At 39.2% G+C, this 121,896-nt stretch overlaps 1 protein-coding gene and 1 non-coding gene across 5 annotated transcripts; both read left to right on the top strand.

Moving 5' to 3' along the window:
• The first annotated feature begins 14,491 nt into the window (after window positions 1–14,491).
• On the top strand, window positions 14,492–121,467 carry Pias1 (protein inhibitor of activated STAT 1). 4 transcript variants are annotated; one of them, XM_020166505.2, is made up of 14 exons: window positions 14,492–14,567; window positions 43,105–43,549; window positions 81,909–81,993; window positions 82,317–82,364; window positions 85,010–85,100; window positions 85,722–85,856; window positions 92,917–93,022; window positions 103,352–103,425; window positions 106,942–107,102; window positions 108,694–108,824; window positions 109,562–109,742; window positions 113,518–113,660; window positions 115,057–115,094; window positions 117,664–121,467. In XM_020166505.2, exons 1-14 carry the CDS (start codon window positions 14,544–14,546, stop codon window positions 117,955–117,957), a joined length of 1,956 nt encoding a protein of 651 aa, XP_020022094.2. In that variant the 5' UTR covers window positions 14,492–14,543; the 3' UTR covers window positions 117,958–121,467. The 4 variants fall into 4 exon arrangements, with proteins under 4 accessions (XP_020022094.2, XP_073918125.1, XP_073918126.1 ...); XM_074062024.1 differs by lacking the exon at window positions 117,664–121,467 and adding an exon at window positions 115,673–117,657; XM_074062025.1 differs by lacking the exon at window positions 14,492–14,567 and adding an exon at window positions 15,282–15,418.
• On the top strand, window positions 107,453–107,559 carry LOC141419370 (U6 spliceosomal RNA). Its single transcript, XR_012444145.1, has one exon. It is a non-coding gene; the product is annotated as a U6 spliceosomal RNA (small nuclear RNA).
• Window positions 121,468–121,896: the final 429 nt, after the last annotated feature.

Here is a 121,896-nt window from a genome sequence, read left to right on the forward strand (position 1 = left end):
CTCGGCCTCCCAATAGCTGGACTAGAGGCACAGCCAAGACACCCAGTGTGGGTCTAGTTTGAAGTCCAGGTGGGGCTTCTCAATTTTCATGGTCCTGGGAACAGATGACCACATTCTGATCACACCTCCAAAGAAATGTAATTTACTTTAAAACGGAATAAAATTGTCTAACTCTTGAGAACAAGTTCCTTCCATTAAGCCTCACTCAGGAAAGCAAGTTACAATTGGGTTGTTCCCTCATTCTTCCTCTGTTTTGTTTTTCTGTTTGAGATGGGGGTCTCACTACGTAGCCCAGGCTAGCATCTTGCTGTCTCAGTCTCCAGAATGCTGGGATTACAGATGTGTGCCACCCTGACCAGTCTTCTTTATTTGCTAGTCCATTCTGTAATTTCTACTGAAGACTGAAAATCACGGTTAGTGGTGTGTTTTGCAAAAAGACAAACCCAGAAGTGTTAAAAATAATTGGATTTTATTGAAAATAAAAGCTTTGGATGTTAGCCAGGTGTAGTGGCATACATCTATAATCCCAGAATTTGAGGGATTGAGTTGAGGCAGCAGCATTGCCCAGCATGGGCTACATAGCCTGTCTCAAAAAAAAATTGCCCTTTGTTTCTATTCAAAATAAGAATGCACTGGGGAGCTGGTGGAGTGGCTCAAGTGATAGAGCACCTGCTGAGCAAGCATGAGGCCCTGAGTTCAAACCCCAGCACTACCCAAAAAAAAGGAAAAAAGAAAGAAAATGCACTGGGATGCAGGTGTCACTCAGTGCTGGAGTGACTGCCTATCATGTGCAAGGCTCTGGGTTCCATCTCCAGCACCAAAAAATTAAGAATGACAATAAAATCAGGCTGGGCAGGCTGAGGCCACACAGTGAGACCCTGTCTCAGAAAGAAAAAAATGAAATGAAGTGATTCAATTTAGCTCAATAAAATAATGGATATGCTTGAATTTTTGATAACCTGCTGTGTTGAAGAGAGGAATGTAAGACAAGACGGAGGGTGGTAAGTTCACTCACTCATTCCCTCGCTCCCTTGCTCACCTGACATTCCCTGGACTCCTGAGTGCGGCAGGTACAGTGGACGGACAGACAGATGCGAACTCTGACCTCCAAGCTTCCTGTTGGTATGTGTCAGCATCGAGTTCACAGACAAACGAGCAAAATAACTATAAGCTTATAAGCACAATGATAAATGTGAACACGAGAAACATGAATGACAGAACAATTTGTTGGTCAGGATCCATGGTTTTGTCTTGTTTTGTTTGTTTTCTGACACAGGGTTTGACTATAACCAGGTTGACTTTGAACTCACCTCAGCCTCCTTCCTGAGAGCTGGGATTACAGGTGTGAAGCACCATGACCAGCCTAGAAGTCTCTCTCTCTCTCTTTTTTTTTTTTTTTTTTGGTGGGGGTTTGAACTCAGGGTTTCTGGCTTACAAAGCAGGTGCTCTACCACTTGAGCCCCTCCTCCAGTCCACTTTGCTCTGGTTATTTTGGAGATGGGGTCTCATGAACTATTTGCCCTGGCTGGCCTGGAACCGCAATCCTCCCAATCTCAGCCCCCCAAGTAGCTGGGATTACGGTGTGAGCCACTGGTGCCGGCTGCAAGATAGAATTCTTGATCAGAAGGAAGCAAACCTACTAAAGCTTAAGGCGGGAAGAGGATAATTGGGAGTTCCTAGGCTCAAATTGCGGAGGCTGGAAGAGGACTAGGAGTGTGATCTATAACCCAAGAGACCAGAGGGTCTGAGTAGGTGTTGCTGCAGGAAGCTGTCCTTGCCAGTCTCTGTCCTTGTGTCCATGTCCCAAGGGAGAACCAGGGGCCAGCAGTGAGGTTTTGCTTGTGCAGCTTGGTACCTGGAAGCTGTTCTTCAATGCCTGGCTTTCAGGCTGGCTGGCCAGCTCCGGCCACTTCCCTCCTAGCACAAGTCACACAAGGGGACTTCCCTCAGTGAGGCCTGCTGTAATGGAGGTGCCAAAGGGTGACTACAGGGGAAGAAACTCCACCAGGCACTGTCTTCAATAAGGAGGCAACCAGAAAACTCATACTTACACTAAACCAAGCCTTTCTTTCTTCCTCTCAAATTTGTCACACTGTGGTTTTAATTAGTGTTTCCCTGACAACTAATGAAGTCAAGCGTCTCTTCAAATATCTCTAAGACATTGAAGGGATTTTTGTGAGTGTGGGCAGCTTGGGGATTGAACTCGGGACCTCGAGCTTGCTAGGCAGGCGCTTTACCACTGAGCCACACCCCTGTCACACATGGCATTTGGAATGTGCTCTTTAATGCTGTACTTGAATTGTCAAGTTTGCGGTACATTTCTCTGTTGGTTAGTCTACTTTTTGTTCTGCTAAACTGACTTGAAGGAATTTTCTAACTTTCTGGCATGGATTCTGGACGAGTCCTTTGGTTGGATGTGTGCATTGCCAGCACCTTATACACTACCATCCAGCCTTTTCTCTTAGAACTCAGAAAAGTTTATAATTTCAGTGAACTCCATCTTTTCTTTCTCTCTCTCTTTCCTTTCTTTCTCTCTTTCTTTCTGTAGTAGGGTTTGAACTCAAGGCCTCAAGCTTTAGAGGCAGGTGCTCTACCACTTGAACCACTCTACCAGCACTTTTTTTGAGATAGGCTCTTGCTTTCTGCTTGGGCTAGCCTCAAGCCCCAATCCTCCCAATCTCAGCCTCCCAAGTAGCTAAGATCGCAGGCATGAGCCACCACACCTGACAATGATTTCTTTTATGGCTGGCACTTTTACATCCTAGCTAAGAATCTCTGCCTGCCTCAAGGTCACAAAGATTATCTTCTGTGTTAATTTATGAAGATTTATTTAATTTGTTTCTTTTATATTGGATGTTTAGATCTGTAACTCATCTGGAATTTCTCTCTGTGTATGACTTGAGGTGGAGTCTAAGGTTCATTTTTCTAACTGATGTCAGTTGGCCTGCATGTCTTATTGAGGAGATGACAATGTCCCTGAGGGACCGGTCTGTGTCAATCTGGGCTGGGATCAGTGTTTAGTCACTCTTGGTTTGTGACAGGCCTTCTTGTCCTCTAGTTGGTGCCTCCTGCGAGGCTGCTTCTGCTATTCTTATTCGTGGTACTTCTATAAACGCTGGAATCCATGTATGCATGAGTTTCTATAGCAAATCTACTAGGATTCAGATTGCAATTACATTAAATATACTGATCAATTTGGGGAGAACTGATGTCTTTTCCACACTGAAGTGTTGTATCTATGAGTAAGGTACAACCTTTCTAGTTACTTAGGTCTTTCGAATTTTAGCAAACATTTCTTAATTTAATAATCCTCAAGCTTATTTTATTATGGTGCTGTGGGTACACGGTGACATTTACCAAAGTTCTTACAATATATCATAGTTGAATTCACCCCTCCACTATTCTCCTTTACCCACTGTTCCCCTACTCCTGGAATGGTTTCAACAGACCTCATTTTTCCATTTACATCCGTGTAAAGTCTAGCTAGTTTTTTATTAATTATTTATTTTGGTGGGACTGGGGTTTGCTGTCAGGACTTTGTTCTTGCAAAGCAGGTGCTCTACACATACCTCCTCAAGCTTTTTTTTCTTTTTTCTGATAGATTTGTTTCAATATATTTTTGTTATTTTTTAAAATATTATAACTGGCATCTTTTATTTGTTTTGCTCTGTTTTATTGAGACAGGGGCTCCCTATGGAACCCAGGTTCCTCTTGCTCCCAAGTGCTGGGATTATAGACATGTACCACCATGGCCGGTTATAATTGCCATCTTTCTCTGAAATAGTTTTCTATTTACTTTTTGCTGATATATGCAAATATCATCGATTTTTACTAGCTCACCCTGCATCCAGTGACTCACTTATTCTAGTATCTAATAGTTTTCTAAGAGTTCCTTTAGATTTTTCTCTGCACACAATCATATTGCCTGTGAATGGCAGTTTTATTTCCCTCTTTTTAATCCTGATTTTTTTTGAGGGGTGGGACTGGGGTTTGAGCTCAGGGCTTTGTGCTTGCAAAGCAAGTCCTCTGCCATGTGAGCACTCCAGCCCATTTTGCCCTGGCTATTTTGGAGATGGGGTCTTTCAAACTATTTGCCCCAGCTGGCCTCAAACCGTGATGCTCCCAATCTCAGCCTCCTGAGTAGCTAGGATTACAGGCATGAGCCAGTGGCACCCAGCTCTGATATCTTCTTTTTCTTACTTTGTTACGCTAGGTAACATTTCCAGCCCAAAACCCCCACACAGCCCTGTTTTATACACCCCATGCTGGCCTCAAATTTATCATCCTTCTGCCTCTGCCTCCCAACTGCTGGGATTATAGGCATGCACCATCCATCATGCCCAGCTCTCAGTACACTCCTGAATAGCAGTGGTAACAGTGGGCATCTTTTCCCACTGTCAAAAAGAATGCTTTCAATATTACCATTAGCTATAATGTTTTCTTAGTTTTTTGGTAAAATAATTGTAATCCTATAGAGAAGGTCCCTCTATTCCTAGTTTGCTGAGAGTTGGTATCATAAATACATGTTATTTTGTCTATTTGCTTATTTTTATTATTATTACTTTGTTGGCAGCACTAGAGTCTGAACTCAAGGCCTCTTGCTTGCTAGGCAGGTGTTCTACCACTTGAGCCGCACCTCAGCTCTTAAATTGTTATTAAATGCTTTTTCTACATCCATCAACGTAATCAAATGGCCTCTTCAATCTCTCTCTCTCTCTCTCCCTCTCTCTCTCTCATTTTCTTGAAATGTGGTCCTGTTTGGTTGTTCAGGTGGTCTTGAACTCCTCTGAATTCTGAGTCTATGGACATGCATTCTGGGCCCAGCATGGCCTTGAACTCATGAACCCAGGATCCTCCTGCTCTGCCTCCTGATGTCGGGATTACAGATGAGTACCACCATGCCTGCTTATTTTCTCTATTTTACATTTGCTCTCAACTTTATTTCTTCTCCCATGCTCATTGCTTGTTTACCACCAGTTTATTTGATCTGGATTTGCCATGCCCCTAAGACTTTCCTGGGAGGAATTAAATAACATTATTTTGGGCTGAGCTTCTGCACTAAGCTCTATAGACCAGAGAAAACCAGAATAGAGTCACTAATGCAGGGTGCCACGGAATCAACCTGAACTCTGAAATGGGCCCGTTTTCCAAAACTCAGGAGATTCACGATGACCAATTAGAAGGGGCCAGTTTACCTAGCCAGCATAAGGAAGTCCCCTCTATGGGGATGAAAGAGAAGTTTATATTTTTATATTTTTTCTTTCTTTCTTTTTTCTTTTTTTTGCAGCACTGGAGTTTGAACTCAAGGCCTATATCTTGTTGGGTATTTTCAAGACAGGGTCTCACAAACTATTTGCCTGGGCTGGATTTGAACTGAAATCCTCCTGACTTCAGCCCCCTGAGTAGCTGGGATTACAGGCATGAGCCACCGGTGCCTGGCTATAGTTTTCTTTCTTATAACATCCTTGTCAGGCTTTCTATAAGGCAAGTAATGTTAGGATGATTGATGCAGTTTTTGTGAAGCATTTTCTAAACCTTTAAGTGAAAGGTTGCTCAATCTGTGAGTCACTACCAAAAGCCAGTTGGACTTTTAAACTATATTGACATAGGGAGACGGATCATTGATTTTTAGCCTTTTTCTTTTTCTAACATGGGAATTATATGGTGTACATTTCTTTCTAAGCACTTCTTTATCTATACCCACAGGTTTATTTTCCTTTTCTTTTTCTTTTTTGGTGTAACTGGAGTTTGAACTCAGGGCTTCACACTTGTAAAGCAGGTGCTCTACGTCTCGATCCACACCTCCAGTCCATTTTGTTCTGGTTATTTTGGAGATGGATCTTGTGAACTATTTGCTCAGCTTGACCTCAAATCCTGATCCTCCTGATCTCAGCCTAGCATTACAGATGTGAGCCACCAGTACCCAGCCTGGGATTTCTTTGTTGGGAGGTTTTAATGATTCAATCCCCTTTCTTGTAATAGATTTATCTGGATTTTCTTTCTTTTTTTGTTTGTTTGTTTGTTTGTTATTTGACCCAGGATCTCACTAAATAGCCCAGGTGAACTCTCCATCCTCCTGCTTCTACCTCCCTAGTGTGGGGATTACAGGTGTGCATGACCATGCCTGGCTCAGAGTCTATATTCTTTCTTTATTATTATTATTACTACTACTACTACTATTATTATTATTATTTGGCTGTAGTGGGGTTTAAACTCAAGTCCTCATGCTTGGTAGACCGATGCTCTACCAGTTAAGACATACCACCAGGCCTCTATATTTATAAGGCAGCTTGGTAGATTGTGTGTTTGTAGAAATTTGTGTGTTTTTAGAAATCCATTCATTTCATCTAGGTTATCCAATTTGTTGAAGAAAAGATGTTCATGGTGTTCGAATCCTTTCTATTTCTGTGAAGCTGGTAATAATATCACTCTTTAATTTCTGATTATAGTAACATGAGTCTTTTTTCTCTTAGTCAATTTTGCCAAAGACTTGTCAGTTTTGTTCATCTTTTCAAGAAGCCAACTTTGGCTTCACTGATGTTTCTCCTTTCTGTTTCATTTATTCCTGCTCCAATGTTTTATATTTCCTTTCTTTTGCCATCTTTGGGTTTAGTTTGTTCTTCTTTTTCTAGATCCTTAAGGTATAAAACTAGGTTATTGGTTGAGTTCTTTCTTCTTTTTTTGAATGTAGACTTCACAGCTGTAAATTCCCCCTGAGCTTGGTCGGCTGTGGTGTGTTGTATTTTTGTTTACATTTCTCTCAAATTTTCTAATTTCCTTTGTGGTTTCTTCTTTGATCTATTGGTTGTTTAAAATCAGCATACAAAACCAGTAGCTTTTCTATATACCAATAATGAGCATGCTGAGAAAATCAGGAAAGCAATGCCATTCACAATAGACTCAAAGTAAAAAAAAACCCACTTAGGAATACACTTTCTAAGAAGGGGAAAGAACTCTACAATGAAAGTTATAAAACACTGAAGAAAGAAACCAATGAAGATACCAGAAGACAGAAAGACCTCTCATGCTCATGCATTGGCAGAATTAATATTGTGAAAGTGGGTATATTATCCAAAGAAATCTGTAGATTCAATCTGATCATCAAAATTCCAATGCACTCTTCACAGAAATAGAAAAATCAATCCTAAAATTTATATGGAGACACAAAGGACCCTAAATAGCAAAAGAAATGTCAGACAAAAAGAGCAAGGCTGGAGGTGTCAGAGTACCTGATTTCAACTTTCACTACACAGCCCCAGTAACAAGACCAGTCTGCTAAAGGCACAAAAACAGATGCACAGACCAACGGCAGCGAATAGGGGACCCAGATACAAGCTTACACAGTGACAACCACTGGATTCTTCACAAAGGCACAGAAACATGTTGGAGAGGAGACAGTCTCCATAACAAATGGTGCTGGGGACCTGGAAATCCACATATGCAGATGGAAACTAAAGCCCTATCTACAAAAATCATTTTGAAATGTATCGAAAATCTTACTGTAAGTCCCAAACATGGAAATCAGTATAGGAAAACACTTCATTATATAGATGTGGTCAGTGACTGTCCGGATAGGACTCCAACAGCGCAGAAATAACAGCCAGAATTAACTAATGCAAAATGTATCCCATTTAACACCTTCTGCATAGCACAGGGAACAATTACCAGAATAAGGAGCTGGCCTACTATGTGGGAGAACATCTTCACTGGCTGTTCATCTGATAAGGGATTAATATCAGAATATATAAAGAGCACCAAAAATTAAACAGCAAAAGAACAATCCAATAGATAAAGGGGCAAAGGAATTGAACAGACAGTTCTCAAAAGAAGAAGTACAAATGGCCATAAATACATGAAGGACTGTTCCACAACCTGGGCCATACAGGAAGTGCAAATCAGATCAAAAGGATGCTGAGATGCCATTTTACCCCAGTCAGATGCTATCATCAAGAAAACGACAGCAACCAATGCTGGCCAGGATGTGTGTGTGTGCATGTATGTATGTGTGTGTGCGTGTGTGTGTATATATGTGTGTCTATGTGTCTGTACACTGTGGGTGGGAAAGTAACTCAGTGCAACCACTACAGAAATCAGTATGGTGAGTCCTCAAACAACTATGATCCTATTACACCCTTGGGCATAAACCAGAAAGAGTGTGAGGCAGCACACAACAGACATCTCCCTTCACATGTTTGTAGCAGCACTAGTCAAACAGCCCAGTTGTGGAGTCAGCCCACCAACAGATGAATGAATAAAAACCATGTGGCATATGTATACAATGGAGTATTACTCAGTCATAAAGTGTGAAATTATGCTGCTTGCTGTAAAATGGATGGAACTGGAGATCATCATATTGAGTGAGATAAGCAAGATTCAGAAAGGGACATATCACACTTTTTTTTTCTCATATGCAGTATCTAGAGCTAAAAACCCACCAAGGAGGTGAACATAAAAGCGGACTGCTGTGGCAGGGAGCCCAGAGGGAGGCAGGAGGAGGAAAAGAGAGGCTGCCATGGGAGAGCATGACCCAATACCTTGGATGAACATGACAAATGAACCCACTTCAAATGCGCAAGCAAGTTCTAAAGGGAGAGGGTGCAGGGGATAAGAGAGAGCAATAGAGAGTTGAATTTCATCAGAGTACAATATATGTATGTATGAAAATATCAAAATGAAACCACTCACTTTGAACAATTAATCTATGCTAATGAAAATACTGTTCTTTTTTTGGTGGGACTGAAGGTTGACTCCAGGCTTCACACTTGCAAAGCAGGTGCTCTACTGCTTGAGCTGCATCTCCAGTCTATTTTGCCCTGGTTATTTTGGAGATGAGGGTCTCACGAACTATTTGCCTGGGCTGGCCTTGAACCTTAGTCCTCACTATTTCAGCCTCCCATGAGGGTGAAATAGTGCATTACAGCCTTGAGCCACTGGCACCTGGTAATGAAAATGTTTTTTTTTAAACAAAAACAAAAACGTGTGGTTTAGTTGTGATGGTGCAAGCCTGAAATTCCAGCTACTCAAAAAGTGCAGGCAGGAGGATCTTGAGTTCAAGGGCAGTCAGGCAAAGGGAGTAAGAACCTGCCTCAAAAAGAAAAATAAAAACAAAAGCACTAGGAGCTGTAACTCAAATGCTAGAGCATTTGCCTGGCATAGGCAAGGCCCTGGGTTCAATCCCCAGAACAACAAAAACAGAAGAAGAAAAATGTGTCATCTAAATTCCACTTTCATTCCATTGTGCTTGTAAAGATGCTTTATGTGAGTTCTGTATTTCTGCAAGAACTAAAACATCCTGAAGAAGACTCAAAGTGAACTTGCTTCAGATATTTTGGGACTGTCATTAGGTGCCTATATGTTTCTATTTGATATACAACATTTTTCAACTAATTGGGCAGTTTTTTTTTTTTTTTGCAGTACCATGGTTTGAACTCAGGTCCTCATGCTTAATAGGCAAGTTTCTCTGTCACTTGGGTCACACCTCCAGTCCTGTTTATGCTTTAGTTATTTTTCAGGTAGGGTCTCACATTTTGCTTGAGTGGCCTGAACCACAATCCTCCTACCTAAATCTTCCCTCATAGCCGGGAAAACAGGCACTCACCACTGTAACCAGTTTATTGTCTGATATGGGGTCATGCTACCTTTTGCCTGGGCTGGCCTAAAACCTCGATCCTCATGATTTCTACCTCCTGTGAAGCTGGGATTATAGGCATGCCCACTGTACAAAACCTATTATAATTGTACAGTTCAGTGGTGTTATTTTTTTCTTTTGAGTGTACCAAGGTTTGAACTCAGGACCTTGCGCTTGCTAGGCAGATGCTGTACCAACTGAGCCGCAGCCCCAGGTGTTATATCTTGACGATTTTATGGTCTGCACGCTTGTGTCTCCTCCCTTTCTCAACTCGTGTGCTGAGGTTCTTGCCCTCAATGTGATGACATTCAGAGGTAGAGCCTTTGCCAGGAAAATCCTCATGAATGTATTAGTGCTCTTATAAAAGAGATAGCACTCACATGACATTTCTGCCTTTGAGGACACAGCAAAAATATGGCCTGGAAGCAGGCCCTCAGCAGGCACCAAATCTTCCAGTACTTGCATTATGGATTTCTAGCTTCAAAAACTGTAAAAAAAAAGTTTTCATTATTTATGTCACCCAGAGTATGGTAATTTGCTATGGCAGACATGTGTGACATGGATTGAAATGTTTTTCAGCACGTGATGTCTTTGTCATCTCCTCTAAAGCTTCCCACAGTCTCTCGGTGTTGATGTCATGTACGGCTACAGCACAGTATCGGAGCCAGGACGACTTTAGTGAGCTCACCCTCTCCTGTCACCTCTAACCCCTGACAAAAACTGCTTTGTAATTATACTATTTCATGAATGTTAAATCAATAAAATCATGCAATATGGATCCTTTGGGTATTTTTTTTCCCACTCAAGATAATTTCCTTCAGGTTCATTTAAGTCCTTATGTAAATTCCTCTTTTTGAGACAAGGCCTCACTATGTAGCTCGGGCTAGCCTTTGAACTTCAGATCTTCCTTCCTTGGCTTCCTGAGTGCTGGGATTTAGTAACTTAGCCATCAAAGGAGATTGGGGTAACTTCCATTGTGGGGAACTTATAAGTAAACTTCTAGGGACATTTTAATACAATCTTCTATGTACAAACAGTTCTCTCTTTCTCTGGGAAAAATTCCCTATGGTACAATTGTAAGCCTTAGAGTTTAGTACATTTTCATTTTTCAAAGTAACTACCAAACTATTCTCCAAGTGGTTGTATTATTTCTATCAACAATGTGACATCCAAACCTAAAAAGACCTCATTCAACTTAAAACCATAGAGTTACTTCTTCATTTTCTTTAATTTCATAGTTTCAGCTCATATGTAGGCCTAGGATTCATTTTGAATTAATTTTTTGTGTATTGGGTGAGGGCCTGAAAGACATTTTTTTGTAGGCTTGGGGACTAACCCAGGCCTCACATATGCTAGTTAAGTGTCCACTGAGCTGCATTCCTAGTCTCCTTAATATTTTGTTTTAATTTTGAAACAGGGTCTTACTGTGTTGCTCAAGCTGGCCCAAACTTGCAATCTCTCTGCCTCAGACTCCAGAGTGTTCAGCATCACAAATGTTCACCACCAGGGCAAAAATGTCTTAAATCTTTTAAAATCAGAAGAAAAAAAATGAGCATAATCAGCTTGGATTGCATTTGTCTTTATACCAGCACAGCTGTAAAATATAATTTTTAATTATTTTAATGAAAACACTGCCTCTGCTGTACTTTCTGACACCAAATACAGCACCTCTGTATTTCTCTGACATCAACTGTGATCTACAATTCAATTCAATTCTGAAAGCAATTCTGGGTAGTTCAGCAGATACCACAGTTCAAGGCTCAGCCCCACTAGACTGTTTCCATTTAGATAACAGTCACAAATCCCTGAGGCCACCCACACTTCTGACTGACAACTATAAATTCAAGGGCGCGTGGGCTGGGGTTCTCACTCAGTGGTAGAGCACCTGCAGAACACTTGCCTAACATTCAAGGCTCCAGGTACAATCCTCTGCACCCTATACAAATACATGCACACATACATGCACGTTCCTACAGTTTCCTCCTCGGGATTGATAATTCACTAAAACAACTCACGTACCTCAGGAAAATACTTATTTATGCTTATGAGCTTATTACAAAGGATACAACCCAGGAACAGTTATGGAGAGAAGGATCAGAGCTTCTCTGTCCTGTCCTCTCACGCTCTTCCTCAGTACCTCCACATGGCCACAACCCAGAACCCCTTTGATCTCGCATTGAAGTTTTTTTTTTTTTTTCTGGAGGGTCTGGGTTTGAATTTAGGACTTCACACTTGCAAAAGAAGGCACGCTACCACTTGAACCATATCTACAGTCCATTTTGTTATAGTTATTTTGGATATGGGGGAGGGTCTCTCAAACTATTTGCGCTGGCCTCGAGCCTCCATCCTCTCCATCTCAGCCTCCAAGGTAGCTGGGATTACAGGCATGAGCCTCCAGTGCCTGGCTTCATTGAAGAGTTTTAATAACCCATTTCCCAGCTTTCTCTTGTCCCTGGAAGCCTGGTGTGGATGAGGCTAAAAGTACATAACTACCCTCCACTCTTTATGAACCAGCCACCATCCTGAAGTTATCTCAGGGCTCCACCTGACTCACTCATTAGCATAAACCCGGGTGTAATCAAATGGGGCTCATTAAGAATAACAGAAGAAATCCTTATCTGGAAATTGCAAGGGTTTTAGGCACTTAATTTTAGGAACCAGGGAAAGAAGCCAAATTTTGTTTTGTTTTGTTATTTGGACTCAAAATCTCACGTGCCTCAGCTTCCTGAGTGCTGGGATTATAGGTGTGTATCAGCACACCTAGCTCCAAATATGTCAGTTTGAACTCAGAGCCTACACCTTGAACCACTCCACCAGCCCAATTTTTTTGTATTGGGGTTTTTTGGGATATGGTCTTGAGAACTATTTTCCCAGGCTGGCTTTGAACTGCGTTCCTCCTGATCTCTGCCTCTTGAGTAGCTAGGATATAGGCGTGAGCCACTGGCACCCGGCTCCAAATATAATTTTTTATTATACTATAGGTCTCAAAGGGCTGGAGGTTACAAAAGTTGTTAGTTAGGTGGTCTTCCCAGGTGTGAAGCTCTGACAGTTTGGGAGAGGGTGATGCTAATGAAAACACAGCAAAATGGACTGGCTTGGGGGAATTTACAGTTATAACTAGTTGGACTGCCTGATGGGTTGAATGTGGGAAGTGAATGCAGGAGAGGAAGTGGGATTTTGAGCTCAAAGAACTGAATGGATAATGGTGCCAACCAAAGAGAATATTGGGAAAGGAGCGAGACTGGGATAAAATCTCCGGCATGATGAGTTTCAGATGACTGAGACATGATGTGGAGATATTAAGTAGCCAATCGTATCTGTGAATCTTTAGAGTCAAGGACTAAATGATAGATATCACTGGGAGATACTAAAGTAGAACAAGGACTCAGCCCTAGCTACTCCAGCTTTTAAAGATTTCACCAGAGAGAAACAGTCAGCCACGGGTATGGAAAAGGAGGTCGGTGAGGGACCAGGAATGTCAGGACAGTGTGATGTGGGTGAAAGTTTAGGGGAAACGGGTTTCAAGATGTGGATTTTTAGATAAGAGAACTGGAGCCAGCTTTGGAGCCTGGAGGTGATCAGCAATGTTAAGTAATGTCCCAGCTGGATCTGGACAGGTGACTTCGAAGTTCTCGCTGGTGGGAACGAGTACTGTGGAAAGATGAAAAATAGTGAGAATTTATGCAGTGAAGAGCACAGAGAAATAGGGCAGTTGTGAGAGACAGTTTTGGAGTCGAGAGGTTTATTTTAGGTCAGAGGAATTTTAGTATGTTTATATGCTGATGAGTGTAATCCAATAGAGAAGGAAAAACTAATTATGTTGTAGGAGTAAAACCTTCAGGAATGTGGGAGTGAGAGGAATCTTGGTCACTAGGCCAGGACTGCAGGGCCTGGCCTTGGTAGACAGGGACACTTCATTGTGTTACTATGCAGATAAGAGTGGTTTGATGGTGAGAAGATAGGGGAGTTCATGTCTGGTGCGTTTCATTTTTTTCCATGAGGTATGAGTCAAAGTTCACCAGTAAAAAGTGGGGATTAGGCAGGAAGTGTAGGAGCCTTTTAGTAGAAAGGAAATGTATGAAATAATCTTTTATCAAGTATCAGCGTAGGAAGGAGGTCCTTCCAGGATTAAAGTGCCTCTCCCAAGCCTTTTCTCCTCTCACTGGACCTTTTGCTCCTTTCATCATCATTTGCAGTTGCATCTTTATTAGTTCACGTGTCTGTTCCAAATTAAAGACGGCACAGGAGGGCAAGGACCTTATTTTCCAATGCACAGAGCCAGCAAATAGTCACTAAATAAGTACTTGTTGAAACAAAGTTAATGAATGGACGCCTTCAGAATTTCGTCCTGGGCCACCCCTGATAAGCAGTAACTGTTTGGACAAGCCACTTCCTCTCTGAGCCCTCATTTCGGAATATGTATCCTGGGAACTAGCACCCCGTTCTTCCCCCTCCCCACGTTATCTCGAGGAGGATCTGAGCCAATAACCCTAGAAACGCTCCATCAAGCAGTCCTTAAAGGGAACGGGCTATGATTTGCAACCCGCCGGTGGCCGCGCAGGTGGCTGGTGATGGGGTGACGCGAAGGAGAGTCCAGCGGCCCGCGGGGGGCGGGGCGATCCAGCCCCCTTCAGTCCCCGCCCCTCCGGAGGCGCTGGCCGGCGAGCGCGGGGACGCGGTGGCCGAGGGGGAGTAACTGTCAAACCTCGCCGCTTGGCGCCACTATTTAAATGGTACGTGCCTGCCTCGCAGCTGTGCGTGCTTGGGGCGGGGCTGCGAGCGCTTGCAGCGGGGCGGGGCTGGAGGCGGGGCAGGAAGGCGGAGGGGCTGGAAGGGGCGGGGTCATCGGGCTGGAGGGGCGGGGCCAGCGCGCCCCCCCGGCGGGGCTCACTGCGCTTGCGCTGACAGACGCAAGATGGCGGACAGTGCGGAACTAAAGGTAAAGCGCAGCTCGAATTCACTTCTAATATTCGGCCGCGGAGACGGCGCTGCTGGTGCCGGGGGGGATGGGTCCGATCCTGGGGGGCCGCTCGGGCCTGGCTCCATCCGGCCCTGGAGTTGTGGGGAGGAGAGGCGTCCCCGGCCGCAGCTGAGGGGGCCTGGCTGCGGCGGGCCGCGGGCCCCGGTGCCTCGGGGGCGCTGACGGGTCGTCCCCGGCGTGTTATTGTTGTGGACGCCTCTGGCGGGGGTGGCGGGGGAAAGCCAGAGCGAGTCGGGAGCCGGGGGCCGCCGCTGTCCCCGAGGCCCCGGCCCCTCACCGTGCAGCCGCTCCCCGCCCCCCATGGGGAGCCGGGCTGGGGGCAGGGAGCTCCGAGGGGGAATTGGGAAGCGCCCCGCCGCCGCTTCCTCTTCCTCCCTGCCGTCCCGGGCTGCTGTCAGCGCTCGGCTCCGACCCCCGGGAACTTGGCTGCGGCCGCCCCGCCCCTCCCGGCGCCCCCGCCCCGACTCCGCTCTGCCTGCCGCCCGCCGCCCGCCTGTCAGGGGGCCCGGGCGCCCGGGGAGGGAGCGCGGGGCCGGGCCGGGCAGAAGCTCCGGCAAAGTTTAGCGAGCCCCGAGTCGGCGTCGGGGCTCGCCGAGGGGCGGCAGGGGGTTCTGCCCAGGCGGGACTGCGCTGACCCTCCCGACTCGGGGACCCCGCGGGGAGCAGCCCCTCGGAGACGGCGCGTTTGGCTTGGGGGCCGCGGCGGGCGCTGGGGTGCTGCCGCCTCCCTCCTGCGCGGCGGTGTGGACCGCGACAGGAGCCTGGGGGTCTCTGCACACACCATGATGGCGATGCTCTAGCTGATGGAGGTGAATGGTTCGTGTTTATATCCCCCCGTTGCCTTTTGTTTGTGGGGACATCTTGCTGGCCATGTTGATTTGAACGACATTCTCCCCCCGCACCCCACTCCAACCCCCGGCAGATAGAACGCTCCTCCGTTCCTCTCAACTGTACGGATTACTCACGCCTCGCGAAATCCGATGAAAGGGTGCCCCCTCCCCGCCTCCCTCCACCCCAGTCTTTACCTGCCATGGCTTCTTTGCCCAAGCAGATGTACCACCACACGGCAGCTGGGGGCGGGGGAGCCCTTAGGATTGGATAGTGACAAATGGGGCTCCGCTTGGATAATTTTGGTTTAGGAGAAGCAGTTCTTAACTAACGCACATTACTGCGAGGCTCTGTACGCGGTAACCCCTTCTCTACGGCTTCCTGTGTGTGAGCCAAACAGCTGGTTAGATCCCAACCCAGAGAGCTGACATCCCTGTCAGACCGGAGAAGAGACTGGGGTTTCAGTTGTAAATCTTTGGGGAGGTTTATACCTTCTTTTTTATAATTAATAAAATTATTTAAATTTCTTTCTCCGTCCTATTGAAACAGCTGCTAGAATAAGCAAACAGCAGGTTTGTTTCTGGAGAGTTTTTCTGTGGAAAAGTCCCCCTTTTTCCTAATAACTCTGGCGTGTTACCAGTCTAAGTTTTGTGTATTAAGGTGTGAGCTTTGACTGTCATTCTTTCTAAAATTCTAATTACTAATTTAAGGCAGAGAAGACTTGGAATGCGTAATTTCTTTCATCACGCTTTCAAACCATTGACCGAAATGAGAAAGCCTCAGGAATTTCAGTATTTGGAGATAATTAAAAAGTATACAACTAAGATACATTGTTTTCTATAGTTTCTTAAGATAGAGTCACTGTGTTACTGTGCTCTTTACTGTGTAATATTTATTTTGTTAGGACTCCATTTGAATGATCAGTTCTATTACATATCCACCATAGAGTAGAGCTCCGAAAAGCTTGTGGTGCTCTAACAATATACTCTTGGTGCTGTCCAAAGAGACTAGTGTGGAAAGCACATGCTGGGAGGTTTCCTTCTTTGTTCTTTCTCATTTTAAGAAAGTGCCTTTGGGGATAGATGAGATCTCTGGTGTGAGACTTGCAGGTAAAGTTCTTTGAACAAATGAGCCAGTATCTCACAAACACCGAACACTTGAGGAAAACATTATTTTTCTAAAATTGTCTCTCTCTCTCTCCTCGCTCCAAAATGTACTTGAGCTTTTCCAGAGGAGTTGTTTTCCACTTTTGTGTTCCTGTTGTATAATTTTTCAAGTTACACTGTTTTGACGTGTTGGCATGTTATCGTGTGTGCCTGAGACTTTTGGAGATGTGATAAATTACTTAGCTGGTGATAGCTGCGTTAAAATTTTTGCTAATACTTCACTGTGGTTAGATGCCTTCTTTTTTGGGGAGAGGGGGAGGTGATCTCAGGAACGCCTACCATGGTTATTTCAGAATGTGCATATATAACTTTGTGCAGTAAAGTTTGGAAGACACTCCTTTTGGAAATGTTTTCTCGGGGCTTTTTGCGTGTGATTTTTTTTCCTCCCATTTTGGAGGTAAACAGCATACATCCTAATAAGGTAGGAAATATCAGAGTAAGAGTTAAGAAAAACCTAGATTTTGAAAATACAGTACTTCCAACTGCAAAACTTTTTCATTGTCCTCGTTCACAGCCCAACATTTATTTTGTTGTGGATTGTACTCGTAATTATTTTCTTCATGGTCCTTTTAATGACTCCTTTTACATTTATAGTGATTTTGCAAAGATCAGATGGGAAAAACAGATCTCTATCCTCTGTAGGAATAGTGCATGCTGTAACATTCAAGATATTGCCAATAAAAATTAGATTGTGAGTCATACATATCAAAATGAGTTCTCTGTGCTCATTTGTTTATGAAAAGTTTAATTTTTCATTAGGGGAATACTCGTAAATGACATTTGTGAGAATGTGGAGGGTGAATATTTTATTGTCTTTAGGAACTTAAAAAGCAAGAGGGTGTGATGGCCAGATGATCTTGGAGTTAATACTCCGACAGCTTCATGTAGTTCCCCTTGAAGTACTTTTTTCTTTCCTTTTTATTGAGACAGGGTCTCCCTGGCTAGCCCAGGTTGGCCTGGAACTGGCAATCCCCTTGCCACAGGCTCCAGAGTACCGGGATTGCAGGCACGTGTCACCACACTCGGTTTCCAAATTATTTTTTTCTTCACAAATGTTTTTTGCATTAAAACTTAAACCAAGCTGTATGGCTGTTTTAACTCTAAAGGAGGAACAGTGGAAGGAAGAAGTTCATTATCATTTTAGTGGAGTAAATAATGAAATTCATTCAGAAGAAAAGTCATATTTTTCAAAGTATCTGCTGTATTGGCTTGTCAATAAATTCAGTTGTCATATTCTGCAAATTTATTTTCAAGAAATAACCACTTAGTTGTGATCTTTGTGGTGTAATTTGCTTCTATTTCAGATAGAGGCAAGTAAATCTGACAGTTTATTCATGGATTGATTTTAATCTCTACAACTTGCTTTTGTCAAGTACCACGTCTAGATGGCTTTTGTTTTATGTCACTCTTTTTGTGAATGGTATTTAAAAACAATTTCTCAAACACTTTAGATTTTAAGTACTTCATGTAGTTTTGAAATGTTGCCTTCTTTTCCTGTGTTTTCTTCTGGGTGATTGCATTGTCTTCTTTTCAGAGTGTCTTGTGATCCTGTTGGTTGCAGTAGTACCTAGTGGACAGTCCACGCTGATTAACCTTGGGTTCTCCTGGTTAATCAACATGCTGCTCCAGGGTTCTTGTGGAGGCTTTGGAGTTCAGTGTAATTTTTACCTTTTCTTGCTGGTGACTAGGGATAAGTGCATAAAGTGCTCGTCGTTGTTGAAGTGGGAACTGGGAGGAAGAATCCAAGTCAGGATCTTAAGATGAAATGTACCCTTTAAAAACAAAAATGTGGTTCATTACTTCCTAGAATCGATTGTACTGTTTTCTGAAGTATCAGTTCTGACGTTAAACATCTTGTTTTTTGAATGTTTGAATAATAATTTTAGTTATATAGTACTTTTCAGTTCATACCGTATCATGTGATCTCACTTGATCTTTCTAACAGTTCTTTCAGGTAGAAAAGTGATAACTCTCTTCTATAGATAAAAGAAGACTGTAAAGGGTTAGTGACTAAGCTTAAGGTCTTACAAATAAAAGTGCCAGGGATTTGAACCTAAGTCTGTGGTTTCAAAACTCTTATTGCAGGTCTACTTAAAGGTGCCACGGCAGTCCTGGAGTCCTCTAGGGTGCCTGGCTCACGAAGAATTTTAGTTGTTGCTAATACTTGCCCTTTTGCTCTGTGCCATGGTATTTTGGATATTTCTTAGGCTTTTTGCAAACTTTCATGCAAAAAGTTTGGAGTTTTGTTAGCTGGAATCATACGTGTTTGTTTTTGCAAGTACCATTTTGCTTGGGAAAATTTCAGAGAATACTGAAAAGTAAGCAGAAAAATAAACAGCACCTGTAATTCCAGCTCTCAGAAGTATTATGGTTAACAGCTGGGTATTTATCCATTTAGGCTCCTCTCTGTGACTATACGTGTATGCACATTCATCACAAAAGAGATCACAATATTTTTATTTGTAGCCTGTTATTTTCATGGCTATCTTACCAGCTTAGTAAATATAGTCTAGTTTACATTGTATTTTACTCAAGAAGTCCCTATCATTAGCTTTTTGCTTGTTTTTTTTTTTTTTTTTTGGCAGTACTGGGGTTTGAACTCAGGGCTTCATGCTTGCAAGGTAGGTGCTCTTCCACTCGAGCCACACTCTGCCAGCCTGTTTTGTGTTGGGTGTTTTTGCAAAGATAAGGTCTTGAACTATTTACCCCGGCTGGCTTCAAAGTGCATTCCTCAGTAGCTAGGATTATGGGTGTGAGCCACCAGTGCCCAGCGCATTTTCTTTTTGTGGTGATACTGAGTATTGAACCCAGGGCCTGGACAAACAGCTTTATGTCGAAATTTGCAAATATTTTATTTTAACTAAATATATTAATATGACAGACCTTTTTTTGTGCATTAGAGAACAATACAAGTGGTTTCTAATTCATGTATTTTAAGTGAAGTAAATTAGTAACTCTTGGTTTATTCATTGTTTCATCTTCTTTGTTTCTGTTTCTATAATGTGTCAGATTATTAAATGATGGTAAGGATAGATTTTACAAAATGTAAGCAAATGTTACTTATGAATCAGAACATTTGATAAAATATGAAATGATTATGAAGTAGTGTGTTTAATGTGTTTCAAGTATGTTTGATTTTGGAAATCATAGTAATCAAATATTGAAAATTTTGTGCCTTATTTAGATGCTTATCAGGTTTTTTTTGTTGTTTTTGGTGGGTGGGACAGGGGTTTGAACTCAGGGCTGCGCACTTGCAAAGCAGGTGCTGTACTGCTTGAATCACACCTCCACTCTGCTTATCAGTTTTAAACTAACACTTTAAAACTATTGGACAGAGGCTGGTGGAGTGGCTCAAGTGGTAGAGCACCTGCTTAGCAAGTGTTAGGCCCTGAGTTCAAGCCCCAGTACCGCCCTTGCTCCCCTCCCCCCAAAAAAACCCACTACCAAACATTGTAGAGAAAGTAGAAGTGAGAATTTGTTCTCATTTTTTTAATCTCAAGGCAGAGTTGCCATGGTATTGAATTGGTAGGTAACATTGTTTTGAGGAGCTTGTTATAGAAAGGTTTACATAGGCAGTGAAAACATTTTTCTTATTTTAAGAAGGAACTTTTATGGGTTAAGCCAATTAATAAATGCATATATAAATTAAGAATACTTTTATTATTTTTAGACAGGGTCTTTATGTAGCTCAGCCTGGCCGCAGACTCATTATCCTCCTGCTCAGCCTTTGGAGTGCTGGGATTATAGGTGCGCACTACTACCATCGTGTCCGGCAAGAATACTGTTTGAATAAGATCTGAAAAAGTACTGTACTGTGGAGGGAACAGTTGAAATTAAGAGTGTGAAATTGATCATATTCTAAATTTGATTTGGTCTCCACCTAAATCTGCATTATTTAACAAGTCTATTTTTTTGAAATAGGCAGTAGAGAAGTTTTAAAGTACTTAGTTGTCCCTTACTGTCAATTTCAGAAGTACAGATACCCATGACTTAACAATTTTTGACATAGGATGGTGAGAAAGTGATGACAGTCAGTCAAACTTTGAATTTTGGCCTTTCAGACCAGGCTGGCAGTATGTGGTGCTGGCATGGGCAGAGGTAGCAGGCTGTGGCTCCTTGATGACCATTCAGCCACGTGACAGACAGAAAGGGTGGACACCTGGTGCCCCTCAGTGTATGGTGCTGCTGAGCTATGGTGTTTGGTGGCTTGGGTGTAGTAAGTGCATTTCTGACTAGTTCCACCTTAGGATGGACTCATTAGGACATAATTGTAAGTCAAGGAGCATCTTAAATACTAATTGCTATTGTGCTTTTGCCATTTCTACTGTTACATGTTTATGATTGTAGTTCCCCTTCTATGTTAAAAATTGCACAACTCCTGTTGCTTTTGATTCCCTCAAGCTTTTTGTTTGTTTGTTTTTGTTTTTGTTCTTTTGGTGGTACTGGGGTTTGAAGTCAGGGCCTTGAGCCTGCAAGGCAGTCTACTGCTAGAGTCCTGCCCCCAACTCTTGATTCCCTCCTCTACTGGTCTCAGTGCTGTCACGTGCAAAGATAATTGCTCAGAACCTTTTCCTCAGAGTTTTCTGTTAAATCTTTATTCTTTGCCAGGAACTTCTAAAATTCATCAAAATGAGGAAACCATCTTTTTTCTCTGTTTTTTCTTAATTAGCAAATAAAATAAACCTTTTGAGCATGAACTAGTATCTGAAATATCAGTAACTCTTACCAAGCTATTCAAACATTCCTACTTTTGAAAACTTGATTACTTCCTTTTTTTGTCTGCTGTTCTCTGCTTTTAAATTTCTCCTTTTTGATTGCCAGGTGAATTTCACCAAAACACTTCTTTTATCTTGTCATTCCTGTCTGTAAAAACTTTCAGTGGCTTTCCATCAAAAACAGAATAGTCTTAGCTTTCAGTCTGGTATTCAAGCTTTTCTGTAGTTTGACCCCAGTCTACTTTGTGTGTGTATGTTTTGTCTCCTTAGCTGGACAGAAAAATTCCTTAAAGCCAACAGTTGTTAGTTTGCTTCTTTTTGTTGGTTAGTATTCTGTTTTTACACCAATCCATTCTCTTCCATCCCTACCCTCTGGGTGCAACAGGTGCTAATATGTATTTATCAAATGAACAAATGATGTTCAACATTTATTTCAGTCAGGGACCGGGCTGATGCTCATGTCTGTATGACAGCCTAAATTGGAAATGTTCTTAGGCAGGATCATATCTTTTTTCTGTGTTTTAGCTGCTTTGTAGATTGACTTGAATAACATTAAATCCAGGATAATTTATGAAGGATTTTTTTTTCTTTTTTTTTGAGATAGCGTCTCACTATGCAGCCCAAGTTGGCCTAGCTCCTCCTGCCTCAGCCAATCAAGTGCTGGGATTACAGGTATGCACTTTCTCTGGCTTGGTCCTTTTTTAAGTGAATGGGGGATGTATAACAGCTTTATTGATATAATTCACATGCACTTTCTCCATTTAAAGTGTACAATTAAATGAGTTTTTGTGTGTTCACAGAGTTGTACAGCCATTACTGCAATCAGTTCTAGAATTTTTCTCACTCAAAACCAAACTGCATCTTTTACACCATCTCCCCACCTTCTTCCCCCAGCCCTAGGGAACTGCTGATCTATTTTTTTGTCTCTGTACACTTCCCTAGTTGGGATAGTTCATATAAATGGAATCATATAGGTGGCCTTTTATGTCTGGCCTTCCATTTCAGTTTTTCTCTATATGGGCATTTAAATACGTATGTCTGTATATTTGCAATATGTTTTGTGTGTGTGTGTGTGTGTGTGTGTGTGTATACATATATATATCAGAACAACAAAATTGGACACATAAAAGGAACTCTGTACATAAATATTTTTTCTGACAACATAAGTACAATCATACTATACATAATATCATGTCATTTACTTTGTTTTACTCAACAGCATATATTGTCCAAAAATGAAATCGTTTAATTTTTCTTAACACTGTAATATTTCATACCTATGTTTGTAGAGATCTGTTTCTTGAATTTATTGATACATTTTAAAGTTCTTAAGGGGGTTAACATGTGCAAAGCCCTGGGTTCAATCCCTGACATGGCAAAGAAAGAAAAAATTCTTGTTTTGCTGGTTTTGCTAGACTAGGCTGTATGTGTGTGTGCGTGTGCCTGGAATCAAACCCAGAAACCCAGATGCCTTGTGTCTGCTAAGCATGAGTTCCACCTCCACCATGAACTGTATCCCTAACACTACCATATTATATTGTATGTAACCTCTGCTGTATTAATGGTGGAGTTTCACTAAAAAAATAGATATACATAGCAGGTAGGGTTGTTTGACTTGAGGAGAAATGGAATGTGGGCTCCTTCTGGGATTGTGGCAGCACATAGCTAAAGCATTTTCGTATTTGGGTTTCTGAATGTGAGCAAGACTGTTTTTAGTTTCATTGCATGGTGCTTAAAATAGAACTTAATATGCTATCTTGTGCTTTATGTTGAATTTTAAAACTTTTTCTTAAAATAAATCATGCAGGTCTAATCTTAAAGACCAGAAAGATTTCAGAGTAAATATTTAGTTATTTCTTTTTTTTTTTTATTTCAAAGCATCTCTCCAAAGGATATTTATTAATCCTTTCCATTTCTAGGGTATTTTATTTATAATTTTATTTTTTCTTTTTAGTTGACACATAATAATTAACCTATTTATGGGGTGGGTTTTTCTCATTTTAAAGTCATCACTCTGGTCTCTAGGCTTCTGTAAGTTACCCAAGAAAGGGAATGGAAAGGTGCTGTCAGATTTAGGTGGTGGCATAGAATTGTATGAGTAGTTGTGATCTCCATCACCAGATTCTTGGAATTAAAGAAATAAAAATTAAAAAATGAAAACTGGTTATTTAGCTCAGTAGTAGAGCATTGGCCTAGAGTGTTCAAGACCCTTACTTCCATCCTTGGCATTGCAAAGAAAAAAGAAAAGAGCTACTTACACATAGTGTCCTTGATGAAGCAATGAAGCTCAAGTAAATTGTAAAATATGTTGTGTGATAAAGTGAAAGGTACCTGTGACATTCTTTTATTCATACCAAATCTGACAGTTTACTCAGAGAAAAGACTTGTGTAGTCGTTTGAGTTGCAAACTTAAACTAATCTTTGGTTTTTCTGGAGAATAGGGGCTTGCTTTTTGACCAGGCCAGCCTCCTGCTTTATGCTTTTTTTGGGTACTGGGGTTTGAACTTAGGGCCTTCACCTTGAGCCACTCCACCAGCCCTTTTTTGTGAAGGGTTTTTTGGTATAGGATATTATGAGCTTTTTGCCTGCACTGGCTTCAAACCTTGATCCTCCTGATTTCTGCCTCTCCTGATTTCATGCTCAGATTCAGGCATGAGCCACCGGCATCCTGTTTGATTACACTTCTTGTTAGCACTGGGATAATAGAAGCCGGCATGGAACCACTATCCTTTCCATCTTGACCTCCTGAGTAATTTGACGTGATAAGCCTACCTTGCTCAACTTTTTTTTTCTTTCTTTCTTTTTTGAGGCAGGGTCTTCCTTTATAGCCCAGGATGGCCTAGAACTTACTGTGTGACACAGGCTTGCCTTGAACTTGAAATCCTTCTGACTCCACCTTACAAGTTCTGGGATTATAGAGGTATGCACCACCACACCTGGCAACAAGCTGCTTCTTTGATAAAATACCATTTTTACTTGAAATAATTGCTGGCAAAGTGTGGTTAGACACTGGGTGTTTACCATGCATTTTCTTGAAAATAAAGTGAGCCAGTCACTGCAAGGAAAACAATGACAGTATTCCTTGCTAACGATAAAGTTTAACCTTTCAAGTGGAAATAGAATTTTGGGAAACTTGTATTTGCCACTATAAGTTTGACACAGTTTCCCAGTACTTACTTGACTTTTATAAGATCAGTGTGGTATTAATGAACATTTTATGTTGAAGGTGTATTAGAGAAATGCATCAAAATGTATGGTTTGGAACAACTGTGGAACTTAGTGAGCTCATATTTTCCAAAACCAATGCATGATGTTGTAAAATCATGCTCTGGTAAAACGACCCATTGGAAATGGGTGTTAGACTAATGAATTTCAACAAGTAGGAAATGTTCTTTGATAGGATTTCAGATTCCATACTGGAGCAGCCTTTAAGAAATTGCCATTTGTTGAGTTTTGGTGAAGGATCAAAGAACATCAAAAGTTGAAAAGGCTAAAATTGAATATTTTAATAAAAATACTGCATTTTTTTCTCAACCATATAGCTGAGCGAGACTGGATTTTCTTCGTACCCTTCAGCCAGAACGACCTAATGCAGCAGATTGAATGTGGAGGTGGCTGTGAGAGTCAGACCATTCATTAAGCTAGACATTACAGAGATTTGCAAAAATGTAAAACAATGGCATTCTTCCACTTATGTTTTTGAAATTAGTTTTCCTAAAATGGTGTCTAGTGAATGTTAGGAAGTAATGGATTTGTTATTATTTATTAATTTATTTTTGTGCTGGGGATTTAACCTAGGCCCTTGTGCATTACTATTTTTAAATGACAAATCAATAAATTCTTTTCTGTTTTGCCAGGTATGATGACACACACCCATAATCCTAGCACCCTGTAGTCAGGAGGATCACAAGTTTAATGGCAGACTGGGCTAATAGTGAGACCCTCTTCACAAGTAGTCTCCAAATTTTCTGTTTTAATTTCTTATTTTCCAGCACTGAGGCTTGAACTTAGGACTTCATACTTGCTAGGCAGATGCTCCACCACTTGAGACACTCATCCCTGTTTGTTGTGTATTTTTGAGACTATTTGTCTAGGCTTGGCTTTGAACTGATCTTCCTGATACCTGCCTCCTGAGTAGCTGGGATTATAGGTGTGATTGAGCCATGGTGCCCGGCTTGCTTTAATTTCTAATATGATGCAGTCTTTTTTTTTTCTTCTTCTTTCCCTTTTGGGCAGAGCTGAGGATCAAATCCAGGGTGTCCTGCAGGGTAGGTAAGGAGTCTACTACTGAGTTGTACCTCCAGTTCTAGTAGTACCGTCAATAGATTCAGTCAAAAGGTGTTTGGGGACCTTCCACTTTCTAGAGTATACAAGAGTCCTAAGAGCAGAAACTTTGGAAACCTGAACGTTTTTTAAAATACAAAATTTGCAGGTTGGGGATATAGCTCATTGGTTCAGTGTTTGCCTAGCACAAATGAGGTCCTGGATTTGATGAACGTACTGCAAAAAAAAAAAAAAAACAAACAACAACAACTAAAGCCAACTTACAGTATAAAACCTTGTAACTTTAAATAGTACCTCCCTTTCATTTTCTCATCCATCGTATTTTTTATAATTTAAAAGGAAAAACTAGTTTTCTCTCCAGTACAGCGATCTGTTAACAAGGCAAGTGTGCTAAGCAGCAGCTGCTGAATTAAATCCTGCTTCTCGTAGTAATAGTTTGCACTGCCCTGAGTGAATGTGCTTAAAGTACTTTTAATCAGTAATGTTATGGGAAGTATGTTTTTTGTTTTTCAAGGTTATGTTTCAACCCTGATTGCTTTTTTCTGTGATCATGGATGAGAATTGATGGATAAATGAAACTCCATGAAGATGTCCCAGCTACTTGTGGCCAGTAATTTCCTCTCTAGCAGAGCTTAGTGCTTAGCAAATATCTCAGATTGATCTGCAGTTCACACATTTTGTGTTTTCTTTTCTTTTGGATTATTAAAGCTGAATAACTTTACCATATACATTGTTTCTATGCAAATAATGCTGCTAATAACAAATTAGTTTTACCTAACATTCTTTCCATTGAGCATAGCAAGGTGATTAGACAAACTTTTATAATAGTTGCCACATAATACCAAGAAGTAACTTTGTAAAGCAGTCTGAATTTAAGGGTTATTAATTTTACCTGTTCATCCTTCCTCATTATTCTGAGCTATTTCTGGGACTACCTGAATTCATGAGTAAAGACTAATAGCAATTGTAAAATTCATGTTCTTTTCCCTAAGTATGATTCAATTAGATGTGAAATACTAAACTTTCTTTAGAAGGTCTTTCACCATAAAGATGTGATTTTGAAATGGCATATTAGAATAACTTTTGGAGCAGAAATACTCCTTTTCCGGTCTTGACACCGGGGGGAAATGCACTTGAAGAATAGAGACCAGAGTTTTTCACATATCACTCTAAAAAAGCACAGACAGAAATTAAGCCAGGCGCCAATATCTCATGTCTGTAAACCCAGTTACTCAGGAGGCAGAGATTAGGAGGATCTTGGTTTGAAACCAGCCCTGGGCAGATAGTTCTTGAGATCCTCCCTCAACAATAACAATAACTAACACACAAAAAAAGAACTGGTGGAGTGGCTCAAGGTATAGGCCCTGAGTTCAAACCCCAGTACTGCAACAACAACAACAACAAAAAGAATTAAAAAGCACTCATTTCTTGTTTTTTTTTTTTGTACTGAGGGTTGAACCTCTAGCTTGCTCCATGCCCCCAGCCCTGTTGTAGGAGTTTGATGATTAGCTGCCTGGAAAATTTAGTGGGATGCTTGTGCCCATTGAAATCAATGATTATGGACACGTAGTAATATCTGCTCTCCTGAGTGCAGGCATGCTATTCTCCTGCAAAGTAGGTACCAGTTGAATATGCCAGGCATAGCGGGACAAGAGAATTTTGCAAAGGAATTTTTTTTTTGTGTGATCTACTTTGGAATCTTGCTAAACTTGAACCTGAAGCTGGTGATGGAGAGAGTGATAACATTGACGTAGGTTTTTCTGAAGTTCAGGTGTTACTTTGAAGCAAGTGAGGACAGGAGATTATAGTTGGAAATGGCATGTTTGAATAACTGATTGTGGAGGAGGTGCGGGTTCTGGGGGAAGGGTCCCAGAAGTGGCCATGGTTTGGGTAGCTGAGAATGAAGGGTAGTGATGAGGAGTTGAGTTGGGGTCTGGATGACAGAGGAAGGTGCTGAAACCTTCACTCAATGACTGGGACATCCTAGAGTTGCAGTGTCCAATCTTGTAGTCACTAATCATATGGCTTTTTGGGCATTTGAAATGTGGCTACTCCTAATTGAAATTTGCTGAAGAATAAACTATACACTGGATTTTGAAGACACAATATGAAAAAAAGAAAGGAAAAATATCTCATTAATAGTTGTTTTATGGCCAGCTACTCTGAAGGCTCATGCTTTGAGACTAGCCCAGGCAACAAGTTAGCCAAGCGAATCCTGATCAATAAGCTGGGCGTGGTGGTGAGCAACTGTAATTCCAGCTACACAGAAGGCATATGTAAGGAGCATCAAAGTCCGAGGCTGGCCCCTGGCAAAAGCGTGAGACCTACCCGAAATGTAACTACGACTACGTTGGGGAAGTGTGACTTAAGTGGGTAGAGCACCTGACTAACAAGAGGGAGGCCCTAAGTTTCAACACCAGTAACTGCCCTCCCCCAAAAAAACCCAGACAAATAATTGTTTTATGTTGATCAGATATTGAAATGCTCATATTTCAGGTTTACTGGGTACTTCAGTAAAACATATTACTAAAATTAATTTTATCTGCTTTTTTTTTTTGGTGCTGGGAATTGAACCAAGGGCCTTGAGCATGCTAGGCAAGCACTCTACCACTGAGTTACACCTCCAGCCCTTTTTAGTTTTAAAGTGTGACAAGTAGAAAATTTAAAATTACATATGTGGCTCATACTTGCAGCTTGTATTTCTTTTGGATAGCATTTTTCTATAGATGTTACCACTGATAAGGAGTTATGGGTATTAGGAGAGAAGACAACTGTTGGAGTCTGTAGAGCCTGGTATAAGACTCCTTTGGGAGGGCCAGAGGCATGGCTCAAGTGGTAGAACACCTGCCTAGCAAATGGGAAGCCCTGAGTTCAAACCCCAGTGCTACAAAAGAAGAAGAGGAGGAGGAGGAAGAAAGTGGAAAATCATCATCCTTTGGGAGAGGGACTGGACTTTTCTTAGACTTCTTTTTTTTTTCCTTTTGAGACAGGGTCTCACTATGCATCCTTGGCTTCCTGTGTGCTGGTGCTACAGGTTCACATCAGTGAGCCTGGCTCTTACGCCTTCTTTCATTGAGCTCCTGCTGCTTTTTCTTCTGCTGTTCTTGTGCTAGAATTAATTTCCTGTGCTTCAGCCCATCTGTCCTTCCCTTCCTTCCCTCTAACCCATGGCTAACCTTAGGGAGCTGACCTCATTCTTGTGGAGCAGAGAAATGTATAAACATTTATAATAGCCGAATAAACAATAGCCTTGTAAATGTAAATGACTAGCAGTGTACTCAGAAGAAAAGCGGTCCCTTCTGGCAAAGCTTATTTTAAAATGAGCCTTGAGAGTGAAGACATGAAACTTGGTGATCACCAGGAAGGTGTTTTCAACAGAGGGAGCATAGAGGAGGTATGTATGGAGCACATAGTAGATCCTGTGCACAGATGTGTATAGAGAACCATGAGGGCTCAGGAAGTTGGCGTCAGATTGGTATCAGAACTTTGTTTATTGAAACTTTGAGAATATGGATGCAGTGGTGCACGTCTGTAATCCCAGCACTCAAGATGCTGAGGCAGGAGAATCATTTGAACTTAGGAGTCCAAGACCAGGTTGGGCTATGTAAGATAAACAGATAAAACAACAAAAACCTGTGAGAGTCTGAAACTATGCTAAGTGCTTTAAAGTAAAAGACAATTCCATAGGAACAGGGAGTAGGAAGACCTGACCTGGTTTGTGTATTCAGGGAGGCTTTCCTACTTCTGAACCACCTGAACTACAAACTTCTCTATTCCAGTCCCGTCGAGTTTTTCTCAATGCTGTGCCTCCCTTTTCTTCCCACCTAGGCTGTTTGAGATCAGCTCTGTGTTGGTGTCAATGCAGCATGTTATAAATTGGTCTCTTATGCCTTCATTTTCCCTTTCATCTTATTTATTCTTCAGTAAATTGATTTTTAATTGTATGTCTATCTCTTTCCTGACCCTGGTTCCTACAATTTAAAGTGTTTTTGTAACTTCCCTTTTTTTTTTTTTTTTTAAGGTGTGGAGTGGGGGAGGTGTTGAACCTCAAGGGCTTCACAGTTCCTGGGCAGGTGCTCTACACTTGAACCACATGCTCAGCCCATTGCTTTAGTTAGCTTGAGGCTAGCCTCAGATTGTGGTCCTCCTATCTGTGGCCTGCTGCGTAATCAGGACCACAGTTATGAGCCATGATACCTAACATATTTGTTGAGATGGGGTCTCACTGACTTTTTGTCCAGGCTAGCTTAGAGCCTTGATCCTCCCAATCTCCACCTCCAGGATAACTGGGATTACAGGCATGAACCATGGTACCTGCCTTAATTTCTTGATCTTTGGACAAACTTTAAAAGAAAAAATTGTGGCTCAAGAGTGGCTCAAGTGCTAAAAGCGCCTGCCTAAGCAAACGTGAGGCCCTGAGTTCAAACCCCAGTGCCACCAAAAAGAGAAGAAAAAAGCAATTGTTAAAGCGTTTTTATTAGCATATGATAATTGTACAGGGGGTTTTGTTGTGACTTTGTCACATGTGTACCGCATTTGGTTCATCTGCTTCCCCCATTATTCTTCTCTCTCCCCCTTCTTAAATGAGTTTGACAGGTTTCAATGTTCCGTATTCATACTTGTGTAGAAAATACATAGACCATATTCATCCTCCTTTACCCTCTTCATTTACTACCCTCCTGGCTCCTGATAGTGCCCTCCCCTTCACACAAATGACCTATTCTACATTCCTGTCCTTCATTGTTTAAGTGTTCATTGTTCAGTGGGGTTTTGCTTTGGTATTTTACTTGTAAATATATTGCACTTTAGTCTTAACTCCCTCTTTTTAAAAACTATTTATACCATGGACCCCTTTTTCTTTTTTGGTGATGGTACTGTGGTTTGAACTTAGGGCCTTGTGCTTGTGAGGCAAGTGCTCTTCCACTTGAGCCACAAACCCAGCCCTGTACAAATTTTTTTAACTTAGTCTTCCAGACTAAAAAAATTATTGTTTGGGTACCAGGTACCAAGATTGGATGCTAGTTTATTTAATAGGCACTGGGTATATTTTTATATTGATCTTATTTGTGGCAGTTAACATGTATTTCTTACAGGTTTGCACTACCAGTATGGTTTCATAATAATGAAGGTAGGTACCAGACTGTGATTACTCATGTTATTGGCAGTGAACAAGATGCAGTCTATGTAGTTTGATTGAGAATGCACAGGCTTCTCTGATTTCACATAGGAGTTGTATAGGGAGAGGTAGGAAGGTACATTTGCTAATGTTGGGTGGCCAGAGGCAAGTATTTCAAAGGTGATAAGATGTAAGTTGAAAATGGAATGAGCGGAGTTTGCTAGTAAAAGGAACGGAGAGAGGAAAAAGTCCTGGAGGGTGGGTTACTGGTTAAGGGAAAGGTGGCAGTGTCACAGTGGGTTTCCTCAGGGCCAGAAGTAGTGGGCAGTAGTGGCCACTGAACAGCTTAAGCATGATGAGACTTGTATGTTGGGAAAATCACTGACAATGGAGGAAAATGATTTGGAGAGGATATTATTGGAGCTGAAAAAATCCTTAAAGACGTCTGGGAGAAGAGATGACGATAATGTAATTCAAGGGATTTGGACACTTTAAGTGGTAGAATTGACAGCACTTGGTAAATGAATATGGCAGTGAGGGAGGGGGTTCTGGCTTGGAAAATGGGTTAGGTGAATGGAAGGGTTGAGAGAAAGTTGATGTATTAAGTTTGGACATATTGCATCGAGTACTCTGGAACATAAAGCAGAGGTGTTTAATAGATATGTATTTGAAGTTCAAGACACAAAAGCTGGGCTGGAAAATAAAGCTTTGGAAATTATGATTAGAGATGGTATTTTGAAGTCATGTAAAGGAATGAGTTCACCTAGGAAGACTGGTTTGCATGAAAGTGAGGTCAAGAATTCAGGGGAACTCTCACAGATCAGGTCTGGAATAAGTTTTTAAAAAGCTTTTTAGACATCGTCTGTGAGATGTTGGTATTTTCAAGAGTTCTCCTTTCCTTACACTTATATATAATGGCTTCTTTTAAATTATGCAAGTATATGGATCCTTCTCTGTCTAAATCTGTTTGGCTTGTGAGCTTGGGTAGTCTGGAGTAGTTCAGTAATCTGAGTATTTTGGAAATGCATATAAGATTCGTAGTTGAAGGATCGAGATTATAGCTCAGTGGTAGAGCACTTGCCTCACATGCCCTGTGTTCCATCTCCAGCACTATGTAACAAACTAGATCGCTAGCGGAGAATCCTTCCAGAAATTGAGAGGAGGTATTGAGGTTAATCATCAGCTACATAGCATTTTTACTGGCTGCAGTAATATGGCCATGACATCTTGAGATTTGGTAATGATAATTCACGTTTTATACTATGTGTTTTGTCACCCTCATAGTAGTTCTAAAATGTCTATATGATTTATCATCTAAATGGGTACATTTAGGAGTAGAATGGGGATTCCTTAAATAAAACAGGCATAGAATGGAGCTTCTGGAAAATTGAAGATTGTATCATTTTTTTGAGACAGTGTGTCCCTATGTAGCCCATGCTGGAATTGAACTTGAAATCCTCCTGCCTCGGGCTTCTGATTGCTGGGATTACAGGTGTACACCACTATATCTGCCTGAAAATTATTTTATGAAGTGCTAAGACATGAGATGATAGTAGAGTGAACATTGATAATGAAAAAATAATTTTGTGACCAAGTACATTTGTACAACGTTAGATTAGCAAAACATTTCTTTCTGCTGGATTTCTTGGAGTCTTTAATGTGTTAATATATTTGAGAAGGGAAGGCATGATTAGGAACCATTGAATGTTGAATTTTCTGAACTTGTTTTGCCATAGTCTATTTCTCTAGATGCCTATTACCACTATCAACTCAGTTTGAAAAATGCTAATTTATAGTATTCTATCATTTACTTTTATTCTTAATTTGAAACCCAGATGGATCTTCTTCGTTAAAATTCCTCCATCCCCCATTGAACCCAGGGTCTTACACATGCTAGACAAGTGTACTACTCTTGATCTATATCTCCAGCCCATAAATTTTATTTTGGAATTTTGGTTGGTGACGTGTAGGTCACTCATATTAAAATAAGAAAACTTTAAAATTTGAAAACACAACCTTGAAGCCTGATGTGGTGATGCATGTCTGTAATCCCAGCACTCTGGAGGTAGAGCCAGGAGCACCGTAAGTTCCAGGCCAGCCTAGGCTACATTGTGAGACCTTGTCTCAAAAACAAGAGAAGCAAAAAAAGAACAAGTTTCCCACCATTGCTTGTTTTGATTGGTTATAATACTGACATTTATTTCACTTTTATTTTTTGGTGGGACTGGGTTGTGAATTCAGGACTTCTTGCTTGCAAAACATGTGCTTTATACTTGAGCCACACCTCCAGTCTTAATTCACTTTCTTTTCTTTTTTTTCTGGTGGTACTGGGATTTGAACTCACTTGCTAAGCATGCATTCTACTACTTGAGCCACTCTACCAGCCCTTATTTCACTTTCTAATGACAACAAAAGATAAAAGTTTTTTCTTTTACTATAACCATAGATCATTTCTTTCTTTTGTTGGCTAATTTATGAGTTGTCCTTTAGACATAACAGTTAAACATTTTTTTCTGTATTTGTGCTTTTTTGTTTTTTTAAATTATTCTGTAGCTTGAGTGTTCTTTGATTTCTGGTTGTTTGGTTTTCTTTCTTTTTAGGTTATTTTTTAGATAGGGTCTCAAGTTTTTTGCCTGGGGCCTACGTGAATCTTGATCCACTTACCAGCAGCCTTTATGTTTCTGGGACCCCAGGTGCGTGCTGCCGTGCCCTGCATGTTCGTTGAGATGGAGCCCATGAACTTTTTGCCTGGTTGGCCTCAATCTTTCTGATACTTTCGATCTCCACTTGACAAATAATTGGGATTACAGATATGAACCACCATGCCCATCCTTGCTTTTCTTTTTGTTTGGTCAATGTTCTGGATATATTAGAATGGATGCTAAAAGGCGTATATGGCTTTTGGCCACAGACTTTTGTGGGTAGACTAGCATCCTTCCCTTCCATGATTTATATAATATGTTTTCATGGACATCACTTTGAAATGTAATTTTATCTACATTAATGGAATTTCTGAAAAGAGACTAAGACCATTTTCTTAAACTTGCTTTCACAACCATAAGTAGTTTTGCATGTAAATACTAATCATAATGAACTGTTGTGAAGATAATGATCTAAGTTATGTGGTAGGTTAGCAATTTTACTTTAGTAGAGGAAGGATGCTTTTGTTGTGAAATTGGTTCTCCTCTATAGCTAATAATCAAATGAAAGTGTTTCATTCTGTGTAGAAAAGGAAGGGGAGTTATGCATTGAATTTCTGACGGGATTTAAAAAAAATAGGTAGCTGTCAATTGTAGATTAACTTTTTCCTGTGACCTATTTTTAAAAAATATTTGTGTAGTTTGTGAGGAATTATCCCCAGAGCTTGTAAACATTGATGTACATCATTTTTGTTGGGGTTTGTGTCTGTGTGGTGTTGGGGACCCAACCTAGGGCCTCACACATGGTAAACATGCCCTTTACCACTGAGTCACATCCCAACCCTGTGTACATCTTTTTAAAAATTAGCATTTCTCTGAAATTTATGCATCTGAATTGAAACATTACTTTAATAAATTTTCTTGAGCTTTCTGGGCAATGTTCATTGAGTAATGACTTTAAGAGTAGGGAATCCTGGTAGGGTATAGGGATAGTCAGCTGAATCACAAGTCCTTGTAACCTTGAGCTTTATTTTTGCTCTGAGGAGAAGCTCTTGGGAAGTACTATTGCCAGAGGACTGTATGGTTATCACTCTGTTAGGTCCCACATTTTAAAGGATGACTTGAGCAAATAGTAATGAAGCAAAACTCAAATTTTGAGGTACCTGGGTTTGAGTTCAGGGTTTCTTGTTTGCTATGCAGGTATTCTGTCATATGAGCCATACCCCCATCCTTAAAACTCAGATTTTGGTGGTGACACAAAACTGGGAAGTATGTGTTAGATGACAGAATCAAGAGAAATTAGTTAATTGTCTTCATCTCTTGGAGACTTAAGTTACTAAATGTCACGAAATATTCTTAGTATGGAGGACGTAGAGATAAATGCATGTCCTTGAAAGATGTAGTCTGTGGGAGGACCACATTGTGTGATACGTACACAGTAGAGAGCTAGAGGGCACGTTTTTTTCAAAAGGGTTTTGAAAGGTCAGAGTGATAAATGGAGGAAAATGAAGTTTAGTAGCACTAAAGTCTGCCTTTAAAAGAAAAATGTATTAGAAGATGAGGTGGCTATTAAGTACTTCATGTAGTAAGTATTGAATAGAAGTTTTAGTTAACATAAAGTTTAACACATGTTATAAGCCCCTCCCTGCTAAAACAGGGGTTACACACACAGCTGGGGGCTTGGCTCAAGTGTTAGTGCACCTGCCTAACAAGCAAGAGGCCCAGAATTTAAACCTAAGCACTGCTGAATGAATGAATACTATTTGGGGCTGGGGATCTAGCTTAAGTGGTAGTGTGCCTGCCTAGCAAGTGCAAGGCCCTGAGTTCAAACCCCAGTACCATTAAAAAAAAAAAAGCATAATACACACCACACCCTCCCCTTTCCAAATAAAATAAATAAACCTAAAACTGTGGATGTCTTATTAGATTGATTGGTAAAAAACATCAGGTTCATAGGAGGAGTAATAAGTAATGCTGCTGTGTATCCAGGACTACTCAAATGATGTTTGGATTATTTCATTGGCCCCTGAGTACTACAGACTAAGGAGCACTCAGGATGATGATCAAGATTTGGATGGGTCTAGCTACTTGAAGGAAAAGAGCCCTCTTAGTACATTTAAGAATCGACTAGAGCTGGGCTCTAGGGGCTTACACCTGTAATCCTAGCTACCTGGAAGACTGAGATGGGAGGGGTGTGCAGTTCTAGGTCAGCCCAAGTAAATAGTTCTTGAGACCCCCATCTCCAAAATAATCAGAGCAAAATGGACTGGATTTGTGGCTCAAGGGATAGAGTGTCTGCTTTGTAAGGCACAAAGGCCTGAGTTCAAAACCCAACCCCCATCCCCCCTACCCCCAAAAAAAGAATAGACTAGACTGGTATACTGTGGGTGCAACTTAAAGGAAAATTTTGACTTACAGAGCTTTTTACCAGTGTGGGCTGTTTTAAAAGATTGTGAACTCTTAGCAGTGTTTTAGTAGAGGCTGGAAGACTACAAGTCAGAAAGTACAGTAAAACTTAATATATTAAATGGAGGGTTGTGCAAGAAAATGTTTAAAATTATATTTTATGTTATGATACTATGTTCCTGCTATTTCAAATTTTTTTCCCCCAGAACTGGGGCTCAGGGTCTACACTTGCCAAGCACTATACCACTGGAAACGCCCCCTCCACCCCTACCACAGTCGCTATTTCCTAAAACATTTTAAAATTGTCTAATAATGTCTGCATTGTCAATACACTTGTATCATTGTGTGGACTTTAGGTCTGACTTTTGAGTCTGAGCACTATGACTTGCCAACTGTGTAACCTTCTTACCTTTCTTGGAGATAATAATTCCTGTTTGTTAAAAGGTTTAGTGTTTTTCTGTTTCATCCCTCCTGTTGGTGGTTACTTAATAACTTCCTCAACAACTGTTTTTATCACATTTTACTGCCCCCACCATGTGCATTTATTTATTCTACTGGCTGCTTGCTTTGGGTAGTCTGAATTCCTTAGCTATTATTTTGTGTACACCGCATCACCCATTCCCTGTGTCTGTTCCAGGGTAAGTAACACATATTCTGTCCTGGACAAGCTTTGTGATCAGACACTTAATATTGCTTAGCAGTTATGAGCTCTGGAGTCAGTCAGGTTTGAGCCCTGTCTTCATCATTTATTTACTATTTGACCTCAGATTTACTATCCCTTTTCTTATACATAATGATGGGAATAATAATAGTCTGTCTTGTGGGTTGAGGGTTAAATAAGGTAATCATGTTCACTAGAACCTCTGTAATAGGCACCTTATAATAGCTTGTACCATTATGTTTTTTTCTTTTTGCAGTACTGGGGCTTGGACTCAGAGCTTCATGCTTGCTAGATAGGAACTCTACCACTTTAGCCACTCTGTCAGCCCTGTTTTGTGTTGGGTATTTTCAAGCCTGGAGAACTATTTGAGATCCTCCCTATCTCTGCTCCTGAGTAGCTAGGGTTACAAGCATGAGTTTTAGGGTTTTAAACTCTTAAAATTTAAAGCAAATTAAACTTTTTAAAATTATAGAAACATTGTATCCAGATTTTAAGATGCTCTGAAGTAGAGTAGTTATTTTTAGTATCTAGGTTATCCAGGAGAAGGAGGAGCATATGTTTCCACATTTTGTGAGGTGTGGTACTACATAAATGGGGGTGATGCTTAAATCATCTGTCAAAAACTGAAGCCAGGCTGCACCATTTCAGCAGTGTTAAGATTATGCTTTGCTTAAAGAAGAATGAAATCTCCACTTTTGTGCAGTCACAATATTTGTCACTTTGTGGGAGCTCAGTATAATTATGATGGAAAGAAACCAGGAGAGGAGGAAGCTGATCAGCTTGAGGGGCAGGTTACTGTCCAGTTGTCTTATGTGAGACATAAATAAAAGATGAGCGATTGGGTGGAAGAAGATTGTGGAAAAGAATTTAACCAGCCTGATTTACTGCTTTGAGTAGAAACTGTCTAACTAGGTTTTCTGGTTGAACTAGGCATTGTTGACATTACTAATCTACCAACTGCTTATTAACTATTTCTAATGGGAGAGATTAGAAATGAACCAGAATTTAGTCTTATTAAATAAATAATCATTGAAAATAATGAATGTTTTTGTTATACTGTGAAGGCTTCGGTGTGTACAGTTACAGAATTTTTGGTTATTCGTTTATAGTTGCAGATAGAAAGTAAAAGACCAAATGAACATGACATTTTAATTTTATTTATTTATTGTTTGGTGGGTCAAGCTCTCTATCACTTGAACTATGCCCCCCGCCCTTTTTTGCTTTAGTTTGTGTTTTATAGAGCCTTGGACTTTTTGCCTCAGACTAGCCTAGGAGAGTTGAGTGATCCTCCTACCCATATCTCCCAGGTAGGTAGCTGGGATTATGCACATGCAATACCACATTCAGCTTATTTTTTTGAGGTAGGGGCTCACTTTTTACCAGAGCTGGACTCAAACTGTGATCCTCCTGTCTCAGCTGTCCAAGTAGCTGGGATTAGAGGTCTGAGCCACCACACCCAGCCCTGAAATACTACATTTTTAAATGTCTGTTTTGTGTATCTTTAAAATTCATTCTGGTTTATAATTGGTTGCAAAGAGATTACCAGCTAAAGACTCCTAATGTAGAGTCTGCTGTATGACTAGTCATGTAGAGCACTGTAGCAGCTGGGTGGATGAGAATAAGTATGCTGTATAACTAGAAGTACACAGTTCTTATCATAATGTGGACGGGACCTTTAACATCGTGAGATCATAGCTAACAGGACTCTGTGTGCAGGTTGGTAGTGTTTGAATATTGTTTGCTCATCTTTCTCAGAATGTGGTCCCTGCCTATGGAGTTGGGATAGTGTTCCAGCACGTGTGTGTTTGTAATGTTTTGTGTGTCTGAAAAGGGGATTGAGGGAAATATTTCTTCTTGAATGGTAGGAGCATCCCCCTTTGCCCCCACTCTTCCCTACTCTTTTTTTCTGTTTTTCTTCTGGCAGTACTGGGATTTGAATTTAGGGCTTCACACTTGGTAGGAGGGTGCTCTACCACTCAAGCCACTCCATGAACCCTTTTTGTGTTGGGTATTTTTGAGATAGGGTCTTGATTTTTTTTTTTTTTTTGACCAGGCTGATCTCAAACCACAGTCCTCCTGAATAGCTAGGATCACAGGCATGAGCCACCTGTGCTTGGCTCCACCCTACTCTTCCCTAAGAACACTCAGAGAATTCTTTTTGGAAGGACAGTATTTAAGTAATAGGCATAGAAGAAAGAAAACAGAAAAATACCATAGGAAGATTATTGTCAGAAAATGTCCCAGAACTTAAGGACGTGCAACTGAAAATTTAAAAGGCTCAGCAATTATTAATTCATACAAAAACCCAATCCCAAGGCATAACACTGTAAAATCTCAGAACACCTAAAGAGAAAAATTATACAAGCTTCCAGAAGGGAATATACAAGTGTGTATGAACGTTAGAGATCAGAATAATGCCAGGCTTCTTAACACCAAAACTGGAAACCAGAAGACAATGAGGAAACATGATTTCCTCTCTAGCATTCTGTGCTGAGCCAATCTCCATGATGTAGTTTGGGAAATGAAGCTTTGAAAAGGTAATGCAGGGAATTAATGCCCCTTTCTTAGAAAGCTACTGGAGGAAATGCCCCACAAAAAGAGAACAAAGAAATAGGAAGAAGTGAGATAAAGAAACAGGGTATCCAGTTTAGGTGACAGGCAGGAAAATCCCAAGATAAGTTAAAGGGAAACTCCATGAACATCATCGTACACCAAGTCTATAGATTTAAATAGAACAGTTCAAATTGGAACATGATGGGGTGGGGAGGTTACTGGAAGTATATCATTAAGAATTACTAGTTGGGCATGGTGGCTCACATCTGTAATCCTAGCTACTCAGGCAGAAATCGGGAAGATCATGGCTTGAAGCCAGCTCCAGGCAAATAGTTTGTGAGACCTTATCTCGAAAATACCCAACACAAAATAGGGCTGACTCAAGTGGTAGAGTGCCTGCCTAGCAAGCTGGGGGTGGGGGTGTGGAGGGGGAGGACAGAAGGAGGAAGAGAGGGAGAAAAAGAAGAGAAAGAGAAAAAGAAATTACTGCAATCCCAGAACTCCTGAGGATCTCAAGTTCAAGGCCAGCCCAGGCTACATAAGGAGTTCTAATTCAGTCTGAGCTGCATAGCAAGACCCTGTCCAAACAAAGCAAAACAACAACAAAGGAGAAGGAAGATAATGAAAGAAAGAAAAAAAAATTAAAACAAACTTACTTGATGTATTTGAATATATTGAAAAGACAATTCAATTTTTAGCAGATTTTGCAGACAAATTGTCAGTGGGTATGTAGGAAACTAAGCAGATGGAAAAGTGGTGCGGTTATAAGGAAAGCAAAGTTACAGAAAAAGGAGCAATAATCATGTACTTTTGGTTCAGCTGTGAATATTATTTACAGCCATTGTATTAACATAAGCACCGACAATTGACTCAATCACAAATTGACAAATTGAGTCAAATCACAAATTGACAAATTGAGTCAATTGAGTGGGAAGATGGGAGGAAAGTGATGTAACAGAGCTAGAATTATTGTCTCTTTTAATGGGGGTGAGTAGACACCCAAAGGAAAATTAAGCATCTGTGCAGACCATAGTGAAAAACTCAGAAGAAATAACTAAGACATAAAGTGGTTAACTCAGGGATTCCAGAATTGGGGGTGTGGTAAGGGACTGCTGTTTTCTTGTAAAACTATTTGGCTTTTTAATCTGTGTGCATGTCTGTGTGGTTTAAAAAAAATTTTGAGGATGTACAGTCAGCAAAAGCTGTGAAATTGCTTTCTGCAATTTAATAATTTCTAATAGTAATAGTGGCTGATATTATCCTTGTTGCAAATGTTCATTTGTGGTAGTGCTAAGAAATGGAGATTTTAAAACACATCGCAGATTAAAATATATTTCATTTCAACCTCTCAAAATTGTTTAAGTGGTTGTTTTTCCCATTTTGTCAACACTTTTACATTGTGAATTGACTGCTCCACACCTGCAGCTGTTCAGGTGAATGATGCTTTGGATGTCTTGGTGTTCTCTGCCCTTCTTTCAGTTTTTAAAACACTGTGTGCTCATTATGTTCCTTCAGAGTATGCAGCAGTGTATGCAACAGAGTGCTGCTCCAGTAATGGCAGTACTACCACCTGATCTTTCATTGTTTGATTAGATGGTTGAGTCCAGACACATCTTAGCCACTAACTTTTCTAAAAGCCAAAATGTTGAAGCTTGAGATGCATACGTTAAATAGATTAACCTCCAAATTGATTTTTTGTTTCCTCTAAATGTCAGTGTTAAAGTGTGAAAGTATATTTGGAGTAGAAAAGTTGACGTGTTTTTCCATAAAAACAACAACAATACATACTTTGCTGCCTTTAAATCTTGTACTTACAGAGTAAGGACAAAAGTTATAATCACTGAATTGCTGTTTCTGATAATGGAGTGAAATTGAAATGAAAACAGTTGTCTCTAACATTTGTACAGGGATTACCGCCCCTGCCCCCCACGCCCGTTAAACAAGTACCTTTGACCAGTGCTATCTTGAATTTTGTTTTAACCTTTAATTCTTAAAGTTTCAAGTTATTTCTTTAGGAACAGAAGCTTGCTATGTATGTATGTATGTATGTATGTATTTATTTATTTATATATATTTATTTATGACAGCTATCTCTCTGTATAGGGAGCTTTTGAACGCCATCCTTCTGTAATCCCAGCCTGCCAAGTTCTGCAGTCTGCACTTGGCAGGCTGGAATTACAGACATGGCCATCACATCCAGCTGAAGCTTATTTATTAATAGTGTCTTTCTCTTTGAATTCCCTATTTCCTTTTAAATAAACAATAAAAAGTTTTAAAACTGTTGTGTAGATTTTTAGGACATTTTGGTGAGTAGGCAGAAAATGATATTCTGCTGACCTTACAGTTAGTAATTATTTACAATCTCTGATAACATCTAAAAAGAGAAACATTTTTAGATTTTGGGGAAGATTTTGGTTTTTTGATTGTTCACTTTGGGGCTTTTGAGACAGGGTCTCACTGTGTAGCCTGACTGGCTTTGCTCTCACCAGCTTCCAGAGTGCTTGCATTGGAGGCATGGCTGCCATGCCCAGCAGAATTGGCTTCTAAAGTTTTATCTTTCTCTGCCTCTGTAGAGCATACAAGTTTGGCATTTGTTTGGATAATTTATTGCTGAAGATTCCACTTCCATCCCTTTCTCCTGGCATGCCTTTCTTACTCGTTGTTAAGACATTAGATGAGTTTCTACTGTTGGCAGGCCCTAATTCTAGATGCTAAGGATAATATAGCCACAGGCTCTAAAGAACTTTAGCTTAGGCAACAGAAAGTGATAATATTATAGCAGGATTAGTGCTAAAATAAATGTGTGAAAAATAGCCAGTAAAAATAGTTCTGTCAAGCTGGCCTACTGGGCAAGGAGCTGGTCAGGAGCTGGACCTTGAGGGAACAAAAGTTCTCCAGGCCAGAGAGGCAGCAAGAAGACTACCAGCTATATTACTGTAAAACTCATTGCATGCACTTTTCTTCTTGCTGTTTTAGTTTTAGTTTTACCACTTGCAAGGAACTTGTAAAGGACTCGTCGGGGAGGAAGTGTGTGGTGAGTTAGGGAAGGTGGCATAGCTGTTCGTGTTGGTATTTGGAATGAGGTGAGGGAACAGGGAGCTAATGTGTCTGCCATCGTAGTCCTCCCGCTCTGCCATCGTAGTCCTCCCGCTCTGGTGTGATAGTGAGGTCTGTAGGATTTGCCATTAGTAGCTGTGTGATCCAGGGCAGGTCTTCTTTGGTTTCCATTTTCCACTGATTTAAATGGGAAGACTGGATTAGATGGCCATTTCCTGTTGTTTGCCTCTTAGGTGGAAGGGAAGGAGAAACAGTGACCAAACAAAGTTGCGAGCACAGGTTAAAAGATTTCTTTACTGCAGCTTCAGATATTAATGGTGTGTAGGTTGAATTTCTGAACTTTTTGTCTCGACTTTCAACTGGAGTGAAAGTAAACAACATATGTCCAACATTGTGCTTTCCAAATGGATTATGGAAAGAACTTGAGCTTTAGAATCTGACATAGTAGGGTTTGAATCCTCACTTAGGCCTTAGGTAAGTTATTTAACCTTTGTGAACTGGTCTTATGTAAAGCAGAAAGGAAAATACCTTGTGAGAGTTGTGAAGATTAAGTGACAACCCATGTGAAAATGCCAAATGTAGTATGTGGTCCAAAAAAGGCGCAATTAAGTCCCACAGATTACAGAGTTAGTATAAAATGTAATGCTTACAATGTTACTGATATCTTGCCTACATCTGGTATTTGAGGTGGGTGGTTTGTTTAAATTTTTCCCAAGAAAATAGAAATGTTCTTGAGGATACATTGTTATCTTTTGCCATCCACATAGCACAGGCTTCTGCAGACCTCAGTACCCCTTAGGACGGGTTTATCAGAACAGTGAAATGAAGTGAGATATGGCACTGCATAGTGTGTGCTTTATCTTAAGTCTTTCATAATCCTGGGTGGAAGTCAGTAAATTGATGAACATTAATTTTAAAATCTTTTATTTAAAGGATTAAGTTTTAAGAGTGAAATAATTAGGATTGTAAATGAGCTGGCCTTGAAGCAAACCATAGGGAAAGGGATTATAAGTATTGTTCAGCATTGTAATTTTTTGATACTAATGTTTTACATTTATTTTTTCTCTAAGCAAATGGTTATGAGCCTTAGAGTTTCTGAACTCCAAGTACTGTTGGGCTACGCTGGGAGAAATAAGCACGGACGCAAACACGAACTTCTCACAAAAGCCCTGCACTTGCTAAAGGCTGGCTGTAGTCCTGCTGTACAAATGAAAATTAAAGAACTCTATAGACGGCGTTTCCCCCAGAAAATTATGACGCCTGCGGACTTGTCCATCCCCAACGTACACTCGAGTCCTATGCCAGCAACTTTGTCTCCATCTACCATTCCACAACTGGCCTATGACAGTCACCCTGCATCACCACCGTTACTTCCTGTTTCTCTTCTGGGACCTAAACATGACCTGGAACTCCCACACCTTACATCAGCTCTTCACCCAGTCCATCCGGATATAAAACTTCAAAAACTACCATTTTATGACTTGTTGGACGAACTGATAAAGCCCACTAGTCTAGGTAAGATTATTCTGTAAGTAAGTTTGTTACTTTCATTGGATGAATTTTTACTTATTTTAGACTTTCAGTTTGACTCCTCATATTTATTACTTATGATCCATTTTACATCAGGTAGTCTTGTCCAGATGATACTGAGGTTTCAATTTTAGATGAGATCAAGTACATAAAAGAAAAGGTGGTACAGTGATAGTATCTTTTAACTTTTCCCTTCAGTGTAACCCTAGGTATGGATAGTTATTGACATGATAAATATTAAAGATTTCAAGAGCATGGAACTTAGAGTAACATTTAAATTTGTTGATTAATATTTTATAATAACCCTTATAAATTAAAAAAATTAAGATCAAATAAATTACTGCCAGTCTCTGAATTCAGTTCCTATTTTTGGGGTTGATGACATCTATAACAAAAGACTGACTAGTTTTGATTACTTGACTCTGAGAATGGTTTTAATTATCATAAAAGGAGATTTGAGCTTTGATGTATTTAAATTTTAGCTGATTTTTTTTCAGTATATGGATATGTGTGCTTTATAGACACACATGATGATGATAAAATATGAATGCTTGAAATTTCAGTTACTGTGTTTCCTGTCCTATGATTAGTTTATCTAACATGAAAGTCAATGAATTAATTTTATGTATTTTAATTACTAAAATGCCACCTTTTTTTACTAAATGTAGAATAACGAAGACTTTGTTGTGACCTTTGGTATAGTATGTTTGAACTATCAGGCTTGCAAATGCTGGTTTGCTGCTGTCCATCAGTGGCTGTCAAATGGGCTGGTAAGCTGACTCTAGCCTTTGGCCTGTTTTCATGGCTCTGAGCTGAGAAAAGTTCTTTTATATTCCTGACGGGTTGTGAGCAAAACAAAACAGAAACAAAGAATGTATAACAGAGACCATGTGTTGCCTGCAAGGCCTAAATATTTACTATCTGGCTCTTACAGAAAAAGTTTGTGAATTCCTGTTACAAATCATTAGGCATTTCAGTTTTGGGCATTGGTCAGTGTTGAGAGCATGTTTTTGAGAATTTTTGGAGAACATTTTTAGAACATGTGCTGAAATTCTGTCTTTGAACCAGGAAATGTTTGTTTTTAATTGTATTTAACAGAATAAATAAAGATATAGTAGTCATTTTCAAACAAAAGTTTGAAGTAAAGTAAAATTTACCTTTTTTTTGATGTTATTGGGGTTTGAACTCAGGGTCTCTGCTTGCAAAGCAGGCTCTCTACTGCTTGAGCCACATCTACAGTCCATTTTGCTCTGGTAATTTTGGAGAGGGGTCCCTTGCTAACTATTTGCCCAGACTGGCCTCAAACTGTGATCCTCCCAATCTCAGCCTCCTGTGTAGCTAGAATTACAGGCATGAGCTACCAGCACTTGGCACATTATTTTATTCTTAAAATGGCTATAAGAAGAAAAGATAACACTTTCTGAGAACTACCTAATGCTTAGAAAATGCTTATAAAATATTCTAAAACATGAACTTGCCAAAGTGTCTTCCTCATTAGTATGTGTGCACATGTAGCAAATTGTGTCTCTAGTGTCACACAATGCTGTGACAGGCCTTTTCTTTTTCCTCAGTAATCTAAGCATCTTGTCTTCCATTTTAAATTAAAGGCCATGTCTCTGTACAAAGTCTCTGTGCACATGTGTGTATGTGCATAGTCTAGCTTATTTCTTATTAAAAACTCTGTTATCCATGATTTAAACGAGTCTTTTATTAAAAGACTATTTTTTTTCCAAGTTTTTCACTCAAAGCCAGGCTGCAATAGAGGCCATCTGAAATTTGAAAGGAGAAAGTATTGATGGCTTATATTTTCTTTGACTTCCAGCTTACAGATTTTCTTCTGGTCAAAATAATTAACTTACTGTGTTTTCGTTTTCACCAGTATAAATTTCAAGTGTTGGTGTGACTAGATGATGTGTAGTACATATATAAATTTTATTAGGGAGAATAGAAATGCAAACTGGACACACATTGTGGTTTTATTAGAGAATATTTAGGTAATTTTAAATTAAACTTATTAAAGTACTTTGCTTGAATATATGTTCGGTTTTTAGTTCTAATTGTTTATACCAATTGTCTTTTTTCCTCTTGTACTTAGAAGGTTTTTTTCATTTTTATTAGCATGTGTTCATTGTATAGGGGGATTCATTGTGCCCATTCCCAATAGGCTTACACCATATACTATACATTGGTTAGATTGCCCTTACCATTTCCCTTCTCCTGCACAAATTGTCTTCATTATGGGCATTGAAGTTTAACTTAATACATCATCATTTATACCTTATGAACTTTTTTTTTTGCGGTATTGGGATTTGAACTCAGGGCCTGTGCCTTAAGCCACTCCACCAGTGCGCCCCCCCCCTTATTGTTTTTTTTTTTGTAGATAGAGTCTTGTGAACTTTTTGCCCACAATCCTTCTGATCTCTGCCTCCTGAGTAGCCAGGATTACAGGTGTGAGCCACCAGCACCCGGCTAAAAAATGTATTTATTCATTTATTTATTTTGTAAGGTTGGGGTTTGAACTCAGGGCTTTCTTTGCATTTGTAACCTTATGAACTTTGTAATGTGTGATAGTGATGGATGAATACATCTGACTTTTCTCTAAAGCGATATTAGATCAGATAGCTCAGATGAAATTGTGTTATTAGGGCAGGGCGTCTAGTTCAGTGGGAGAATGCATACTTAGCATGTGTAAAGTCCTGCACACACACACACACACTGAAAATGCTGGTAAAGCTGGAAATGGTTTATGATGTCTTTCTATGGTATTTTTCCCCTGGTGACATTTTGGTGCTGGGGATTGAACTCAGAGCGTGGCACATGTTAATGCTAGTTGAGTGCTCTGCCACTAAGATACAGCTCCAGTATTTTTAAAGGGTGGGCAACAGATTTTAAGTAATTTTCCCATCTCTATTCTTCATCTGAAAACTTTAGTTTTAATAGGTGTTTTGTTTGATTTTTAAAACAATGTCATAAAAGTTTGCCCATTCTGATAAACCCTCACATTTATAAAATTTACTGGGTTGACATACTCAAATATTTCCTGTGAGATTTACTCAGTTGAGTTTTCCTTCTGTGACCAATCCTGTTATTTGCAGATTCTGCATATGTGAGTTTGCCTTTTGCTGTCTGTAATTTATTTGTAAGTTCAAAACAACATGCACATCACTTTGACTCGTGGGCATGTGCAAAGTGGTGAAAACTTTGACTTGTCTGATAAGCATGTTTCTATCTGTGGTCTAGCAAGGGGACATTGCCTTCTTGTTTACAGCTCTAATACTGCAAACTAGAGTTTTCTTTGTGGTGTATCTAGTGCTGCTTTATTTTGGGGCATGTATTTTTGTGCTCTTTTTTTCATTTTCTTGTGGTTGATTTTGCTGCTTAAAAATGGCCCCCAAGCGTAGTGCTGAATTGCTGTCTAAAATTTTGAGAACAAGAAGTCTTGATATGCCTTTCTCAGAAGATGTGCATGTTAGATCCGCGTTGCTCAGGCATGAATTCAGTGTTGTTAACCATGAGTTGGATGTTAATGAGTCAGCAGTACATATTAAATAAGGTGTCTTTAAGCAGAAGCACACATGAAACAAGGTCACGAATGGATTACCTGATGAAGATGTTCTGACCAGGGCACACAGGAACCTAACCCTATGCCTCCCTAACAGCAATGCTTCAGGACTTACTAGAGCAGTGCTTGAGTGACTCTGTAGATGGTAATGGCTGCACGCGACACAAGCTGACTAAATGTGCAGGTTGATTTCATTATCAGTGTTCATGAAGAGTTCCATGATTTGTAGTATGTATTCACACAGAATTTCAAAATAAATAGGTGATACAAAATTGCAGGGTGGTATGTAATTAGATTTCCAGTTTCTTTCTCATTGTCACCACAGGAATAAAATAATGACAAACATTCTGATTATGCATGGAAAGATGTCACTAGAAGGTGATTTGTGGAAGTCTATTAACTGAATAAATGTAGGAGAATTCAAGTGAATGTGAATAGTACTTGTTGAAGAAAGATTCTGAGTAATCTGTGGTTCAGGATGAGCACATTTTGAGGCTCCGTTTTCAATAGATTCTTCACCAATATTAGAGGACTGTTTCATTAAATGAAATGGCTACATTCGTCATAGAATTTACTTTCCTGAATGGTTATTTTCACCAGTAGCTCATTTTCTTTGAATCTAGGAAAACCATGTTTTCTGAAAAAGGAAATAGCTTCCAGCAGTCTCTTTTTTTCATACATACAGACATTTCAAATCAAGCTCTAATTGAGCTTAGTTCTGGCCTACAGCTGTTTTGCTGGTTGCAACTATCACTTGAGTTCAGAATGTGACGGGTAAATTTAATTTTTAATTTTTCCTTCCATTGTTGACATAAACACTAGATTTAGCACCCTTTTTAATTTTTTTTTTTATTTTTTGCAGTGCTGGGTTTTGAACTTGGGGCCACACACTTACAAGGCAGGCACTCTACCACTTGAACCATTCTGCCAGCCCTGATTTAAGCAAATGTTCAAAGTGTTCAGAGGGTGGACGTGTTGGTGCATGCTGTAAAAACACTTTTGTACATTTGAACTTTTTATTTGAGACATGTAGCCTAGACTGACTGGAACTCAAGGTCCTCCTGCTCCAGCCTTCTGAGTACTGGATTACAGGCAAGCACTACCACACCTGACTTCAATGTTTTTATGTATGGTTTGTTAAGTAAAATTGGACAATAATTTTGATAACCCCTTATTTGATTAGATTGTTCTCTGCTTTTTTTTGGCGGGGGGCAGTATTAGAGATTGAACTCAGGGCCAGTGCTCTACCACTTTAGCCAGGTTCCCAGCCCTTTTTGCTTTTAGTTTGTTTTTAGATAAGGTATTGCACTTTTGCCTGGGTTGACCTTGGACCCCAGTACTCCTACGTCTGCACCACATGACTGACCATTTTTTGAGTGTTAATTTCTGATGTTCTAATTCACTGTTCTAGTTGGTCACTGAGAGATGTGAGACATCCCTGTGCTGTGATCTGAGTATTTGTGTCTCCCCGAAATCCATATGGTTAAACCTAATCCCTAGTGCAATAGTATTAAGAGGTGAAGCCTTTTGAGGGGGTTTAGATCATGAGGCCAGAGCCCTCATGAGTGGAATTAATGCCCCATAAGATGCCCAGCAGAGCTTGTTTACCCTTACCACCATGTGAGGACCAGTGAAAGGCACAAACCAAGAGGAGTGGCGCCTCACTAGACACCCAGGTTTGCTGGTGCCGTGGTCTTGGGCTTTCTGGCTTCCAGAACTGTGAGCAATAAATTTCTGTTGTTTATAAATTACCCAGTTTAAGGTATTTTGTTATAGCAGCCTAAATCTCCTGATACACTCTTGGTCAGTCCAGTTGGAACCAGTAGTTTATTGGTAAGTATGATGAATAGTGAAAGATGGTACATGATATCTTAAACATCTAAGTTTGTAATTACAAATGACATACACAGGTCTGAGAATAAACACGTGTGGTTCTTGGTAGGCGTGCAAAGTGGTGTAAGCAGAAGTGTGCAAAGTGGTAGAGGTGTTCAGGCCACAAGCAGTCAGCTGCTAGGGCATTCTCAGCATGCTTCACAGAGGAGGGAGAGCATCTGGCAGGTTGCTAAGACAGCTTCTACTGAATTCCTTTTCCGCTGTTCTTATTTAACTCTCTGAGGACAGTAAAATGAGAAATGCTTTTTTGTTTCCTTACCTGAGAATATTAAGGACTTTCTTTTGGGGGAGAACAACATGGGTCAATATTATGGTTTGTTTTCTTTTTTTCAGATGTGTACTTTCATCCTTTTTTTTTTTTTAACTCTGAGATTATGAGGGAAGGATTGAGTGAAGTAGGGAAGTGAGCAAATTATATATATAAAATGTGTGTATATATGTATCTGTATTAGATAGATGGATAAATATAACAGTGGGGTCAAACCCAAGGCCTTGCACATTCCAGGCAAATGCTATAATGATAATGAATAATACCTGCCACACCAACAAGTTATATACGTGGGGTTTTTGAAACAGGTTTTACCATGTAACTCAAGCTTGTCCCACACTCACAGTCCTCCTGCTTTAGCCTCTGAAGTGCTGGCATTATAGTGTGCTGTGCTATGCCCAGCTGTATTTTTATCATGCAGTTTACATTTAAATTCTTTTTTAAAACTCATTTCAGCTTTTTTTTTTTTAACTTTCATTTTTGTGGTACTTGGAACTGAACGCAGAGCCTTTTGTACATGCTAGGCAAGCACTCTACCACTGTGCGACACATGCAGCCCTACTACTTTTGTATATGTGTGTGTACGACTGGGGTGTGAACTCAGAGCTTTGCACTTGAAAGCAGGTGCTCCACCGCTTGAGACACTCCTCTAGTCCATTTTGCTTTGGTTATTTTGGAGATGGGTGTCTTTTTTTTTTTTTTTCTTTCAAGTTTTAATAAGGATTTATTTTAGAATAACAGCATATAGACAAGGGGTAGAGAAGAAAAACAGAGAAACATTTCCTGTCCCCATGCAGGAAATGGGAGTAGAGACATCGAGATAGGGGTCTTGCCAACTATTTGCCTGGGCTGGTGTGAACTGAAATCCTTCCAATCTCAGTTTTCCAAGTAGCTAGGATTACAGGTCTGACCCATTGACACCTGACCAGTCCTTTTCTTATTGAGAACAGGGACAGTGAATGATGAGCATAAAGTCTCAAGTTTTTCAAATAAATAAATATATACACACATACATCGAAGCCTGGTGGAGTGGCCCTGAGTTCAAGCACTAGTACTGCATGCATAAATAAATAAATAAACAAATAAATAAATAAATAAAGGTGGTTTCTTTTCCATTAAACACCAAGAAATCTTTTTTTCCTGAGCTTTGTTATAGGCAGCTCTCACTTGATATGGAACCGCGTACCAAACCTAGGTGTGCTATGTTTACAGTCTCAGTATTTTAGAAAGCTAGATTGTTGTCCTTTCCTTCTTTTTTTTTATTTTTGGTCTTTATGTTTTCTGGTTTTTGTTGTTGAGTTGGTGTTCGTGTTTTGTTTTGGTTTTTTTCTGACGTGGGGATGGAACTCAGCCTTGTGCATACTGGGTTGGCTGCTCTACCACTGACACCCCTCCCCCTCCATTGATCTTTTAAAGTAGAATATTTAGATTAAATATTAGATTAAATATGAAGCAACGATTTTAGACTTGAGAAGATAGATGAATACTTTAAGAAAATTTGAATTAAAAATCTGCACATGTGCTCTGTGTGTGTGTGTGTGTGTGTGTGTGTGTACTTGGGTTTTGCTTTAGGAAAAAAGGGCAGCAGATGCTTCCTCAATAGTTAAAAACGTTCCATCTTGTTTTATTTTGTGTAGTGCAGCTACATCTTAATAACATTGTTACTACTGTTTTCTGCCAAGGGCTCTCTGGCATGGGATTATGTTTCACAATTTCCTATTCCTCTCATTTTTGATAATTGGGTTTTCCTTCTTCTGCACGCCAAATCGCCAGTGCCTGGAGATCAGGTGATGTGAAATCAAGGATGTAGGCTCTCATAACATGTGAAAGGGCATGTAAAGGCTTTCTGACTGCTCTGCTCTTAGAGGAGCTGCCTTTAGACAGCCCCACACCAGCTGTGCTCTTCTGAACTTGACTTCTGGAAATCACAAGCACTAATATGTCCGTAGGCAGTCCTTCCCCAGAAACTGCTTCCTAATTGGCAGCATTGGTTTCTGACCTTCAAAACAAAATCATGAGAGTTACCCTCTAAGTCTTATATATTTTGTAGGCAGTATTGTCTTTTTATCTGGTGCTTTTAATTAATATTTTTGTTATTGTTTGTATAGTCCAAAAGCCCTGAGGCATCCAGATGTCTGCACTTGAATGTCATCTTGGGAACTAAGAGTGACAGACGTTTTTGTTGTTGGAAATGAATCTTGACAGAATTAGTTTAAAAACCTATCTATATAGTTGTAAATATGAAATAAAAAATTGAATTGAGAGATAAATGAATCAAGTATTTAGGATCTGAAGGAAGTAAGTACAGTTTAACAACAAAATCCAACACTTAAGATCTTTGTTTTTGGTGGTTTTCTTTTTTTGCTGGGGAGGGAGTTGATGAGATAGTGTCTCAATATATACCCTAGGCTGGCCTTGAACTCATGCAAGGTAGGCAAACACTCAACCACTGAGCTCCATCCCCAACCCCTGGCCTCAAACTCTTGATCCTTCTGAGTGCTGGTATTACAGGTATGTGCCACCATGCCAGGCAGCATTTTAAGATCTTATTGGGATGGAATGTGAAGTTCAAATATCTAACATACAGTGTTTGAAATGCCACGTTTCAGAATTTGCTGCTAGGGTTTACAGCCTCCATTGGCTCAGCCTCCTGAGCACAAGTTGGGTGGAAGCAAGAGTTGCAGTGCATCCAGCCAGAGGACTTAGGCCTGTCAGAGGGTGCAGCAGAAGGAGAGCCTAATGTGGGCAATATGTGCTTAATATTAAAATGTCTTTTTAAAAGACATTTTACCGATAGAAGTTTGGCAATGGGAAGGTAGTCTTAAGCCATTCTGTTTCTTGAGCAGATTTTGAGTGCCGACAGTGCCTACAGATGACCCCATAGTTTTGGTGGAGATTAGTTATTCTAATACTCTGGCACGATTCCTGGCTAAACTTGTTAAAGCTGGGTTGTCAGTAAGCATTTGTGCCAAAGAAGGCAGTATTCAGTGCACAAGAAACAGCATGTTAGGTGTAGTGATAGTGTTTATTAAAATAGATTTTTTTAAAAGACTGAGTTGAAAAAACATTTATTTTATCTACTTGTCCATTCATGGTAGTCTGTAATCCCAAACATTTCATTTAAAGGTTTATTTTGAAGCTATAGTTTTGAATAAAAGTTTTATTTTCTTAAATTCCATTTAATTTTAGAATTAACATGAGTTTATTACATGAGAAATCACTTATCCACAATATAAACACTCTTTTTGTTCTTTTACCCTCCTCTCCATATAAACTTTAAACATGCAGTTAGCAATTTATGTTTTCGAACAATTTAAGAAATTAAAATGGAAATGATGGATATAGTTGATTACATAAATATTTATGCATCAGGTTTTTTTAAAACTCAAGTGTAAAGATAAGTATCAAATGGAAAAAATTGAATAGTTTTATTATAGTTTTGAATTAGCATACATAATAATAGGGGTTCCTTGTGGTAATTTCATTCATGCATACAGCGTTACCATTGTCAGCATTTGGTAGGTTTCATTATGCTTTTTGAGCTTGGCTTACCTCGTCCAACATGATGATCTCCATTTCCATCCATTCTCCTCTAAATGGCATTATTTCATTTTTTCTTTGGAAGGGAGGGAAGAAGGGATCAAAAATCTTTTTTAAAGCATGTTTTCAGGCTGGAAATGTGGCTCAAATGATAGAGTACTTGCCTAGTATGTACAAGGTCTGGGTTCAAACCCAAGAACAACCCCCCTAACAAAGCATGTTTTCATTTTTATGTAAATATTGTCAGAGAAGTGGAATCTTCTCTATCCCTTACTCCCAGGAGATTTGTGACTGTTTAAACTACATATATATAAAAGTATGTATTTTTTACTTTAAAGAATTCATTCAAATGATACTTACTGAGTACTCTCTTGTGTCAACTAGTTGGGAAAGAATAAAACATAATTATTTAAGGATAGTTCATGACCTAGTGGACCAAAGAAACCATATATTAGTTCATCTTAGGGCAAAGTAAACTAAAAGGCACAGTGTAGTAGTAAAAATTAAAGGAATTCTATCAGAGAACATCAGTTTAACATTTTTATTTTCCAAGTGGTTGAATTAGAATTGCCTGGTGTACTTAGTAAAAGTTGAGATATGGAATACTCCGAAATCTTCTGAATCACATTTAACATCAGAATATATTGCACATACATCCTGTATAGGCTTTATTTCTTTGAACTCCTACAGAATGTATCTTAGTATAATCATAAACTTATGTCTTCTCCTTTCCATGAACATATAGATCATGTTTGTTTTCTGCTGTTATACCCGTGAATATCCTTATATATAATACTACTTGTTTTGGTATTCATGTAGCTCTTCAAATCCAAAGGATATTCATACTTAGTTTGTAGTGTCTTTCCTTACATAAAAGTTAAAAACAAGTTGCCAAATCTGTTATTAAAATCCAAGCAGTTGCTTCACTGAGATACAGTTCACTCAGTTAAAGTATACAATGCAACCTGTTTTCTTTATTTCCCACCCCCAGTCAATGGTTTTTAGCGTTACACACCTATCACCATTCTTTTAAAAAATTTTGGTTTTTTTGTTTTTTTGTTTTTTTTTTTCAGACAAGATCTCACTGTAGCCCAGGTTGGCCTCAAACTCTCAATCCTCCTGCTTCTACCTCCTGAGTGTTAGGATTAAAGGCATTCCACCATACCGACATTTTTTAGTGCACCCTTTTAATGGGTTTTATCATAACATTTTTGTACATGTATACAATGAACTTTAATCATATTTACACCCTATTACCTTCTTATCCCATCTGCTTCTGGTGCCCTTTTCCTTCCCAAATAGTTCCTCTTTTACTACTTCTTTTTAAATTTAGATTCCTTATATGAGAAAAAATATGCTTTTTTTTGTCTTTCTGAGTCTGGCTTACTTTGCTTAACGTGATCATCTCCAGTTCCATCCATTTTGTTCAGCAAATGACATAATTTTGTTCTTCTTTGTAACTGAGTAATAGACCATTATGTATATATATACCACATATTCTATCCATTCATCTGTTGAGGAGCACCTAGGCTGATTCCATAACTTGACTGTTATGAGTAGTGTAGTTATAAATACTGGTGTGATTACCTTCAGAACACTCTGGGTCCACCATCATCAGTCTCCCTAGACCTACCTTCCCGATCCTCTGGAACTACTAATATCATTTCTGTCTCTATAAATTTGCCTATTCTGGATGCTTCATATAAATAGAATCGTATAATATGTTCCCTTCTGTGACTGGTTTCTTTCACTTAGAATAATGTTTTTGAGGTTCATCCATGTTGTAGCATGTGTGAGAGCCTCATTCCTTGTTACTGCTAAATACTCTGTTGTAGGTATATACCATATTTTATTTGTCCAGTCATCAGCTGATGGGCATTTAAATTTCTACTTTTTGGCTAATGTGCATAATCATATGCAAGTTTTTGTGTTGGTATATTTCCAGTTCTCTTGATTATGTATGTAGGAGCAGAATTGCTGGTTCGTATGATAACTCTGATTAACCTTTGAAGAATTGTCAGGCTGTTTTTCAAGCAGTAGCCCAGTTTGCATTTCTAGTAGTAATATATGCGGATGGCATATATTCTATGCTTTTTAAAAGATAGCCATCCCGGTATGCATGTGTGGCGCATGTCTCTCTTAGAAATAGCACGTAGCTGGCTCTGTAGAAGCTCAGTCTTATATTGGCTTATAGTTAGGGGCTGCATTGTATGGAAAGTCATTACTGGGTGTTTAAAAGCCTAACATCATGTTCAGCATGGCAAGACACGACATGAGAACAAAACATCTCGAGAGGAACAGACAGAAAGACTGACAAGGAAAACCATATTTTCTTTTCTGTCCTGCTTTTCTGGGCAAACAATCAGGATGGCTGGCAGTATTTTTGGTTATTTGGCACCATAGGAGAAAGATGGTTCAGAGCAAGTAGCTGTATCTGAGAAACCCACTCTACTAGAGTGTTTTTTTCTTGGTCAGCTCCAGTGAATGAATCTTGCTGTTGGTGTCTCTGCTCCTGAACCTACAGGTTTTCTGTTTAAAGGTGGGAGTCCTGAACAGTTAATTTGTGCATGCTTCCCCTACCCTGGTCCTCAGAAGGGAATTCCATTTCTTCTTGGGAGAATGTGAACATATTAGTTTGTGAGATTGAGTTCTCTTAAGCTGTATATTTCAGAAGTATAAATCAATATTTATCCAAATGGCTAGAATTTTTAGTTCATCTGTTGTGAATATAAAATCAGTTATGGGCAAATATTAAATGTCTAATATTTACACTTGATATTTATAACCTTTGGAGCCTTTCTTGGGCTTGTGAATTTAGGCCGCCACTCAATTTTAATACTTAATCTCTATCCTTTATTTTAAAAAGAAAGGATAATGCCAGGCTGGAGTCCCTGGGCAGGAGGATCACAGTTTCAAGGCCAGCCTGGGCAAAGTTAGCAAGACCCCATCTCAAACACAAGGTAATAACAAAAGGGCTGGGGGCTCAAGTAGTGGAGCAGAAGTATGAGGTCCTCAATACTGCTCCCCTCCAATAAAAAGAAAGGGAAAAAAAAAAAAGAGGGGCTGGAGGAATGGGTCAAGCAGTAGAGTACCTGTTTAGCAAACATGAAGTCCTGAGTTCAAACCCCAGTACTGGTAAATAACAATAAATAAACAAACAAACCAACAGGAGAATACTGTGGAATGTATTTGAATATTACTATTAAACTGTATCTAAATGCAAGTACACAACTAACAGTGATGTATGATGAAAGATGTTCAACATTTATAAACAGGAAAAAAAGTAATGGTAAATACTAGAAGAAAAACCATAAAACCTAAAGTTGAATTACAGGTACATGCCTGTAATTCCAGCTACTCTGGAGGCTGAAACAGGGGGATTACAAGTTTGAGGCTAGGCTGAGCAACACAGCAAGACCCTGTCTCAAAATAAAATATAAAGTCAGGTACAGTGGCTCAAGCCTGTAATCGTAGCTACTAGGGAGGTGGAAACATGGAGCATTGTGGTTCAAGGCTAGCCCAGGCAAAAAATTCACAAAACACTATCTCAACCAGTGGCTGGGTGTGGTGGCCTGCTCCTGTCATCCCAACTAGGCAGGGAAGCATAAATAGGAGAATTTTGGCCCAGGCTAGCCAGGACATAAAGTGAGATCTTAACTAAAAAAAAAAAAAAAAACCAAAGAAAAAGGATTTGGTGAGTAAGTCAAGTAGTAGAGCACAGGCCTAGCAAACACAAGGCCCTGAGTTCAACCCTCAGCACTACCAATAAAATAAAATAATAAAATATAAAAAGAAGTCTGGAGATGTAGCTCACTGGTGGCTAGTATGTGTAAGACCCTGGGTTCAATCCCCAGTGCTATAAAAACAAAGACAAAAACCTAAATATACAGTTTATTTCAGTCCTAGTATTAAGTAGATAATGAAATATGATTTTAAGTAATTTTCTTTTCAAGTCTGGAATTGTATAGGCAGAAACTACCAACTCGTTACTTATTTATTGTTGCTATTTTTGAGGCATTAGGGATCAAACACAAAACCTCACACATGCTAGGTAAGCAGTCAATCACTGCGCTGTATACTCTTTATTTATCCAAATACTGTACTCTGTTTTGAGACAGGGTCTCATTATGTAGCCCTGGCTGTGATCCTGCTTTGGCCTTCCAAGTGCTAGAATTACAGTATGCACCACCATGCCCAGCCAACTACTGTATTTTTATACAAGAGCTCTTGTATAAGAAAACTACTAGAAAATCAGTACTGGAGAACTATTAGAACTAATGAAAGTTTACCCAAAACTAGCCTGAAAGTCAATCCATTAATTACATAACCAAGTAAGGTGCTTGATGCAGAGCTAATGAGCATCATCATGGCCTTATCTTGACCCTTCAGTTCCCTTGCCTATTGTACCCACTACCTGACTCCTTTCAGTGGCAACATACCAAAAAGGAGTCTTACGTGCTTGCTGTCTTGATATGCCTCATCTATTCCTCTTGGAAGTCTGCTTGGGTCAACTGTTTGATCCAGTCATCCACTAAAAACTATGTATAACAAGATCAGTGGTGCCAAACTCCATGATGATCCCTTCCCAGGTCTCAGTTGATCTATTAGTATTTGACACAGTGAGTTAGGTTCTCCTATTTATAGTGCTTTCTCACTTGACTCCAGGACATGACACTTTTGATGTCCCTCCTATCTCTTAGCCATTTCTTCCTAGACTCTTGCGTGTTCTTTCTGTTCTCTGTCTGCACTTCCTTCGTAGTTCCATCTAGTCTCAAAGCTTTAAATAAAAATTAAACAATAGCCAGCACTGATTACTCACACTTGTAATCCTTGCTACTCAGGAGGCAGAGATCAGGAGGGTGGTGATTTGAAGCCATCCAGGGCAAATAGTTCTCAAGACCCTATCTCGAAAAAACCCTTCACAGAAAAGGGCTGACTTAAGTGTCTCAAGTGGTAGAGTGCCTGCCTAACAAATATGAGGCCGTGAGAGCAAACCCCTGTGCTGCTAAAAAAAAAATAAATTAATAAACATTAGTGACCAAAACTATATCTCTAGCCAAAACCCCTCCTATGAGTTCTAGAGTTTCATTCAGCTGCTTACTTTGTATCATTGTTCAAGTTTGTATCTCAAATTTAATATGTCTAATACTGAACTTTTCTTCCAAAATGAATTCTAGCCTTTCAGGTTTTTTGGTTTTTTGTTTTTGTTTTCCCTTCTCAGTGAAAGGTCTCTCCATTTTATTTTATTTTGCTGGTAATTGAACCCAGGGCCTTTCTCATGGTAGAAAAGCACTCTACCTCTGATGTATACCCTCAGTTTTGTCCTTTTTGTTGCTTGAATCAAAAATTATATTGTCATCCCTGCACTCTTCCTTTTGGTTATGTCTGAAATCTTGTTAGGACATCCTCTTGGCTGTACTTTTTTTTTTTGGGGGGGGGGTGGTGGTACTGGGATTTGAACTCAGGGCCTCAAGATTGCTAGACAGGCACTCTACCACTTGAGCCACTCCATCAGTCCTTTTTGTATGTGTGTGTTGGGTACTTTTGAGATAAGGTCCTGAGAACTATTTGTCTAGGTCAACCACAAACTGTGATCCCCCATGTCTGCCTCCTGGGTAGTTAGGAGTACAGGCATGAGTCACTGGTGCCCTGCTTTGGCTGTACTTTTAAATATCTCCAGAACCTGACAACTTCTCATGACTTTTACTGCTACTGCCCTGACCTGAACTAACATTACCTCTAAGCTGGATTACTGTAGTCATCTATGCTTCTAGCTTTACCTCTTTCCAATATTCTCAAATTTGCAGACAGACTGATTCTTTTAAAAGACTTTATAAACTGGCCCTCCCATTATCTCTCAGGGCTTGCACCTGCAAAGCAGGCACTCTGCTACTTGAGCCATGCCTCCAGTCCATTTTGCTCTATTTATTTTGGAGATGGGGGTCTCATGAACTATCTGCCTGGGTTGGCCTTAAACCACAGTCCTCCCAGATCTCGGCCTCCCAAGTATCTAGAATTGCTTGTTGTTTTGAGTGGGATGTTGCTATGTAGCCCACACAGGCCTTGAACTCATGATCCTGCTGCTTCAGTCTCCTGTATAGCATGGCTTACAGGTATGCAGCACTGTACCTGATTCTTGCTTCTTTGTTGTTACCATCTATACCTGTGCTTTTGTGAACTTGGCTCTGACTACACTGGCTTCTGATCATTTCTTGAATGCACTGCCCTTGTTTGCAGTGTGTGTTTTCCTTGCGTGGAATATTCTTTCCACAGATAATCTCATGGCTGTTTCCTTTACCTCCCTCTAGTCAAGGTATTAATATTTGTGATGAGACAGCTTATCCTACCACCCTATTCTCCCTCATTCCTTCAAGTCGCCATTACCCTGCCCTACTTTTTCTGTAACATTGATCACTTTCTAACATCTCTTAGAATGTAAATACCTTAAGGACAGTGATTTTCGTGCCTTGTTTATTGGTTTGTCCCAAGTGACTAGAATTATATTTTACCCATATCAGGTGCTCAATATTTGTTGAATGTATATTTGTCAAACAAATCTGTTTCATGTCCTCTACTTTGTGGCTCTCTCTCCTTGATGTTGATCCCATTTTTAAGCATTATGTGGTTCCCAGCAGTTCCTGGAATCCTTCCAGATTCAAATCTACCAGAAAAGAAGAAAACTCCTTGTCCCAGCATTCCCTGGGAAAAGTCTTGAAGTTCACTATGATTGAGCAACATTAAGTGCCAAGTTCAGCCCTTAACCAGTCAGCTGTGGCCAGGAGAATGCAGTACACTTTCTTTTTTTTTTTTTTCATTTTTCTTTTATTATTCATATGTGCATACAAGGCTTGGTTCATTTTGCAGTACACTTTCTGACCTAGCCTTTGATCATATATTCTGACTCTGAATCTGAAGATAAAGCCACAGACACAACTGTCTGTTGGGGGTGGGGGGATAGAAGCTGTTAAGTAAGGATTCATGAAATGTTTGCTGGCTTATATACCAGTGTTGGACAAAATGTGACCCTTTAGATACTAGCTCTAGGGGATATGGGTCAGTGCTCTTTGACCATGCCCTTTAAGTATAGAAACTTAAATTCAACCAAGATTTTAATATGATAATGTACTTCATGAATTTCTAAGTAGAAGATGAAACTGCTTCCCAAAATTCCTTCAACATGGAACACTTTTGTCTCTAGAATATCTCAAGGTAGATTGTCATAGACCCCATTATGAGGAAAATATTGGTATATTTGCTAAGGACTAGTTAGAAAATTGAAGAAAAATCTCATGCAAGAATATAAAAGGAAACAAAACAAACATTTTTTCAGATGTACATCTGTTTGATGAAAAAACTTTATAGGGGTCTGGGGAAATAGCTCAGGTCCTGGGTTTGATCCCTAGAATTGAAGAAAAAAAATTATAGGTCCCAAAGACTAATACATAGAAAGATAGTCTTTTGAAAGATGTTTTTCTCTATTTATTGTAGTTGTAATTTAAAATCTGGTTTGGGAGGTGAAAGGAAGAGGAGACCAATTTTGTCAATCAATTCTGAAGTTTCTTTGTGTTACAGGCTGTTTTGATTTTAAGGGTGAATAATATCTCAGGTTTCATAAGGAAAGTTTATTTTAAGGATATGTAAGGATTAAAACCAAAAGGAGAAAGTTGTAGTCATGTGCTTTCTCTTCTCTGGTACTTTTGTGTCTGTTTTTGTAAGCATCTGTTCTGTTTGTTTCTGGTTACCAGCTCTCAGATATCTTTTTTGAGGGACAGGATCTCACCATGTTGCCCAAGTTAGTGTGGAACTCCTGGGCTTAAGCAGTCCTCCTGCCTCAGCCTCCTTGCGTAGCTGCGTGCACATGCCTCTATGTCTGGGTAGAGAGATCTTTGATCTACCCATTCCATTTCTAAGGTTTTTTTTAACATGCAAAGGCATGCACACACACATAAAACCAGGGAGGGTAAGGGTTTATCAAGGCATTGCTTCTGGAAAGACAAAATGAAAATAACCTAAGTGCCTGCCGATGGGAGAATGATTAAGTTTATGGTGAATCTATATAGAAAACAACCCTCCAGATGAAGACATAGGCATTTTTGTGGACATGGAAAGATCTCTATCATGTGTTTTAAGTGAGAGAAATACTCAGTGCAATTTTGTGAGGAACAGTGCATGTTACACTCATGGTAGCCTGTATGCACATATACATACATAAGTATGTGTGTATAGGAAAATGCCTGAAGGAATGTGCACCAAAATGTTTTTCAATTGCTGCATCAAGTAGCAGAATTTTAGATTAAAAAAAAAAAAGCTTTGATGGCTTGTATTAACAACAAAAAAGAAAATGGAAAAAAATTTGCAAAAGAGAAAAATTAACACCCCAATTATAGTTTATTTCCTTTTCCTGGTTTTTATTTTTTTAATTGGTCATTAACCTTGGTTCATATCTAGCTGGCTTGGTCTAACTCAGTCCTGTTTTTTCACCCCTCTGGACTTAAAGTAGCCTGATAGTCTGCCCAGGGTGAAAGAATAGATGGGCCAGGTAAAATATCTACCATACTTTTTAGCTCCAAAGTGGCCTGAGAACCTGTATAGCCTCATTTACTTAGTCCACAAGGATGCTAGCTATTAACTCCATAAGCTGATCTGAGAAATAATATAAAGATAAAATAAACAGGACAGGTAGTGTTACACTCCAGAGGAAAGTGATGATGGACATCCAGGTAAACTTACTAAGAATGATTCATTAGGAACCTGCAGTTAGGGTGTGATAAAATGAAATTGAAGGGTTTCATACAGCTGAAGTGCAGTAGTATTACATATTGCAGTTGTGTCCTACTTCTGTATGAGTAAAATACATATGAGTAAATTCATATGTAACTTTTGTCATACCCCAGGAATTGAGCCAGATGTTACTATGAAATATATATCATCATGGAAATTCAAAAATTTAGTAATGGGATATCAGGACTTATGTACAGTATGCATATATAGTGTTACAAATTGGCTTTGCATAAGATAGGTAAAACAAAAATTTATAGAAGCAGTTCATACTCTGGAGAATTTTAAAAATAGAAAGTACAAAGAAATCAGTTTTAAGGCCTGCTTTGATTTTTCAGTGTTTTGCACTTCAGGTTTTTATCTTGTCTTTTTTCTCATTAATATTTTATGACTGTATTCCCTTGTTACTAAATATTTTTTCCTAAAAAAAAAAATTCCCATTTTAAAGATAAAGTAGTTGGTCAGAGCAGTGTGAGTTTGTTAATGATGTAGTCTGTACATGTGTTTTACTGGAAGGAACAGATCTTCTGCAGTCTTCTGTCCTAAAGATAGTTGGAAGCCTAAGGACGAAGCTGTATCATTCAGTTATGTTCTTAAAAATTACCTAGTTGTCAGGTTTTGGTTTGAGTAAACCAGAGGTCATTAAAGACTCCAAGGCTGCCATTTGGAGATAGATACTTTGGTTTCGCTTTCCCCAAGACAGCAAGAAATATTCCATAACTGAAAGATGGTCATTTTAGCTTCTCTTTCTGCTGGTGAGGTAGAATACCTAGTGTTTTTAGAGCCACTTGGGTTAGCTCATCTATCATCAAGAGTCTCAATAACCTTGTTTATTCTGGGTATCTAGGTTTTACCTTCCACTGCTGTGAATTTATGTAGTTGCAACAAGATTCCTCTTTCTTGTTTTTTGATCTAGTTCATCTTTCTGTGAAACAATATGGTAAAAAAAAAAAAAAAAGGTGGGGGTGGAGGGGTGAAATCTCTAAAACCCTAACCTTCTCCTTGCATTTTCTGTAGTTCCAATTATATCTTTTGCTTATTGTGAGCGGTGTGGTTTTTTTTTCTTCATAGAGATGAAACTTTGATCATTTATACTTACGAGGAAGTATTGAAAATCTCCGATAAGTGTAATAAACCCCTGGTATTCATGAGAAATACTCCCATGATCATTTTAAGGACTTTGATTATAAACACCACTAAAACCTCTCACCTTCCACTAATATGTCACATAGGAAAGGTGAAAGTTTGAGTGACTTCTGTTTTTATTCTTAATAAGAGCCCTGACGTAAGTACAGAGCAGTTCAGGTCATAGCAGGAGGCTGAGGTGTAGTTAAGGGACACTTACCACACAGCCTGTAGTTAACTCCTGTCTTAGCAAGATTTCAGTTACTGTATAGAACTTTGGGGCCTGCAGACTTGGTGACAATGACTCAAAACACTATGGCGATTAAGTTACAACCCTAAGACATTAATCTAATTTCCTGTTTTAGTTATGAAAACAATTAAAGATCTCATAATAGTGACTTCATATTAGTGACTTTAATAAATTATTTGTACCTAAACCTGCTGCAGCCTGGCCTCTGCACCTACCATGCCGTTCTCAGCTCCAGCCCAGACCACCTGTGCCTGTCTAGTTTTTAAACACAGTCCTCAGATCTTATCTCAACTGACCCCTGCAGCATTCAGCACTGTCCACACTACTTTGAAAGTCTCTCCTCCTGTGGCATCAGTGGCACCATTTCCCTGGGCTTTGCTTTCTGTATTTTCCAGATATTTCTTCTTGACTCCAGCCTTAAATTTTGGTGGTAGTTCACCAGGGTTCTGTTGCCCATTCCCTTGCCCATGCTCTTCTTTGCCATTTTGCCTCAGCCACTGTTTTGTAAAATAGTCTTAGTAAATATGCTTGACACACCCTAAAAACTGCATGGTTTTTGTTATTAGCACTTAACTGTGCAAAATAATGGGTTTCATTGTGACATTTCCATACATGCATATGACATACTTGGATCATGTTCAACTCCCGTTACCCTCTAACCTCTTCCCCTCCCCACCTGCACATATTTAAAGTCTGTAATTGGATACATTTTGACATTTTATGAGACCCTCACCTCTATTATAATACCCTGCCCCAACATTGTCCTGCTACTGGCTTCATTCCCCACCACTCCCTACATTGGGTGTGCCCTCTGCATGATAGACTCGTATGTCTCGTAAAATTGTGTGTGATGATACTGTTAGAGTATCCTCTCTGGGTGGTGGGGGGTTTGGCTTCTTTTCAGTCCACATTGTTACTTTGACATCTATCTGTGCTGTATTGTGAGAATTCACTCCTTTTTATTGCTCACTGGCATGTTGCTACACGGACAGACTGTTGTTTGTTTACATACTCACCCATTGATGAGACATTTCCACTGCTCCATAACTGGTGCCAGTTTATGCTCTTAAAATTAATGCTGCCATAACAATTCAGGCCCAGACCTTTGTACAACTATATGCTTACACTTTTTCTTAGGTATACTGCTTAGGAATGGAATAAGTGGATCATATAATCAGTACAGTTTTAACTTTTTAAGCAACTGACAGCCTGTTTTTAAACATTTTTAAGTTTAATTTGATTGATTGATTGATTGATCGAGAAGGGTCTTACTATGTAGCCGGGGCAGGCCTTGAACTCATGATCCTCCTGCCTCAGAGTGCTGGAACTACAGGCATGTACCACCATACCCAGATTCAACATTTTATATTCCTGAAAGTAGCCTATGAGTGTTCCAGTTGCTTTGCATCCTTGTCAGTAGTTAGAACTGTCCTCTTTTCATTCTAGACACTGTAATATATATGCAGCGGCATTGCAGATTGGCTTCCATTTGCATTTCCACAAACTGAGGATGTTGAACATCTGTCTTGATGCATTCTACTTATGCTGTCCACGTATCTACTTTGCTGAAATGTCTGTTCAGATCTTTTGCCCATTCACGTTATTTTAGAGTGTTTGCTTTCTACTTAGTGACTTGTAAGCCCTCTGCATGCATTCTGGATACAAACCTTTTAATGGATATGTGATTCACAGGTACTTTCTTCTAGTCTGTGACTTTTCATTCTTTCAACAGGGCATAAGTTCCTAAGTCTAGTTCATCAGTTGGGAAAAAAAATAAAAAGGGATTATTCTTTTGGTATTATATCTTAAGAAATCTTTGCCTAACCTAAGGTCACAGAGATTTTCTTTCACATACTCTTCTATATGTCGTTTTAGGTTTTACATTTAGGTTTCTGACCTATTTTATTATTTTCTATGTTGTGGCTAAAATATATATGACATAAATATAAATTGCCACCCCGCTCTTCCCTCCTTTTCTTCCACCTTGTATATAGGCAAATTTTCTACCTCTGAGCTATCATTCCCATTTTACTTTAAAAAAATTTTTTTAAAAATTTATATGTGCATATAAGGCTTGGGTCATTTCTCCCCCCTTCCCCCACCCCCTCCCTTACCACCCACTCCGCCCCCTCTCTCTCCCCCCCACCCGCTCAATACCCAGCAGAAACTATTTTGCCCTTATCTCTAATTTTGTTGAAGAGACAGTATAAGCAATAATAGGAAGGAACAAGTGTTTTTGCTGGTTGAGATAAGGATAGCTATACAGGGAGTTGACTCACATTGATTTCCTATGCCTGTATGTTACCTTCTAGGTTAATTCTTTTTGATCTAACCTTTTCTCTAGCTCCTGGTCCCCTTTTCCTATTGGCCTCAAGGCTTTTAAGGTATCTGCTTTAGTTTCTCTGCGTTACAGGCAACAAATGCTAGCTAATTTTTTAGGTGTCTTACCTATTCTCACCCCTCCCTTGTGTGCTCTCACTTTTATCATGTGCTCAAAGTCCAATCCCCTTGTTGTGTTTGCCCTTGATCTAATGTCCACATATGAGGGAGAACATACAATTTTTGATCTTTTGGGCCAGGCTAACGTCACTCAGAATGATGTTCTCCAATTCCATCCATTTACCAGTGAACGATAACATTTCGTTCTTCTTCATAGCTGCTTTATTATTCCATTGTGTATAGATACCACATTTTCTTAATCTATTCGTCAGTGGTGGGGCATCTTGGCTGTTTCCATAACTTGGCTGTTGTGAATAGTGCCGCAATAAACATGGGTGTGCAGGTGCCTCTGGAGTAACCTGTGTCACAGTCTTTTGGGTATATCCCCAAGAGTGGTATTGCTGGATCAAATGGTAGATCAATGTTTAGCTTTTTAAGTAGCCTCCAAATTTTTTTCCAGAGTGGTTGTATTAGATTACATTCCCACCAACAATGTAAGAGTGTTCCTTTTTCCCCGAATCCTCGCCAACACCTGTTGTTCGTGGTGTTGCTAATAATGGCTATTCTAAGAAGGGTAAGGTGGAATCTTAGTGTGGTTTTAATTTGCATTTCCTTTATTGCTAGAGATGGTGAGCATTTTTTCATGTCTTTTTTGGCCATTTGAATTTCTTCTTTTGAGAAAGTTCTGTTTAGTTCACTTGCCCATTTCTTTATTGGTTCATTAGTTTTGGGAGAATTTAGTTTTTTAGGTTCCCTATATATTCTGGTTATCAGTCCTTTGTCTGATGTGTAGCTGGCAAATATTTTCTCCCACTCTGTGGGTGTTCTCTTCAGTTTGGTCTCTAGACCATTTCTTTTGATGAACAGAAGCTTTTTAGTTTTATGAGGTACCATTTATCTATGCTATCTCTTAGTTGCTGTGCTGCTGGGGTTTCCTTGAGAAAGTTCTTGCCTATACCTACTAACTCCAAAGTATTTCCTACTCTTTCCTGTATCAACTTTAGAGTTTGTGATCTGATATTAAGATCCTTGATCCATTTTGAGTTAATCTTGGTAGAGGGTGATATACATGGATCTGGTTTCAGTTTTTTGCAGACTGCTAACCAGTTTTCCCAGCAGTTTTTGTTAAAGAGGCTGCTATTTCTCCATCGTATATTTTTAGCTCCTTTGTCAAAGACAAGTTGGTTATAGTTGTGTGGCTTCATATCTGAGTCCTCTGTTCTGTTCCACTGGTCTTCATGTCTGTGTTTGTGCCAGTACCATGCTGTTTTTATTGTTATTGCTTTGTAATATAGTTTGAAGTCAGGTATTGTGATACCTCCAGCATTGTTCTTTTGACTGAGTATTGCCTTGGCTATTCGTGGCCTCTTGTGTTTCCATATAAATTTAACGGTAGATTTTTCAATCTCTCTAATGAATGTCATTGGAATTTTGATGGGAATTGCATTAAACATGTAGATTACTTTTGGGAGTATAGACATTTTTACTATGTTGATTCTACCAATCCATGAGCATGGGAGATCTCTCCACTTTATAGTCTTCCTCAATCTCTTTCTTCAGAAGTGTATAGTTTTCCTTGTAGAGGTCATTCACATCTTTTGTTAGGCTTACACCTAGGTATTTGATTTTTTTTTGAGGCTATTGTAAATGGAATTGTTTTCATATGTTCTTTCTCAGTTTGTTCATTATTAGTGTATAGAAATGCTAATGATTTTTCTATGTTGATTTTATATCCTGCTACCTTTCTACAGCTATTGATGGTGTCTAGGAGCTTTTGAGTAGAGTTTTTTGGGTCTTTAAGGTATAGGATCATATCGTCTGCAAATAGGGATATTTTGACAGTTTCTTTACCTATTTGTATTCCTTTTATTCCTTCTTCTTGCCTAATTGTTCTGGCTAGGAATTCCAGTAACTATGTTGAATAGGAGTGGAGATAGTGGGCATCCTTGTCTTGTTCCTGATTTTAGAGGGAATGGTTTCAGTTTTTTACCGTTAAGTATAATGCTGGCTGTAGGTTTGTCATATATAGCTTTTATACTGTTGAGGGACTTTCCTTCTATTCCTAGTTTTCTTAGAGCTTTTATCATGAAATGGTGTTGGATCTTATCAAAGGCTTTTTCTGCATCTATTGAGATGATCAAGTGGTTTTTGTCTTTGCTTCTGTTAATATGGTTTATTACATTTTTTGGTTTTCGTATGTTGAACCACCCCTGCATTCCTGGGATGAAGCCTACTTGGTCGTGGTGAATAATCTTTTTGATGTGTTGTTGAATTTGGTTTGCCATTATTTTATTGAGGAGTTTTGCATCAATGTTCATTATGTACTTGACTCTTAAATGGTGGTGTTCCCAGGAGTTCTTTTCTTTTTGGGCTTAGGAGAGTCCCAGGTGTTTGCGTACACTGTCATAACATCACCTGCTCTCTCCACAAAAGAGTTCCTAACTGGGTATCTGCACCTTTTCCTGAGCTCCACATTTGAATTTCCTTATAGCCATCTCTAAGTAAGTGGAAAGAAGCAATAATGAAGTGACTTGGAGTGAATAGACCTAGAGGACTGCTGCTCAAGAACTATAAAAGAAAAGGTGAGCTCTGGAACATGGACAAGTTGCTAGAAAACAGGATGCTCAGGAGAAGAACCAAATGGGGAGATGGTCAAGTGGGAGTGGCAGCTGGCTTCATGGCACTTTCACCAAACAGGCAAAACCTCCCTACATCTGGCACTTGCAGGCAGGCAAAACAGCTGTGAATGCTGTGGTGGACTAGCAAGAGAAATTAACTCCCAAGGGAGTTGGCCCTAGAATGACTTGTCAGCTGGAAGGGAGGAGGACAAGGGAGTTCCAGTGGCAGCTGTCAGATAGTGTAGAACCGTGCCAAGCCAAATGAGGACTGTAAGCCTTCCCTGTACTGATTAAAAATGCAGTCCTAGAGCCTCTTAAGCTGCTACCAGCAAGTTACAGTGAAAAATCCCTGCATGGTGCTTCCAGAGCATTTTATAAATCCTGTTTCTTTTCATTATTTAATTTTAAAATTTTAGTTAATTTTATAGAAAAAATTTGTACAACTAGCTTAATTTGAATGCCACACCAATTGAAAACATTTTGATTCTGGAGTGATGAGATTAAGATTATGCTTATTATACCCAAATATTCTTTTGGAAGAGTAATAGTCACTGTTTTTCAAAAGTCGGCAGTGTGGTAGCTGCACTGGCTCTTTCACTTGTTTCTGATTAAATGAATGAGAATGAGCCAACCAGAGGAATCCAAAGAAATTAGAGTTTTGTTTTCATTCTTGGGAAAAATCTTTGAAGATTGAAAAGCCCAGAAACTTTTTTATAACATGAAAGTTAATTTTTTTTCTACAACTGCATGTGTGAATCTCAGAGCTTTTTAACATACAAAATTCTAAGATAGACTTCTATTTCCCTAAAAACAATATTAAGAGTCTTCTGTTTTAGGGGAATGTTTAGATATTAAAGTTAAGCTGCTGTTTAATCTCCTTTTTCTTATCTGTAAGTCTTGACATATATCATTCATCTATTAGAAAAGTCATTTTAAAGTTAGTAAATTAATAAATACAACATGGTTGAAACTGAAAAGCAGCTTGTAGGAAATATCTTGTCCTGCAGCACTATGGGATGTGTCCCATAGTTAAATAATGTAGAGCAGTCTGTGCTGTGGGAACCAGTTTGCTGAGAAACTCACGTGAACTTGCAGGAATCATACCACTTGAATGTGTCCTGCAATTGTTTTCTTTGTATTTTGGTGGTATTGGGGTTTGAATTCAGGGCTTATGTTTACTAAACAGACCACTCCGCTAGCCCAGTATATTCTGTAATATCTGTAACAAGAAACTTGGCTAATTTGTGTCTTCAGTGAGTTGATTAATAAAACAGACTTACTGTCACCAACATTACGCTTCACTGAAGATAATGATACTGACCTGTGTTTGTACCATGTCTGTACATAGTTTTGAGCAAAACAGTAGATAAAGATGTAAACATAGTGCAAGACAGTTTTTGTCCAGTAAAATTAGGTGTACAGTCATGTGCTGCAGAATGATGTATGGTCAGTGATGAGTCACACACAGAGTGGCAGTCCATAAGATTACATCCACTACTCTCATTCAGCCTTCTCGTTTGTGTAAGCGAAACACCTACATCGTCTAACTACACATTTCTTAAGATGGATTCTTAAGTACACGTGCACATGGGTATAGAAAAAGGGCTGAGAAATTATGTGCCAATGCCACATGTCTCTGTTTCTGTAACTATCTGACTTCTTATAATTGTGGGAAGTTATTTCCATTTTGAAATGAAAAAAATAATAAGAGAATTTGAGTTGGGTTATTATAGGCTCGCCCCACCACACCCAGCTGCTCTTATGCTCTTCAGCTGGTGATAGGTATACCATGTGCGGAAGCAAAACATTTCCTGTGAAGGAAGGCAGAAATTAGGAAGATCCCTGCTTTGTCCAGTGTACACAAAGAGAGTTTTTTCTTCTGTCCATTTCCTTCAGGTGAGACATTTGCTATTTCTTAGTATTTTTTTTTAAATTCAGAATTATAGTGTAAAGGGTCAAGAAGGTTTGTATAAGAAACCAGAACACATTCTCATATCTCTCTTTTTAGGGGTAATTATTTTGACCTCTTGTTTTTTGTTGTTGTCATTGTCAATATATAAATAATATGCTTATACTGCAAGTCCTTGCCATTGCAGTTTAAGTAATTATATGGTGCTTTCCCACTGCAGAAAATTAAAGATTTTACTTACATCTCTTTGCTTCTTTGAATTATGTTGTCCTTTTGTTGAAGTCATCATATTACTACCTTACTATAACTGTGTATGTGCTATTTGTAGCTAAGTTGTAAACTTTTTCCCGTGTTTTGAATATTTTTTACTTTCCTGTTTTTAATAATGATCATTTTCTTTTTTTTTTCCCCTATTGTGGACTCAGCTCTCATTCACTCCCAAACTTTTACGTCAATCTCCTCATAAGACAGATGTGTAAATTCATATGCATAATATAGTCCTGTCAACTTCTTCTTTGAGAATTCTCCCTCAGACCTTCTGAACTGACATTCAGGTAAACCTATGCCATAGCTCTCAGCCCAAGGTGCTTTTTGTTGTCCTCTTGTTGTTCTTTGCTACTTGCCTGTGCTAAATTCCTATTTCCTGTGCCTTTGTCCTGTTCTTCCTTAGTTTTCTCCCTCTTGCTGTATGTAACATGTCCCCTAATAGTTCATAGAGAAGATCTGCTTGGAAGGTAAATTTTTTTTGAGATTTTGTGTGTCTGGAAATGTTTTATTCTAATTTCATACTTTACATGATAGTTTGGCTGGATATAGAATTCAAGGTGAAATAATTTTTTTAGACTCTTGAAGGCATTGAGGTGCCCATTGCCACCTTCTTACATTGTTGAGAACTGTCAAGCTACACTGGTTTCTGATCTTTCTCTGTAACCTATTCCTTTCCTACATCTCCCCAGAAAATGAAATTTTATTGTCATTTAGGTGAATTTCAGTAATTATACTGGGAATCCAGTGATAACCTGGAAACTTGCTTTTGGGAAACATTCATGAATTGTTTTATTATTTCCTTCTTTTCACTTTTTCTATTTTTTTTTCTCCTTGGAATTCTCATTCCCAGAATGTCCGTCTAGCTGCTTATGAATTTCTGCCTTGTCTTTTTTTCTTTCTTCCTTGATTTAATTTCTAGACAAGGTCCTTAAGTTTATTTTCTAGCCTGGCTGTTGAGCTTTCCTTTTTTTGCTACCATACTTTGATGCTCCTAGAACTATTTTGTATCTCTAGCTGCACTCTAGCTGTGTCTTTTTTTTTTAGCTGTACCTGGTTGTTTCATAGTTCCATTCTCTTATTACTGTGCATATTGATAGCTTTTTCAGAGCCATTGAAAGATTTTCTGATCGCTGTATAATGTGTCATCTCTCAATGACTTGTTTCCCCTTATTATTATTTTGGTCTCTAATTCCACACTACAGGCCTTCCTCTGATAATTGGTCAGGATGCCCACCACCCCCACCCATGCTGGAGATGGAACCAAGGGCCTTACACACATTAGGCAAGCCCTGTAGTCCTGAGCTACACCCCTAGTGTTGTGTCTTTTAGCCATCAGGGTTCCAGTTTTAGTGTTTTCTTGTGCGTTTTGTTTGTTGGCAGTACTAGGGATTGAACTCAGGGCTTTCTGTATTCTACCACTTGAGCCACTCCGCCAGCCACCAGTTTTAAATCTGAGTTCCTTTTTTGAGCAGTTCTAACATACTGCGCAGGATGAAAGAGGTGCAGTTGTCCCAATGTGGAAATCTGATTACTTTGCAACAGGTTTTCAAGGACTTCTCCTTATTTTGGTGGTGCCATTGCTCCACTCCCAGAGGCAGTGCATTGTGAATTGGACCAGGTCTTGTGTTGCAGTCTCTTCACTGCTCTTCTGATGGACACTTGCACTCCAGTTTCCATGCTCAGGCTGCTTTCCTGCCCCTTGTCTCCATGTTAGCAGGGTGGTTCTTGTAAAGCACAAAAGTTAAGCAAGGAAACAAAAACCCTTTACTAATCTTTTATTAGAATTTTGAGCGAGCACTCTTTACAGAACTGATTATTTTTTCCTTTTTTTTTTTTTCGTTTTTGGTCTTTTGTTAGGCAGTTCAGCTTATCAATTTAGATGGGAATTCCCAACTATGGCAGCACATTTAGAGAGATCTATTTGGAAAACTTTTAAGAAAGACTTGACTCTTACAATTAGTGAGGCTGGTTGCATTTAGGTTAGGAGCTGTTCAGTTTTTATTAGGTTCTGTATGTTACTCTTTTTTATTGCCAGACTTGAGAATCCTGATCTGGATAAAACTTTCAGAAGACTTCAGAAAAGGCCACAGATTCTAAAAATTTTACTTTCATCATCTGTTAAAACATTCTAAATTTTGATTAAAACATATTCCAAATTCTACTAGAAATAATAGCTTTAATTTTTATTGGCATAAAATTAATTGTAAAGGGGTTTCATTGTGACAATTATATGTATGCATATGTACTTTGATCACATACACCCCTATTCTCATTCTTAACCCTTTTGTTCTTCCCATGTCCAGAAATAATACCTTTTAAACAGTATTATGATTAAGAATGAATTTTTCTTAAGGGTCTGATATTATTTGCTTTCCATCAAACAAAAACATAATAACCAAAGTGAAATCTCTTTTGGAAGTGAGAAATAGATAATAATGTAAAATTTTAATTAGTGTTATAGAGGAAAAACTTGGGAAATAGTCATGGAATGAATGTATAGTTTATAAGTATATACTTAGTAAGAAAGATCAATAATGAAAAACTAAAATATAAATAGTATTTGTTCCTCCCAGAAAACTGAATGCAAGGATAAATAGCAGTGACCAGTGGTAAATACAGGAAAAAAAAAAAAAACTTTCAATATGTAGTATATATTATGTCACATGTATTTGTGGAATTCTGTAGTTTTTAAAAATTTTGTGGTGCTTGGGATTAAACCCAAGGCCTTGCACATGCTAAGCAAGCAGTCTACCACTGAGCTACATCTCCAGCCCTTGTATCTTATAAATATTAGAGAATACGGTTATTTCCAAGTGTTGAAATGTTTATTCAGGTATATATACTTGGCCATAGAAATAATATATAATATAAAACAGAGATTTAAAACCTGAAGTTCAAAAGTAGATTGTGAAAACAGGGTACTGTGTATGAAAAACCAGAGGGAAGACCACTGAATGCTTTTATCATCTAAAGGAGGTGAGGGCCCAAGAAAGGAGTTTAAAAGTTCAAAAAAATAACAGAAGGAACAATAAAGATAAAAATAAAGTTATGTGCATACAGTGAATAATTTGTAGTCATTGAAATGGATTAGAGAATATACACGTACACACACATATATACATACATATGTTGAAATGAAAAGATGTCCTGGAAATTCAGAATCTTTTTAAATTTAAACTAAATTTTTGTTGCGTTTTTACTTTTTTACCAGTACTGGGTTTGAACTCTGGGCCTCACACTTGCTAGGCAGGTGATCTACCACTTGAGTCACTCCACCAGCCCTGTTTTGTGTGTGTGTGTGTGTGTCTGGCGTTTTTGAGATAGGGTCTCGTGAACTATTTGCTTGGGCTGGTCTCAAACCGCGATCCTCCTGATCTCTGCCTCCCAAGTAGCTAGGATTACTGATATGAGCCACTGGCACCCAGCTAAAATTTATTTTTTAACTGATAGATAAAAGCAAAACTTGTACACATTTATGGAATTCCATGCATTGTATAGTGTTTAAACCAGACTAAATTAACCTGTTTTCTCAAACTTTTTCTTCTTCTTTTTTTTTTTTGTTTGTGGACTGGGTTTGAATTCAGGGGTTTGTGCTTGCAAAGCAGATGCTCTACTGCTTGAGCCACACCTCCAGCCCATTTTGTTCTGCTTATTTTTAGAAATGGGGTCCCATGAACTGTTTGTCCAGGCTGGCCTCAAACCACAATCCTCCCAGTCTCAGCCTTCCAAGTAACTAGTATTACAGGTGTGAGCCACTGGCGCCTGGCTCATTTGCCATGTCTTTATGATGAAAACACTCAAGATCTTTTCTTATAGCTTTTTGAAATGTACAGGACATTACTGTTATCTATAGTCACCCTATTTTGCAATAGTGCACCAAACGTCTTGCTCCATCTAACTGTAACTTGGTCCTCATTGATCAACCTCTCTCAGTCCCTCCTTTTCTTCTCCTCTTTTAGCTTCTGATAACCACCAAAAAAGTAAATATGAATCAAGTAGAAGGAACATATGTATATAAATGTTACTGGAGAAATAGTAGCACAATTTGTACTAAGCAATTTCAGAAACTTCAGTGACATTTCTAAATATATTAAATACTTCAGGCAGTTTTTCCTAAATGTGTATGTTATGAAAAATACTATAAAAACTGAATATACTGATAAATAACTTGAGAATGTTATCAAAGAACTGCTCTTATTTTATTTGTTCACGGATTTATTTCGTGGCTGTGATTTGAATCCAGGCCCTCCAAATTGCTAGGCAAGTGCTCTACCACTAAGCTATATCCCCAGCCTCAGACTACTCTTTAAAAAGAAGGAGAAAAAAAGAAAAAGTAGGGTACCTGCTTAGCAAGAGTGAGGCCCTGAGTTCAACCCCCAGAACCCCTCAAGAAAACCTCTTTGTGGGTTTGATATGCTGGTAAGTTCCTTAAAATTTCTTTCAGAAGCAGGTCATTTTTCTGCAGTACGTAGTGTTTTTTAGATAATTACTAAAAAAGCAAGTAAGCAGGCCAAAGGGAAAAACAAAGAAATAAAGCTAGCATTAACAGCAGCAACAGCAGGTGTGGCTCAAGTAGTAGAGCACCTGCCTGGCAAGCTCAGGGCCCTGAGTTCAAGTCCCAGCACCGACCACCAAAAAACCAAAAGTACTATCATTCAGTTTCATTTTTGAATATAGTTGTGTCCCTTTAAATATTGACCAGTAGAATTTAGCATAATATTGAATGAATAAGGCTTATTCTAAAAATTTCTAAGTGCTTCTGTACTGGAGATTTATTAATAGGATTTAATAATAAGCTAGCATTTATTGATTGCTTATGATGAGGTATGCAATGTTCTATGTGTTTTTGTTTTAATTTATTTAATTACCAATGTGGAACAAGTGCTATGCCAGTGAACTGCACCCCAGCCCTCAGTAAGGTCCTTAGTAGTGGCTGCGCCTTGTTGTCCTCACTGGGTAAACTCCCTGGCACACATATTTGAAAGCAGCTTTTCAAGTGATTGTTAAGAGCTACAGTAGTTAAAGGAATATCAAAGTTTAGGGCAAAACAAGCATGCCTGGAGCAGTATGCCTACAGATACTGTTTTGGAAGCTCTGCTTATACAATCAGACATGAGTTAGAGGGGTAAATGAAATGCTAGAAAGAAAGTGGAATTTTGGGAAGTTTTACTCAAACCATTTCACTGTTTTAAGTTCAGGTTGAGTGAAAGAATAGCGCTTAGAAAACAAAAGTCAGTAATAAGCAGTTTGAATAACAACCAACGTGTGATCCCATTCAAAATACCATAAATGTAGAAAAAGCTACAAATACTCAATTTGCTCAACTTTATCTTTTGAATTTGATTTGAAAGTGAAAATTAATTATAAAACCATATTAAGTATACACACTCAAAACTCACTTTCCTCCCTATTCCCCATTCCATTCTCTGCCTCCCACAGGTAGCCATTTTTAATTTCCTGTTTATTCTTTTTCATTTTTCTCAAATCAGTAGCTTTGTATATTATTTCCTCTTTTACACAGATGGTAGTATATTGTATTTTTTTTATCATGTCTTTGTCACGTTAATGATACATCTTGAAGAGATCACTCCCATATCAAGAAACACAAAACATCTTCACTCTTTTTGGGGTTGTAGAGTATCCCATTATATCATTATTTAGACATCTTCTGTTAATAGATATTTTGCCTAAGAAAAATACTGTTGGGAAATGATACTATTCCATATGAGGGGATGAAGCCTTGAGGATATGATACATGATCCTAGGCAGTGTCCTAGGATAGGAAGACTAAAGACATGAAGATACACACTCTTCAAATAATTTACAGGCTTGTTGTAGTTCTTGAAATACCATCGGGCTTTAAAAACCATAGCAAATTTGCAAATTCATCTAGATGAATATTCAAGGTCATGTAAAAGTTTTGAAAAAAAGAATGGATATAGAAAAACCTAATCATAAGATAGTAAAACATAATGAAGCCATAGCAATTTAAAAACAGCATACGAGTACCAGAATAAAAAAAGATCAGAGGCAGTCATCAGTGGAGATATCTGTAATTCTATCACTCAGGAGGCTGAGGCAGAAGGATCACCAGTTCAAGGCCAGCTGCGAACAGAGCAAGACCCTGTCTCAAAAGAAACACAAACAGTCCTGCTACTTGTGAGGCAGAGATTGGGAGGATTGCATTCAAAGCCAGTCCAGCAAAAGGTTAGCAAGACCCCATCTCAATCAATAACTGGTCATGGTGGCCTATGCCAAGATCGCAGCTACTCAGGCGGTGTGGGTAGGAGGACTGAGGTCTGAGGTGAGTTCCAGGCAAAAACTCGAAACCTTACCTGAAAAATAACTAAAGCAAAAAGGGATGGAGGCCTAGCTCAAGTGGTAGACACAGGCCCTGAGTTCAAACCTCAGTACCTGAAAAACAGTGGAAAACTAGCCCAGAAACAAAACAAGGATATAAGGATCTAATGGTTGCTTTTTTGAGCACTTATTTGATTTTTAAAATATCATATACTAAAATAAGTTTCAGATGGATAAAATAATTTTATAGAAACACCAAAGAATTTAACTGTGTACTCACTGAATTTAAGAAGAGGATTAACTAAGTTTAGGCTTAGTAGAAGAATTCACAAAGAAGATGGTTGACAGAGCAGGCAACATAAAAATTTAACTCTTTTTTTGGCCAGTACTGGGGTTTGAACTCAGAACCTCGTGCTTACTAGGCAGACACCCTGATAGCCCTGTTTTGTATTGGGTACTTTCAAGCTAGGATCTTGTGAACTATTTGCCCAGGCTGGCTTTGAACCATTATCTTCCTGATCTCTACTTCCTGAGTAACTGGATTTCAGGTGTGAGCCACAGACACCCAGCTTAACTTTTTTCTTGTTTTTTTGTGTTGTTCAGGCTGACCTCTAACTTGCTATGTAGCCCAATTCTCTTGCCTCTGTCTCCAGAGTGTTAGGATTATAGAGGTGTACCACCATGCCTGGTAAAAACTTAACTTTTAAACCAGACAAAAATGAAGAAAAAAAATAGAATAGCAAATTTCCAAGGGCTTTAATAGTCTCATGTATGAAGTCCTTACGCAAACATAAGTAGGCATAGAACAAGATTTGGTAATTGACTAAACAGAAAGTTTTAACAATAACTAACATGGGAAGTTTTTAAATGCAAATCAAGCTACCAAGATCCATCTGTTAAATTAGCAACAAATCATGCTGGCCAGAGTAAGGTGCAATTACTGGATGCATAAATTGCTTATGGTAACTCTTGTGGTATTGATAAAAATCAGCATACTTTTTGACTGTGAAATTTCACAGCTGGGAAATGATTTAAAGAAAGCAACCAGCCCTACTTGCTCTCCAAAAACAAACCCAGAAATCCAAACATGTTCACAGAGTCGTCTCAAGGAAAAATTAGAACTAACCTAAATAAAAGATTGTCAGGGAAGTAATTAAATTGTTCTTATGCCTGCTGCTGGAACACAGTACAGCGATTAAAATATGGTAATAAATACTGCATTTGAAAAATATATGGGTAATTTTTTTTTTTTTTAAAAACAAGTTTTCATGGACTGGAGGAATGGCTCAAGCAGTAAAAGAGTCTGCCTAGCAAGTGTGAGGGCCTGAATTCAAATCCCAGTGCCACCCCTAAAAAAATCAAAAAACAAGCTTTCAGGATTGGGGATATAGCTCAGTTGTAGAAGGTTTGCCTAGTATGTTCAAGTCCATGGGTTAGATCTGTAGAAAAATTTGAAAAACAACTCTCAGTTTATGTATGCAAATTTGATGTAATGATGCCTGGAAGGAAATACATAAAAATAGCAATAGTTATGATGAAGGAATGATAAATAATTCTTTTTCTGTTTTCTGTGGCACAGTGTCGTACTAGGCTGCATTGGTAGAAGTAGAGTACCACTGTTGGTCAGGCTGATAGACCAGTGCTATGAGAAGAGCCAGGGCTTTGGAAATGGGAGGCATGTAGATCTGAGCTCCAGTTCTGGTTCTTCTGTTTACAGTGTGAATGACAAGTTAGTGCTTACTCTGAACCTCATTTTTGTCATCTAAAAGGGGCTTTTATACCTTTTCTTCAGGATTCTTGGGTGAATTAGCAATATTAGGTGGTAGCTGTTGTAAACATATGTTTGCAACATAATACTCTGTTCACATCACATCTGGAATAATATATCATCACTGAGTGGAGGATAATGTCATTTGTTCTGGAGATGTAGGGACAGCCAGCACAGAAGGGCAGTATAGATTTTGAACAGATAATATATGCTACAACAGAGTGTGTCTAATTCTTGCTGTTGCTTTAATGTGAATGTGACAGACAACCTGGGCTATGTGTAGAGGAGGAAGGTGAGATTTGAGCCTGAAATTTCATCTGAGATACCATGGGGGTAAGAGTTGATGGAAAGGGAGGGGCACATCAGTGCTCTTTAGCTATTTAAAAGATGGCTGTTACTGGATATGAGATCAGACTAGTGCTGTGTGACACCAGCACGTGGATATTTTGATTCAGTATAGGGGAATAGGAGGAAATGGAACAGAAAATGTTACTTTACTTATATTCCTCAAAATAGAGAGAGAGAAGATAGAAGAGAGGAGAGAGAGAAGAAAGAGAAAAAGATTGATTGAGCGAGATTGAGATTTAAATATTGAAGGAAACAGATTCAAAGTGGATTATTACATAAGGCATGGCAAATAAGTGGCCAACCACTTTGGAAGCCAGGCCTGTGTAATCTTATCTCTTTCCTGTTAGGCTGCAAGCTTTGTTACAATTCATCTGTTCATCATCAGCCATCTTTTGCTTGACAAACTAATGGCAATTTTCTTCCATCTCTAATAGAACTCAAGAAGAGAATAAATGGAAAGGTTGAAGGAAAAGTTGGATTCTAGAACAGTGGTGGGCAAATTTATTTGATCACATACACCTCTTAGCAAAATATGTGAGCGTGCACCATCTGTGAAAAAGTGTCAAGCTGGGGGTAGTGATGCATGCCTATAATCCCAGCACTCAAGAGAATGAGACGTGAATATCACTAGTTGGAGACCAGCCTGGGTTGTATACAAGAACCCTGTCAATAAATAAGTAAATAGTATCAACTTCTTCTTTCAGATAACATTGAGGTTCAGGGAGGTTGCCATTATACTAACATCATATGTATTATAAAACGTAGGAAAAATAGGAGTTTCACATGGTGAAGATTTTACATAAAATTTTAATTTGTTTTGTTAAATTAGATTATATGTAAAATCCCAACTATATAAAGCTTCTGTTTTTCATATATACTTTTCTTGTATCTAAGAGTTGTCTTTTGCGCCCACATAGGTGCAAACCACGAACACTGTAGTTACTATTTTGTTTGGTCTTGTAAGACCCCTTTCAGTATGATTCTGTTTTGCCTTAATCTGAAAGGGCTGTTGATAGCTTAATTTACTTCTAAGGAGTTATTTTCATCCATTCATTTTCCAGTGCTATGGATGAACACAGGGCCTGCTTCGTGCTAGGCACACATTCTCCTACCAAGCTACATGCATTCAAACCCCAGTGCCACCAAATGTAAATAAATAAATCCTACCAAGCTACATTCCCAGCCCTATCTAAAACCCAAACCGCAAAGTTTGCACTGGCATTGTTAGCATCAGTTAAGTCTGAAACTACACGGTAAAGTGGCAGTCAAACCCAAAGCATGCCAATCTGTATGGAAAAGGAGATAGAGGTAAGTGTTATTATTATCATAAACCTCATTTCTGTGTGTACCACAAGAAAAAAAATCTCATTATTTTAACCATAATCTTGTCGTTCTAAATCTGTGTGTGTGTGAAACTTAATGTAGTCGTATATTCTAAAATGAACCTGAAATTTTGCCGAGAGAATAATATGAATTTTTGTAGTTGAGAAATTATTTTAGCATTGTTTTCAAGTGGAGCCAAAGATTTTAATTGGGCTTAGCCTGCTAGAGTAATATCTATAGAGAAGTATCCTCTAAGAAGTAAAGGAGAGCTAGTGGAGTGGCCCAAGTGGTAGGGCACCTGCCTAGCACATGTGAAGCTAAAGGAACTAGTCATTGACACTGCTGACGGAGGGAAGCTTTGCTTCTCTGCATTGCCAGGTTTGGCCATTGCCAGATTTGTGCTTTAAAATTAAGATAATATTTATAGTAAGCGACTATTCCTTGGTGATAGATGCTTTAGAAAAAGCCTTTTCACAGCACATAAAGTAGAAATGCAAATCTAGCTTTTAAAAGACACTTTTGTATCATGTTAAGATTTTAGATCAGTGCTCTTTTCTGCTTGTTTTTGTCATGATGATGCATTTGTACAGATTTTCATGACATACCACAGTTTGGGTGATAGTTGTAAAGGAAGTGCTGCATGCAAGAGGAAACATCAGGCTGAGTGGGTGATTGAGCTCAACTGCCAGCTGCGTAATTAGCACATGCCTCAAGGAGCCCACAGGCCAGGAACTCCTTATAATAACTCTGAGTGATGCTTTTGTTGTAGAAAATCACCTTGGAAAAGTACAATTTAAATACTGAAGCTTTTGTATTCCTTTACTCGTTCAACAAATAGTCAGTCCATGCTTCTTTGTGCCAAGCACTGAGGATGCATTTTACTTACGTATGGATACATGTATACACACTTGTATTCATACATATACATGTATATACAACAGTATAGTTTAGGAATCCCTGCTCTAGACTGACCTGTGCTTGCTCTTTTTTCCCACCTCTCTCCCCATGCCATGACTTCTCCTTATTCTTTTCCTTCCCATTTTATAACTTGTTTCTTCTTTGGGATGATGACAGCAAGCAATTGTAAAGTCAGGTCAACATCCAAGAATAGGAGAAACTGTTACTGTATAAAACTTGCATGGTAGCCAAGCTCCATTGTGCACAGGATTTAGGAGTTTGAGGCCAGCCTGGGCTATATAGACCCTGTCTCAATTAAAAAAAAAAAAAGGAAAGAAAAGAAAAGTTGCATGGTTAAACAGGAGATGATAAAAGTCTTTGTTTGCTGTGAAGACCAAATGCCATCTTACCCATGCAGATCTCCAGGCAGGTTGTTTGTTACTTAGCTCAGAAACCATGTGCATGGAAGTGGGTTTATATAATTGCATTTTAAATAAAATTAGTATGCTTTTATAGAAGTGTGCCTTTTGGATGCAAACAATTTTGTGATTTAAGTAATTTTTTATTAATTTTGGTTTGTTTATGTATTACCTGAGTTTGAGTACTAATGTTTTATTTATGGAATTAGACACTTCTGTACCTTTCTGTTTGTTTTATCAAATATGGTATATTTCTTATTTTTCAGTGCTTTGTGTTATTACCAAAACTATAGAATAAGCCAGGCACCAGTGACTTTCACCTGTAATCCTAGCTACTTGGGAGGGTGAGATGGGGAGAATTGCAGTCGAGGCCAACCTGGGCAAATAGTTTGAGAGACCCCCATCTCCAAAATAACCAGAGCAAATGGACTAGAGGTGTAGATAGAGCGATAGCATGCCTGCTTTACAAGTTCAAAGCCCCGAGTTGAAACCCTAGTCCCACCAAAAAAAACCCAAAAAAAAAAAAACCCTCTAGAATATATTCCAGTTAATTCAGATGTGTGTTTACTAGTTACTAATTGATTACTTCTGTATCAATTAATGTAAAGGTAATTGAAAATATAACTCTTGTCTTCTTTAGCATCAGACAACAGTCAGCGCTTTCGAGAAACCTGTTTTGCATTTGCATTGACACCACAACAAGTGCAGCAGATCAGTAGTTCCATGTAAGTTTGTCTTCAATTATAAATTGCAGTTTGGTGACTAAGTCCAGTAAGGTCTTCTTAGATCTTTAGAACAACCTAGTTGGGGATATAGCACATGCCTACCATGTGCAAGGCCCTGGGTTTGACCTCTGGTACCACCACCACAACAAAAAGATACTGTGTGAATTAATATTAGTGTCATCCAAGTATTATTATTAAAAATATTGTTGTGGCATTTAGTTTTAAAACAGTGAAATCTTTGATAACTTGGAAAACTTTTGATGTAGCATTGCCTTTATGTACATATTTTAAAATAATTGTAATTCTTATTCTGTCTATTTTAGGGATATTTCTGGGACCAAATGTGACTTCACAGTACAGGTCCAGTTAAGGTACAGTGTTAACTACAGTATTCAAAGTTTATGATATTCCCTAAAGACTAATTTTAAAATCTACCTTATTTTCTTTTTTTTTGAAATTTTAACAAAGATTTATTTCAGTGTAATAGGATACAGTATGGAGAAAAGGGCAAGGGAGAAAAAGAAACATTTTCTGTTCCCCACACAGGAAATGGGAGCAAAGACTTGGTCTACCTGATTTTCAGTAAATTCACAGAAAATACTTGGTTTAGCATTCTATTATGAGATTTCCTAATTCTATCCAATTTAGATGTTACCACAACAGGTCATGTACTGTGCACTTAACATGTCTCTACCTTGACTGCCCACGGCTGGCTGAGAAGCTCCAGTTAATGGTGTCTTTGAATGTGCTTGTTAGCTCTTTAGACATGAATATCAACTGTTGTGAGAGGAGGAACCTTATCTTCCTAAGGCAGACTACTATAAATAAGGAACCCGTACTTAAGTGTAGTATCTCATGGACTAACAAGCACCACATTTGCTTTGTCCTGTATTTTAGATCATTAATTTAAATACGCTCTAACTTAGAGCCCATATGAAACATGTCTTGGAAGTTTTCAAAGAGGAACAGAAAATTTTCCAACATGAGTTCAAAGCTGCCGCTTCACTTTCTTCTCTTAGCTCATTCATTTCTTTCTAGGGTAGCTAAGAAATCTTATGTTAGTGTCTCACTCAAGCTTATATAAACCAATTTTATGTTGGTCTTACTATTCAGTGACTATCCATGTACAAACTACATGTTATATACTGTTCTTGTTGGAATAGGAGGTAGAAGAGAAAAATAAAACACAATTGTTTTCCTCAGTAAGCTGTTTTTCCTGTATCGTGGTAAAGATAATCTAGTATCAGTAATAAGGTACTAAGTTGTGTATACAAGCTGTATGTCCAGTAGTAAGGCAGAAAAGAGGTTAATCTAAAGCACCTGCTCAGCCCTTTGTAGAACAATGTGGAAACCTCTGTGCAGGCTTGAAACAGTGAGATGAGAGCAGTGAGAACTTACTCACGTTCACACCTTGAAACAGTGTGGCAGACTCTGGCCTCAGTGACTGCTTGTCATCTAAGGACTTTATCCTCTGTTTAGGCAGACTGATACTAGGTATCAAAGGGTAGGGTTTCCTACCCTCTGAGAAACTGTTGAAAGCTATGGATTGTTACCCCATAAAAATGAACATGTATTTCTACTCCTAAAATTTTACATAGCAAACTTACTTCATTTTGAGGAACACCCCAACACACAGATTTTATGGCTGCCATCTCAAACAACAGATGTTGAGAGAAGATGTTTGCACATGATGTATTTTTCACGGAATTCAGAGATAGGACTTTCCCTACCATATAATCCAAAGGTGCTGTCAGCATTCTGTGAAAGCAGATTGAATCTCAGGTGTATATTGGCCAAAGGAAGTAATAAAGAATAGATACCTTTGATAGCAGATCATTTCTCCATCTGTGTAAGAGTGAAGAGAGAATTTGCAAATTACGTAGATATCCTTGGTTTTCCCAAACGATTATGCATTGATTTTAGAAATAAATATTTTCATGGGCTTTTAAAATAGTGTTCTAAGTTTATGTAGATATGACACAGTAATGTTGTTACTCCACATCTTTAGTTCTCAAAGAACAAAGGAGTACACTGGCTTCCTGGACAGAGTGTGGTCCCAGAGATGGCAGTTTCAGTATTTCTGCTGAGAGTCAACAAAGGGCTTCAGAGGCAGATTTCCTAAATACTGTATGATGTATTTTCCTCTTGTGATTTATAATGCATATGTGCTTATTTAAAGCTCTGAGAAGTGTTTATTAAGAAAACTTAATTTAATTGTTTTGATTCGGAATTTCTTAAATTTATTCAACTACAGATCCTTTTATTTTCTTTTAACACCTGGTTCCTTTCAACATTCAAGGAATCTAGTGCTCCTCAAAGCATTCTTAAATAAATAGTTAAAATCATTATGAAGACAACTACAGGTTGATAGTCATGATTTTTAATTCAGATAATTGACAGAATTATTCACAGTTGACATTCGAACAACTCAGGTGGGATGTGGAGTTAGGAAGCCAACCCTTCTGCCCAATCAAACATCCACATACAAAAGTCAGGCATGGTGGTCACCTGTGGCTGGGTTGGGCAAAACAAATGAGACCTTTTCCAAAAACGTAAAGCAAAAAAAGGCTGGGGGCATGGCTTGGCAAGCGTGAGGCCCCAAGTTCAAACCCCAGTACCACCAAAAAAAAAAAAAAAAAAAAGCGCAACTTTAACTCCCCAGAACTTAACTGCTCATAGTCATTGACCAGAAGCCTTACTGATAACTTAAACAGTCATCATTTCTAGGTTGTCTGGTTTATATTCCAATTTGTTCAAATTGTCACAAATCTCCGATAATATACACACACATATACCACAAATACACATATGAGTGGACCCACACACTTCAAACCCATGTTCAAGAGTCAACTGTATTTCATGCCTGGTTGCATATACTTATTAGTTATATGAATTACTCCTTTCATAGTTTTCCTTTTGTTGTTTTTAAGTTGATCCTCTTCTAAGTTAGTTGAGCAAAAATACTAATGAAGTTATCTTTTAATACAGGAAACTAAACTTGACCTTTATTGTGTAGGTTTTGTTTATCAGAAACCAGCTGTCCACAAGAAGATCACTTCCCACCCAATCTTTGTGTGAAAGTGAATACAAAACCTTGCAGCCTTCCAGTAAGTTCTAAAAGCTAATTTTTAAAACAGATTACCAACATAACTGCCAAAGAAATCATCACAGCTGTTGTTAGTCATATTTTTTCATTAAGAAAACATTTTTATTTTGGATATACATTCATGGGACTGAGTGAAACACTTATACCAGTTATGTGCAGTTAGCAGCTGGGGCCTTAGCAAAGTCTAGGCTTTGGAGCTGGGTGAGGTAGTGTTTGTGTTGTGTTGGATTTTAGGAAGAGGAACTTTTTTCCCACAAAATCTCACTACGTTTGCATGTATCTGTGGTTGAATGGAGATTTGAGCAAATGTGTCACCAGGGGTAAGGGTGGGAGCCATGTAGTCCCTTTGGAAATACTCCCAATGTACCTACCTAAGCTATTTATGAATTCACTCTGATTCTTAAATTTAACTTCTATTAATAATACTTTTCTCAGGCTTACCATAAGGAGGCTATAAGGTTGCTTAGAGAGATAATAATTCAGGTAATGCTTATAAATGTTTGCTTCTCTCTACTGAAAACATTCATATTTTCTAGTATGTATTTTACAGGTTTTTTTAAGAGGTGCAAGCTGGAATGATTTTGGAAGTAGTAAGTAGACATAAATTATATTTCTTTCTTAGGGTTACCTTCCGCCTACTAAAAATGGTGTGGAACCAAAGCGACCCAGCCGACCCATTAACATCACCTCTCTTGTGCGATTGTCCACAACAGTGCCAAACACCATTGTTGTTTCTTGGACTGCAGAAATTGGAAGAGTAAGTCACTTTTGTTCCTACCACAGCAGCTTATCACCATCGCTACCTGAGTTCATTTATACATTGTACTGTGAGTTGCAAATTATTTTTGTCTCATAATGAATTTTCATTGTGTTCCCATTTGAAAAATAGTATCACACAATATTCAATATTTTATAAACTGACCCTTTTGCTCAGCAATTTGCTGTCACCATCTTCCGATGACATTACATGTTCTTTTGCATTATTGTAGGTGGCTACCTCGGATGCTGATGTCAGTATACATTATGTAGCCTGTTCCCTATTGTTGACCACTGATTTCTTGATTGACTTAACCATTTCTACCTCTGGAACATTTTGAAGACCATCCTAGTAGCCATGACTTCACATGCGTACATGACATTTTCTTATGGTGAATTCTCAGAAGTGGAATTTTTGAGCCAAAGAGCATGCAGAACTTCAGGAAATTTCGTGCACATTGACAGATGACTTTCCCTAAAGAACTGTAGATGTCTTCTCGGACTCTTGCTTCTTTGCATGCCTCTCAACACTGCTGCTATCTTTTTTAGTCTTTACTAATTTTTATCAAGTAAATAATGTTACCATGTAGTACTCCTTTCATTATGACTGAGCTTGAGCATGGTTTTACATTTATAATTGTTTACATTTTAAATTTTTATCTGTGTCTAGTCTTGTATTGCTGTTTTTCTTTTTTTTAATTGTCTTATGAGTTGTTCATATACTAAGAATTAATCGTCACATCACAAATATTTGTTTCCAGTTTGTTAGCCTTTTGATTTTGTGATTATTTAATAAGTAGAAGTTCTAAAATATCATACACCAGATCTTAACCAGGTTTTTCTTTTATAGTGTTCCTCTCTGTCACCATCCTGCTTAGTCTGTCTGCCCTTTCCAAGCTTCTGTAAATAAGCTAGCTTCTAGACTTTTAAGGTTTTATGCTTTACCTTCAAGTAATTAATCCTTCTTAAATTTATGTGCTGTGTGAGATAGGTAATTACCTTGGGTTTTTAGTTAGCTAGTTCTAAGACCATTAACGAAATAAATTCTATTCTGAAGCCACCATTATTACATGTTTAATTTTTATATATCCTTGGTGTATTTCTGATTTTTTCCTATATCATTTCTTAATCTAGCATTTATTGTCTGCTAAATTTTCAAAAAGTTGTAATTTTCAAATTATAATACTGACTCATCTACTCAGTATTTGAAATTTTTTCAAATATGTTTTGAATGCTAATTCAAAGTTTTCTTTGTACTGTACTCAAAACTGTGATAGTACTATATGAAGGGGGAAAAAGTCCTTATTCTCATGTGATAAGTGATGTAAGTGTTTGGGGTCACATGCCAAAAAAAAAAGCGAACTTATTTAAGCACTATAAAGGAGAGAGGTACATGGTGATTTTGGAGTACATTAGGGGCACTTTGAACTAGAGAGGGAGTCAAGAAGGTCTTTGCTGAGGAAGTAGTACCTGAGTAAAAAGCTGAGAAAACGGTAAGAATCAAGCCAAAGACTCAGAAATGTGCACAACAACTCAGGGGCAGAGGAGTGTAGTTTTTTCAAAATGCTGGAAGGGATCCACTGAGAATAGGATACAGAGAATGGGTAAGAGCAGTGCATGAAACAGACTTGGAGAATAATATTAGAATTAAGGACTTTCTCTTTGTTAGCAGAAAATTTATAGGGCCATGTTTCTGTTTAGAAAGGTCTCCCTTCAGAGTGATAAATAGTTTGAATGGAGGCCAGAATTATGTGGAGCCAGCCATTGCAGAAGTATCAGTGAAAGAGAGTGAGTGAAAGAGAGAGGGGAAGGGGACAGTGAGGGAAAGAGAGAGAAGTGGGGGAAAGAATATGTTTCTTAGTCTAGGGTGCTGGCAGTGGGCATAGGGTTAAGCAGGAGGTATGCAGGACTAAGTAAGTGATGACTACTCGTTTTCTGGCCTGGGTAACCCAGTGATGGTAATGGTACCCGATAGAGGAAACACTGAAAAAGTACTGTATTCAGGTGTGTTTGGTTTTGCTTTGAAGGAGGCAACACTGAAGGACTAGATGGAGAAAACAGTTCAATTTGGAAGTTTAGAGTTTGAGCTACCTCTGAAATATCCTCAGTAGGCAACTGGGCAGACAAGGCCAGGGGGTAAGTTTGGGCTATAGACAAAAATGTGTGAGCCATACAGGCAGGGTTGGCTTTACTTAGGTGGGATGTAGCAGGTAGGAAAAGAAGTGTGCCTAAAACCTGTCCATGAGGAACTAAATCGTTCACTCGTGGGTGGGAGAGAATGGGTCTGCAGAGTCACGAGAGCAGTGGTAGTGGGGCAGGGGAGGGTAAGAGTCCATAAAGACAGGAGATTTGGTGTAAGTACTATTAAGCAAGTGTTGAGAGGTCAAGCGTATTACAGTCTAAAAAAAAACTGTTGGGAAGAGGAAGATGACTTTGAGATGTTTTGGTAGATGGAAGGAGCAGATGCCAGATTAAAGTGAGCTGCAGGTGAGGGAGTGCCAGATAATGGACTAAAGAGGTGAGGCTCTGGAGGGCTGAGGGTGAGCTGGAGGGAAATGTGAAGAGCCATTTGGGAGAATGTTCAACATGTCAGATGATGGTTGGGATCTTCTTGAGAGAAAGATCTACAGCAACAAATAGGGACAGTCAGTGATGAATCAATCACACAGTTGGAAATGCTCATGGTGGAGGATACATGGCCTCATTAGTGCGACAGGGAAAGGACTGGATGGGTGTGCGTTTGGTTCTGGAGAGGCGGGTAAGTTCTGACTTGACAAATTAAGTCAGAAAGTGTGAGGTAAGTTACCTGAGGAAGGGCAAAGGGAGGAATAAGGGCTTTGAAGGAAGTTGGAAAGGTTGGGAAGGGTTTTAGAAAGACATGGTCTCCTGTATGAACTCTTCTTCACATTTATTCTTCAGCATGAACTGTAGAATTAATCATACCTCCTCTTCTGTTTTACCCCACCCACCTCCACATACACACATTCACACATACGCACATGCATACATACACATTCATATACACATACACACATGCATACATATATATACACGCATGCATACACACACATACATATATACATATTTGTGGGGGCAGTATTGGGGTTTGAACTTAAGGCCTCAAACTTGCAAGGCTATTTCTCTACCACTTGAGCCATACCTGCAGCCCTTTGTGAGACATCTTTAAAGTTACCAGTTAAGTGAAGAAGTTTATTTGTACTAATATTCAATGTCCCATCCAGAAGCTGTGCCTTTGTCCATTTACTCAGTCTTCTTTTATGTTCTTCGGTAATTTAATAAGTTTCTTATAAATCTGCATAATTTTATTGATTTCTGAGTTATTATTATTGCTCTTCCAATAGATCTTTTTTCTGTTACATTTTCTAAAGTAGTTATTTTTTTTAAGCTAGTTGTTTTGGATATTTGCTTCATACCTAAATTGATATATTTGTTCTGTAGCTTTTTAGTTGATTTGTTGGTATTTCTACAAAGGCAGTTTTGAGTTTGAGAGGTGTCATTACTCAAATAATGATAATCCTAATTCTTACTATTTCTTGTTGTACTGACTAGAACTTTTTGAACAATGTTGAATAATGTAGGTGCTAGTGCACACATTTCTGTTGTTCCTTACATTAATGAGAATACTGCTACTGTTACATCAAGTGCTATAATAGCAATTAGTTTTTGATAGAACCTAATTACATTAATGATGTATATCTATATTCTTCCTTTACTGAATTTCTTTGTTAGAATTGGATGTTAAATGTTATCAAAATCTTTTTTTTTGGCAATACTGGGATTTGAACTCAGGGCATTATGCTTGCTAGATCTGTGCTCTGTCACTTGAGCCATGCTCCCAGCTCTCAAAATCATTTTTGACAGCCATCAAGGTTATTTATTTTTTTCCTTTGACTAATTCATGTGACACCATTAGGTTTTTAAATCCTTATTAAATGTTTAGGGCTGAAGTGTGGCTCAAGTGGAAGAGTGCCTGCCAAACAAGTTTGAGGTCTTGAGTTCAAACCCCAGTACTGCCACAAAATAATAATAATAAACCTTGCGAACTTTTTACTTTTAGCATATCTTGGCATTCATCCACAAAATAGAACAAAATAAGAACAACAAAAATGTTTTTGGTTTTGTGTATGAAAAATATAGCCTACCTAGAAAGAAAGAGGGAGCTGTTTTCAGTGAAATCTAACTCTGAAACTGGGAGAGGAGCAGACTTTGGTGACTGATACATAGCTCTGGAGGAGATGGGGAGACACTCTAGAATGGAAAGTCTTCCAGACCATAGAGATTGAAAGATGTACAAAAGTCCTCCTTTTTGGAATAAATCACTAAAAGGAAATTATTCTTAGTTTAGAAGATAACTGATTAGACTTCTTTTAGATCATTATTTTAATTCAGCTTGTAAAGATACTCTGAATAGTTCATGTAGAATCTCTTACTTTTTGCAGATAAATTTATATAACTTGAGGCTATTAAGAAATAATATAAGCCAGGTGCTGGTTGCTCACACAGGTAATCCTAGCTATTTGGGAGGCTGAGATTGGGAGGATCACAGTTTGAGGCCAGTCTGGGCATATAGTTCATGAGACCTCATCTCCAAAATAATCAGACCAAAATGGACTGGCAGAGTGGTTCAAGTGGTAGAGCACCTGCCTAGCAAACACACAATGCTGAGTTCAAACCATTACAGCCAAAAAAACAAACAAACAAAAAGATGGCATAAATTATAAATTGGGCATGATGGCACATGACTGTAATCCCAGCACTCAGGAATTTGAGGTATCGGAGGGCCATGAGTCAAAGGCCACCCTGAGGCTGTATAAGTAAGACCTTGCCTAACAAAAACAAAAAAACTTATGAGTGTGTCTGTTCTGAGAAAATAGGAGAACTAGCACAATAACTGTGTGAAATGAATGAACTATTTTGTAACTCCTTGTCCTGTGTCAGGTTACTCACTTCGTTTAGTATTTCTTAAACTTGGATTACTGATAGAGAAATGATTTAGATACTGGTGTAAAGGGGGCATAATGAGCTGATTGGGTTTCAATTATGGAGAATTTATTAGGAACTTTATATACAATTTTGCAAGCTGAAAAAGGCAAAAGACAAAAATGGCAATGTAATTACAATACCCACATCAGTAGTTCGGGTTAGGTAGTACTTGAAGGGTAGGCAAGAACAACATTATCTCCCTAGAAGAGATACTCTCTGCTGTTAAGTGTGGGAGATTTTTGCTGCTGGACCTCTTTCATACCCTGTTAAATGTAATTCTATGCTGTCAGTACAGGTGGCATTTGTTAATACCTGGCATTCTTTTTGCAGCTTTGGTTTTCCTTCTCTGTTTGGTTACATATTTCAACTGGAGTGAACATACTTTTTTACTGAACTTGTGGTTTTTACTTGCTCTCATCTTAAATATTTATATAAGGCCTTAGGGTAATTCCAAGTTCTGAAGATTCAAGCTGTCAGTGCAGAATTTTACAGTATTAATTTGCATTTCCTAAGTTATTATTACGCCTGAAGCATTAAGCAAATAAATAATGATAAGGTTTGATTTTTTTCCTTAAAAGAAGCATATCAGTTCTATGTTAGATTAGTAGGTTGTATGTTCTAAAATTTAGGAAAATTTTAAGGTTATTTGTTGCTTACTAATATATTATGAAATTTACTAATGAAAGTAAATTCATTGTTTTGATAGTTCTTTTTTTTCCTAGAAAATATATAGCATGTGAACACAGCCTTCTGAACTTTAGATGAAAGTTGAACCTCCCCAACTGGAGGTGTGGCTCAAACAGTAGAGTGCCTGTTTTGCAAGCCTGAAGCCCTGAGTTCAAACCCCCAATTTCCCCCCAACCCCCTCCAACAAAAAAAGGAAAGTTTACCCTTCTAGAGGGTATTGTAGGATATCCTCTTGTTGCCAAGATGTAAATGCACTTTCAAAAGTGTGAAAGTAAGTGGAAGTTGCAATGGCATTGCACTGTACTAGGAGGTTCAAAGCAAGGAAGGTGTGAAAGCAATAGCTGTAGAGGACTCCACTGACCCTGATCATTCAGTCCTGTGTTCTGGCACCCTCACCTTTCCTGTTGCTTTCTATTGTCCACTCTGCCACTAAGTAGATTCTCTCATCTTCTCCTGCCTCCGTTTCATCAGCCCTTCACCTACCTTTTATAGGCCTTCTGTAAAGCTTAAATGAAGCAGGTAGTATATATTAAGAGTACTTTGGAAACTGTGCGTAGCTATAAAATAAAAGGTGGCATCAGTTATTTTTTCTTTTGCTTCTTTTCAAGTCCTTTCGATCCCAGCACCAAGTAGAAAGTCATCCTTCTTACTTTGACCTCTCCTACCCTTCATAAGCCTCAGTCCTCGTTCCTTCCTCTTATCCAACATGTTCCCTTCACCCATCCTCCAGCTTTCTAACTAACTGCTTTCTTTGTTCCCTTCTCCCATTACCATCTCTGAGTAGTCAGTCCTTCTGCTGGTCAGGGATATTCATCTAGCCATTTACCAAACAGTGGCTTCTCTTTGCACACTGTCCTGGATATTCCCTCTGCTTGTTGCGATCATGAGCCATAGAGTCTTCAAGAGCTAGTTGAAGGTACAGAGAGAGGTTAAAAGAAGCCAGTCTGATTTGTGATCTTTTAAATAACTACTATTTACATTATCTCTATTGCCTACTAAATGTGGTGTATGATATTTTAAACATCTGAGTAGCTTGGTTTATATTCAGCCTTAGCAGTGTTCTTTCAAGTTTCAAGTATTGACAGGTAATACAAACATGATTCTAGATTTGTCATTTGAAAGCTGTGAAATTAGAGCAGGTTCTTTTACTTCTCTGTACTTTCAGTTTCTTCATCCATAAAAACAGGTTTCTGACCACCTCAGCAGCTTTTGATCAGGATTAGGTGAACTACTTCTCAGGCAGACACCTAACACGTAGCAGATGTTTTCAGAAGTATAGTTTTCTTCCCTATCGTTGTGGGATTCAAATAGATGTACTGTTTAATTACATATGTTACTGGTTTTCTACATCTTTTTTTTTTTTTTTCCAGACCTATTCCATGGCAGTATATCTTGTAAAACAGTTGTCTTCAACAGTTCTTCTTCAGAGGTTACGAGCAAAGGGGATAAGGAATCCGGATCATTCTAGAGCTTTAAGTACGTATGATAAACTTACTTCATTTATGCAGCAGAACTACTTTGTTAGGGGTTAGAGTAGTGTTTCTCAACTCAAGAATTTTTAGTGTGTTTTTTTGTTTGTTTGTTTTTTACTAGAGCCTGTGATAGAGGATTAAAAACTCTTGAGAACCTTTTATTGTAAGCTTACAAAATAAGATCTAAGATTAGTTTTAAAGTCTTTGTCATGAATTAATATATTTTGCTGACCTTAACATTAACTTTGTAAAGTCACTCCTTGAGCACAGAATATTTTCCTACAACTTCTTAAAATAAATGTTTAGGGAATTTTAGGAAATGAGAAGGAGATCTAGGTATAAATTTCAAGAAAATTATTTTAGATTTCAAGAAGATTATTTTAGATCCAAGAAGAATATACAGCATTATCTGATGACTATATCTGTGTGTTACCAAAAGTAAAAAGTGAGCAGAGTGGTAGAAATAATAATGAAATGGGTTCTGCTGTAATTGAGTATGTGACCTTGGATGGTTCCTGAGTATCTTACTCCTTTTGTGTAAGGAGGGGTTTGTAACACATGGTTTCTAAAGTCAGCAGGGAGTCTGGACTCAGCTATGACTTAGTGGGTGGTTAATTTTGATGATCTGGAAGTAGACTTACTGGCCTCAAGTTTTGAGGGTTAGTAGCTTTTCCAAAGAGGTGAACTAAGTTCTTCCTTTATTCTCTTTTCCAGAGGTAGGTTCTTCATGGATGAATTTAAGGTTGAGGGCTCAGTGCTTAGGGAACACTTTTACAGGCAGGGGATGGTTAGCTATTCTTTAAGGATTCCTTTTTTAAAATCTTTTATTAGCATAAATTAATTGTACAAAGGAGTTTCATTGTGATAGTTACAACATGCATGTAATATGCCTTGATCACATTTACTCCCCATATTACTCTTCTTAAGTATCCTCCCCCTTCCTTTTTAACAGTTTTTTGTGGTTTTCACTGTACTATTTCATTTTATATACATATATATCTGTATATTTTATAAAGTACTTCTATAATATTCACACACACACACACACACACACACACCTCTATCGCCCTCTCCCTTTAAGGATTTTCTTTTTTTTTTTTTTTGATGGTACCAGGGTTTGAACTCAGGGCCTTCACATTTGCTAGACAGGCGCCTATCACTTGAGCTACTCAGCCAGCCCCACCTTTAAGGTTTCCTGATGGAATTGAATAATGGAGCCCAGTGTCAGATTTGTAGTTAAGAATTCTCTGGTGGAAAGAACTCAGGTAGTAAGGCTAGCTTCCCTTTCATTTCCATATGTAGCATAGCTTTTATCCTTTTCTCTAGCCTGTTTCTATGCTAGGGTAAAAGACTCCAGTACCTCTAAATAACAATATGCCCTTAATAGTTCACCAAAGGATTTTTCTGTATTAGAAGAACCCTTTTTAAAATACAAACAGCCAGGCATGGTGGTGCATACCTGTAGCATCAGCTGCTCCAGAGGCTCCAGATGGAGAATCACTTAGTACAGGAGTTTGAGAATAGTCTGGGCAACCTAATGAATTCCCATCTCAATAATAATAATAATAATTTTGAGTCTAGAGAACTAGAAGGACAGTACCATTTTGGAATCTAAGGAGTGGAGGTACCATTTGAGAGAAACAAGGAATTAGTGTGGATTCTGAAAGAAGAGGAGGGTTAGCCAACTTCTTTGAAGGAATCAGTCTTTATCCTTGCCTCACAGTGTGAGTCAGAAAGCATCACAGAATCGTGTGAGCCTGTGTGGAAGAGGGAACACCAAGAAATAGGTAGATAAGCCATGGTTTAACAGCAAGGCAAGCTGTCTGGGCAGGCTGCGAAGAGAATGGGAGGGGCCTGGAATGGTGTTTCTTCTACAGGACCCTAGTAGCTATTGTTATACAGCAAAAACTACTTGTTTCCTCTCTGACACACCGCTAACAAGGTGTGGAGAGTAGTTGCCCATTGAGAGGTTTTTGTCACAGTTTGTGTCTTAGCTTACTTAGTGGCCGGAGGGAATCAATGGAACAGTAATTTGGATCCTACCAGAAAAAACTTACTGTAATTGACTAAAGTTATTTACCCCCCAACAAATTGTGTAATTAAAATATTGTTGAAGATAACCTGATAACAGAAAATACCATATACCTCAGCTGTTTTTGAAGGATCATTCATTACAAGTCACTCTTAACCTTACAAATAAATTATCCTGGCAGAGGTTTCTTAGGTAAGTGAGGCACTGTTAGGAGACTTCACAAAGAAAAACCCATTCAGTGGCTCATTTGCTTACTAGGTTTTCCTCTTGTACTCTCCACCTTTGTGTGGCACCCCTTACAACTGTCACAAAGACCTGGTCAGGTTCCTCTTTCCTTTCTTCTTCTCCCCTTCTCCTGGCACCTGCCAGTGTAAGAAAAGTGGGGCAGGCTATAAGAAATGAATTCTGTAAACTGCCTGTTTCTTCCATGACCTCATACAGCCATAATTACTTTTTAGCTTGCCTATGTTCGTACCTCACTTTATTCCCTTCAGTGTAGAGAAATTGTCCCTTTTCCTGTTCAAAGTTGGTCTTTGATTCATTTCTTATTATTCAAGAAATCATCTGAAGAAGCTACTTTATTTCAGGCACAGGATAATGTAGCATTTAATAGGGCACACTGTCTCTGCATCCCCCACAGGTTTACAGTCTGATGGGCAAGACAGACGTTCAATAATTGCCCAAGTCATTATTGAGGTATAATTGTGACATGTGCCTTGAAGAAGAAAGACAGGGAGCTCTGTAGAGGGTACAACAGGGAAATGTAGTCCTCTCTGGTACCTTGATACCTAAAACAAGGTGGAAAGGATGAGGCAGAGTTAAACCCAAAGATGGGAAGGGAATGTGCTGAGAAGAAAAGGCCGGTGGAGCTAGAGTAAAGGGAGGAGGTCAGCCAGAAAGATAAGAGTAGGTTCACATAGATGGTATAAGGACTGTGATAGAATTCCATGAAGGGCCTTTTAAGTAGAGGAATGACATTATGGTCCTTACATTGAGGGCTGAATGAAGAGGGGCTAGGCTGATGTAGTGAATGAGGCCAGTGAGGAACTTACTGCAATACTGTGTATGAGTGATGATGGTATCTTGAACAAAAATAATGAGGTGGAAATAGAAGTTGACTCTTTGAGAAGTATTGAAGAGTAGAAATTGTATTAGTTATATGCAGGCAGTGGAGAAAAAGGAGGGGTCAAGGATGCATCCTAGACTTCTCAGGCACCAGGTAACATGTTAGTGCCATTTACTGAAATGCAAAACAGTTTTTAAAAGATGGGAGAGATCCCAGTGCACTCTTAGCCTTGTGCTGCTTGAGTGTGAGGACACGTCCAGGTGGAGATGCTCAGAAGCAGTATTCCAAGGCTGGGCTCTTCACATAACTGCCCTTTGCCCAGTGTTTCCAGTTCCTCCCTCTCCAGAGGCTTTTCCTGGTGCTGTGCCCCTCCTTGTTAAGGCTCTTTCATCTTTTAATAGCAGGAAACAAACTCTTCTCTGCGTACAGCTCTGTATTCCTACTGTTGCCATCCCAGTTTCTTCAGAGAGTGGTCTACATCTGTTCTCTGCTCTGTGGTCACTGAAGAGCAGGTGCCACAAGCACCAGTCTCATTGCCAGGTATAACGTATGCCTTTGTAGTTTTCATCTTGGAGGCTTCTGTTGCTTTCGATACTTACCAGTTTCTCCTTGAAATTCTCTCCTCCCTCTTCTCTGATCATTTCTTCTCAAGCACTGCCTTTAATGGATTCTCTTGCGAGAAGCATCCTAAGGAATTCCATCCTTGGCCCTTTTTTTTTACATGCTTTCTCTATCCACTCTTGCTGGTTAAATAGCACCAACCCCCAAACGTGTATTTTCACTTCCAACCTCTGCCTTGAATTTCCATTTTGTATAGTTTACTGCTTTCACCTAAACATTCAACTGGTTCCTCAGAGTCAAGTATTTAAAACCAAACTCAGCAAGTGCAAACTGACACTCTAAATATTTCTCAGGTTTAACGTCTTTTTATCATTACCCTCCTTTAAACTCTGTCTTTATGTTTAAAACATATTCTTAAAAAACATATCCCTCTCCTTTGACTCTTCCTAGTTCTCCCATGGTGGCAGCATAAGGGGAAAACTCCAGCTTTGTTAACAGGACAGTAAGCTTTCCATGGTGCAGCACCTACTTCTAACTCCCAAGTCACCTATAGTCACTCTTCTACTTCACATTGCAAAAACTTATGATTGCTCTCTTTTCCTCAGTGCTTTTTTCTCTTTATTATTGTTCTGGGTGGGGGTACATTGTGGCATTTACAAAGGGTCTTACAGTGTATCAACTCTGTCATACTTGAATTCACCCCTTCCACTGCTCCTCTTTCTCCTCACTGATTTACTGTTGTTCTCTCTGCCTCCAACCTCCCAGCCACCTCCTTTGCCTAACTGCAGTTATCCTTCACGGGACATCCTTTCTCTAGGAGAAAGGATGCAGAACCTGCAGAGCAGAGGAGTGACTTCCGTTAGCTCCTCAGCAACCAGCCTCCAGTGCCCACATCACAAATGGTCTCACCACCACCCTCACTGACTCCTAGTTCATGTGGGTGGGAGCTTAATCTTACTCTTCTTGGAATTCTTATGCTTAGCACAGTGCCTGCCACGTAGTAGATCCTCAAATTTCTGTTGATGCTTGTTTTTGAGACAGGATCTCACTATGTGCCACAGGCTGGCCTCGAACTTGTGATCCTTCTGCCTCAGCCTCCTAAGTGCTGAGACTGCAGGTATGTGCTACTATATGCCATGTGTGGATATTAACTGTTGAAAATAAATCTAGAGTGAAAATCAGGTTCCTGTTTCTTGCCTTTAAAATGAAGTGGTGGTCTTAATAGTGTCCAGCCTTAAAATTCTAAAAGGTTGAATTAAAATACTGTACTAATGAAGGCTTATTTTAAAACAATAGCAACCTAGAATAGTACTGTCTTAATAGAGTAGTCTGTGATGATGGAAATGTTGCATATCCATGCTGTCCTGTCCCATGTGGTAGTTACTAGCGACATGTGACTATTTCAGCACTTAAAGTATGGCCCGTTCAACTGAAGAACTGAATTTTAAATTTTATTTTAAGTTATTTAATTTACAGCCTCATGCAGCTAACTCTATTAGCTCATAACAACAGGAACTAAGAACAAGACTTTTTTTTTTTTGGTACTGGTGTTGGAACTCAGGGCTTCATGCTTAGTAAGAAGGTGCCCTACCACCTGAGCCAAGCCCCCAGCCTAGAACAAGATTAGTTTTAAATGTGGCTAGCTCTAACTTTAAACATATCAGATAGACTTACCACTATAAGATCACCATAACGAAAGAAAACTTTGACTCTCAGAGGACTTCACAGTTCATTTTGAGTTAATTTTTATATGTGGTACAAGCTAAGAATAGAAATTCGTTTTTTACCCCCACACAAATCACCAATTGTCCGACAGTATTTGTTGAAAAGACTACTTTCTCCCCCATTTAATTACCTTGGCACCTCTGTCAAAACAAATCGACCAGCCAAGCACCAGTGGCTCATGCCTATAATCCTAGTTACTTGGGAGGATCGCAGTTCAAGGCTAGCCCAGGCAAAAAAAAAAGTTCTTAAGTCCTCATCTTAACAGAAAAAGCTGGGCACAGTGGCACATACCTGTCGCCCCAGCTACCATGGGAAGCATAGGATAGGAGGATCGTGGTCCAGGCCAGCTTGGACAAGGCAAAAAGCGGGACCATATCTCAAAAATAACCAGAGCATAAAGGGCTGAGGGTGTGGTTCCACATTGCAAGGGCCTGAGTTCAAACCAGTACCACCAAAAGCAAAACCAGATTGACTGTAGATGACTGTAGAATCCATTTCTAGACTCTTTTTTTTTTTTTAAATATTTTTAGCAAAACAAAGTTTTGATTACGGTAGCTTGTTAGTAAGCCTTGAAAGCAGTCCTCCAGCTTTGTTTTTCTTTTTCAGAATTGTTTTGATTATTTTAAGTTCAGTATGTAAAATGATAATAGTGACCAAAGAAAGTTTATTTGAGGAGTACTAGGTTTATTTGACATTAGAAAATCAGGCAATGTGACTTATATTCTCAATAGGCTAAAAGAGAAAAATAATTTAATTATCTCCATAGATGAAGAAAAGGCAGTCTGGCCAAATTCAACATCCATTTGTGATAAAGCTCCCAGTAAAACAGAACAAGAATAGCACTGCCTCTGTGCAGTAGAGCTTCCAGTTAATACAGTCAATGGGAAAAACTTGAATGCCTTACCCTAAGATTGGGAATAAGATTAGGATATTTGTTCTCAGTGTTACCCTGAAGATCCTAGCCAGCACATAAAGAAAAGAAAAAAAAAAAAAGGTAAAGATGAGAAGTGAAGAAATGATATTTGTCTTCATTGCAGATAATCTTATTGTCTACATAGAAAAAAAATCCCCAAGAATCTCCAGAAAAGCTACTAGAACAAATTCATGAGTTTGGCAGGGTTGTAGAATTCATGGTCAACATTCAGAAATGAATTGTATTTCTATTAGTAATGTATAATTGGAAATTGAAATTCCAAAAGATAGAATTTATAATTACATCCAAAGGATGAAATACCTAGGGATGCGTTGCATAAAATATGTGCAAGATTTATATGCTGAAAACTACAAAGCATTGCTAAGAGAAATTGAGAGGAGACCTGAATAAATGAAGAGACATCATGTGAATGGTCAGAGGACTCAATCTCGTCATATGTCAGTTTTCCAAATTCATCTGCAGATCCAATTCAGTCCAGCACAGTCCAGTAGGATATCTAAAAGTTCCTTTACAAGGGCTGGGAACATAGCTTAGGGGTAGAATGCTTAGCATGCACAAGGCCCTGTGCTCAATCCCTAGCACCCACTTTAAGAAAAAAAAAGTTTTATAAGGATTAACTAGGATTGGGTGTGAAGTGGCAAAGGAGACAGCAAGTAGGTTTTTTGGTTTGTTTTAATAGAAATTGGCAAACATAAAATAATTTCAAAAATTTGTCCTAACTCTAAAAGAAAATAGAAATCACATTTTAAATAACAACAGTTAATATTTATTAAATATAATGTTAGTTTATTTAAAAACATTTTTCATATATTAACTGATTTAATCCTTAAAACAGGGCTGTGGAATACTATTATTTCTATTTATTGGGTTATGAGATGTAGGTATAAAGAGGTTAAGTAACTTTCTCAAGGCTAAATTCTGACCTAGGCTGGCTAATACTGACTCCTGAGCTTTGGTTTGCAGCAGGTTCATAGTATGATCTATGATGCTGGTTCATTTGAGTGGACGTTTATGCATCCACTCAAATCATCCCATCGCTGAGTGTAAGGAAAGTGCTGCTGAGGCAGGATTCTCTGCAGAGACAGAAAGGAAAAAAGAGAGGTACACGAGAGGGGACTTATTAGGGAAATTGGCTCACATAATCATGGAGGCTAGAAGTCCTATAGAATGCCATCTGCAAATCTGCAAGCAGGACAAACAAGGAGGCCAGTAGCATGACTTGAGTCCCACGTCCAAAAGCCACAGAACCAGAGAAACTGATGGTGTAACTCTCATCCTGAGGCTCGTGGCCTGAGAACCCTGGGAACTGTGATATAAGCCCTGGAATCCATAGGCAGGAGAACCTGGTGTTTCGATGTCCAAGAGCAGCAAAAGGCTGTCGTAGCTCCAGGAGAGAATGTGAATTTGCCTTTCCTCTGCATTTGTGTTCCATTCTGGCTCCCAGCTGATTGCATGATGCCTACCCACCTTAAGATCTGGCCTCACTAATCCGTGGACTCACATGTCAGTCTCTTCCAGAAACACTCTCATAGGCACACCCAGAAAAAGTTATTTGGGTATTCCTTAATCCAACCAAGTTGATACCTGAAATTAACCATCACAGTTAGTAATCAGAAATTCTATTTGCATGATTATTTCATGTGGCAATTAATTTTTGTTGTCTTTAATAAGTTAACTACACTACTCTTTCTTTATAAAAAAGAGTTAGCTAAGGTTGTGTAAATACAGCCAATATGTAGCTTTTCACATGGTTTTAATTAGCATAGTGTTTTGGTGACTATACTCTCCAAACTAAAAACCAGAGTGTTTATGGCTTTGGGGATGTGAAAGTCAGGCTGTAAAATACATAAAGACTGAAGAATTGGGATTTCGCAGCCATGAAATGACCTTTTAGCCTGGCATTAGAATCATATCTGGAGCTTCTTAACTCCCTATTCATGCCCCTTTTCCAAAGTAAATTGGAATGCTCTAAATGTAATTCTGAAGCACTTCTTAGTTGAGATACACTCATTTACAGAAGACAGTTGCTGAGCTGTCAAATCCATACTATATGATCACCATGTTTTGTAATTATTATTACAAAATTATTATTAGTTTTTTTTTTTTTTTTTGGCAGCACCGGGGTTTGAACTCAGGACTTTGAGCTTGCTAGGCAGGCTCTTTACACTTGACTACACCTCGATCCCTTTTTGCTCTTGTTATGTTTGTGATAGGGCCTCATTTTTTTCCCAGGCCAGCCTGGACCATGATCCTCCTATTTTAAGCTTCCCACCATAGCTGAAATGATAGGTGTGCCACCATTTATATTCCATTTAGGTGGAGGTCACACAAATTTTTTTGCACTGGCTGGTCTGCAGTTGTGATCCTCCTGTATAGCTTGGGATGACGGGTGTGTCCCTCCATGCCCAGCTATTGGTGGAGATGGGGTCTTATGACCCCTGCCTGGGATGACCTTGAACTGCAATTCTGCCTATCTTAGCATCCCAAGTAGCTAGGGGTTACAGGTGTGAGCCACTGGCACCCAGCAAAGGTAGAATTCTTTAGGAATGGCTATTGGCACAGCAAATCTGGACTCTTAAAATCATTCTTGCTTATCAGAGTTCTTTCCCTTTCCATTTTCTTTACTGTGTGTTATCTGCTATTTCACACTTAGTTGTGCTCAGAAATCCTGTGGATGAGTCTGTATTACAACCACTCACCTCAGGCCCCCTTCTACAATACAGGCTTTAAGTTATTGTGGGACAATACTAAAATTATTTTAGTTAGGCCTCTCCTGTCTCCCTGTAGTGTTTTCTGTTGTGATTGAAGGAGGTTTTCAGAGGTAACTGATGCCACAGGTTTCCAGGTGAGCCATGTAAAAGGTGTCTTTTGTATTAAACTGAAGTGCAGTAAAAGAAGGTGCAGGCAGGAGGATCTTTCATTCAAAGCCAGCCCAGGTAAAAAGGTAGCAAGACCCTGTTTCAAAAATAGAATAAAACCAAAGAGGTGAGGGTGTAGCTTAAGTAGTAGAGCACTTGCCCAGCAAGCCAGAGTAAGGCTGGCCATAGATTAAAGTCCCAATATTAGGATGGGGAGGAGGAGTGAAGACAGTAAAAGAATAGCTATGAAAAGTAAAATTATTAGAGCCTCCTCATTTAAGAGTGATAGGAAGTTTGAATTAAAAAGACTTTAGAGATTATCTAGTATGAGTTTTGGATTTGCTAGAAGTAAAATTAAGCTGAGAGAGGATTGACTTTCCAAAGATAGCATAACTAATTTGCAAATAGGTAAGTATAGGACTTATCTGGGCACTGGTGGCTCACTCCTGTAAGCTTTCTAGCTACTTGGGAGGATTGCAGTTTTAGGCCAACCTGGGCAAATACTTTGTAAGACTCCATCTCCAAAAAGTGTGGCTCACGTGCTAGAATGCCTGCTTTGCAAGCATGAAGCCCTGAGTTCAAACTCCAGTCACACACACACAAAATTGTAGCATTCAAATAATTACATGGTTACAAAAAGGTAAACTTTTTCGTTTCATAATTTGAAATTTGATTAATATGTTTTACAGTAAATATTTTATTATATGAGCTTTTAAATTTTATAAATGTTGCTGTTTATTAATTTCCTTTAAAATAGAACCCAAATAATATTAGTGATAATTTTTGGGGTTTTTTTCTTTGGTGTTACAGGGTTTGAGCTCAGAGCCTTGTGCTTACTAGACACATATCTACCACTTTGGCCATGCTCCCAGCTAGTCATAGTTTTAAAGAAAGAAAGTCTTTATCTAGTGTCTTAGTGTCTTAAATTATTAAAAGGGTCTGGTGCGGGGTCTGTTGTCACTTCAGTGTGTTAGCCTGCTGGAGAAATCCTTTTTCAAGCCATAGAATTACTTCTGTCTTCCCATTCAATTGATTAGGAAGAAGTTTTGGTTTCCTTGTTAACTTTCCTCTGGTAAAGCCCCCCTTTTTTTTTTAAATCAACATTAGTAGCATAGGCTTACTAAACTTGTTCTATTTGTTTTCTCCATGGATTTCAGTTAAGGAGAAACTAACTGCTGATCCAGACAGTGAAATCGCTACAACTAGCCTGAGGGTCTCTCTTCTGTGTCCGGTAAGTGCTTACCGATGCTTCTTTGGAGGCCTAGTGTGTATTTCCTCTTCGTTAAGTATTTTCAGTATTTGAGAAATCAAGTTTACTTTTAAAATAAGTGCAACTTTGTTACAATTTATGAAAAATGGAAAAATTGAAGCAGAGCTGGAAGAATCTTTGAGATCCATCCACACACCTGTAAGCCCAAATAGAAATGACTTGGAGTTGATAATAGAAGAAAAATAAGAGAACTAGAAATTTATGAGATATTTATTTTTATGAAAAGTTGTAAGATTTTTCTTAATATCACACTTTTTTTTAATACAAGAAAACATATTTTGTTAACATTTTTAGGGTCCGTCTTAATAAATAAGCTGGTTTAAACATATCTAAACTATTTTTCTCCTGCAGCTGTAATACTGCACTATTAGAGTAAGGTCAGGAGCCCTAGAAAACATATTTGGGAGTTGATTTCAAAGTGTTTATTTGTAAATGATGCAGATATCCATCATGCCCTTTAATGGGAAAGGGGCATTTATGTCAAGATGAAGTTATTTCAAGTTCAACGTCCCTTCCGATAGAGAAAGTAGGCATCGATGTGTCAGAACTTAAAGTTCACTGATTATTTTTAAAAATCAGGGTTAATGAGGATTATCTCATAATAGTTATTTTATGATTCTTTGAAACAAAACATTTCGAAAATGAACTTCTGTTTTCCTGTACCCATTTACAAATGTCCTTCCTGCACCATTCTCTCATCAGTGCTCCTTAAAGCTGTGTGTCACCTTGTCAATGTAGCAGATCATAAAAGCTTAAGAGTTGCTTTCTTGCCTAAAAGATGTGATCTGACAGGTAGAGATTATAGGGTAAAGATTTTCGAAATAAAGGTTTTTGGATAATATAAATTTTATGGCCTATGGCTTGGATTCTGAACAGTCTTTACTTCTTATTATCACATCCATTGTCTTTATAAACCATTACAAGTAGCTTAGTAGTTCTGCAGTTGTGTACCTTTTTAATCTGTGGCATCTTCACGTAATATTAAGACAATGTTAGTGGAATTTGCACATCAAAGCTAAGGTCTGACTTCAGATATAAAAATTTTAATTTGGCACTGCTAGCCAGACTGCAGTCTGGACTAGTGCTGGTATCTTGCCTAATGGCAAATAGGTGATTATTTTTTCTGTTGCAAAAACTAGTGTGTTCTTTTGCACTTTTTATCAGTGCTCATTTGAATCAAATTATAAAAATTGAATAGAAGTGCTGTAAAGGGGATAATGAAGCTGTTTTAATGCTTTGTAAGTTGAGAGTGGAAGAGTGAGCAGACTGGGGATGTAGTTCAAGTGGTAGAGCACCTGCCTGCTCAGTGCAAGGCCCTGAGTTCAAACCCTATAGCCTCCAATGAATGAATGAATGAATGAATGAGTAAGTAAGTAGGTAAATAAAAGAATGAGCTGCAGTTTAGTTGGGCCTCCTGGTATACAAAGTGATCTAGAGCAAGTGCACTTCTAAGCTTTAATTGATTAGCAATAGCGGCATCTATTGAAAACGTACTATAATTTGATCCCCCCCCCCCCCCGCAGTCTTGTGGTGTAGGTGTTATTTTTATCCCACTTAATAAAGCAGCCTCCAAGTGAGTCGATGAAAGGACAGTGAGGACTCACACAGTGATTAGCAGGGCTGAAATTGAATTTAGATACCCTAACATTAGAGCTCCACTCGGGGATGCCTCAAAAAGTGTTGCATGCTGGCTGCAAGTGGTTTCTCTTAAAACCTCACAGTGTGCACAGCTGAAGTCTTATCAGTACCCAGGACTCTTCCTACTGCAGAGCAGGTACATTTCCAAGTGCAGGGCGAGGATAGGTTCCTGACCCACTTTTATAGGAGGCACATAAATAGTGCAGTCCTATACAGGAATGGAGTTGGGAGCGTGCAGTTTTCTCCAGATACCTCCTGACCCTAAGTCTACCATAAGTTAGCATTGCTTCTGTCTCAGGCACTAAGTTCTTCATTACTGTGTCTGGTTGAAGTAAAAAGGAAACAGTGTTGGTTTTGAGATAGAAAAGGAGGCCCAGAAAGGCCTTTCCTAGAGCACAGTAAATCATTGGTACCAAAACAGTAATTCAGGGCCCCAGGTGACAGTTAATTTCCTTGGTAGACTAGGAAATTTCACATTTCCCTGAAATTCTTTTAAGAATTTTCAAGAATCTTCCTCATTTAACTCATATCCTTTTCAAGCCTTTATATTTTTAAGCTCACACATACAATGTGTGGAAAATCTTTTCCAGGTACTTGACAAATAATGGGTTATTGAAAGTGGAAATCCCAGTACTCAGGAGACTGAGGCAGGAGGTCACAAGTTTGAGACCAGCCTGGGCTACAAAGGAGCCCAGTCTCAAAAAATAAATTTAAAAATCCGGACCTAGTGGCTCATACCTGTAATCCTAGCTACTTGGCTACTTGGGAGGCAGAGATCAGGACTGTGGTTCAAGGTCAGCCCCCGGAGGAGGGGGGAATTCAAAAGACCTCATCTTAACCAATAAAAAGGTGGATGTAGTGGTGTACACCTGTCATCCCAGCTACACAGGAGTCATAAATAGGGCCGGTCCAGGCATAAAAGCCAGACCCTATTTGGTAAGTAACTAATGAAAACAAAAAGGGTTAGGGGTGTGACTCAAGCAGTAGAGCACCTGCCTAGCAAGCACAAGGCCCCAATTTCAAACCCCAGTACCACCAAAAAAAAAAAAAAAAAATGTAGGTAACTCTACTCTCTGTGGTTTGGGGACCCCACAATGGTGCAACTGGTCCCCTAGGGAAATAAAGAGGTTTCATATGTCAGTTTCCTGTATGGATCTCTGGACAGTGTCTCTACCTTGGACCAAAGCTAGCAGTTCTGGGACCAGATCTATCAATTCAAGCAGCATTTGCAAGGCAAGAACAGAAGTCTCCTAACATGCTGGAGATGCCAGAGGCCATGGCTGCTTGCTAAATTGCCAGTGATGATGCCAGTGAGGGAGAGCTGCAGAGTGCACCCAGCCACTTCCTTCAGAGCTGCCACTTAGCATGTCCTGTGCACCACTCCCATCCAGAGATAAGGCTGATGCTGAGCATTGTGTGTGTCTTGTATAAGAAGACATTCTTTTTTCCTTTTCCTAGTTCCTAGTTAGAGGGTTCTTAACTTTTTTCAGATCATGCTGCTTTAAGAATTTGAGAGCACTCTTTGCAGACAAAGGCACACATGTACAAAATTTTGCATAGCATTTCAGAGGCATTCAGGGCCCTCCCTGCAATAAGCTAATCTAACAGGCTACAGAAAAGAATGAGTGACCCTTGGCTGTGGGCTTTCTGCAGTCAGTTTGATATCCAAAGCATTATTGTAGGTATGTTTCATAGAAAATGTGCTCTTCCACCTTGATGAAGAAGAAACCACATGCTCTAGGTCAGAACAGATACACATTGTGTTTCAGGAAATGTTTACCAGCACTTGTGTTTTGGAGAACAGCTGTCTAACATTTATTCTTCCTCTCTCTTTCAAAGCTTGGCAAAATGCGGCTCACAATTCCATGCCGGGCCCTTACGTGTTCCCATCTGCAGTGTTTTGATGCCACTCTTTACATTCAGATGAATGAGAAAAAGCCAACCTGGGTGTGTCCTGTCTGTGATAAGAAGGCTCCGTACGAACACCTCATTATTGATGGGTATGCCACTTCAGTTTTCCCTTGTACCTTGAATGGACTGTTAAGGTTGGGATGAAATTTCTGTGTGTGATATTTTGTAAGTTACATATTATAGAATTTTCATGATCATAAAAGCCAGTATTGTCAAAGTAAGTAAGTAATATTATAAATACTTTCCATTTTTGACTTAACTTGAAAATGCATGCTTTCCTTGACTATTTAAAGCACCAGTGGTTCTAAAGCAGGGTATGCATGTACCTTTTCCTAATGAGTCTACTGTCTACACATGTGTAGACCACGGTATCCATGAAAGCAGGGGAGAGTTGTGAGATTCTGGTCAACTCAGGCTCATCAAAAATTGGGCTTTTTTTGTGCTTAGTTAGGCAGCACATATACTAAAATTGGAACAGTTCAGGGAAGATTAGCATGGCACCTTTGCAAGGATGACACACAAATTCATGAAAATTCCTTTTTTTTTTTTTTTAAATTGGGCTTTTTAGTAGAAGTTAGCCTATTTGTAGAGATTGATCAAGCTACAGTCACATTCTATCACACCTATTTTCTCCCCATAAAGGCTCTTTAAACTGACCAAAAAACTGAATAGCAGCTTTCTTTGCTTTTCTGTTTGTATTTCTGTTCTTCCCTTCTTTCATTTTTCTTTTTTTCTCTTTTGTCTTCACCTACCGCATAACACTGATCAGTTATTTTCTTTAATACATCTATGTCCTGTGTTTTATCTGTCCAGTTAGATATTTACAGATGACTCTTTTCCCCCCACCACCTTTTTTTCTTTGGTAGTACTGGGATTTGAACTCAAGGCCTCATGCTTGCCAGGCAGGCACTCTATTGCTTGAGCCATTCCCCTAGCCCTTTTTCCTCCTCTTTTTGCTAGGGAAAAAGAAAATACATTGTGAAAAGGAGACTATTCAATTAATATTTCTGTAGCAAAACACTTAAGGCAACTATTTATAGTGTTTGAGAAAGCATAGGAATAGAGTCTGAAGGAGTAATACCAAAATAGGATATACTTATCAGTGAAATTATAACCTAGAGCTTTAAAGATGTCAGTCATGGTGAAAAATAAATATGTAACATAAGCGATTTTTAATTTTCCAGAAATGAAAGGATCATTTGGGTGTCAGTGGCTTTTCACCCCTGGCTAGACAGGACCAATCCCAGCCCTGGGCAAAACCTTGAGACCCTATCTAAAATATAACCATAGCAAAAAGGCTGGGGGTGTGACTCAAGCAGTAGAGCACCAGCCTAGCACATATGAAGCCTCCCTCCTCCCTCCTCCCTCCTCCCTCCTCCCTCCTTTCCTTCCTTCCTTTAGTTTGGTTTTTTAGACAAGGTCCTACTATGTAGCTCAGGCTAGCCTTGAACTTGAGATCCTCCTGTCCTAGCCTTCCAATTTCTGAGATTACAGACATAGGCCACCACATTCTTAGGTTTCATTTAACATTATAACCTAAGAATTTGACCATAATCTGACCATTTTCTTTTTCCTCTTTTGTACTTGTGTAAAATATAGAAGATGTGAATACTTGACAGTAATTATTTCCAATTTATCTTCATTTAAAATGTGCTGTCCTAAAGACAAATTTTTTTATAGTTTGTTTATGGAAATCCTAAAGTACTGTACAGACTGTGATGAAATACAGTTTAAAGAGGATGGCTCTTGGGCACCGATGAGATCGAAAAAGGAAGTACAGGAAGTTTCTGCCTCCTACAATGGAGTTGACGGTGAGTGCTATTTTTTCACAGGGCTGGGCTGCTGGTTTTCAACATTAAAATACATACTTTTATTTGCAGTGCTGGGATTGAACCCAAGGCCTTGAATGTGCTTGGCAAACTCTTCAACTGATAATTGATTCAGTCTTTAGACGTAATAGAGTTCCTTTTAAGTTAACTTTTTTGCCAGTTTTAAATTTTTTCTGATACTAGATTTCAAAGTAACGTAATTAATAATCATCTTAAAGTCATACTTTTGAAACAATATTCTTTTTAAATTTTGACAGATTTGGTACAGATTGGTGAATGTTCCTTTTTTTTTTTTTTGCAGAGGGGGCAGTACTGGGGTTTGAATTCAGGGCCTGGAGCTTGCTAGGCAAGTGCTCTGTCATTTGAGCCACCCCCACCCTAATGTTCCTTTTTTTATTTGACTTTTAGTATGTTTTTGTTGGAAGGAGACTGATTTTTTAAAAAAGTTAGCATAATGTGTCATGTACTGTGCAGATAAATGTATGTAGTGCATACTTTCTGCTGCTCGCTGTCTACTTTTACTCTGAAGTGGCCACAAAACATACATTTTGATTGTCCTAATTCAGAACTGTAAATAATCATTTAATGACTAATAAACAAACTCTGTTGGTTTTCCACTCTGTAGCCACAAAAATATTGTGGGTTAAACTGAATGTTAATCTGTAGAAAAAGGAGATGACCTGGGCTTCTGTGCCTGTATTTTAATCATTCCCTTGCAGGATGCTTGAGCTCTACATTGGAGCACCAGGTGGCTTCTCACAATCAGTCCTCAAATAAAAACAAGAAAGTAGAGGTGATTGACCTAACCATAGACAGTTCATCAGATGAAGAGGAGGAAGAGCCGTCTGCCAAGAGGACCTGCCCTTCCCTATCTCCCACATCACCACTAAATAGTAAAGGGTAAGTGCTGAGACCTTTGAAAAACAAGTTATTGTGAAAGGTAATTTGATAAGTAGGATTAAAGACATGCCAAATAAAGTAATTGTGCTTATTACTTAGGTTGACTTTTCCCCAGGTATGTGGTGTTCTTAAAGGATTTAGAGTAATGCATTAGAAGAGCACTTGGATATACACATGTCAAAGCTGAGTCCAGTACACATGGTTGTTTTCAAGCTCTGGTGTGCATCAGAATCACCAAGAGCTTATTGAAACACAGTGCTATCCCATGTCTGAGTGAAGAGAAGGGACTGAGAAAATTTGCATTTCTAGTAAGTTCCCAGGTGATCCTGAAATTGCTTATAGGATTTGCAACATTTTCTAAACACTGGAAACTTTCTGCTGGAAACTTAAGTCCGGTTGAGTGTGTCTAGTGGGAAGCTGAGGAAGAGTGGATGATTGAACCCTGCCATGGGATGGTGAGGCTGCCAGGAGAGAGGCAGAGATGAGAGTTTCAGTCCCCCACATGACCCTTATTTTCCATTGTCCCATCAGTCATAATGTAACTCGTTTTGCTTCAGTTGGGTTCATAAAACAGTGTTATTTACCTTGTGTGAAACACCCTGTGCTAAGCATGGATGATAATAAAATAGTAAGAATGGGCCCAGCCTTAAAGAGTACAATAGTTTGTAGTGTCTGGCACAACAAAAGCAAGCTCTAGCTATGCTCTGAAACAGGTTCTCAGTTTCATAAACACACGGGCATTTCTTTGCAGAAACATTTTGTGTTTTGCTGTTCATGATTGCAGCCACTAATAGTGAATATGGAAATAAATAAGCCTTTTTTTAGATGTATATCAAGAGAATTCCATGACCTTTTGTACCTGAATAGGCACTATTGAAAAAGTCCTCCATCAAACTGCACTGAAGAAAGAACATAAAGGAGATCAGGAAAGTCCATGAATGGTGTCCTCCCACATATCTAGGTTCAACAGGGAAGTTGACACCAGGCCAAGACCATTGCTGTGTTGGAGTCATGTCATTTAAGGATTGATACTGTATGATGAGATTGAAAGGTCTGAGTCAGACACATGCAGTTTGATATTTTCGTTCCCCAGTGGCTCATCTCAGCACAGACAAACAGACTCTAAAGGCAGCAGCATTGCTCTCAACCCAGTGAGTGTGAAGCACTGTCTGCGAACATCTTTGAGGAAAGCCCCCTTGATGGCACTGTCAGTGGCCTGACCTTGTTACTATGCTGCCTTATTTTGTAAATCTGAGCAGGAGAGAAAGAAAAGTCAGAGTGCCTGAATTGGCATACTTAGAATAAGTATCTATAGAATTTTAGCCCCAAAATATTTTACTTATTCATTAATTTTTATTTTTTGCAGTGTTGGAGATGGAAAGCCTGGGTGCTAGGCTTGCTAGGCAAGTGAGGGGAGCTGTATCCCCAGCCCCCAAGTACTTTACGAATCAATCCATAGTCTGACCAAATGCATACTTGCCTTTCTGTAACCATGGGTTCCCCATCCATGGGTTTAAAAAAAAAAAATTGTGTCTGTCCTGAACATGTACTGACTTTTTTTTTTTTTCTTGTCATTGCCCAAATGATACAGTCTAACAACAATTGACATGGCATTTGTTTGGGGTATTTTGAGTAATTAGAGATGATTTAAAGCATGCAGGAGCCTATCACATTTCGTGTAGAGGACTTGAGCATCTTTGGATTTTGGTACCTGCAGGGGATCCTGGAACCAATTCCCCACAGACACTCAAAAATGCCTGTATTATCATATTTGTAATGCCATAATTACATTTGGCACACATATGGCATTTAATGCCATAATTACAAATGTAATTTTAATGTAGGTATTAAAAAGATACCTAACAAGACTTTTTTTTTTGGCGGTACTGGGGTTTGAACTGAGTACCTACACCTTGAGTCACTCCACCAGCCCTTTTTTTGTGATAGATAGGGTCTCTCGAACCATTTTCCCAGGCTGGCTTAGAACCACGATCCTCCTGATTTCTGCCGCCTGAGTAGCTACAGTTATAGGTGTGAGCCACTGGTGCCCAGCCTAACAAGACTCTTAAGGGTATAGAAGTACTTTGGGGTTAAGTGCATCATTATTTTGTCTTCTACTCTTTAGAATGTTATTAATAACCATATAGAAACTATGCAGTAATTTTACTGTCTGTGTATTTTTTCCTTAAGGAAAATTTTTGTTTAGAAATCTCATATTTCTTCTTTGGATGCTTACTTTGTTGTTTCTCCAAAAATAGCTCTATTTATAATATTTGGAAAATTGCATTAGATGCATTAACTATCTCCTGAGTTTCCCAGTAACTATTTGAACCCAGGTAGAGTACTACACATGTCAAGCACACTTTCTCTTTGCTTTCAGATACAGTCTGAAAGTTTACAGTACCCTTAGATGATAACACCCTTTCAACAGTAGCAGCCACTTGCAGTAGTGACTGTCTCGTACCTGGGAATTTAAGCACAGCATGCTGTGGCTGTGCAGTGAAAGGTAGAAATGCATTTTAGAACATTACACAAAACAAGAAAGAGTGAAGGATTGCTAAAACAAAGTGCATTTTGTTGTCTTCAGCCAGTGGATGTTTAGTTTATCCAGAAGTTTCTCATAGTGTTTGCTATGCCAGGGTGTTTTCAAGCACTAGCATTTCAGCTTACTTCTTCTTTTTTATAACCCCTTAAGCATGACAGGGACACAGCTGATAGAGCATGGTACTGTGAACAGATGTCAGAGGCTTGTTTCCATTAGATGAAACACTTTCATGAGGCAGATGAGAGTGTTCATATCCCATTCATAAAAATGTGGTACATGTTCATCACTAGAGTTCCCCTGGAAATCTAATCTGAGCATCTTTCAAAATGCTCTGAACCACTGAAATCGCATCCCACCCCCAAGTGCCCTACATAACTGCTAGAACAAGGGACAGTTTCTTTACTCCTTCCTTTCTCTTGTATTTCCTATAGCTTATAAGCCTGTTAGCCTTTGATGTGGCTGGGATGACACATAGCCCTTTGTTTCTCCCCAGGACTCATAGTTCTTTATTCTCAAACTCAATTAAGTTACTCCTTTTTTCTTCCTCCTTTTTGCTTTCTTCTCGTAATTTTTGGTAAAAAGAAAGACTTGCTTCCCAGTATTTAAATATTTCGCTGTTTTTCTAGGATCCCTCTTTTTTCTTACTCCAGTTACACCACTATCCTTTTATAAACTCTGTACCACCCATTTGTTTTGGAGCATCTCTTGCTATCTCATAGCCTTCCTTGCTCTCAGCCGGCCCTGTATGCCACCAGTATGCTGACCACTGTGCTGGGCGCTGGGCACACCTAAGATCAGCTGCCCAGTCCTTATTCTCATCCGCTTACCAGCCTGTTCACATGGCCACATGTCCCTTGTTTTATCTGCATGTTTTCCTTGCTAGGATGCACCTAGATTTCTTACTAGCCAACCCCCACCCAGTGCTCACTTGGAAAAGGTTGCAGAGTTCCCCAGTATGGATGCCTTTCACTCACACCCTATTGCAGTGGCTCAGCTGTGCCTTTCTCCTGCATTCTTAAGAGTATAGGTGACAGTATTCCAAAGACATTGTGGGGTTTGTGAATGTGTCATGTTGGTTCAGTTCACCTTATAGCCTCTGGAAAGTGCTGTTAAGTGTATAAATTATTTCTTAATAATCATGGATAGCCTAAATTATATTTTGCTTTGTCTGTTTGTGAGATGCAAGCCCTTTATTTATTCACCTTAAACCCACTCATTTCCTTCCTGCAGCATCTTAAGTCTTCCACATCAAGCATCTCCAGTGTCCCGCACCCCCAGCCTTCCTGCTGTGGACACAAGCTACATCAACACCTCCCTCATCCAAGACTACAGGCACCCTTTCCACATGACACCCATGCCTTATGACCTACAAGGTGAGTCGCTGGCTCTTCTGCATCATCACATCAGCTGTTGAACACCTTTGGTCTGTGTAGTCGTCATCTGTGTGAGTCTAAGGAAGAATTGGAAGATTGGGAGAACAGGGCCTAGGGCCCAGGGAATTGAAAGAAATGATGTAGTATGATCATAGAAGCTGACCGAGTTCCTCAAGGGTGCCTTCATCAGTAGCCCAGGCTTTACTAGCTGCAGAACTGGTGCAGTGATGTTAGGTGCCATAAGCCTTATGGTTTTCTACAAGTTGTTTCGGGATGACTTCCAATATGTGGCTTCGAATTTTGATGCTGTAAACGTTACCTCTTGTTCCCTGGTTCTACTTGCAGTACAGAGAGCATTCTAGGTTATAGTATTTTCAGGTATTGCTGAATTGAGACATGTGAAAGTTTTGATCTTGATTCTACTGGGCCTTATCCTTTTTACAAAAACAGTTTGATATGTCAGTATGCTATTTTGTATGATGTATTTTGAGTTCATAAAAAGCATTTATACTATCAAAAAGAATAAGTCATCGTAGATCTTTGTGACTTAATTTATATATTAGTCCTATAACTTCTCCAGAAGTTAGTTACTATTAACAGTTTGCCAGCTATCTCTCCATACCTTTTTGCTTATGTATGAAATATGCCTGCTGCTGTCAAGGACCACAGCTATACATTTTGTAGGCCCTCTTGTGGTGATATGTGGATTACCAGGGCATTTGTGTTGAATTTTTATCCACATCTGCTTGTTGTACTTTTCCCACAAGTTGCACGTCATCATGAGGGCTTTCATTCATTTTGGTTTACTTGCTCTTCGTCATGTTGGGTACACATCACAATGTGTAATGTGATGAAAATAAGTATGCAAATTGGAAGGGCCTGCTTGCAGGCAAGGAACAGAGCTGGGCTTTCTGTAATAGCCACAGCCCAGCTCTCAGGCACCCCACTGCAGGGACTCTGAGTTAGAATCTGGTAAAGATGGTGGTAAATGAGCAAATCTGAGAAAGGGAACTAAAAGCTTTGCTATGCCTCACATTCTCACCTGTAAAAAACAGGGTCAACAACAATCCAGATCTCATGAGGGGCTTGTGGACAGTGAAAGGTGCCTGAAGAAGAGTCAGTGGGAGCTGGGGATGGGTGTAATGTTTAAGAGAGCAGCATTGGACCCAAGGAGATGACAAGTCATTGCTAAAGCTAAAGGTGGGGCTTGGGCCTTCCTAGTCTTGTGTGGGGAAGGGGTGCATAAAGCATGCAGCATAACACTTGGTGCTCACACACAGTTCCAGATGACTTAGCAGAAAGCTTGTGCTTGTTTTACAGCTATTGGGGCATTTGGAGTTTTTCCCCTTTTCTTTTTCTTTTTTTTCCAAACTAAAATAATTTCTTTCTCCCACAGGATTAGATTTCTTTCCTTTCTTATCAGGAGACAATCAGGTATGTTATATAAAAAAATTACTATTACTTTAATTATATATTTCAAATATTAACGTGTAACACATAGTCGGGAGAAAGAACAAATTTCTTTGGACAGTACAGAGTGAGCACACCCACTGTGGCTCTGAGGGTTTAAATGAAAAGCTGTAGTATTAGCAGTGCTGAGCGTGTGGCCAGAACAGTGTGTTGTTTGCTGGTTTCCAGTACTGTTCGATAAAGAATCAGGCAGTGGGTCATATTGACTCATAGGTTTCTTGGCCATATACCATGCTGTGCCTTGATTGAAATGCCATTCTGCCCCATGTATAATGGTGGTCTAAGATTATTGATAGAGCAGAAAGCTTTCTGTCACCTGACATTGCAGCTGTTGTAAGAATATGGTGCATCTTGCTCAGGTGTTTGTGCTGATGCTGATATAAACGAACCTGCTATGCTGCTGGTGGTATAAAAGTATGGTTATGTACTGGCCTGATGCTGATATAAACGAACCTGCTGTGCTGCTGGTGGTATAAAAGTATGGTTATGTACAGGCCTGAACACTTAAAATGTTAATAAATGACTGCTAAATTTTACTATAGAGTGATGTGCCGTGTTATATGGCAGCGACCCCTGCACCTCTCCATGGCAACATTTTCTCTGTACTTGATTTGATTTCATGTGGCTTTGTTCATCATGACCCTAAGTGTACAAAGTCCACTGCTAATGCTGAAGCCACGTCCAGTGATAACCTGGAGCATGAGGGTAGAAACCTGTGGTGGTTCCTGCTCGCCTGCCAGGCTCATCCCATCACCCAGAGCTGCAGACTTGAAGAACAAGACGAAAGCAGATGCTGTAAAGGGCCAGCTTCATTGAAGACAAGATGAACAAAAGACTGAGAAGGGCCTACATTGGACACGGAGAGACGCCTGAGGACCTGAAGGAAGGACCAGACACATGGGCACATCCCTGTCACACTTTGCAGAGAAGGCTGATGTGACCACAATGTGCAATCCCACTGCTGGCTCTGGCAGCATAACCAATGCAAGAATCCTTGTCTGTGGCTTCACACTGTGAGCCAGCATGAGGGCAGTGGAAGTGCTTTGGAAAGACTGTTGTGTGTGGAGGAAAGCCACTTACTGGAGCAGGTCTGCCGTGTGGACACAGGTGCCACAAAGGTCACCCATGGGGAGGCAAGCCACTGCTGGGGCTCAAGGGTCTTTAGGACAGGGTAGCCATCCCACTGGAGGCCCTGGAGCCCTTCCTGACCTGCACAGCGAGGGCCCAGCAGGCATTCTGTACACTCATACTGCCAGTGTGGTACAGGAGCAGCAGGACGCCATGACCCAGCTCCAACTCCAAGACGCCCTCCTGAGTGTGGTCCCAACAGAACAGAGAACTGTTTAGAGAATCACTTACCTTAAGAGACCTTACTGTTGATAAAGTGCCCACATGTCCTCTTTTTATTTGTGATCTCACCTCAATAGCAAAGTGATGTTTCTTCCTCCAAACACCACCTCCTTGAGCTAGTCAGTGGATCCATGAGTTACAGTGGCTTTTTAAATCGGCTACTCAAGGAAGACCTTTGTCCAGACTAGTGCTGCTACTGAGAAAGAGCCTGAGAAGACATGGACATGACCTGGAAGGAGGACGCCATCAAAAACCCTGCCTGGGCTTGGGCTCAGGCCACCAAGGAGTGTACAGATGGCATCTGGAAGAAGACGCTCGAGATTTGCCTGGGTTGCAAATAACTTGCTGAGGGTGGAGGCTTCAAAAGCCAATGAGGCTGTGGTTGAGATGGCAAACAGCTTTCACCTGGGTGTGGATGAGACTGACACTGAGGAGCTCTGCTAATGGATCCTGCGGAGTTGTTGGAATTACAGTGGGAGCATCACAGCTGGAGAAGAGGCAAGGGAAAGGAAACTGTAAGGAAGAAACAGAAGAAGCCCCAAGAGGGTGCCTGGTGAAGGGTTGAGCAGACCTCAGCAAGCTCCTTAAGACGTTTGAAAACATGGACCCAACGCCAAAAGGTTTGCATTAACAGAGGAGTGTTCATGGTGTACCATCTGTTGATAAGCAAATCTGTGATGAAAAGGGAAATTAAGCAAGCAAACACCATGGATGTCTGCAGAGACCTGCTCAGGAAGAGCCACAAGTGGGGCCTTGGGGGCCTGTGTCACAGGCTGTGACAGCTCTGTGTGACTTACCACCCAGTGGTATCAATGATCACCCTTTGTAGGCCTGGGTTCTTGTGCATTTGTCTTAGTTTTTAACCAAAAAGTTTAAAAAGCAAAAAATTTAAAAATTTTAAATCTTAATAAGGATATGAGAAAGGAAATACAGTTGTACAGTTTGTTTTGAGCTAAATATTATTACAAAGAGTCAAAAATTTTTAAATGTAAAAGCTTACGTCGTAAAAAAGTTACAGTAAGCTAAGGTTAATTTATTATTGAAGAAAGACTAGTGATCTAGTAGTCATTACATAAGATCATTTGGTTTTGCAGAATGCCTAAAGTATTTGATACCCAAAGGTGTTCAGGATGCAGGCACGTGCACCGTGAGTGTAACGAGCTTTGTCTGCTCTCCTCCCCAGCATTACAACACCTCCCTGCTTGCCGCGGCCGCGGCAGCTGTTTCTGATGACCAAGACCTCCTGCACTCGTCGCGGTTTTTCCCTTACACCTCCTCCCAGATGTTTCTCGACCAGCTAAGTGCAGGAGGCAGCACTTCCCTGCCAACCACCAATGGGAGCAGCAGTGGTAGCAACAGCAGCCTGGTGTCTTCCAACAGCCTGAGGGAGGGTCACAGCCATGCAGTGGCCAGCAGGAGCAGTGCTGACACAGCATCCATCTTCGGCATCATACCAGACATCATCTCCTTGGACTGACCCCTGCTCCCACCCAGTCCCAGATTAAATGAACTTGGCAGAAGGGAGAGAACTGTGTGCTCTGTTTTACCTTATTCTGTTTAGAGAAGTACACAGCGTGTGTTTTTTCCTTTTTTTAGGGAAAAAATTAAAAGAAATGTACAGAGAACAAAACTATATTTTCAGTTTTACTTTTGTATATAAATCTAAGACTGCCTGTCTGATAAAACACTTGTTTAAAAAAAAAAAGGAAAGAAAAGAAAAAACAAGCACCCACAAACCACCTTCAGTTCATTTTTTCTGGATTCTGAAGATTTTTCATCATTTCTCCTATGGTTTTGGTTTTATTTTACTTAAATGGCATTATTTTATTTGCAATAACAAAAGGAATTACATGCATGAAGTTTTAAGTTGTGGGCTTTGTTGTTGTTGTGGGGAGGGGGTTGGGGGATAGTTTGATCTCCATTTTTTAAAAACGGCAGACTTGGATTCTGTTGGTGTGTGTGCATATTTCATCAGCCTTAAGTTATAAATCTCACCTGTCCACTGCATTCCCTGTGTGTTTCCAGAACACAGCCTGTGGCTGTGTGTTCAGTATGTCTGTATGTATTTCCCATCACCACCTGTTCCTTCCCCTGAGTTTGCATTCAGTTACTATATCAGCCGCCTGCCTCTTTCAGAGTGCTTTGAAGGTCTTGAGCATCTTTATCAACTATCCCAGTTGCATGCTCGCCATCATTTATTGTTATTTTCTATTTACCCCCGAGAACATGTTTCAGCGATATTGTAGTAAAGCTCTCTGGGTAAGGAGTAGGCTTAGCAGGCCTGCGAATAAATACACTTTAGATCTTGATTCTAAACCTGGATTGCCAGTATTGTGTATTTAAGCAAATCTGTGAATACCTGCTTTTTTGGCCACAGGGTAATAAGTTTTCATACCAAAGTTGGATGTGAAAATACCTTCAAAAGCCTTGTTGGGTGTCTTGTGCAGCTGACAGAGGCAAGGTTATATCACCTCAGAAGAAAAGATAAGTCAGTTCTCCTAAAAATAAATTCTGTTTGGAAAATATGGGGCACCACACATGTGGATCTGTGGAAATCTATTGGATAAACACTTGAAATTCAAAATGTGTTTGAACATTAGCCATTTTTATTCCCTGGTTCTGAATGTACTTATTTTCCTGGCCTTCTTTATTTTTGCCTTCACCTTTTAATGACAAGCATGACATAGAAAAGTCATTTTTTTTTAAAGTCATGGATCAGTCTGATATACTCTTAAGAGTGGAACATGTAAATATATTGAAAACTGGTTTTCAGGAGATAAGGGTTGAAGGGAAGGAAAAGTGGTTTTATGTGTGTTCCAAAGTCCTCATCAGAGAAGATACAGTTTCTCGGGTGTGGAACATGTATTTCAGCTGATTGAGAGGTCAGGCTCAACAGAAAAGATAAAGAAGGGGCATAATGATTGCCAGTTTTCCAGACTGGATTTTATATTACAACTGCTAATGTTCTCAGAGTTGATGAAGGACCACCGTGGTGTATAATGTGTTGTTTTGCAGTGGTAACAAAATGACCTGCTTTAATCCAGGTAGAATTCAAGATGGCTGTGTCTTCAGTTGTATGATAAAGTTAATGGCTCACATGACCATGTGGCATCTAAAAAATAGTATGTTTTTACAGCATCTCTGCTACTAAATTGTTGACTTGAATTTTGAAAAAAAGTTGATGTTGATATGTATATGTGTGTGTGTACATATGTATTTATAAACAAGTGTGTATGAGTAACAAGTGAATTACATAGTCTTCCCTGCACATGTGTATCCCACACAGAAATGGCTGAATTATAGTCACAAAACAATTTGCAATAAAACAAAGCAAATTCATTGTCAGTTAAAACAAGAAAGAAGTTTTTACATAAATCTGGTGTATGGTAAACACTTTAAGAATTCTCATTTAGGCTAATTTCAAATAGCATCATAATTTGTCTAAATTTGAATTGGGGTAGAAATTACTAAAACTGTGGGGCATTGTTTCTGATTTTGTATTGCAATAGGAGACTTTTCAATTAATTCAAGTACCTAAAGTAAAATGAATAGTTTCTTTACTCCTGGGTTTTTTTTTTTTTCCTCCTTTCTTGTTGTTGTCAGTGGTCTCAGAATTCTGCTCAGTACTGTGTGTTGATGCTGAATTACAAACTCTGAATGATCCAGTTGAAAACCCATCCCTTTGCTCTCTTCACTCAGTTTTAGAGGGAATTAGTTTCCTTCTGTGTCCTGCATTGAACCAACCTAAGGGAAGAGTAGGAAATAGAAATACCCATTTGTCTGTCTGGTGGCTTTGGTGGCTTTGGTCCTGTCCCCACAGGGCTGTTGTCTTTGTATTTTACTTCATTCCACTCTGGGGGGGCTTGCGTCCTTCCCATGTTGACTTTCTAAAGTGATGCATTAAGTGATGGTTATCATTGCTGGTCTCATGGTCAATATCAGTCACGGACTACATCCCTATCATCACTGAGTTTAAAAAATGTATGCTCTCTTCATCTCTTTTCACCTTGGCCACACTCATGCCCACCCATGCCAAGGTCGATGTGCTGTCTATGGACACTTGAGGTTCCTTCTTGGGATCCTGAGGCACGTCTGCCCAGGCCTGCCTTGGTCTTTGGTGATGGTGCATGCTTGTATTTCTGTGCGTGCTGTTTGTGTGTGCACATGTATGTACCTGGATGCACATATCCTTGATAAGATAGCTGTTTGGCCAGCAGGGTGAAGTGGCTTTTCATTACTACATGGGCATTATTGAAGACATCTTTAAGACACACTCTGAAACCCAGCCATGCCACGGTTGTTTAACTAATGTATTTTGAGCATTAAAATTTTTCTGTTATTAATTTACAAATCACAATTCCATGTTACAAGTTAAGATTTGTTTAAGTTTCTGAAAAATGTGATTTCGTGGCAGATTTTCCTTTGAGACAGTGTGTGACTTCAAATGAATATACATCCCAATTGCAAATCAATAAATGTGGAAAGAATGTTGTAAAACAATTTCAGTTTTAAATACATACAACTTTCAGGTTCTTCAGGACTTTCTTTCTAAAGCACATTTGAATTTATTTTAGTAAGAATTTTGTTTTATCAATACACGTTCAGTTCTGTTTTTTTTTTTTATTATTATTAAACACGAAGTTTAGATTTCAGAAAGAGGGGAAAGAATAGCTGGTGGTCCCAGAGCGTGCTGCTGTTTAATTAACAGAGGGGGAAATGTATATAAACAGATAAAAAAAGTTACCATAAATTCCATGAACTTAAATCTGTGATTCATTGCCTTAAAACTTTCTCTCCTAGAATTTCTGTACCGCATGCCAAACCAGTAAAATGGCTTCTGAAGATGTATACTAGACCAATGTCAGTTTGTATAAAAGTACCAAGTGAAATATTTATTACATGCATCGCAGAAGAACTGTTTACCTACTGAATGTTACCTGTTTATGTAGAGCTCTTTAGATGTAATAAAAGAAAAGCCTTCAGTTAATTTGTCTTCTGTAAAATAATGCCACTGGGTATACAGGGGGACAGTCCCCTTGAGAAAAGTGCTAATGCTTTGTGTTTCCACAGCCCCTTTCCTCCAGAGACTTCAAAGCATGACAAGTAACTGATGCTCTTGCAGCATGCTTTGAGGTAGGTAATATGCCGCCACATTTCCCTTTCTGATTGAAATAGGACTAGCTCTGTAGAGAGCCACAGTATCTGTTTGGTGGTTTAAAATCTATTTAATCTGCAGTTGGAGTGCTAAGAGCCCTGTGGCCTTTTTTTGTAAACAGCCCCAGGTGTTAGGTAAATCAACTGGAATTTCAGGAATGAGCATGAAGCCAGGATAGAGAAAGCTCTTGGGGTAGAGGTTTAAATCAGAACTCCAGCCACCAAGCACCCTTGATTAGGACTGGAGTCTGGGGAGAGAAGC

The sequence above is a fragment of the Castor canadensis genome, chromosome 19, assembly GCF_047511655.1.
Source record: "Castor canadensis chromosome 19, mCasCan1.hap1v2, whole genome shotgun sequence".
NCBI lineage: Eukaryota > Metazoa > Chordata > Mammalia > Rodentia > Castoridae > Castor > Castor canadensis.

Bases quoted from the DNA above. Each gene is read 5' to 3' on its own strand.
- Pias1 (XM_020166505.2), top strand. From the start codon at position 14,544: ATGGCGGACAGTGCGGAACTAAAG. The intron at 43,550-81,908 runs GTAAGATTATTC...TGTCTTCTTTAG, and splicing joins GATAAAGCCCACTAGTCTAG to CATCAGACAACAGTCAGCGC. The intron at 115,095-117,663 runs GTATGTTATATA...TCTCCTCCCCAG, and splicing joins TCTTATCAGGAGACAATCAG to CATTACAACACCTCCCTGCT.